The following is a 128,722-nucleotide window of genomic DNA, read 5'->3' as shown; positions in this document are numbered from 1 at the left end:
AAATAGAGATAGAAACAGTAATCGTGAAATCACAATTTTATTTGACACATTCACGAAAAACATGCATACAGGTTTTTGTTGACTGCAGATTTGCAGGTTCCACTAATATGGTATTCCTGACCGTTAATTGCATACCGTTCTCAGTTCTAGTCGTATTACTAGAGTGTTTCCGCCAGAACCTGAACTCAACAGATTGAACCAGAGGACTAAACAAACCCGGAGCAGCTGCTGAGTCCGGAGGGGTGTAACTACGAAGCAAGATTAATGGCTTAGCGCGTGTCGAGTTATCTGTGTCGCGAAGTTTTAACCGGCTAAATCACCATGGTAACTTACAGACTTAAGTAGAAATACAGATACTTCTGTTAAAAATTTCAGTAAAAACAGATCGGACAATTCATAAGATAAGGGATATAGAAACTAATCAAATAATTTATGACTCTAAAGAGATTGGAAATCAGTTTAGGAACTACTATAGAAAGTTATACAGTCAACCTCTCCGCTGACATTGATCAAATAAAAGCTTTTCTTGAGAAACTGGATTTACCCTCAATTGGGAACAATCAAAATGACCTTATGACCTCTCCTATTACAAAAACAGAGATAGATAAAGCAATAAATAAATTAAAATCAAATAAATCTCCCGGCAGTGACGGTTTACCCTCCGAGTGGTATAAAACTTTTAAAGAACAGCTTATACCACTACTCGAAAAATCATTCAATTATACACTCGAACATGGTGAAATGCCCCCTTCATGGAAAGAAGCGGTTATAACAGTGATCCCCCCAAAAAAAATCAAGTGAGATTTATTCAGATTATAGACCTATATCAGTACTCAATGTTGACTATAAAATATATACCTCAATTATTTCTAAAAGATATGAATATTTTATTAGAGATATTATCAATGAAGATCAGACAGGCTTTATAAAGGGACATCAAACCCAAGACAATATAAGGAGAACTTTATATATTATCAATCATATTCAACAAAAAGGAAAATGTGCAGTCTTTATAAGCCTCAATGCAGAAAAGGCTTTTGATAGCGTAAATTGGAATTTTCTATATCAGGTACTTGAGAAATTTGGATTTAATGATAAAGCTATCAGATGTATTAAAACGCTTTATCAAAACCCAACTGCAAGGATAAGAATAAACGGCAGTTTAACTGAGAGTATAAAATTAGAGCGGTCTACCAGACAGGGCTGCTGCCTCTCTCCTACTTTGTTTGCAATCTTTATAGAACCCCTTGCACAAGCAATTAGGCAAAATAGAAATCTTAAAGGAATAGTGGTGGGGGATGAGGAACATATTATAGGACTTTTTGCAGATGATGTGATCTGTTTTTTAGAGGATCCCGACATATGTATTCCCATATTAATTAAGCAACTCGACATATTTGGGTTTTATTCAGGATACAAGCATAACTTGAATAAAACTCAGATTTTAACATTCAACTATCTCCCATCCAAAACCATAAAACAAAAATATAATTTGAATTGGAGAGCAACAAAAATGAAATATTTTGAGGTAACCTTATCACAAAACGTTGAGGACTTATATAAACTTAACTACGTTAACTTAGATAAGGAAATTAAGAGAGATTTGGATAGGTGGGCTACTCTTCCATCAGATATTGGCGCTCGAATAGAGACGATAAAAGTATGTGTCTTACCCCGACTTCTCTACTTTTTTCAGTCACTACCCATTGATATACCTGAAAAACAATTTAGATTATGGGACAAAATTATATCCAAGTTTATATGGAATGGTCATAGACCAAGAATTAAATTTGAAACACTACAGATAAGAAAGGATAAGGGGGGTTTGGCACTCCCAAATCTTGAGGCATACTTTTATGCTGCACAAATCATTTGTTGGTGTGACAATGATTATGAAGACAAATGGAAGAATTTAGAAAAATCAGCACAAGGAAGAGAAATTCAAAGCCTTACAGGAGACAGAAAAGAAACAATGTAAACAGCTGAATTCAGTCACTCAGTTTACGCTTAAAATATGGTTTAACCTGATACGAAAATACAAACTAGAAAAAGAGCTTGGATTAGTTCGATGGATAGCCTATGATGAGGGTTTTACACCCGGTTATGTGGAACAAAGATTTAAACAGTGGATTCCTACTGGATTAACAGCGATGTGTACACTAATTAAAAATGGGAATTTTATGAGTTTCCAGGAGATTAAACAAAAATATGACCTAAGTAATCAAGATCACTACAGATATTTACAGATTCTGGACTTTTTTAATAAAGAAGTAAAACATAGTGTAGATCTGGATAAAAATTCGATAATTAAAACCATAACTGAAGTTTACAAAGCAAAAACAATTAGAACAATCTCTACAATTTACGAGCATATAATGGAGGCAAGAGGGTGTACAATAACATATGTAAAACTGAAGTGGCAGAGAGAGTTGGGAGTGAACATATCTGATGAGGAATGTTCACAAACCTGGAAAATACAGCAGTCAACAACATCATCACGTGCCTGGAGACTGCACTGCTGGGAAAATGTAATTAGATTTTTTATAACACCCAAAATTACGAACAAACATACCTCATTACCACAACCGTGTTGGAGGGGCTGTGGAGAGGTAAATGTGAATCATTCCCATGTGTTCTGGTTCTGTCCCAAGATTACAAAATTTTGGGAAGATATTCATTTAGTTATAGGTACAATTCTGGGTTATGCTGTATCTAAGACTTGTACATTAATATACTTTGGTGTCATTACGGGAAATGTGATGAAAGAAGGTAGATACATATTGAAAATTATGCTTGCTGCCTTTAAAAAGGCAATTACAAGAAAATGGAACAAGATAGACCCACCATCACAGGACGAATGGATCAAAATTATAGATGAAATACAAACCATGGAACAATTGACCTACAGAATAAGGACTCAGGAAGATCAATACCATAAAAAGTGGGAGAAATGGACCGAGCACATAAACCCAACAGGATAAAGACCAACACATTGATAATGAGAAATGATCAAACTGTAGAAACAAAGAGATCCAACATGTTTTTGTTTGTTTGTTTGTTTGTTTGTTTGTTATCCTACTTGTTGTATTTATCTTTTTGTTGTTGTTGTTGTTGTTGTTGTTGTTTTGTTGTATAGTGTTTAAAGAAAAACAATAAAAAGAAAGTTTAAAAAAAATTCAGTAAAACTTGAGGTACTGATTCAACTTCTTTACTTCAATAAAAGTGAAAAAGTAATGGCTATGAAATGCACTCAAAGTAAGAAAGCAAAACGTGGCTCCTTAAAATACATTTCTACCATATTTTTTATGGAAAGGTAACTGGACGTTCTGCTATATTCATTATATACTAATATAATCGTAGTACATGAGAATACTGATGTTATTTAAATCTCAGTTCTAATTCTAATGAATGTTCTTTGCTTGAATCTATTATACAGGACACAAGCAGTAAGAGAGAATTTTAAATTATCTCATTTTTCTGTTGCCTACATGGTTGAGGATGACTTTGCCTCCACACCTAAACAGAAAAATGAGAACAGTCAGGCGTTAAAGTAAGATTCAAAAGATGGGGGAAGCCTAAGATCTGTTGTTTTGTGCTGTTGCGTGGGGGAAATACTAAAAACTAGGATCATTTCTAATGTGAATTCCAGTAGATTTTCTTAATGGACGAGCTGCTCTTTATGGATTTACACAACTGAATTTGAAAACAACACGTAGGAAGATGTTTCAAAACTATCTCAGTCAACATGTAGTGAAATGCTTGTGTTCAAACTGCGGACATTCTGCAGACGTAGCCTGGACCCTTATTGGATACCGGGTTGGAATCAGCCTTGCGACTCCCACTTCGAAACTGTATAAATGGCCTGTATTTGTATAGCACTTTACTTTAGTGTACCACTACACATCCAGCTGCTGGATACTACACTATTCAGATAAATAAATTAATCTCGGCTACACTTGATATATCACTGACCATGAACACCAAAGCCTTTGAGCTCACCACATTACTGCAAGCGAACCTGTTTTTCCTGCACAAAGCTACCGAGCATTTTCATGCAACATCTGAATAACACAAACATAGTCTATTTAATTTGTTGTGCAGAAAGGTAGTGCCAGCCTACATTACATAATATTCTGCCTACAATAAAACCTAGTTCTCCTGTAGACAGTTTTTACACTTATAATGGCTACCCTATGCCTGTGTCAAATTATTCATCCTCTGACACTTAAGACCAACCGTACAAGGCTAAACTACACCCTGGTGCTATGCCCACCTACCAACACATACATGAAGAAACACACACAGTCTCTGCTTTGCCTTTTTTCATTTTTTGATTGGAATTAATAAAAAATAAATAAATTATTGGTTATTTTTTACTATAGTCAATGCAGCTAGGTTTATGTTTGAATAATTCCAGCAACAGTTCTGTTCATGTTAACAGGTTTATATTCAAAAGGCTTGTACAAAATTAAAACACAGTCAACACTCAAAGAAAACAAATTTTTGTGCACTGTTTGCCTCCTGCTTAACCAACTGTTGTCTAAACTAAACAATAAATATAAGTAAATACAGAGAAGGCACAATTTCTAAGAGTACACTTTAGACACTTTCAAGGTCTATATTTTAAAATACATCGGAAAAACTCAGAAAGCCAGGGTGAATCCAGGCGTATTGAGAACATGCAATCTTTAAAGTCACAGGTTTACAGTCAGCTGTTCAAAGCAGTGCACAATTACTTCACATGAAGTCACATGCCTTTCCAAAACTGAGGGATCCTTTTAATGCAGTGTAAATAAGTTCTTTAAATTGTTCTTCATTCTCGACACCTCTTGGCAGATAGAGGCATAAGCTGCATGTCGTAAGCGTACAATATGCAGCGCAATCCTGGTTCCTGGTCATAAAACTATTGCAGGACTTTGGGAACCCCAGTGGTGGCAGCTCCAGTTACAAAGACCAGCAAGTCTTCAAATGTATGGTCCACTTCTTGCTCTGGTAAAACTAACAAATAACTAAAAAATAATACTTGAAGTGGTTGACCTTGAAGTGACATTTATGATTACAAAGAATAACTTTTTATTTTTATTTCTTAAAACATGAAAATCACTGCACTCTGTTATTACATTTTACACAGTAGTCCAAGGCTTTCAGAACTGGGTCACATCATAGACTGCGATAGCATGAAAGATTTCCTGTATCTTTCTTTGGAGGAGCAGACCTGAATTAGAGGATTATGATTGTTCGCAGGGTGGTCAGGACTGTCCATGATGGAGTACGGCTCATGGAGCACACCATAGCAAAGTACACGGCACTCACCAGAAGTGACTGACAGAACATCTTCAACATTTTGGTGCACACACAAGCTTCATTAGCAAAAACAGTCTGCTCATCCTCTTTGTGTTCTGCTGTGATGTCACACCCTCTTGTCTTATTCTTATGGGACGTTTCAAGAGCACTCTGATGACTTTGAGAAGGACATCTCAAGTTTACATTAAAAGCAAGTATTTTGTGTTCTTAAGATTGCTCATTTTAATTTTGGTTCAAATCTTAAAGACATCTCTAAGGCAGTATGACATCTTTCTAAAATACGGGAACATGGGGGCAGACAGAAGTGCTGTACATGTAGAAAAACACAACACACAAGAGAGGAAAAGAGTGCAAACAAATACATGGCCACTTTTTAAATTCCCCTCTTGTTTAGTTGACATGTGGACGCCCTCCAGAGGATAAGAAATGTATGACTCATACAGGTCTGATTCCAAACTGCGCATGAGTTTTTTTTACACGTATGTGTGGAAAGATCAAAAATGATATTCTTGATACACTGTTGATAATGTTATTAAATTTCAAGGCAATTATAAAGTGGCATTAATTTAAATAGAGAAAAACTGTATTTTTCCTAAACATTGAGCTCTCCACTTGTTTAAGAAAAAGCGTTCTGTCTTTTGTTTACTTTATCATGTTTTAAATTCATTAAAATGCATGGTATATAAGTATATAAGTAAAGTATATAAGTAAAGATTATGCTAAAGATTGCTACAGAATAGATAAAGTAGTCAAGCTTAGGCAATTGCTTGCATTTGTGACATGAAATTATTTGCTTGAATTATGCTTTTTTTACTTGCACATACATTATGACATAAATATCATTCAATACAATAAGCTCTATAGAGCTAACATAAAATATGGATTACTGCAATTTTACATGAGAGGATTTAGTGAGTTAATGTGTTTAATATATCCAAAAAAATAGTAACAACTCATGTGTACAGAGCATTTCAGTCACAGGCTTCATGTTTATTAATGATACAGGATCAGCTTCCAAATAAAAACATAAATATCTATACAGTTACGATCGATATGAATAAAGCTTTACTGTGGACATGTCATTTGTCACTCAACTTAATTAAATTTTGAATTACTGATGCTGTCATAGGATAAAATTGGTGGATTTGAAAAAATTTGTCACAGTATATTTGTTTGACGTATAAATGTATTATTAAATATAACCCCCCCCCCCCCCCAAAACAAACAAACAAACAAACAAACAAGCAAACAAACAAACAAACTTTGTACTTTACATACATACATTCTTTGAAAAATCCAGCAACTGTCAAATATCATCTCGGCATGATGTGATTAAATTAGAACGGGCTAAAAGAACTGTTTGCACGATCAGCTCATTATGCTCATTGGTGCTCATTATGGGCTCCCGCCCCTGGCCCACGCACCTGCCATCTCCACACCTGCTGCCTATCTTCGTAATCCCGAGCCCTACTTAAGATGGCAGCACTGTGCTACTCGTCGCTGGATCGTTGAGCTGTCAGCGGCAGTCCCCCTGCAGTCAGAAAATTAGAATCTGTGAGTTGCTTTCTGTCAGTCTGTTTCTAACTGGAGTTTCTGTGTACAGATCTTTCCCGGACCCGCCTGCGAGCGAGTGTGTGGCGTGTACGACCTTGTGGTGGAGAGAGGAGAGAAATTTGGAAACGTTTGGAGTCTGTTCGATCCCTCACGGACCCTGGAGCCCTGGACCTCCCCGCTTCCCCCCTCTTGCACGTGTGCATATTATCACCTGGTGTCTTTTGTAAATAAATTCACTGTCTTCTTTGCAAGGATCCCTGGTCTGCGCGTGAGTCCGTTTACACCCCGTAATCACTGCAGAATTGTGTGTTTTTAACACTTCACTTTGTTGAACTGCATAACAAAATAAAAAGTCAGGAAACATGTGAACACAGCAGGAAGAAGTACAGGGCATCAGTGTTTCACATCTGAATCTGCAGACTGGTCAGACACACCTTGAATCCCTGCTGAGTGAAAGTGGTTCCAGAAAACCGGTGGCTAGAAATACATAAATGTGTGGTTATCTTCATACAGAAACGACAATGTTTGAGAAACATGATGTTTTAGAAAACATGACACCAGAAGAGGTAGGTAGTTTCCTTTTTTACCCATAGTATTGATTGCAATTGCAGCAGTTTACAAAACATAATCCCAAGTCACATGTGGCTTTAAACACAACTTTAAATATAACAGCAGTTCTGAAAACATTTGAGATGCTGTATTAAATGTAAATTTTAAATAAAATGCAACAATTTGAAAATGTTACAAACCCATCTTTTAATCGCAACAGAACATAGAAAATACATCAAATGTTGAAACGTAGAAAATGTACAATTTTTAAGAAGAAAAAAATAGCTAATTTTAAATTCGATAATAGTTGGGACTATGTTTAGTACGACTGGTCTTTGTGGAACGGAGGGTTCAGGGGCAGTACCAGAGGAGGCCATTTCTATTTTGCTATGTTCTTCTATTTATGTGCACACTTGGTAAGCTGGCACTGAGGTGTGGTTGGTGCTGACTTTGATTGGCAGTCACTGTAGCTCTGACAGTTAATAAAACTGAGCGAACTGGGTTTGGTCTAGTATCACCTTTGGACAAGCATAACCAGAGACTTGCGTCCAGTGGTGTGTGTTGGGGAACCCAAAGATCCTCAAGGTGCTTTGTACAACTTATCTCATTCACACCAGCACCTTTTTTCTACACCTAAGTGCTTTCTAACAGTCACACTCCAATAATTGCATCAGAAAGTAGTTTAGGGTTTCTGGCTCAATGATACTTTGCATGTCAACTGAGCAGCCAGGGACTGAACCACCATTAGCAGATGACCTGCACTACCTCCTGAGGTGCACTACGCTCGTGTTTTGGTAACAGTCTATAAACGTCTGGGAACTGAGGAGATCTTGCTCTTTTGGGAGAGAAATATTGTTGCCCCATTGTAGCCTGATAGATTATTCTAGCTGCTCAACAGTCCTGGGTCTTTTTTCTCATGTTTTTCATTTCAAGACACACCAAATGTTTTTCAGTTGGTGGCCAGATGCTTCTAGTACAAGGCCATGCTGCTGGAAGAGATGCAGTATGTGGTTTTACTGAAATATGCAAACCCTTCCCTGAAGCCATACTCTGGATGGTACATAAGTTGCTCCCCATACCATCAGAGATGGAGGCTTTAAACTGAGTCCTGATAGAAAGGCAGATGGTCCCTCTCCTGTTTAGTCCAGAGGAGCAAGTGCCCAATTCTGTTTTCCAAAAACAATTTCAAATTTTAGTTTGTCTTATTACAGAAGTGTTTTCCACTTTGTTTAAGTCAATTTTTCTTTGTATAACAGAGTTTTAATCTACAGCCATCAAACTGTCTTCACAGATGATTTCTGGAGGTGCTCCTGAGCCTATGCAGTTCACGATAGAATGATACCTGTTCTTAATTCAGTGTCATCTGAGGGTCTGAAGGTAATCGGCATCCAAAATTGATTTTTATCCTTTTATCTAAATTGTAGAACAATGTTTTTCAGAGGTGTCTTCTAAAAACTTCTGGTTTATGATGACCTTTTTGATGCCATGTTTTCTGAAACTTGTAAAGCCGAAGCTGGGCCCATTTAAACCTCTCCCATTCCATCACTTTTGGCTAGAATATACTAAATAATAGAAACATTACCGGTCTATATTGTTAGATGAATGAGTATCCATCACTGTGCTAATTGAACACACCTTCCTTTCAACAGTGATGATGACTGGCTAAGAATGGACACCACTTCATATGCCTCACAGTGATTAGGTTTACTACCTACTGGTCTGTTGACCTCACTGAAATGGTGAGTTTTAAGGAAAATGTGGAAAAAAAATTAACCAGAGCATATGTTATTAGCTCAGTTACCTTGTTGCTGAAACTTGAGCTTCAATTCAGCTAATGTACTCTTATGAGGCAGTCATGTCTTCTAAATAGTGCTGTCAGCGTTAATCTCGTTATTAACATTTATTAACACTGACAGCACTACTTCTAAACCTTACGTATGGAGGCAGGAGTTTGAACATTTAAAATCATTAGAACTAGCTGTATTTTCAACCACTTTGTATTTTTAACTTCCCACCACAGCCTGTGCACATGAAAAATTCTGGAACTTGCCTGTTTCCATCCAAATATTTTTTACATTTTAATTTTATTTAAAAGAGTGTAAAAAATTGTAAATAAGTCCTGCCAGACTGCGGCTTTCAGACTAAAGAAGTGTTAAAAATAGCAGCAGACCAAATCTTTGCTCTGAACCATGCAGACTAATAATTATTCACATTATTGAAACAAACCCATTGCTACGCATATCCACATATTTCTCTGTCTTTTGAGAATTGATTGTTTTTTTTATGTGATTGCGTTGATCAATCACCAGCAAGATGCTAACAGCTGAGTTACTGTTGAGTTAGCCATTATATGATCAGCCCAACTTCTAATACTGACTAACAGACCTTTGATCTTTGTCATGTGTTACTAGTACGTTGAATTTTAGTTCAAGTGTCCTAGGTAAGTGAAATATCTCTGCAGTTATGGTTACATTACAAGAAACTTTGGTATACATAGTATTGTTCTCCACGGCATGAATCCTGAGTTTCTTGATTTCTTTTACAGAGAAAACTTTATGATTATGTATTATTTTCCACTAATGTTACTATATTGACATTCATCAGCTTCACTTTGTATTTAATCAATTTCTTTCATATTTTTAGAAGCCATTCTTCACAAAAACATTTGAGCTGTTCCCATATTTGTTTCTAGAACTCTATACAGCATATAATGAAAATGCTGAAACTGACAGCAGCAAAATAGAAGCAGGTATCCATGTTAAAGCAAAAGCACTTATTCGCCTTTAAGATGATGCGCATACTAACAGAGTAACCTCGGAGAACTCTTAATGTGTGTTCCTCAATCTTAGGTCAGAATATCATTTTAGCTGAAATAACTGTCTTACAAATATGATCAGAGTTCATTATTTATCTATCATATATATATGAAAATAACTGAGTCATGATTAACAATGCGTTGTGACTTTCATTTTATGATTGTTAAAAATCAAAACAATAAATATAAATAAACAATCAATACCTCACGGCATAAATACAGACACTATACACTGTATCTTTATCTATACAATTAAAATACAAAATATACGGTTTCTTCATCATACCAGGAATAGCAGTAATTTGTACAAAGACCTTTTCAATAGCAGCTGACAACTGACAAAGCTAAAAGAGACGACAAGAATTAGCATCAGTGGTTTGGAACAGAATTTATATCTTTTGTTTTTTTTAACTGATTGACATCCCATAGTCACATTGGAAACATTTAAGACATGTTTTGCTCATGTCCTTCATTATAATGATTTAGCAGCACAACAGCACTCAGAATTAGTCCCTTGTCTCACTGATGTAGCATTCATACTATCTGTGTATGCTAATGTCCCCACTGGCCTCAGTCTTGACTGACAGTGTTGTTTAGCAGTATACTGACCAGTAGATAAGATTAAAGAAGATGTATGAACCAGGGAAAATCATTCGGGAGTATTTGTCAATGGCATGCGTGTTCTGGATGATGTTGAGGGCACGAAGGCTCTTCTTCTTCTTCGTTGTTGTGGACTCACTACTCACTGACAGGTGTACCACCATATGATCAGGTTTATCAGAAACCTCGTGCATGTCTGCCTGTACTTCCTCAGGTACTATGGGCTCTTCAGTGTAGCCAGCCAAACTATTGGTGTCAGCTTCACTGTAGGTGCCATCCAACATGGTCATGGTTCGTGTTTGGGAAATACCACAGGTACAGGGCAGTGACTGGCAGGGAAGAAATACAACTGAAGTCATTATTGCATGCAACATCACCACATATCAACAGTTCATCTTTGCTCCAGGACAGAGCAGCTGGAACACAGATTTTTTGAAGATCACTGCATGAATGATAGCTGTCTTGTAAATGTGCCAATCTTATTCATTTCAGCTACTGTTATCAGAAAGGATTGTGTTGTTCAAACTTCTGCTTTAAAAGCTCTCAGTACAGCACAGTGCCATTTGTTTAAATTCATCCATCCATCCATCCATCCATCCATCCATCCATCTTCTTCCACTTTATCTGGGGCTGGGTCGCGGGGGCAGCAGCCTAAGCAGATAAGCCCAGACCTCCCTCTCCCCAGCCACCTCCTCTAACTTATCCGGGAGAACACCAAGGCGTTCCCAGGCCAGCCGAGAGATATAATCTCTCCAGCGTGTCCTGGGTCTGCAGGAGGCATCCTTGTCAGATGCCCGAACCACCTCAGCTGGCTCCTTTCGATGTGGAGGAGCAGCAGCTGCTCTACTCTGAGCCCCTCCCGGTTGGCTGAACTTCTCACCCTATCTCTAAGGGAGAGGCCAGCCACCCTTCGGAGGAAACTCATTTCCGCCGCTTGTATCCACGATCTCGTTCTTTCGGTCATTACCCACAGCTCGTGGCCATAGGTGAGGGTACGGACATAGATCGACTGGTAAATTGAGACCTTCGCTTTTACACTCAGCTCTCTCTTCACTATGAAGGACCGGTGCAGCGTCCGCATCACTGCAGCCGCAGCATCAATCCATCTGTCGATCTTCGGCTCCCTTCTCCCATCACTTGCGAACAAGACCCCGAGATACTTGAACTCCTCCACTTGGGGCAGGAATTCATCCCCGACCCGGAGTGGGCACTCCACCCTTTTCCGTCTGAGAACCACGGCGCTGCTTCACACTCGACTGCAAACCGTTCCAGTGCAAGCTGGAGGCCATCACCCAATGAAGCCAACAGAACCACATCATCTGCAAAAAGCAGAGATGAGATTCTGAGGCCACCCAAGTGAAAGCCTTCCGCCACTTGGCTACGCCTAGAAATCCTGTCCATAAAAATTATGAACAGAATCGGTGACAAAGGGCAGCCCTGGCGGAACCCATCACCCACCGGGAATGAGTCTGACTTATTGCCGGCAATGCGAACCAAGCTCTTTCAAAGGTTGTATAGGGATCGAATGGCCCGTAGCAATGGGCCAGACACCCCGTACTCCCGTAGCATCCCGTAGACACGGTTGAATGCCTTCTTCAAGTCCACAAAACACATGTAGACTGGTTGGGCAAACTCCCATGCGCCCTCAAGTATCCTTGAGAGGATAAAGAGCTCGTCCAGTGTTCTGCAACCAGGGCGAAAACTGCATTGTTCCTTTTGTATCTGAGGTTTGACTAGTGGACGAATTCTCCTTTCCAGCACCCTGGCATAGACTTTCCCAGGGAGGCTGAGGAGTGTGATTCCCCTGTAGTTGGAACACACCCTCCGGTCTCCCTTCTTAAAGATGGGGACCACCACCCCCGTCTGCCAGTCCAGGGGTACTGCCCCTGATCTCCACGCAACATTGTAGAGGCGTGTCAATCAGGACAACCCTACAACGTCCAGAGCCTTCAGGAACTCGGGGTGGACCTTATCCACACCAGGGGCTCTGCCACCAAGGAGTTGTTTAACTGCCTCAGTGACCTCGCCCCCGGAAATTGGCGGGTCATTCCCCTCATCCCCAGACTCTGCTTCCTCCTCGGAAGACATGTCAGAGGGATTAAGGAGGTCCTCGAAGTATTCCTTCCACCGCGCGACAATTTTCTCAGTCGACGTCAGCAGCGCTTCGCCAGCACTATACACAGTGCAGGTAGAGCACCGCTTTCCCCTCCTGAGACGCCTGACGGTTTGCCAGAATCTCTTCGAGGCAGTCCCAAAGTCTTTTTCGATGGCCTCTCCGAACTCCTCCCACACCCGAGTTTTTGCTTCAGCCACTGCCCAAGCCGCATTCCACTTGGCCTGTCGGTACCTGTCAGCTGCCTCCGAAGTCACACTGGCTAACCAAGCCTGATAGGACTCCTTCTTCAGCCTGGTGGCTCCCTTCACCTCTGGTGTCCACCATTTGGTTTGGGGGTTACCACCACGACAGGCACCAACCACTTTGCGGCCGCAGCTAAATGCAGCAGCTTCAATGAAGATGCTGAACATGGTCCATTTGGACTCAATGTCCCCAGTCTCCCTCGGAATGCTGTTGCAGCTCTGCCGGTGGTGTGCGTTGAAGATCTCACAGACTGGGGCCTCTGCTACAGTGGGGCAAAAAAATATTTAGTCAGCCACCGATTGTGCAAGTTCCCCCACCTAAAATGATGACAGAGGTCAGTAATTTGCACCAGAGGTACACTTCAACTATGAGAGACAGAATGTGAAAAAAAAATCCATGAATTCACATGGTAGGATTTGTAAAGAATTTATTCGTAAATCAGGGTGGAAAATAAGTATTTGGTCAATAACAAAAATACAACTCAATACTTTGTAACATAACCTTTGTTGGCAATAACAGAGGTCAAACGTTTACTATAGGTCTTTACCAGGTTTGCACACACAGTAGCTGGTATTTTGGCCCATTCCTCCATGCAGATCTTCTCGAGAGCAGTGATGTTTTGGGGCTGTCGCCGAGCAACACGGACTTTCAACTCCCGCCACAGATTTTCTATGGGGTTGAGGTCTGGAGACTGGCTAGGCCACTCCAGGACTTTCAAATGCTTCTTACGGAGCCACTCCTTTGTTGCCCGGGCGGTGTGTTTTGGATCATTGTCATGTTGGAAGACCCAGCCTCGTTTCATCTTCAAAGTTCTCACTGATGGAAGGAGGTTTTGGCTCAAAATCTCACGATACATGGCCCCATTCATTCTGTCCTTAACACGGATCAGTCGTCCTGTCCCCTTGGCAGAAAAACAGCCCCATAGCATGATGTTTCCACCTTCACAGTAGGTATGGTGTTCTTGGGATGCAACTCAGTATTCTTCTTCCTCCAAACACGACGAGTTGAGTTTATACCAAAAAGTTCTACTTTGGTTTCATCTGACCACATGACATTCTCCCAATCCTCTGCTGTATCATCCATGTGCTCTCTGGCAAACTTCAGACGGGCCTGGACATGCACTGGCTTCAGCAGCGGAACACGTCTGGCACTGCGGGATTTGATTCCCTGCCGTTGTAGTGTGTTACTGATGGTGACCTTTGTTACTTTGGTCCCAGCTCTCTGCAGGTCATTCACCAGGTCCCCCCGTGTGGTTCTGGGATCTTTGCTCACCGTTCTCATGATCATTTTGACCCCACGGGATGAGATCTTGCGTGGAGCCCCAGATCGAGGGAGATTATCAGTGGTCTTGTATGTCTTCCATTTTCTGATGATTGCTCCCACAGTTGATTTTTTCACACCAAGCTGCTTGCCTATTGTAGATTCACTCTTCCCAGTCTGGTGCAGGTCTACAATACTTTTCCTGGTGTCCTTCGAAAGCTCTTTGGTCTTGGCCATGGCGGAGTTTGGAGTCTGACTGTTTGAGGCTGTGGACAGGTGTCTTTTATACAGATGATGAGTTCAAACAGGTGCCATTCATACAGGTAACGAGTGGGGGACAGAAAAGCTTCTTACAGAAGACGTTACAGGTCTGTGAGAGCCAGAGATTTTCCTTGTTTGAGGTGACCAAATACTTATTTTCCACCCTGATTTACCAATAAATTCTTTACAAATCCTACCATGTGGATTCATGGATTTTTTTTTTCACATTCTGTCTCTCACAGTTGAAGTGTACCTCTGGTGCAAATTACTGACCTCTGTCATCATTTTAAGTGGGGGAACTTGCACAATCGGTGGCTGACTAAATACTTTTTTGCCCCACTGTATTACGCTTCCGGGCACCCAACACGTCCCTATATTATGAGATTGGAAAAATGAGGAAACACGAGAATCGTTCAGAATGAATTTACACATGTATGTTTGTTTTACTTAAATCGCTTTGGAAAGACTATCTAACGTCATTAGGTGCACACTGTAGGTGTTCGCAGCACACCCTCACTACGCGTTTAGGTGCACTGGGTCTGTCCAGCGTCCTCCCCTGCCACCTGATCCAAGTCACCACCAGGTGGTGATCAGTTGACAGCTCAGCCCCTCTCTTTACCTGAGTGTCCAGAACATATGGTCGCAGGTCTGGTGGAAAGATTACAAAATCGATCATCGACCTGCGGCCTACAGCATCCTGGTGCCACGTGCATTTATGGACACTCTTATGTTCGAACAAGGTGTTCAATTCAGTTTTATTAATATAGCGCCAATTCATAACAACAGTTGCCTCAAGGCACTTTGGTCTAATCTTAAAAGTAGAGATGTGTCTGTCTCCTGAGTTAACAGAAGGAGATAGAAAGAAAAATAAAGGAGAAGAGTGATAGAGAGAGAAAAGACACTAAAAATCTGCTCCATCACCTGCTGAAGAAAAAAAAGCAAAAAGAAAATAACAGAGTAGGGGAATCACAGCAACAACCAACCAACAAACCAGTAACAGTAAATAATAAATATTGAATGTTACTGAGCAGTATACAGGAGCCTGCAGGCTCCAGCAGGCAGACGGCTACGCCAGAGCAGACCAAGCCCCGGGCCCAGAGACCTGAGATCCAAGGGCCCTCCACACCCCGGGAGGTGCCCAACTGAGCCAGGGGGACCAGGCCCCACCAAGCAGCTGCTGGGAGTGAGCCAGTACTCACCCGAGAACCCAGCGCCAGACACAGAGAACCACGAATGCAATGGCAGGGGGGAGAGATACTTTGGAAAAAGCTGCAATCACAGCACTGTAGGATGGTGACTCCTCCTCGGCTTAGTGATGCTCGTTCCCTTTCTAACATTAAAGACCTCCCTGACTCTGTTCCAACCAGCGTTTCTCCCTGTCCAAGATGTGTACATCCTCATCACTGGAAGACTGGCCTGTAGGTGTAAATAGACTGCGGAGTCCTGGCCTGACAAGATAGCTCTTCTGTGTTGTGCCATCCACCTAGCCAGGGTTCTTTGGTTTCCCTAAATGTATAATTCAACTGTTAAACATCATTCAGGGATGAGATCTCACAAATTTCACTAACTCTAACAAACTGCTGGCCACAAACACTCACTGTTTCTCTGTTCTTTATTTCTGTCTTTATTTCTTTGGCACTCTTGAGGTGTTGCTTGTAAAACAGAAACCCTGACAGATATTGTAGTAAGTGAAGTGACTCGGGAAGAGAGTCTGGAGGTTTTGCCATTTGATACAGCTGAAGGAGTTGAGGTGTGCCTTGTGAGTAGAATGAATTAACCTCTTTTTAGTTACATTACTTTCTCTTTTGATTTATCAGTGCAGTGAAACAAACCTGAGACCGCACTCTCTCTCTCATTTTGCGCTCTCGACGGTCCTGGACAGTGGACAGGTAGTTGACAGCAGCGTATTCCAACACAGACAAGAAGACAAAGACAAAGCTGACCCAGAGATAAATGTCCACAGCTTTGATGTAGGAGACCCTGGGCATGGAGGCATTCACTCCAGTAATGATGGTGGACATGGTCAACACTGTGGTGATGCCTGGACACAGGATACAAAGTTTTACTAAAGTAAACATGTTTGAATCTTAGCATGCATCTTTTTCATATTACATTGTAGACACTACAGCATAATTCTTTTTTATCTTCAGTCAGGGAGCTAATCTTATGTATAGCTAAAAGTGCAGGCGTAAAAGCATTACCCTGATTCAATACCATTGCCACGCAATGCATGTGACATGACAAGGCTGGATATTTGATTATATGCTGAAGATAATAAAATCATCATTTTAAATTAAATATAACTAGAAAATAATAAAAATACATCAGTGCGTTGTGGCCTTGTATAGTGTATTACCTACAATGATAGTAGGTGTTTTAACATCATCGTAAATTTACAAGTGTGAGTTTTAGAAATTTGTTGGATCTCTCACAACCACTTGTAATTGCAAAACTATTAACAACTGAATTCTGTCATGATCCTGGGTCTTTTGACCCAGCGTTTTAAGTTTGAGTTTATTTTGTTCATTAGGTTATCTAAGTTCATTTGGTTATTAGACTCCTTGTGTTTTCTTCCCCTGTATTTAAGTTTCCCCTCAACCTTCGTGTTTCATGCTGCGTGTCTTATGTTATCAAGTTTGTATTATCATGTCTGTCTCATGTTTCCTGCTTTATTTTGAAGGAGTCGTGTGTTCTTTGTTCATTGTATTTAGTTTCACTTCCCTTGTCCTGTCATTAGGCTCATGTCAGTCAGCTGTTCCTCCATGTGTTCCCACTTCCCCTAATCACCTGCTGTGTATTTAAGTCCTCTATTTTCAGTGTGTGATTGTCAGGTCGTCTGTTGTTCATGCCATGCTTCCAAGTTTCTTGTCTAGGTTTTTCTTATTGTTTGTTTAGATTCCCCAGTTTAGGTTTGTGTTAATTTTGCTTCAGTTTGCCTTGCCCTTTGTTTGTACCTTTTCTACCAGCCATATTAAACGGCTCGCCTTTTGTTAACATTTCAAGTTCTGTTCCCTGTTCCTTGGAGTCTGCGTTTTGGGTCCTTTTCTCAATTCATACAGTCTGCTCTCGCCAGACTGTGACAGAACGACCTGACCAGAATGGACCCAGCAGACATCTTTGAGGATTTTTGGGAGTTCAGCACTCGTGTGACCATTCTCCATGGACAGTGGAAAATCTATTCTGCGTGCAGACAGGAGAGTGAGAAGGAGTCAGTTAGAGTTCAGCTGCACCGGATTCTGTCTGCATACCCGGCTTACATGGAGGGATTGTCGGAGGATTTGCACGGCTTCATCCGCACCGTGTTGCCAAAGCAGCCCCCCAGCATGCAGACTGAATTACTCCAGCCCCTCTGTGACGCAGCCCTCCCTATGCCAGCTATAGGAGCTAAAGTTGGCGTGTTGAGTCTCCCGCCTGTCTCCATGTCCATGTCGCCACTGCAGCAGACAAGTGCTGCGTTTTCCTCACCTCAACCGGTGGCTGCTTCCAGCGCTACATTCATCTCAGCCGTAGCGGCGCCGGCCTCCACGACCACGGCTTCCAGGAGGAGGCGGCGTCCAGGTCGTCACCACGGCTCACAGCAACATGAGGTGGGTGATTGTATTCTGAATCCACGCGTTTTTTCTAAGGACAATATTGGAACAAACACTGCCTTAAAGGTTCATGGGCATGTTTATGAAATGACTAAGACTGAAAAATCACCAGCCAAGTCTTCCACGGAATATCTTATCCCTCTGCACAATTACCTAGCATCCCAGTGTATTGATCATGCTATGAACTTTGCTTCTAAGAAGCCAAATTATAAGACTGTTTGCACTGGAAGTGCTAGCCATGAGGCTCAGCTAAGCTACTGTGGGACCGAGATCCAGGCCAGGTTGGGGCCAGGGGCTGAGTTGGAGTTTGTGCAGCCTTTTCCTGTGTCTGCTGGGGGGCCCGAGGAGCCCGTCCAGCCACCACCTGCGGCTGCCTCACTGTCGCCTGGTCCAGCTTCTGCTTCTGCTTTGCCCGTCCAGCCTCATGCCACGTCAGCTGGAGGGCCCGAGGAGCCCGTCCAGTCTCATGCCACGTCAGCTGGGGGTTCAGGAGAACCGCACCAGCCTCATGCCACGTCAGCTGGAGGGCCCGAGGAGCCCGTCCAGTCTCATGCCACGTCAGCTGGGGGTTCAGGAGAACCGCACCAGCCTCATGCCACGTCAGCTGGGGGTTCAGGAGAACCGCACCAGCTTCACGCCACGTCAGCTGGAGGGTCCAAGGGGCCCGTTCAGTCACCAGCTGCTCCACCAGCAGCCTCATCCACGTTTGCAGCTGATGTGTCTTCATCCACACTAGCTGCGGCCTCCGTGTCTCCGTCCACGTCGTCGCCTGGTCCAGCTTCGTCAGAGTCTTCAGCCTCGTCTGGTCCAGCTTCGTCAGAGTCTTCAGCCTCGTCGGGTCCGGCCTCAGAGTCTTCAGCCTCGTCGGGTCCGGCCTCAGAGTCTTCAGCCTTGCCTGGTCCGGCCTCAGAGTCTTCAGCCTTGCCTGGTCCGGCCTCAGAGTCTTCAGCCTTGCCTGGTCCGGCCTCTGCCTCTGCTACGCCTGGTCCTGCCTCTGCTGCGTCTGGCCCTGCCTCGCCTCAGCCAGAGGTCTCCGCACCTGCTGGCCCTGCCTCGCCTGGTCCTGTTGTGCCAGCTGGAGGTTCAGCCAAGCGCGCCCAGCATCCTTCCACGCCATCGCCTGCAGCGCCGCCACCTGCGGCTTCCACGCCGTCACCTGCAGCGCCATTATCTGTGCCTGCCACGCCTCAGCCTTGTCTCCTTCCACCTGCCAAGCCACGTCCAGGTCCAGCACGGCTGTTTCCGGAGCCTGTCAGGACAGCCTGTCGACGGAAACCAACCAAACCATCCAAGGATTATCGTCCACGCCGTCGACCACCCGCCAAGCCGCCCGACAGGTCTCGTCCACGTCACCGCCGGCCACGAGCCAAGCCACCCGACAGGTCTCGTCCATGTTGCCGCCGGCCACGAGCCAAGCCACCCGAGTGTGGCCAGCCATGCTTGCTTCGCCACTGCCACCTTCCACATGGCCGGCCCCCTGAACCCTTGAACTATGGACTACTGTGCCATCGGCCTCCAGGTCGGCCACCTGAACTACTGTGCCATGAACTCCTTTTCTGCCAAGATCATGGTCGCCCTCCTGAAACAGGGTCTCGGACTCTTAAGCCCTTGTGTTTGGACTGAGTGCTTCGGTTTCTTTGTTTTGTTTCTGGCCCTCCATCCTGGACCCCCACCGCCCGCCCTGGGTGGGTTGTGTTGATTTTGTTTCATGTTTGTTTTCTTGCTGCTTCTTTTCTTTGTTCATGGTTTTGGGCGTCTGGAATCCGCCCTTGAAGGGGGGGCTCTGTCATGATCCTGGGTCTTTTGACCCAGCGTTTTAAGTTTGAGTTTATTTTGTTCATTAGGTTATCTAAGTTCATTTGGTTATTAGACTCCTTGTGTTTTCTTCCCCTGTATTTAAGTTTCCCCTCAACCTTCGTGTTTCATGCTGCGTGTCTTATGTTATCAAGTTTGTATTATCATGTCTGTCTCATGTTTCCTGTTTTATTTTGAAGGAGTCGTGTGTTCTTTGTTCATTGTATTTAGTTTCACTTCCCTTGTCCTGTCATTAGGCTCATGTCAGTCAGCTGTTCCTCCATGTGTTCCCACTTCCCCTAATCACCTGCTGTGTATTTAAGTCCTCTATTTTCAGTGTGTGATTGTCAGGTCGTCTGTTGTTCATGCCATGCTTCCAAGTTTCTTGTCTAGGTTTTTCTTATTGTTTGTTTAGATTCCCCAGTTTAGGTTTGTGTTAATTTTGCTTCAGTTTGCCTTGCCCTTTGTTTGTACCTTTTCTACCAGCCATATTAAACGGCTCGCCTTTTGTTAACATTTCAAGTTCTGTTCCCTGTTCCTTGGAGTCTGCGTTTTGGGTCCTTTTCTCAATTCATACAGTCTGCTCTCGCCAGACTGTGACAGAATTCAATTTAATTAAATTTATATAGTGCCAAATCACAATAACACTTCCCTCAAAACACTTTATATTGTAAGGTAAAGACCCTATAATAATAAAAAGAAAACAGAGAATCCCCAACAATTATATGACCCCATAAATCAGAGACAAAGTCTGAGAATTCGGACAGAACCTCAGCCTAGGTGGATGATGGGTAACAACAAATAAGACTGGTTGTTTGATTTTTCCAGCTGGGGTGGACAAGGCTAAGTGTCAGGCTTTTGAATGAATTAAAATTCTGTCTAGGTCTTTGGTTGATTAATCAACTGGTGTGGAATAATGTGCAAACACACATTATTACTCAAGGATGTCAAGGACTAACTAAACATCTGAAGCAGTGAGCAAGACAGTGCAGGAGAGACGAGTGAAGTGGCCATGCTGCTAGCGAGTTTTTAATTAAATTGGCTACGCAGATAAGCTACACAAAAACACCAGTGTGTGTTGTAACAGGAAGAGATACTCTACTGCAAGAGAGAGAGCCAACCTGAATGTCATTTCATTTTTCTAATACCTCCATTTTTTTTACAGCAGGATGAGTCCAGATGTCTTTAAAGGACCAATGTGTTACAGGTGATCACATGCAAAGTATGAGCAATTTTCTGTATAATCGCATTAAACTATGAATCATTGCTTTTCATTTGTTTAAAATGAACCAATGTTATCTACATTTGGTCTGCCAAGCATACTGTGAAGTCACAGTAGTTTCTCCTACATGCTTGGAATGTGAGGAATTGAGTTCGGCAACCTCAGATCCAACACAGTGCTCGCCTCATTTCACTTCAGTGATAGGCTTGCAATTGTTTCATGTTTTCCTGGTTTTAAAAAGACCAAAACTAGTAGTGTGTTAGTTCATCTCTCAAAAGGACCATCTGTGGCTTAAAGACCTTATCATGTTCATTCCGACTGATGGTATCAATCTTTAACAGCTCCATATTTATAGAATTGAAAAATGCTTCTTAAAACAGCTTGACCATGCACAGTTCTTGCTGGGTCGTGTCTGGATTTTTTCCATCTTGTTTTTCATTTGAAGTTATAATATCAGTACATTTGGTTCTGTTGGCCACAGAACCAAATGAAATGGTGCATACAGCAGTCGCTGACATTGTTTGTGTGGCATGGGGACATTTCTTAAAGATTAACAAGTAGTAAGAGGACATGACTGGGAATTTGGAAATTCTTTTTATAAATTAAGAGAATATTAGAAGATGAAGACGTCAATTATAGATAACTGATAAATGTACAGCCTATTCAAAATGAGTATATATTTTGTCTTTTTAAGTCCTTTGTTAAACAGGTCTTTAAAGATTAATTTAAGTGAAACATTATTAACATTTAATTTATTATAAGGGAATCAAATCCATAATAGGCTTAGTTTAAATGTCATGTAAAGTTAATAAAAAGGTTATTCTCTAGTCCATTTTATTAAAAATCATTTTGTTTGAGAAGCTCATTAATGTAGGGAGTCCAGTAGAATGACTCCATTAATGAAGTGAGGAGGTGGGGAGCATGTACACTAGAAAATTGGGTGGCTGCAGAATTTTGGCTAGAACCATATAATTTTAGACACTGGTACATTTTTGCACTTTTCCAGCTGTGTACCAAAACCTATTCAGTTTACAGTTATGGGATGAAAAATTGGTTACATTTAGCTTTTAACTGAGAGGTGAGACGCCCCCCCTCCCCCCCCCCCCCCAATTCTGGAGGCTTAAATGTTATCAAACAACTGACTGAGAAAGTCTTTAAGCAGGTAAAAGGTCTGGAATTGTTCAAAAGTTGTGTTAGCATTCCAAAGGTGTTTATTTGAACACACAGCATGTATTCAAAGCAGCCAATGCAGGTTAAACTGGTCATTGTTGGCAATATTAGCTGAAGAGCTAAAATAAAATTCTGTAGGTAAATCCATTGAATGACAGTAAGTGCGGGTTAAAACGTCTTGATGCATGCTCAATCATCCAGGTAAGTAAATCTCCAAAAGTTGATTCTGCTCATCTGGACGTAGCGTTTTCAGCGGGAGAAACATTTCCCCAATTAGATTTGGGGAAACCTGCAGTCAGCTGAGACTGAAGAAGTCACCTGGATGATGACGAAACGTTTCTCCCACTGAAAACGCTACGTCCAGATGAACAGAATCAACTTTTGGAGACAGTAAGTGAGCTGTTTTTCAATTTAATAGGAGGTAGAGAACCAACCTTTCTGCTTTATGTGTTACTTTTTTTTTTTTTAACATACTTGTCAGGTACTCTTAAAAGAATTCTCAAAGGAAAAAACACCAGAATTAGCTACCTGTTAATTTCATCTGCATAGACTGCCCAAGGACTGCCTGAGCAACTTTCAAATTTAAATTGCTGCTGTAAATTATTAAATGCACAAAGCAGAAAGAAGAAAAAAACAGACCTTCAAACAGTCACGTAAAAACATCTCCACCAACTGAATTTAATAAGAGCGATAAGCTGAGCCATAAGAGAAGTAAGGGGGAAAGCAGATGCCTGCGTGACAAGTACAGCAACAGCCCCAATACAGAAAATAATTCAAAAGAAAAGTAAGCGTGGTATAGCGTGGGAGGCTTGTGTGATGACACATGTATGTGTGTATTCCCAGTTGGTGGAGCTATGTCACAACGAGCTTTCATCATTCCACAGAGACAGATTTTCCTCAGGCATGCAGAGCCTCTTCAAAGAACATTTGATATGAGTTTCTTTTCTTTTTTCTCTCTTTTTCTTTTTACCCAAGGAGACTCTGGCTGGCACAGCCCGGCGGTCAATCCAGAATGACACCCATGAAAGCATCACCATGAGTGTGGCGGGAAAGTACGTCTGCAGCAGGAAGAAGAAGATGTGCCGTCTCAATGTGAAGTTGATGTAGAGACGATTGTACCAGCCTGAAAACACAACAAGAGACCTTCTCAGAGTGGTAAAACAGTCAGAGCTTTCCTTACCTGAAATGTCAAGATTTTGCATGAGGTGTCAAATGTGTAGGTGTAAGATGTAAGAAGTGAAGAATTCTGCTTCTTATTTCCTCTAAAGTACTGCAACAAAATGTATGACTTTTGCCCTCTAACCTAATAACATAAAAACTGCCTGGTGACAGATAGAAACAAAAAGCAGCCTAACCAAATATTTTTCTTCTTCGAGAAAACAGCTGGAAGATCCACAGGGCCTTCCTCGATTATAAACCACTGGTTATCCGCAAGAAACATCTGATAAAACCCACGCACTGGCTTAAAAACTCATGAAATGAAATCAGTGCTTAACTAAGTGCTTAACCAGTGTAAAGACTTTCAGACAGATGTAATATGTAACGTTTGAATGCTCGTTATTTGTGCAGCAAAATTTAGAATGTTCAGCAGCAAAAGACATTTATAAAGATGAGTCTCCTGGGTTTCTGAGAAAGGTATTTTTCAAATAATAAAGTGATGCTTTTAAAATCACACCCTCTGGGTGGCTCTTGCCAGCTATTTCAAATTCTTCAATCCGTATTTGGTGAGTTGAACTTTATTGTAGTTAAACAATTTCTATACCTTTTTTTTTTTAAATCCAGAAATACTATCACTAACATTTCTGCCTTGAAAAAGAATGCAGAACTTCAGAGTTTATGCTGGGGATAGGTTGTAGATAGGTTGTATCAAGAAAGGTGGGATAGAGACAGATTGAAGTCCCCCTGACTTACCTCTCATCACCTCAGAGACAGGACGAAAAGGCTTAACATCCAGTCAGAGTTTCTTTGTGTGGTTTAGTAAATCATCCTTATTCTTAAGTTTGAGCAGTGATCTTGTAATGGTAAATGGCCTGCATTTGTATAGCGCTTTTCTAGTCCATAGGACCCCAAAGCACTTTACACTACATTCAGTCATTCACACACACATTCACACACTGGCGATGGCAAGCTACATTGTAGCCACAGCTGCCCTGGGGCGCACTGACAGAGGCGAGGCTGCCGGACACAGGCGCCACCGGGCCCTCTGACCACCACCGGTAGGCAAACATGGGGTTAGTATCTTGCCCAAGGATATTTGGCATGCAGCCAGGATGCAGCCTGGGATCGAACCACCGACCTTCTGATTAGTGGCTGACCTGCTCTGCCACCTGAGCTACAGCCACGTGATCAAGCTTCGACCTTGGCAAATATTTTAAAGTTGAACAAATATAACAAATAAGCCAATACAACCTATGAAATGATTCCAAGACAGGTCTAACTGAGAGGCTGTGTAGAAACAGCCTTAGGAGGTGTGTGTGTGTGTGTGTGTGTGTGTGTGTGTGTGTGTGTGTGTGCGTGCGTGCGTGCGTGCGTGCGTGCGTGCGTGCGTGCGTGTGTGTGTGTGTGTGTGTGTGTGTGTTTTGCAGGATGGGGAGGAGCCACCAAAGAATGTCTGATTTTTATAATGTATAATTTAATAAAAATAAGTTCTATTAAGAAAAAGTGAGTATTCCTCTATATTTGAATTGTGTTAAAATGGATGTACATATGAGAATGTATTAATGACAAATCTACCTGAAGTAGAATTACCTGAAACAAATGAAACATTAAGATATTGTATCCATAGCTGACTGAAGGTTCAAATGCTGTGTAATTATTAAAAGTATATTAAGTATTACATGGAAAAGAAAAAAATGCAATGAAGTGATTTCAATGACTTGTGATTGCTATTATTATTTGATTCTGCTTTTGCTTTGCTCCTGCTAAATTGTTTCAATTTGATATCCTGTAATTAAAGTCATTTTTAATCGTTTGTGAAACAGTAAAGGTATATTTCTGAGTATTAATCCTTTTGGTATAAATAGGTCTTACAGGTTACTCTAGCCCTTTGAAAGTAACAGAACTTTGAGGTCTACTGTCCAGGCCCCAAAATTTAACCCAGTGCACCAATTTAGAGGGTATCTGCCATAACAGGTATCACTGGTAAGATACCGGGCCTGCAAGGCTATTCAGACACTCGTTTATGCTTTTCATCATCTCATTAATTTCCGAAGTATCAAGAAGAATTGCTATACTAAACAAAGCAAACGTCCACTCACTGGAAAATAAACGGAACCATCTCAGACAGGATGTAACATCAACATGAGAGGTGAAAGACAGTTGTTTACTCGTGCTTACTGAGACCTGGCTTAGCAGGGCTAACCATATGCTTATTTAGATAAGCATGAAATAAAGAAACATAAAAACATGAAGATATGATAATAATTTGTACTCCATGTAGTGGTCCAGACTTGGTATTGGTCCCACCAGATTGACAGTTGTATTTGACTTGTTATTACCGGCTAATTCCATGATGTCTTTCTACCTCTGTAAACTTAAAGTTGTTGTTTCTACTTTTCATTATTTACTGTTATAAATGATTTCATTTTCAATGAGTTTAACTTAGGCTCAGTTTGACTATTTGAGGATTTCAGATTCTTTAAAAACCTCCCCCTTAAAACCATGCTAGCATAGCAGCCAATATAAAAGGTCCGAATTTATCCTAAGGGTGGAATTAAAGGAAAGGTTATATGTTGACTGTACCCAGTAAGTAAGTGCAAGCCTGTATAGATACACAAAAACATAATTTAAAAAGCATCAAGAACTTATGATTTTTTGTTAAGTGTTTATACCTGTGCTGCTATAGAAGGCCAAGCGAGATGTGGTATGAAACTTCTGAATAAGAAACTGTGATAAGGAGATACGATCATCAATGCTGAGGGACTCATCTCCGCTCTTCCAGTACAGCATCAAGTCTTCATCTGTGTAAGCATCTGTAAAACACCATGCAGTAATAAGCTTAGACTTGGCCAGTAGAACTTTTAACCATTTCTTTACATTAAGAAAAAAAAAGAAAAACAAAACAAAACAGAGGAGCAACCTAAATCAAAAGTAAAGAAACTGCAACTTAAAACTGTCAGAAGAATATATATTAGTATGCACATAACATGAAAAAACTACTCATACCACATATGAGTAGTACCAACCATTTGATTAGTAGATGATCTGCTCTATAGCCTGAGCTATAGCAACCTTAGTAAGGGATTGTATTTATTGTATTATTAAGGCAGTGCTGGACAGGATTTATAAATATTATGCCAAGCACTGTCTCTTCAGCAAATGTAAAATGTACCACTGAAAAAAGAGCCAGTTTGAAGTGGTACTCAAGAAATTTACTACACAATGCAACTGTCTTCTGTTGCAATTCCTTAACTGTCTTTTGTTGAGATTTTGAAGCTTCGCATAGTTCACAGATAAATTTAAAACATGAGAGGATGTAATGTATAGAGACACTAGTGTGTGCTGGCTTTCCTGGCAGCCTTTTTGATGCCTTTAAAAATAAAGGAATGAACAGGCTGAAGGTGCAGTGTACCTGGGTACTAAGGTGCCCAGGTACACAGGTAGCTCTATCTCTGGATAGTAAGAAGAGTATTGCAGAAATAACAGGGAAAATTATGTTTTTTATGCACAGAGCCACAGTTACTTGAACCCTTGGATCCTACAATCAAGACATCCACTGGATGGCATTTACTTGGCCTAGTTTGATTGCACTTTCAGGGATTTCTGACAACATTTTTTTGTATTAAATATAATTAATTTGCTGTTGCTGAAGTTATATAATGAGAAATGGCAGTTTGTGGGATTTTTCCTGTTTTCATTGTCCTGTTTGTGGTAATGCAAATCTACTACTGGTCCTGGTCCTGTCCTGTCACCATCCTCAATCTGGGGCCTAGTAGACGGAGGAGACATCTGGAAAAAAAAGCAGGGTAAGAGGAGTGGCCTACGCTTCTTCATTAATGCCCATTCACTCGCCAACGAAACAGACTCAAACAGACTCAAACAGACTCAGCCAATAGCTTCGGTCGAGGATGCAGGATTGACAGCTGCGTGGTGATTGGCGGAAAACAACACCGACTGGCAGTGGAGCTAGAGGGGTGTTTATTGTTGGCCACAGAGGTCCCTAACCCTAACCAGCATCCAGACTGATGGTGAAACAACTAGTAACTTAGTGTTCCAACTTTCAGAAGAAGGAACTGGTTTCACAGATAGAGATCGACGAGGTGCAACACAAATGATATGGCAAGGGGGAGCCAGGTGGGAGATATCATCACCCCCACCCAAGATTGGGCACCAAGTATGAAGTAGTGACCTGAAAGATAGGATCATGGCAAAGCTGGAAAGCTGGACCGTACGAAGCCGGTTACCAAGATTGCATGAAGTACCCTCTGAAGATCTACTAGAAGATGTGAATGCAGCACTATGTACAATCCCTACTGCAACCATCATCGAGACTAATCAGCTGATCTACACAACAGCAGCATTAATCAGTGAGATGCTTGGCTATAAGATGAAAAGCCAGAAGGAACAGTACCCTACATTGAGAAGGAGATTAGAAGCCAAGATCAAGTTAGCACAGAGGGAAGTTGGCCAACTATCGGCGTTACAGAAAGGTGTGATGAAGAAGGTGCCGAAGAAGTACAGCAAGCAGTCCATACCTGAGGCCTTGGAAACTGCCAAGCAAAGACTCACAGCCTTGGCCAACTACTTGAAGAGGTATACCAGAGAAATAGAGGGCAGGAGAACAAACCAGCTGTACTCCACCAAACCATCCAAGGTGTACTCTCAATGGCAGGGGAAGAATATGAGAACAGCACCACCAAGGCTGGAGACAGAGTAATACTGGAACAGCATAAGTCAGAGGGATGCAACCTACAATGGCAATGCTCAGTGGCTAGTGGATCTAAGAGCAGACCACCGCAAACTCCCTGAACAGGGTCCAGTAAGCATTACAGTGGCAAACATCTAGCTGCTGGACAGCAACAGGCCATGACATGATTCATGCCTACTGGCTGAAGAAGCTGATTGCACTCCATGAGCATCTGGCAGCAAAAATGAACAGGCTCCTAAGGGATGAAACACAGAGAATGGCCCGACAGTCCTGATCCCCAATACCAGAGGCGTAAAACACCAGCTCCTGGTATATGGAGCAGTCACCTGAGACTGCAAGACTAGGCTGGCCAACCTGTGCACTGCCTGGATTGACTACAAGGCCTATGACTTGATGCCCCACACATGGATCCTGGAATGCCTAGAACTATACAAGATTAACAGGATCCTAAGAGTCTTCATCAGGAACTCAGTGGGGATGTGGTGAACAGCACTAGAAGCCAACTTCAAACCAATAGCCGAAGTCACCATCAAGTGCGGGATCTACCAAGGAGTTGCCCATTCCCCACTGCTGTTCTTCACAGGTCTGAACCCGACTACAAAATAGAGCAGTTGTCAGCCACCTCCTCTACATCGATGAAATCAAGCTGTATGCCAGGAGTGAACGAGACATCGATTCACTGATCCACACCACGAAGATATACAGCAACGATATCAGAATGTCAGTTGGACGGTAGTCAGAACTGAAGGATCGCACTACCGGGAGACAACATTGCAGACATTGAGGACAGCTACAAGTATTTGGAAATCCCACAAGCAAATGGAATCAGGAAGAGGCCACTTGGAAAGCTGCAACCACCAAGTACCTGCAGTACAAAAGGTCAGGCAAGTCCTGAAGAGTCAGCGGAATGGTAGGATCAAGATCCGGGGTGTCAACACCTTGTAGGTGTTGACAGGAGATAGAAATCAAGAACAAGGAAGACAAGGAAGCTCTTGACCATGTATGGAAGGTTTAACCTCAAATCCAGCACCCTGAGACTGTACGGTAAATGGAAGGAAGGAGGCTGGAGACTAATGAAACTTAGTCTCCAGTAAGTTCAATAAGGAAAATCTATGGTCTCACATCTGTCTGCTCCCAGGTGTTGCCGGCCAAATCCAAGCTTTATCACTCCCCCTTTTCCATACTTTTAAGCTGTTTGTGTGATCACTGGTCTAGTCAAATCATTTTCTCCAGGCCAATTAGCATTCATGTCACTTACTTTAAATTTCACTGCGCATCTATCATTCTATCAAGAATGACAAAGAAGTCGAATCAGTACTTCAACTTTTACTGGAGTATTTGTAAAAACTAGCATCTGTACTTCTACTTAAGTACACAATGTCTTTACTTTTGCCACCTCTGCTGATGGATCGTGAATGGATGGTCTGTCAGTTTTATACAATCTGTGGTTTACTTTTTGTCTTTACTTTTACCACCTCTTGGGGTGGGCCGTGATGCCTGGGTTGTGTTGTCCAGTGCCCCACTTGGGCTTCGGATTTGTTCGCAGTCCCCCGGCTTCTGTGGTGTTCTGGGACCTTCTCTCTGGGTGCCATTACTATGTCCAGGGACTGGGATATGCTGGATGACTTACACTAGATCTCCATGGTGGCTCTGGAAACTGGTGCAGACTTTCATGCATGTTTGTCACACAGCATGTTGTTGAGTTGTTTGTACAGCATAAGTTACCACACTACCTGGTGTTTATCTAAGCTAGCGTACACAATGTTTTTAGGGGTGTGCTTATCTTATGTAGATTACGGGTATAACCTCACAAACCTTACACACACACACACACACACACACACACACACACACACACACACACACACACACACACACACACACACACACAAAGAGGTTAGAGGAAAAAAATGATGCAGGAGTAATGGTGTTTCAAAATAATACAGACTGTCAGATGCCTCAACCTGTAGTTGATGGTAAATATGACATGTGTGCCTAGTAGCACAGCTCACCCTTAAATTCTCTTCTGAGAAAAATGTATGCTATGACTTTTAAGAATATTGCCTGAGGGAGGTGTGAATAATATAAATTGAAACAAATTAAATTACCAACACAATACCGTGTGGAACTCCAAAATGAACCTTACTGTATGAGGAAGATTTCTCCATTTAGCTGAACAAATTGGAGCATACTGGAATAATATCATTCAAACTACTGTAGCGCAATACCTTTAATACCTCCAGCATGTTCTAGTTGCATTTTTGTCCCACCGAGCACAGTATCTCAAAGCAACACAGGTCAGCTAATCACAGTCTGTTCATAAATCAAATTCTATTAGAACTCATAATACAAATTATTGACTTATTTTTAAGTGATTATTTTCCCCACACGGCACCACTGCAACTGATCTTACACCAAATCCTACTTTCCTTCCCTATGGCCTCAGTTCTGGTAACCTAGGAATGACTGTTCTCTGTAATTATCTGCCAAATGACAGTTCAGTGTACCAAGCCTTCTTGTAATTTCAGGGTGTGGTGCTCCATTGTTCTACTGGGAAATGTCAGTGCTCACGTCAGCAATGACAGTGCAACCTTGGGGGGTGTGATTGGCACTGTTCTGGTCCAATCTGAACCAGAGAGGTGTGTTGTTGTTGGAATTCTTTGACAGCCACAGTTTGTCCACATTCAAGCATAAGAGTGTCTGTAAGTGCACTCGGCACCATAATGGCATAGGCCAGTCTTTCTCAAATGGTGGTATGCGTACCACTAGTGGTACTTGGGCTCTCTCTGGTGGTACGCGGGAAATCTCCATTTTTTTTACGATTAAATAGTAAAAAGAAAAGGTCACAGCCAGACTACAGAGTGCTGGCAGGCTCGTTTCCCTGGGCCTTAAAACTGCAAAGGTGCCATGGTGCTGTCACGCTGACGGTAAAAACACTGCCCTTTTCCGCGGTGCCGCGATCCCAGCCACCATCAATGAGTCGGAGGCTCCCGGGAGAATCGGTAGGGGTGCGGGAGATACCGTCAGTGAGTCAGGATGCGATCCACTTCTTCTGCGAGAGGGCGTTAATCCTTCGCACCCAGCTGGCGAAGCCACCTCGCACCAGCAACTATCGGAGAAAGACGTGAGTGAACAGGAATCCGCCGTCATCTACTCCTAGCAAGGACAGCGTGCTCTCCATGAGCTCGAGAGTGGCACCATCACCCAGGCCCGAGAGAGAGAGGAGTTTCACGGCCTGCTCTATGTGAGAAAGGGAGTAGCACCGCAGTAGCGATGTACTGAGCGCGGTGTATTTTCCTTGGCTGGAGAGATCCCAGAGGAGGGTCATCACATGGCGGGTGGACAGCGGATCCAGCAAGGCCACCACATTTTGTGTCGTTGGCTGAAACACCACGACGAGCAAACTGAGCAAACTGAGTTTCGACGTACACAAACTATGAAGGAGGGTCGTGAAGCCAAAAATCCGGCAGCTTAACCGCCACAGCAAAAATTAAAATGTACAGCTCTGCTATCACTTCCAACATAAATGAAGACAGAAAACTAAACAGCAAAAGCGTTTGCAGGGTTACTGAAGTTGGGCTAGCCGGTATATAATGATGTGGCTAGCTACACAGCTATAGTTAGCATAACATAAACACAGTGAAGCTGGAGGATGAACGCTAACCTTTTTCCACTCGATAAAAGTTAACGTGAAGGTTCCCGATGGTTAGGGACAAATGCAATTGCATGTCGGGATGATTTAAATGGACCAAACTTCAGTCAGGAGAACAACTGAGATAATCCATCCACAATACAAGGTTAGTCATTAATATACTGCTGCATGGGCTGGGCTGTAGTTACATTGTAAGGTTTTACAATGAATAGAGCTTTAAAATGAATAGTGATGATTAAAACCAAGAGAGGATGACAGTGATCACCAACTTTTTTTAGGGGCTTGTTCTAAATAATTAGAACAAAATTCAAAACATTAAAACATGTTAAAAACACAACAGCCTTAATAAATGTAGAATAGTTTGGACATGGAAGCAGGGTTCATATGTCATCACTTAAAGATTGCATATCCCACCTGCTGTGAATGTTTTAATGCAGTACAGTTGTTATTATTATCACTTTTCACATCCTGTTTATGACAGTTAAAATGAATAACATTCATATAAGAAATAAAATTGCCTTGGGTAAACAGTATGTGGTGTTAAATAGGCCTATACTACTGTACTTTAATGTCGGTCATAAGGGTGGTACTTTAAGAGCCATATATTTTATGAGGTGGTACTCATTGTGAAAAGTTTGAGAACCACTGGCATAGGTCGTTATGGAGAATCTTTCCATTAGTCTAACTGTATATCCAGGAGAACCAATGTTCCACATCCTGGTTGTGGAGCACTGAATCAGCTGTTTATCCACTTGTGGTTGTGTGCAGGTGTATAGGATGTCTTGATGCATGCTCAATCATCCAAGTAAGTAAATCCCAAAAAGTTGATTCTGTTCATCTGGACGTAGCGTTTTCAGTGGGAGAAACGTTTCATCACTCCTCCAAGTGACTTCTTCAGTCTCAGCTGACTGCAGGTTTCCCCAATCTTATAAACAGTACATTTGCATAATGACTGAAACCAGCCCACTGAAGGAACAATGTGAATGGTACTCATGGCCAATGATCAATGGGCTTTGATCAGTGGTTTTTGATCAATGTTCATGACAATTTGCATGTTAATGATCAAGGACCTGACCTCACAGCTCAATTGTTAGCATAAAGTCAGTAACATTTTTTTAAACGGCAACTTCAAATGTAGCATTTCTATGAGGTCAACAAATATACATACATACAAACTGTTTGTGTGCAGTTTGTTGCACACTCAGTCTGCTAGCTTCTTAATGGTCCAAGGAGAGAAAAGAGTACGAGCGAGTACGAGCTAATCCATACATAGAAAAATGAGGCTGACAGGACAGGAGAGGAAGAAGAGAGGTGATATTTAAAGGTAAGGACTGCACAGTAGGAATTTGATAAGCTGAAAAAATAAAGGAAGCATATGATGTGAAGTTATGTCTTTTGATATTTTTGATATACTGAAAAGTCTTGCTAAACAAATTGAGGTGTTTAACGATTTTGTGTTATTTAAAAGGTTGCAAAAACACTCTGAAGTTTAATTTGCCATATTGGAATGGATTTAAAGTGAAGAAAATTGTGTTAGACTGGTGCACAGTGGCTATGGGTTGCATAATGGGGAGCAGACATTAATTTGAATTTAAGTATATGATGCTTAGATGAATTCAGTGAATGTGGTTCACCAACTTTATGTAGTTTTGCTACATAAAGTTGGTATTAGCATGGCAGCTGATCACAGCCTGTACACCAAGAAAAGTTTTGATTCTTTTCCTCAGACTGAGGTAACAGAAAATAGAGCTACTTTTAAAAATTCACCCTTTTTTTTACTCTGCTTGCTTGCTGAGTATATTACATTACATTAATATAGCACGAGGTTCAGTTGGCTTTACATAAAAAACAGCTGGGGCAAATGTTTTCAAAAAGATCTACTTTTACTTTCTTCTGAGCACATTTCAGAGTCTGTTTCTTTGCTTTTTACTTTTGACTTTTACTTGAGTAAAGAATTTGAATCAGTACTTCAACTTTTACTGGAGTACTTTGTAACCCTGTCTGCACTTTTGCCACCTCTGCTGATGCATCAAGATGATGGTCTGTCAGTTTTATACTGGTTTAACTGCAATTCTCCTAACATGTATGGAGAAAAGTTCAAATATAGAGGAACTGTTACAAAAAACAAAACAAAGAAATAGCAGAGTACATGGTAGACAATACAATTTAAAAAGAAGATAATATATTGATATTTACTAATAATAATGAAATACTTGATATGTGCACCATTTTATCATCAGATGAAATTTACTTACAACTCTCCAGCTCCAGTGAACAGGTTTGAGAATCCAGAGGAAAGCGACTGAAGTCCATGTTACAGGCTGCTGTTACTGTTACTCTGTGAGCAAACAATGCACCAATAGAGGGACACAGTGAGAGTAGTGCACACTGTAAATTCACATGTGACAAAATGAAGAATATCAATTTATCAGAAGACAAGTGGAAAAGACCCTCACAGTGACACGGTCAGAACCAGGATTAGAGTTTGGTTGTCATCACAGCATATTTCATATTTCTGTGGAATGAATTATAATACAGATATAATTTGTGCCCCTTCATGTACCACATCATTAGCTGGGTTGGACCTCTTCAGAAATATCTTAATTCTATGTTGCATAAATTCTACAAGGTGCTGGAAACATTGCAGACTTTTGGTCCACATATTGACATGATTACATTTGTCAGCTATATATCCATGATATCCATTCCATCACATGCTCTATTGAATTGAGATGAGGTGACTATGGAGGCCATTTTAGTACAGTGAACTCATCGTCATGTTCAAGAAACCAGTTTGAGATTATCTGGGCTTTGTGACATGATGTGTTACCTGCTGGAAGCAGCCATTAGAAGATGGGCATAGTATAATTGTAATGAGATGAATATGATCAGCAGCAATACTCAGGCAGGCTGTGAAATTTAAATGCTGCTCAATTGATACTAAGTGCCCCAGAGAGCATCATGAAAATATCCCCCACACATTACACCACTGCTGGCAGCTTCTATTGCTGATATAATGCTGGGTAGATTCATGTTGTTTATGCCAAATTCTACAGTGCAAATGTAACAAGAGAAATCAAGACTCATCAGACCGAGAAATGTTTTTGCAATCTTCTGTTTTTTTTTTATTGAATTGTAGCCTCTGTTTCCTGTTCTTAGTTTACAAGTCCGGCACTTGAAGACACCAGTGCGATATTCTGCCGATATAGCTAATCTGCTTTAAGGTACAATGTGGAGTGTTCAGAGATGCTCTGCTGCATACCTTGGTTTTAAAAAGTGGCAACAAGTGCCTTTCTATTAGTTTAAAACTGCCAAGGGGATCATTGGAACCAAACTCCTGAATTTTGACACTGTGTATGCTAGCCGTTTACAGAAGCGAGCTAGCTGCATCATCAAGGACCCAACCCATCCAGGTCACAGACTTTTTGTACCCCTCCCATCGGGGAAGATATATGGGGCAATCAGAACCCACACAAACAGACTAAAGAACAGCTTTTTCCCCAGAGCTGGAGCCTGTGTCACCCCTCCCCCAACACACAATAGCTAACTCTCTCTCTTTTACCCCATATCATGTCTGCTGCTAATGTAAAAAGTCATTTACTGGGCGTTAATGTTTAATGTTTGCACTAAATTACCACACTGTAAATACTGTTATACGTATTATTTTAGACACTTTATGGGACATTCATGTTTGCACTCAACTACCACATTGTAAATACTGTTATATTATCTTATACTGTTTGTTATATTGTAAATACTATTATATTTTCTTTGTTATTTACTGTGCTAAGTGCCTTCCTTTTACTTTATATCTTATACTTTTACTATGGTTATTTATTACTATGCTGCTTCTTGTTTTATTGCTGCTGGCCTCTGTGAGCTACCAAACAAATTTTGTTGTATAACTACAATGACAATAAAGTTCTTCTTATCTTCTTATTGTGTCTTATCTTATCTTATCTTATCTTATCTTATCTTATCTTATCTTCTTAAAGCAGTTTAGCCATTCTTTTCTGATCTCTGGCATCAATAAGCCAGCCATAAGTCACCAACTCCCACACCACGTGGGAAACCTCACTGTGTCATGAACATATATTAGAATATTAGTAAATGCATCATGTTGGACCATGTGACTGAATGATATTTGCATTAATGATTTGCCAAACGAATTGGCCAGTCAGTGTATGTGTATTATTCAGTTACAATTGATGTTACAGACCAGCAGGAAATTTAAAATTTAGGAATCACAAGTCACAGTGCTATGGTACATCTCAGTTAACACAGGGTGTATCTTTTAATGACAGAGTATAGAACACATAGAATATGATTTGTTACTATGATTATAACACAACTGCCAATTTTTTCTCATTTTCAGTCTTGTTTTTAATCTCTCTGAGTGTATATATTGTTTTATATTGTCTCCTTTGGGGAGGTTGTTTGCCAACCTCAGTTTGCTTTATTTGAAGTTTGCTTTTTCATGTTTCTCCACTAAGTTTTTTTGTTGTTGTTGTAGTGCATTCTGTTGAATTTTTCCTGCGATTACTAGATTTTTTTCTTTCTTTTGCACCCAAAAAGTCTACTGCATGTGGACCAATAATCATGTGATGCTGATGACAAACAACTCCAGAGGCTGAAGAAGTCACTTGGATGAGTGACGAAACGTTTCTCCCTCTGAAAACGCTACACCCAGTTGAACAGAATCAACTTTTGGGGATTCATTTACCTGGATGATTGAGCATGCATCAAGAGACTTTGTGATACAATTACAGCAGCCTTTATTAGTTGCACTGTGACTTGTTTTAGTATATAATATGAATCAGTAATATAAGGAAATATATTTACTTATAAAGCAAATATCCCTTTTGATTGTTGGAAGCAGGGTGGATTAACATGAGCCCCCCTCTGCTCACTACTTTTCAGGCCTGTTTCACCTTGAGGAAGATGGATCTGATTGGCCTTGTCAGCTAATCCAACTAATCCACTGCCACTCCCTTGTGCCCAGATACACTTTCCTCCAACCTATCCCAATGGCAATGTTCCCTCTAAGCCAGGGGTGTCAAACTCAAATACACAGTGGGCCAAAATTCAAAACTGGAACAAAGTCGCGGGCTAACATTAATATTTATTGAAAAAAAAATCTTCCTCTAGATATAAGAATGAATCTTTTCTTATGGACTCAAACAAGTTTTGCTGAAAAATTGAATATGGAACAAGCAAAGCTTAATACTAAATAATATATATATTAGCTGTATAATACCAGTAGGCCAGCTCTAATAGTAATTTGGTATGGCTTTGCGGGCCAAATGTAATTAGTCTGCGGGCCAAATTTGGCCCACGGGCCAGAGTTTGACTCCTATGCTTTAAGCTGTGCGCTTGCGCACATGTAAAACCAGAGTTATGATAAAAATATATGCAATGTTTGGTTTTCTTCCTGAATACTATCGTTGTTTATATTTACTGCGGGAAGAAACGGTAAAAACGGCGTTTTATAAGGAAAACGCTCGAAAGCACTCTCCGCCTGTGAGCAAAACCAAAACCAAAAAACCCCCACCCTTTCCTATTGGTCGAAAAATGTACCATGTCGACCAATCAAAAAATGATATGGCAACTAGGGCTGCCACGATTAGTCGACTAGTCACAATTACGTCGACTATCAAAATCGTCGACGACTGAGTTAATCGTTTGAAGCTTTGTAAGATCACAACAGACGCAGGAATAAGTAGCAGGATTTAAGAGTGTAATAACGGACTGAAACAGAAGATGGCAGCACTGCATGTACAAGGATACCAGCTTCCGTTAAACCCCAGAAGAAGAAGAAGTAGCTCTGTCCCAGAATTCATAGCGCGGCCCTGCTCAGTTTCCAACAATGGCGGCGGCTAGTTAGTTATAATATTACTCTTATTATTCTTTCTGGGTCACAAAATAAACGTTTAACATATTTTCAGGCGAGAATGTAGCTGTGTAAACCTCAAATATCTGCTCAGTTTATCAAGACACCGCATATTTTCAAAAGCGCTCCGACGTTTTCGGAGACGTCTGTTACCCACTAGCTCGATAGCTAGCCGGGGGCTAGGCTCACTAGAGCCGTGAGAACATCGGACTCCCGGCAAATCATTTTCAAACCCACCGCCGTCTTTCGCTACTCAGTTAAACATGATATATAAGTCACTTAGATAACTTAAAAATGTTATTTTTTTGGCTTTTTTTAGTATTTTATTTGTTCCTGAGTAAATCGGTTTGGCTGAGATTAAAGTTATAGTTTTTACACAGCTGAATAAACGTCAAGCAGACAGCTGATTATCAGAAGTGTGAGATGCTCAAGAATTTACTCCGGTGTCCCGTTATAGTTTAGATATCAAGGAGTTTATTAAACTTCACCGAAACAATCTGCAAATTTCATTAAAATTTAATAAAGTACCATCTTGTCTTTATTTTTAGTTAGCACATACCTTAAACACTTAAAGCTGTAAGCTAAGGATAGTTATATAAGACAGATGCATGCTGGTTCAATAAGTTGTAAATTTTACGTCCAATGGATGCATGACCTGATTAGTCGACTAATCGCAAAATTAATCGGTGACTAGTCGACTATCAAAATAATCGTTTGTGGCAGCCCTAATGGCAACATGGCATTTAGTTGTTTAGGAAGGGGGGAAGTTTTAGGAGTGACGGCGGTGTTTTGAGATGTGAGAGATTTGCAACGTTTAGCACAAATCTTGTGTAGTTAGTGTGTAGTGTAGTCAGTAGTTTTGTTGTGTGTGTCAGAACCATGAGGCGACACTGAGTGCTACAGGTGTTACAGCAGTGATACATCTCCTGTTGTCAGGCCTGCAGGTCTCAGGCTGTTGTTCTCCTTTATCTCATAGTGGACAGAAATTAGTTTTTAGAGTGGCACAAATAATTTGTGTGGCATCAAATTTGATGCAAAACACCTGATTGTTCTGTAAATAGTTTGAAATGTTTATTTAAAAAAACGCCTTGGCTGCATTTTTAGGTAAACAGCTGCAAAAAACTTTGTTGTTTGCAAAACTCAGTTACTTTTTTGAAGAAGTAACTATATAATTAAATTGCCCAACATTGGTCATTATATAGGCCCTGCGACAGACTGGCAACCTGTCCAGGGTGTACCCCGCCTCTCGCCCTATGACAGCTGGGATAGGCTCCAGCGCCCCCCGCGACCCTGTAAAGGATAAGCGGGAGTGAATGGATGGATGGATGGATGGTCATTATATACTGTATTTTGCAGACAGAGAGTTACAGGACTCTCTCCCAGACCACAGGCTCATACTCATAATACAAGTCAGAGCTTTAAAAAAATAAAATAAAAATGCATATATATATTTATATTTTCATTATAAGTGGGCTAAAGCAGTTAATTAAAAGTAGTCTAACATAAATGTAAATGCTGTAATTTGATTATTTTAATAAACCATGTAACTTGGATGGATTCGATGCTGGCGTGACCACAGTGGTCCAAGGGACCGCTCCGGGAATTTGTGTGTTCGCTCAGACACATGAAAAATTAGAGGGAACATTGCCCTATGGGCTCAGCTGCTGACTTTGAAATTCCTCCCGGCGGTGCCCCTGCCAGGCAAACAGTGAAACATGGTGGCATATGACACAGTGGCCCGGACCCCTTAGCCCTCTGTTGTAAAAACCCTTATCACATCACATGGCCCTTCCAGCCAAGCTGGTGCTAACCAGCCCAAGATCCATATCGAATAAAACTTTCATTCTAAATGACTTTATGTCCAGCTCCAATTTGGATTTCCTGTTTGTGGTAATGAAGTGCATGAAGTGTTTTACCATGCCATTATATGATGCAACTGGGACTATTTAAAAGCCACTTTGTGAATCGCTACCATATCATGGTCAACGGGTTTGTGTGTCCCAGGAGCCAAGCCCAGGGAGGGTGGCAAGGGCAAGTGGGCCTTAGTCCATGGGGCCTGGCTCGGCAGTCTGAAAAGGGGACATGGGACCACCCTCCTATAGGCCCACCACCCACAGGAGGAGCCATAGGATTTGGGTGCAATGTGTGCTGGGCACTGGCCAGGGGCAGATACCCTGGCTGACTGATCCCCCAGCTATTGAAATTAGCAACTGGGACATGGCATATCACCTCTCTGGAACCAAACTCCTGGAGAGGGGCTTGACTGTCTCAATCTGGAGTTACCCTTGGTGAGAGGCAGCGGGCTGGGGTGGGTATCCTACACCCAACATACAGGCTTGCTGCCTGTATGTTGGGGTTTTTTCCCAGTGGACGAGAGGGTTTGTTGTCGGGTTGGTTGAGGAATGGGTCCTGACTGTTGTCTGCATTTATGTGCTGAAAGATGGTTAAGAGTACCCGGCCTGTGCTTAAGGGTGCTCCACCTGGGGACTCTGTTGTCCTACTGGGAGACTTCAACACTCATGTGGGCAACGACAGTAAGACCTGGAGGGGCATGAACGGCCAACCAGATCTGAACCCAAGTCGTGTTCTGTTATTGGATTTCTGTGCTTCTGTGTTTGTCCATAATGAACACCATGTTAGAACATAAGGGTGTCCATAAGTGCACATGGCACCAGGACACTTTAGGCCGCAGGTCAATGATCAATTTTGTAATCGTATCATCAGATCTGCAGCCATATGTTCTGGACAGTCGGGTGAAGAGAGTTGCTGAGCTGTCAACTGATCACCATTTAAGTGGATAAGGTGGCGGTGGAAGATACTGGGTAGACCTGGTGCGCCTAAAAATATAGTGAGGGTGTGCTGGGAATGCCTCACATGTTTTTTGGGTGGCTGCAGCTCAGGAGGTAGAGCAGGTCACCTACTGATTGGAAGGTTGGTGGTTCAATTCCTGGCTCCTCCAGTCTGCATGTCAAGTATCCTTGGGCAACATACTAACCCCAAGTTGCTCTACGATGCATCCATCGGAGTGTGAATGTGGTTAGACAGCACTAAGTTTAGAGAAAGTGTGTGGGTGTGACTGTGGCATGTTGTATGTAAGAATCAGTCCATTTACCATTTACCATGTCCAGCCAATCTCAACTGCACTGAGTTGCGGTCGCAAGGTGATTGGGGCCTGTCATGGTGGTAACTCCCAACCAGATAGTGGGAACCACAGGTGAAGGGAACCGTAGAAGGAGTCCTATCAGGCTTGGTTAGCCTGTGGGACTTGGGAGGCAGCCGATACGTACCAACAGGCTAAGCGGGACGCGGCTCGGACAGTGGCTGAAGCAAAACTTGAGTGTGGGGGAAGTATGGAGAGACCATGGAAAAACACCTTTGCACTGCCTTGAAGTGATTCTGGCAAACCATCAGGCGACTCAGAAGAGGAAAGCGGTGATGTACCTGCACTGTATATATTGCGGGTGGAATGCTGCTGACTTTGACTGAGGACATTGTTAGGTGGTGGAAGGAATACTTCAAGGACCTCCTTAATCCCTCTGACATGTCTTCCCTAGAGGAAGCAGAATCTGGGGAAGAGGGGGGACGACTTGCCTATCTCTGGGGATGAGGTCAATGAGGCAGTTAAACAACTCCTTGGTGGCAGGGCCCCAAGAGTGGACGAGGTTTGTCCTGAGTTCCTGAAGGCTGTGGATGTTGTAGGGCTGTCTTGGTTGGCACGCCTCTACAATGTTGCGTGGAGATTAGGGTCGGTACCTCTGGATTGGCAGTCTGATGGTTCCCATCTTCAAGAAAGGGGACCGGATGGTGTGCTCCACTATAGGGGGATCACACTCCTCAACCTCCCCCGTAAAGTCTATGCCAGGGTGCTGGAAAGGAGAGTCCGTCCGTTAGTCGAAACTCGGATACAGGAGGAACAATCCAGGTTTTGCCACGGGCGTGGAACACTGGACGAGCTCTTTGCCCTCTCGAGGATAATCGAGGGGGCATGAGAGTTTGCCCAAACAGTCCATATGTGTTTTGTAAACTTGGAGAAGGCATTTGACCATGTTCCTCTGTGTGTCCTTTGGGGATGCTTCAGGAGTATGGGGTTTCTAGCCCAAGACCTTGATCCAGATAGCTGGCCCCGCACCCACTCATTTCCAGTGGGTGTTGGACAGAATTTTTATGGACAGAATTTCTAGGCATAGCCAAGTGACGGAAAGCTTCCACTTGGGTGGTCTCAGAATCTCATCTCTGCTTTTTGCAGATGATGTGGTTCTGTTGGCTTCATCAGGTGATGGCCTCCAACTGGCACTGGAGTGGTTTGTCATGGTGAAGTGTAAAAGTGAAGCTTTTAATTTAGTGGTTGGTCTACCTACCTACCCTCACAAGCTTTGGGTAGTGACTGAAAGAATGGAATTGTGAATACAAGCATTGCAGTTTCAGAGCAGTTTCTCTGAAGGGTGGCTCTCCCTTAGAGATAGGTTAAGAGGTTTGGCCATCTAGGAGGGGCTCAGAATAGAGCTGCTGCACCTCTACATTAAAAGGAGCCAGTTGAGGTGGTTCGGGCATCTGACCAGGATGCCTCCTGGGTGCCTCCTGGGTGAGGTGTTTCAGCATGTCCTACCTGGAGGAGGTCCCGGGGCAGATCCAGGACACACTGGAGAGATTATGTCTCTCAGCTGACATGGGAGCACCTTACTGTTTCCCCAGAAAAGCTAGAGGAGGTGGCAGGGGAGAAGGAGGTCTAGACTCCACTCCTTAGGCTGCTGCCTCTGCGACCCAAGCCCCAGATAAGCGGAAGAAGATGGATGGATGGATTTAAAGGAAATCCGCTGAATCCTCGAAACCTTAAAAGTGAGTAGTGTGGAATCAGATATGGTCTGAAAATCTCATGCTTAGAAATCCTGGTTTACTTTATAACTTCTGTCTGATGAAGTAGCTTTTGGAGGTACATTATGAGTTGAAAGCAAAGTGACCATGATTAAAAACTGACTAAAAAGCAAATTATATAATTTTTATGCAATTTTTGTGAAATTATGGTGAAACCTGGCCGGCCATCCAGGACATGTTCCCTGTTTAAATGCCCACCTAAGATTTTAATTAGGGCTGAACGATATATCGCATTTGCGATAATATCGCGACATGATCAAGTGCAATTTTCTAACCGCAAAGGCTGCGATTATACTCTGGACATGTCCAAATTCATGGGCTGCATCCTCCTGAGGCCGCATTTGTAGACCGATTACGTCACAGCGACGCGCCGAAGGCTGTCCAAATTACTACCATATCCCAGAATTCATAGCGCGGCCCAGCCAAACTCCAGTTTCCAGCAATGGCGGCCGCTACTAAGTTTTAAAATTACTCATACTAATCTTTCTGGGTCACAAAATAAACTTTTAACATATTTTCAGGCGAGAAAGTAGTTGTGTAAACATCAAATATCTGCTCGGTTTATCAAGATATCCCATATTTGCAAAAGTGCTTCGACGTTTTCAGAGGCGTCTGCTACCCACCAGCTCGACAGCTAGCCGGGAGCTCGAGGGTTACTGATGCGGCCGAGAACGGCACAACTCCCGGCACATCATTTTCAGATCACCGCGGAGTTTCGCTGCTCGGGTTAAACGTAGTCACTTAGACAACCTAAAAATGTTATTGTTGGGCTTTTTTCAGTGTTTTGTTTGTTCGTGAGTAAATCGGTTTGGCTGAGATTAAAGTTATTAGATTAGATAAAATAAAACTTTATTAATCCCCCGGGTGGGTTCCTCCTTGGTTTTCACACAGCTGACTAAACGTCAAACAGAAAACTTATTAAACAGAAGTATGAGACAGTCGAGAATTTACACCAGTGTCTGGTTATATTTTAGATAGCAAGAAGCAGACGGCCGAGTTTATTAAACTCCACCGAGACAGCGGTGACGCTAATCAGAACTAGACCGTCCAATTTCACGCCTTTAAACTTTAAAGGCGTGTTTGTGTGTGTGTTTATACAATTGCTATTATGTTTGCACTTTATGTGTAATGTTACTGACTGCAGAGATCAGTAAGATGTGTGTATTTTTTATTTATTAGTTTTATTTATTTAATATTATTTTTTAATTGAATGACTGTCTAGTAGTTCACAGATGTCGAAAAACTGAGTGTGGTAAAGCCACTGATTTTTTTTATGTATATTTCTGCAATCTGCACATTGTACTGACTTTCATTTTAATGTTTACACCAGGGTTCCTTGTCAGCACTTTATGCTCAGATGTTTGTAAGCTAAAAATAAACTATTGTGTATGTTCAAATATACTGTTGTGATTGAAGAAGTTAAATAAAAATGTCAGTCATCAATTCATGCATCACCTCATGTCATCATAACAGAGGTCTGTCTTCCAGGAAAGAACAGTTTAAAATTAATGTAATATAGTATTGGCCATACTATATGATGTATTGCTTGTCTTTGTTTAATAATACAGAAGACAAAGACCTTAAAAAATAATCGCATATCGCATCGCAATCGCAATATTGGGGCAAAAAATCGCAATTAGATTATTTTCCATAATCGTTCAGCCCTAATTTTAATTAACCTGAGGCATAATTACTCCACCAATGAGATCTATTGATGTTTGAAAGGAAAATTGCAAAAGCTTCCAGATCGCTTTTCAAGAAACTTGGAGAGGAATAATTTGAATAATTCAATTAAAAAATACAATTGGAGGCTGATTCAAATATTGATCTGTCAATAAATCAGATGCAGAGATTCTACAGACCTCAGGCTGTAAAGCACATGTCCATCAGGAAAGACCCGGAGCATGATATTGTCAGTAGTCGTATCGTGGATAAAGGATCTCTTAGAGTGGACAAAGAAGACATCAGGGACCCAAATCTTCTTCACCAAACGGCCATCAAACGTCATACTCTTGTTGGTGCTGCTGGTGAAGGACAGACGGTCATCCTTCCAGTAATGTCTCAGATACAAGGTCATGGTGAAGTCCTGGTGGAGTTAAAGAGTGTAATTAAAAGACTGTAAATGTGGAGATTATGTAGTGACTGAGTGAACGAAACACAAACATTTACCAAATTCTAATGTACCAATTGCACTCATCAAGCCATGCCAATTTTCTCATTAAATAATCAAATTGAGAAAGCTACAGGCATTCCAATCCCTCTGTTGCTTTTGTGTTAAAAATATCATTGGCACCAAAGGAAAAAAAGAAAAAATATATTTCCAAGTTTTATGGTAAGATGTATATCTCAGGCATACTAATAGAGAAACAACAACACTAACAAACAGTAACAAAGTGATTGACTCAATTTCTTTAATATCCTCTTATACATGAACCCACAAGGTATTTATCATACCAAAGCAAAAGTTTAAAGTGTAAGGGAGTAACCAACACTGGTTTTAAAGTAGATCTCGGAAAACTCTATATTCTAATGGTTGTTCAATGATACACCCCTCTGCAACCCATATCTATCTTGATTTTCTATTGTTTTTTATGTTGGCAGAAATCAATTTTACAGCAATTTTATTGTTTTAAAAGTATTAATTTCTGATCCTAACACAATACACCTACATTGTACTTGCTGACCTCATATTAAATTTGTATGTAGACTATGTTTCATTTCTGTTTTCATATTTAATGTTTTCTTTCAAACCATATATGTTATGTTTATGTTTGGTTTTAGCTTATGTTCAAGTTTTCTCCTTGGGATGAACCAGTTTTTGTCTGATGGTGTGGCTAGGTCTGAATTGTACTGGGATGTCGTGCTTGGAGAACATTCTCCTGATTTTCATGGATAGATCTTTTACATAAGGGATAACATGGTTGTTTCTCTCTTTTCATAAGTTGTTTCACATGTTTTCTTTCACCCAACCTCAGCTCACCACCTTGGTAACAGGGCTGCCTCTTTGCTCTTTGTGGTGTGTAGCCAGCTTACCATATCAACTTCAGAGATGCTGTCCAAGCTCTCCACCTGAACATCCACTCCAACAGGGATTGCAGGACCTGCCAAACAAAATTCCATCATGACCAAATACTGTAGTAGACTATATAGCCTAAAAACACACACATCAGTAGGGATGGACATTAATAATGATTGATAACAACTGATTGCATTGTCAATATCACTTATTGATTCATTTCCTTACGGATTCTCCATGGCTCAGCTTTGAGCATCACCACCATTGCTAAACAACATAGACCTTGCATCTGTTCAAATTAATTGCATGTTGTGTGGTCAAATGTTTGGGCATGTTGAAGGCATTTGCCTTTTTTGTTGTGATCAGTGTTGGGGTCATTATTCAAAAAAGTAATTATTACACATTTTAAACAAGAGGAGTCATTACATCTACGCCTGTCCTATTTGGCCAAAAGGTTACGCCCACCTGTAAAGGAACAAGTACTGGTGGGCAAAATCTCTGGCTCTCTCAGTCCTCTGCACCTCATGATTCATGGGAAGACCCACTCTGTCCAAGCGCTTATTGATTTGGGTGTAGAGCAGTGTTTCATTGATAACTCCCTGGCACAAAAATGAAATATTTCCAAACTCAGCCTCGTGCCATCCAGGTCACAGTTTGAAATGGTCAACACTTGCTCGATGTCACTCTTAGAACCAAACCCAAACCCTGTCCCTTTCTAGTAATCACACAGAGCGTTTGTATGGCATTATTTTTGTGCCTCTATTCTGAGCGCACGTAAATAATTTTTGCAAGAACAAATGTTGCATTTTGAGGAGAAAATTATTTTGAGTGAAAAAAAGCTTAATTTGAGCGAAATGTAGATAAATCCAGTGGAGTGGTTTGGTTTTAAATATATTAAAACCAACGATGGTCTTAAAAAAGTGATATATTTTACAATAAAATAAAATAACATGCTAACCGAAAATGGTTTTAGCTAAACTTTGGACAGTGTTTCCGGAATGCAGTCAATAGCGAGCCAATTGGAGACCACAACAACCAATCAGAATTTTTGCATCCAAGTCTGTGAGTGGTTGGTTTTGTGGCACATTTATAACGGAGTACAGAAAGAGTTGAGCGTGCAGGGAGCAGAGATGTTGAGAGCTGGAGCGACACTCTGAGAGCAGGTCCACAGATGTCTGTCAGCACACAGAGCAGAGATCTGAGCAAGAGCAAATGCCAACAACTGAGGGAGAGGGCTGTAATTGTGCATGTATATGGATAGTAGCAAACACTGAAACACATTTCTTGCACGCAGCAATGAATTTTCTTCACACAAAATATTCTCCTTAAAATGCAATATTTTTACTTGCAAAAATTATTTACGTGCGCTCAGAATAGAGGCACAAAAATAACGCCATAGTTTTGGGCCATCCTTAGCTACAACTACACATCCCCTGTATCGATTGGAGAAAGGATTGCATCTCCTGTTGAAGTAATGACTTCCACATGAACCATCTAAAATCTGTTACTCTGTCCATTCCATTAGCACTCTAACTCCATCACTGCCTCTCCTGATCTGGCAGAGGTGTCCAGGAATCATCTGGCTCTGTCTCTTCCCCCTCACGTATGATTGGAGGAGGATTCTCACTTTCCTGCAACCTCTCCTCCAATCTCTTTTGGTGACCCACACTAATTAGGGATGCTAGAGAGTATGTTTCAGTCTATTTAACCTGTGTGAAGAATAAGTCTGCTAGTTCCCCTCCTGTAGGCCTGCTCAAACCCCTTCCCACTCCAGGGTGTCCCTGGTCTCACACCTTTCCTTAACTTTGTGACTGGTCTGCCTCCCTCAGGTTGAAACACGGTAATCCTCACAATAGATGATGGAATATGCCCACAATTGCCCGACTACCTTGCCCCCCATCCTGTTCCCCTTCGAGGTCTCCCTGGGCTACTACCCACCACTCTTTCCAGTAATAGAAGGTCAGCACACAGTCCCGTCTGCACAGCTGCCACTAAATCAAGATACTAGCCCCCCTTCGAAATCGAGGCAATGATTAATCCTGTCTCTGCTCACCCGAAGTTACCCTGCAATATGCACGTACACAAGGTTTTCCATGTCTCCCAGCTCAAATCATACCTCTTTAGACATCTGTCCCCACCAGTGTTGGGGAGTAACGGAATACATGTACCACCGTTACGTATTTAAAATACAAAATATGAGTAACTGTATTCCGTTACAGTTACCGTTTAAAAAGGTGGTGTTTAGAATACAGTTACTTTGTTGAAATAAATGGATTACACTGCGGTACTTTCCTGTTTCATATTGTCACGGGTCAGGACTGTTTGGGTTTTGTTTGACAGCTACGTTCTGTAGTTCCAGGCGGCAGTGTTACGGTTGCCATGGTTACAGGGTGACGCTCTCGCTCTGCGTGTTTCCTGGGTGAGAGAGCGCCTTTTTGTTGTTGTTGTTGTGCTAAGCTAATAGGCAGAATGCTACAGCTCTAAAGAATGTAGCATCATGGGCAGTGTAGTCCGTGCTGCAGGGAGAATGGACTGCCATACCCGTTATGTGTCTGTGAGCGAGGAGGGAGAAAAAGGGGAGTGGAAAGGTACGAGTTGTCATCAAGCAAAAACGGGAGCTGGAAGCATGTAAATATAATAATAACCACTGCAGCCAAGAAGAGAGCCTGATGAGCCCAGTTGTAAGTAAGCTATTAAGACTCGACTGTACACCGTGTTCGTGTTTTCCTCCGAAAACAATAAGTTCTGTTGGAGCAGCCTTTCAACGCCTCTCTCTGTCTCTCGCAAGCAGAGTTGACCCAGACAACAAAGTAAAGCTATTTTTCAGCTACGAGCCCGACACGGAACCGTATTAGTCAGAGGTCCCTTTACTACGGGTTCGGAGCCGCAGACCTTCAGTAACAGTAATAAATCACACAGCAATAGTACATTCACGTAGTTGTAAAATGCATGATAATATGTTAAGTAATCCAAAGTATTCAGAATACGTTACTCTCATTGAGTAACGTAACGGAATACGTTACAGAATACATTTTAGGGCATGTATTCTGTAATGGAATACATTTTAAAAGTAACCTTCCCAACACTGGTCCCCACATATTACTTTTCTTAAAAAATAATGCATTATGTTACTCAAAGGAGAAAGTAGTTCATTATATTACTCATTACATTACTTTCATTTTCCTGTAAAACAGCTGAAAAGCATTGTCTCATAACTACCATTTAACAATAGATGGTAAATGGCCTGTATTTGTATAGCACTTTTCCTGCTATCTGCTGGTCCGGATGTCTGTACTATTGAGCCTCTGCACAAGCTCTGTCTGCAGCGCTTCACCACCAGCATAGACTCCAAAGACCCTCTGGTAATATCTGATAGTTAGGCTATATTCTGACCATGACCTCTCTTAGAAGATGGACATTCTAAAAGCCAGAGAGTGTCTGCAAGACCTCAGGTAGTATAGAGGTCTATATAAAAACAGCCCTCGGCGCCTTTGCTGTTAACCTTAGTAAACACTTTCCTGTTGACTTTGTGAGCTCAGTCACTAATTTCAAGTTTTACTGAATACACCGTGAAGTTAATTCGGGTCTGTTTCAGACTCGGAGAGTAGCATAAAGTAGGGTTTGCTTATTTACTAACAACTTGTGACAGAGAAATCATTATGAACTGAGCATGCAGCATTCTGCAGTTTCAGTCATTTCAACCTTGTGTTTTGACAATCAGTGCTTTTTGTTTGTTTTCTTTAAAAGGAACAATGTATACAGTGTGGCAATGACCATCTTTCATATACAGTTTGTGCCTCAAAGTGTTTTTCCGCCACATATTTCTGTTGCCATTAACTAGACCAGTGGTAAATGGTAAATGGCCTGTATTTATATAGCGCTTTACCAGTCCCTAAGGACCCCAAAGCGCTTTACACATCCAGTCATCCACCCATTCACACACACATTCACACACTGGTGATGGCAGCTACATTGTAGCCACAGCCACCCTGGGGCGCACTGACAGAGGCGAGATAGAAACCAAGGCTACAGTCCTACAAACTAACAAAAATCCTTATCCTAATGAGGAAACATACATGATCTTTCTCTTAGTGCTTCGGTATGAACACAAAACTGACAACAAAAAGCAAAGATGACAACCAGCACAAAGACACTTCAAAGTGATCGCCACAGTGATTCTACTGTAGAAACATGAGCAGGTAGAAACAGAAGCTGCATGGGGAGTAAGTGAACTAGGGCTGCAGCTATTAATTATTTAAGTAATCAAATAATTTATTGATTATCCCATATATTAATTGAGTAACTGGATAAGAAGCACTTTTGTCTTATATATATATATATATATATATATATAAAAAACACCCAGCACGCCCCTGCGGGCGGTTTTATCCTTCAAGCTCGGGTCCTCTACCAGAGGCCTGGGAGCTTGAGGGTCCTGCGCAGTATCTTAGCTGTTCCCAGGACTGCGCTCTTCTGGACAGAGATCTCCGATGTTATTCCCGGGATCTGCTGGAGCCACTCGCCTAGCTTGGGAGTCACCGCACCTAGTGCTCCGATTACCACGGGGACCACCGTTACCTTCACCCTCCACATCCTCTCGAGCTCTTCTCTGAGCCCTTGGTATTTCTCCAGCTTCTCGTGTTCCTTCTTCCTGATATTGCTGTCATTCGGAACCGCTACATCGATCACTACGGCCGTCTTCTTCTGTTTGTCTACCACCACTATGTCCGGTTGGTTAGCCACCACCATTTTGTCCGTCTGTATCTGGAAGTCCCACAGGATCTTAGCTCGGTCATTCTCCACCACCCTTGGGGGCATCTCCCATTTTGACCTCGGGACTTCTAGGTTATACTCGGCACAGATGTTCCTGTACACTATGCCGGCCACTTGGTTATGGCGTTCCATGTATGCCTTGCCTGCTAGCATCTTGCACCCTGCTGTTATGTGCTGGATTGTCTCTGGGGCATCTTTACACAGCCTGCACCTGGGGTCTTGCCTGGTGTGATAGACCCCAGCCTCTATGGATCTTGTGCTCAGAGCTTGTTCTTGTGCTGCCATGATTAGTGCCTCTGTGCTGTCTTTCAGTCCAGCTTTGTCCAGCCACTGGTAGGATTTCTGGATATCAGCCACCTCCTCTATCTGCCGGTGGTACATACCGTGCAGGGGCCTGTCCTTCCATGATGGTTCCTCGTCTCCCTCCTCTTTCTTGGGTTTCTGCTGCCTGAGGTATTCACTGAGCACTCGGTCAGTTGGGGCCATCTTCCCAATGTATTCTTGGATGTTCCTTGTCTCATCCCGGACTGTGGTGCTGACACTCACCAGTCCCCGGCCCCCTTCCTTCCGCTTAGCGTACAGCCTCAGGGTGCTGGACTTGGGGTGAAACCCTCCATGCATGGTCAGGAGCTTTCTTGTCTTTATGTCAGTGGCTTCTATCTCCTCCTTTGGCCAGCCTATTACCCCAGCAGGGTACCTGATCACGGGCAGGGCGTATGTGTTGATGGCCCGGATCTTGTTCTTACCATTCAGCTGACTCCTCAGGACTTGCCTGACCCTCTGCAGGTACTTGGTGGTTGCAGCTTTTCTAGCGGCCTCTTCATGGTTCCCATTTGCCTGCGGGATCCCCAGGTACTTGTAACTGTCCTCTATGTCTGCAATGTTGCCTTCTGGTAGTTCAATCCCCTCAGTTCTGACTACCTTCCCTCTCTTTGTTACCATCCGACTACACTTCTCCAGTCCGAACGACATTGCAATGTCATTGCTGTATAGCCTGGTAGTGTGGATCAGTAAATCGATGTCTCGTTCACTCTTGGCATACAGCTTGATGTCATCCATGTACAGGAGGTGGCTGACAACTGCTCCGTTCCATAGTTGGTATCCGTAGCCAGTCTTGTTAATGATCTCACTGAGGGGGTTCAGGCCTATGCAGAACAGCAGTGGGGACAGAGCATCTCCTTGGTAGATCCCGCACTTGATGGTAACTTGTGCTATGGGCTTGGAGTTGGCCTCTAGTGTTGTACGCCACATCCCCATTGAGTTCCTGATGAAGGCTCTTAGGGTCCCATTGATCTTGTACAATTCTAGGCATTCCAGTATCCAGCTGTGGGGCATTGAGTCATAGGCCTTCTTGTAATCAATCCAGGCAGTGCACAGGTTGGTCAGTCTGGTCTTGCAGTCTCGGCTGATTGTTCTGTCTGCCAGTAGCTGGTGTTTTGCACCTCTGGTATTCTTGCCAATTCCTTTCTGTGTCCCGCTCATGTATTGACCCATGTGCCTGTTCATCTTAGCCGATATGATGCCTGACAGGAGCTTCCATGTAGTACTGAGGCAGGTTATTGGTCGGTAGTTGGAGGGGACCGGTCCCTTCTTGGGGTCCTTGGGGATCAGGACCGTCCGGCCTTCAGTTAGCCATTCCGGGTGTCTCTCGTTAACTAGCAGCTGGTTCATTTGTGCTGCCAGACGCTCGTGGAGTGCAGTCAGCTTCTTCAGCCAGTAGGCGCGAACCATGTCGGGCCCTGGTGCTGTCCAACTCTTCATACTGGAGACCCTTTCTTGGATATCTGCCACTGTGATGGTTACTGGACCCTGTTCAGGGAGGTCGCTGTGGTCTGCCCTCAGATCCACTAGCCACTGAGCATTGCCGTTATGGGTTGCATCCTTCTCCCATATGCTCTTCCAGTATTGCTCCGTCTCCAGCCTTGGTGGTGCTGTTCTCTTATTGTTCCCTTGCCACTGAGAGTACACCTTTGCTGGTTCTGTGGAGAACAGCTGGTTTATTCTCCTGCCTTCTATCTCTCTGGTGTACCTCCTCAAGCGGCTGGCCAAGGCTGTGAGTCTTTGCTTGGCAGTTTCCAAGGCCTCAGGTATGGACAGCTTGCTGTATTTCTTAGGCACCTTATTTGTCGCACCTTTCTGCAACTCTGTTAGTTGGCTAACCTCCCTCCGTGCTACTTTGATCTTGCCCTCTAGCCTCCTTCTCCATGGAGGGTACTGCCCCTTGTGGCTGTTCAACTTGTAGCCAAGCATCTCACTGATCACTGCTGCCGTATTGTAGATGAGCTTGTTAGTGTCGGTAATCGTGGTTGTAGGTATTGCCCGTAGTGCTGCATTAACATCATCTAGCAGACCTTCTGAGGGTACTTCACGTAATCTTGGTAACCGGCTACGGGGGATCCAGGTTTCAAGCTTGGCCATGATCCTATTTTTCATTTATTAAAATTATAAATATATATTTTAACTCAAAAGTACAGTTTTTAAATTTAATGTTGCTGAAACAAAAGTAATTAAAAAAATAAATATATCTCAGGGCTCTCAAAATTTCAAAATCCCTGGTAGCCCTTCGGGCAGGGACTCTTCAGTTTTTGGTAGCCCAAAATAAATGTAAGTGGCCCGAATAAAAAAGAGAGCAATTTTTTGATTGATGTTTTGTTTCCTGTTTTGTTTCCTTTACAATATTATACATTAAAGTATAATATTGTAAAGGAAACAAAACATTAATCAAAAAATTGTTGAAAAACAAATTACAACATTGTATAAAAATTACAATCATCAACTCAAATACTTGGTTCTAATTGAACAGAAATTTCTATGAACTTGTAAGAACTGTGTAGGACATGAATCCGTCTGTGTCAGATCCTGAATTTGAAATTTCCACTGAAGTCACGGGTAAGAGACAAGTGGAACCAAGATCGAGGCCGTTTGCTTTTTGAAGTTTGCAAAGACTGCTACATTGTGCCAGTGGTAGTTCACTCTTTGCAACATAGTAGCTGTTCTAAACAGATTTTTCAGGTTTATTTTTAGTATGTTATTTGCAATTGGTGTTTGTTCTGGGAAAGATATTGCAGACTGAGCAATAATGCATTTCTTGCATTTCTCATGGGTTCTAATGGGGGCCTTTCTTAAAATGACTGGTCCCAGTAACAAAGGCGCTTGTCGACTCAGAAATTGAGAGAAAACCAACAACACACCCGGCAGAACATTATGTTATTTACACGGGTGCACATAAGTGGTCCGCATGTGCGCATTCGCTGTCAAAATAAAAGACGCGCACCAGTTAAGAAGTTGCAGCGCGCGTTTGCATCCATATAAAAAGCACTGTTTTTGTCCACTAGAGTGGGATTTTCACGGCACATTCCGCACCACATCTCTGTGCGTTCATCATTTGTTTGAAGCCAGCTCACCTCCTGCAACCACTTTTCCGAGAATACGCGCTTCTTTTGTGGTTGGGACTCCTTCTGACATTTCTTTGGAGGTGGAAGAAAACCAAAGTAATTGCTTAAAGGAGCTTCTTCGACATCTTTAAGAGTTTTAAACAAATGTCTGTCCTCCTCCAGAAAATCTTATGTATGCAAGCACGCGTTGCAACTTCATATCTTGTGCGTGGTTTTTTTTTGACAGCGAATGTGCACCTGCGGACCACTTATGTGCAGCCCCGGTTATATAGCTCGTCATATTGCAGCCACAGAAATTCTTTTGTCCAAGAAACCATAAAGCTGCACTTTCTTTTTGCCTTATAGTCTGATTTGTCATAACTTCTCCGTTTTGTGGTAAGCTTTTCTTTGGCTGTCACTTCTTCACCCTGACCTGTCTTATTTGGCTCAGCAGAACTAAAATATATATCCTGCTGCTTTTACACACATAACGGTCAGCGATTCTCTGCGTGATCAACCTCTCATATGTTTAAGCTTGCTGCGGGAGATTTCACTTGTCATGTTTGCATAGTAAGCTAACGATTGATAAAACGATGTCAGAGGAATTGGTGCGCAAATTATCATCACTCACCAATCAGTGCTGTCGCTCTCTATACACAGTTCGCGATTGCAAAGTGAAAGCAAAAAACAAGCGCAAATTCAAACGCGATTTCAATATGTCACATATTGACAGTGGCTCACCGATGCCAATGACATAATTACCCAGCTACATTTCCGAAAGAATGCAAAAGCATTGACATATATTTTTCCTTCCTACAATAGCCCGATGGGCAGGGCAGAGATAGATTTTGGTAGCCCGACTGGAAAAATCGCTAGCCCCGGGACCTCGGGCTAGCGATTTTGCAAGCCCTGTATCTGATTGAGGAATCACTCATCTTTGGAAAAGAGAGTTTATTACAGAGAAATGGCTCTTTCCAAAATAAAAGCTATACTATACGCTTCTTCTGGGCTATATTCTCAGCAGCATATTGTAGTGGGTCAGGGCTGTTCGGGGTTCTGTTTGTACAGTTATGTTTTGTTTATGTTGCCATAGTGACGGGTGACGCCCTCTCGCTGCGACGGTGTGTCCTTCCGGGGTCAGAGGGCGCCCTGTGTGTTGTTGTTGTTGTTGTTGCTGTGCGGTTCCCGCGCTGAGCAGTTAGCTAGCGGCAGTGTTCTTCTGCAGATGTCAATAAACGGCTGTGCTCCCTGGCTAGCTCACGGGAAGCAAGACCAAACGACACCTCCGTCTCCTCGTTGTCTGAGCTCGCCACATTGGTGTCAGAAGTGGGATGATGGTGGCACCCCATGTTCTGACCCGAGTGACTTTTCCCCCGCCGGTCGTGACCGGCCGGTGCGCCAAAAGAAGGCACCTGGACATTTGCAGGACTTTGTGTGGGGTAATGGGGTCGTCGGGGACGACTGACCCCTTAGGTGGGGGCTATGTAGTGGGTCAGCGCTGTTCGGGGTTCTGTTTGTACAGTTATGTTTTGTTTATGGTGCCATAGTGACGGGTGACGCCTTCTCGCTGCGACGGTGTGTCCTTCCGGGGTCAGAGGGCGCTCTGTGTGTTGTTGTTGCTGTGCAATTGCCGCGCTGAGCAGTTAGCTAGCGCAGTGTTCTTCTGCAAATGTCAATAAACGGCTGTGCTCCCTGGCTAGCTCACGGGAAGCAAGACCAAACAATACCTCCGTCTCCTCCTTGTCTGAGCTCGCCACAATATTAAACATATCAGGTCCCCATATGGAGAATCCTGTGCTAACGGCTGTCTAAATGACTCGGGTAAAGTTTGTAGCATGCATGCTTGTTGTTTTTGTCTGCTTCCACTTGTCTTTGCACTAGGATGATGTCGGCGTAAATGTGCAGTCATATTCGTTGTGTTCCCACTAGTGCTGTCAGCGTTAATCTCGTTGAAATGACCTTAACGCCACAACACGGCAAATCTCCGTTAACGAGCTACCCCTGCATGGGGCTAGACGGCCAACACGTTAACGAGCTAACTGAGCTAACACACTAGTTCCCACCCATGTAATTGAGCATTGCGTGGCACATCCAACATACTGTTTTACTTTAGTCCATGACGCGCTTACCTTCAGGGTCATACATCACATGAAAACCAAAATAATTCCAAACGCCAGATCTGAATGAGGGGTGGGGGAGGTTCAATTTGCCATGTTGCAAGGAGAGCTTAACTTCTGTCTCGCTAGCTTGCCCTGTGCTCTTCCTTCTGACAATGCTGTCTGTGTTGAACGCTCAGTGGATCTGCGCTCGACAGTGCAGCCTAGGCGGAGTAGTCGAACGCAGATTCACTGAGCGTTCAACACAGACAGCATCGTCAGAAGGAAAGTTGATAAAATAAATTGCAAATTTTGTATTGTTCGATACATATGCGTACCGAACCGAAAGCACTGTATCGAACGGTTCAATATCGATACGAGTATCGTTGCACCCCTAATATATATATATATACATATTCCAACAACGCCCTGTTTTCGTCTCTTGCCCACCGATGCCTTCTTGTTCCAGTAGCCCACTTTTCGTCAGGGTGCCCTGGTTCCTCAACACCTGACGCGGACCTTGTTGATCCGGGTGACGTCCGAGCCGGCATGCCTTCATATTTATCTGTCTCGCTCATGTCTGCGGTAGGCTTTCTTAGCATAGGGGGTCTAGCCTTAGGACCCTTACTGGATACAGACGCCCCAGGAATCGAACTTGCGATCCTCTGCAACCACCAAGTACCTCCAGAGGGTCAGGCAAGTGCTGAGGAGTCAGCTGAATGGTAAGAACAACATCCGGGCCATCAACACGTACGGTAGAGGACCCGAGCTTGAAGGATAAACCGCCCGCAGGGACGTGCTGGGTGTTTTTATATATATATATATATATATATATATATATATATATATATATATATATATATATATATATATATATATATATATATAAAAAATAAAAAAAACACCCAGCTTGCCCCTGCTGGCGGTTTATCCTCCAAGCTCGGGTCCTCTACCAGAGGCCTGGGAGCTTGAGGGTCCTGCGCAGTATCTTAACTGTTCCAAGGACTGCGCTCTTCTGGACAGAGATCTCCGATGTTATTGGATCGTTGAGTTGACTCGGTACAGCCCCAGCTCTATAGTAAAGTGTGTGTGTGTGTGTGTGTGTGTGTGTGTGTGTGTGTCTGTGTGTGTGTGTGTGTGTGTGTGCGTGTGTGTGTTGCTTGCCAGACTAATCACTGCATCTTTTTTTGTCAGTATCTGGGAACAGAGTTTGTCACGGGGGCGGAGCCACTGTATAGATGGGGTTTGGAGTTTTCCCGATTCACGCCACGGACACGAGCACTGTGTGGGATTTTGGTAGAATCACAGGGGAGCCACAGAGCGAGGACTGTCACTGTTGTCATTCACCTTTTGCACTGTAAATAAACTCATTGTCTCTTTTGGAAAAGTCCTGCATTTGGGTCCCGTACTTACTGTGAACCTGACATGCATACCATTTTATACATATGATGACTTTGATTATTGGGCTTTCTTTACCTTAAAATATGAAACACCTCGAGGAGACTGTTGTGATTTGGCGCTACATAAATAAATTTGAAATAAGGCAAGACAAGGCAAGTTCATTTATATAGCACAATTCAACAACAAGGTGATTCAAAGTGCTTTACAGAGACATTAAAAAACAAAAACAAATAAAAAGCATGATTTAAAATTGATTAAAAAAACAGTAGATAAAATCAGAATAGTAGATAAAATCAGTAGTTAAAATGTAAGTTTTGAAATTTAAGCTTAAATGTGTGGATTTGGTGTTTTATTCAAATGCAGCTGAGAATAGGTGAGTCTTCAACCTGGATTTAAATTTAAATAACTGAACTTCAAAAGTACTTCGGACTAATGCTTATTCCAATGACCTTGATAAAGTCTTACTTATACCTCACCTTTTTTTTCTTTATTGCCATAATAATGTTTACTATTTTAAGAGTTTGACAGACCTTGGAAGAAAATCAAATTAGATCAATTGATCCATCCATTTTCTTAAATACTTATTCATTTCAGTTCAGTTCCAGGTAGACAGTGCCAAATCAAACAACAATTGTCTTAACTGCCTTTATATTTGCAAAGTATTAGACGTAACAGTAAAAGGAAATTGAAAAAAGACAAGCATAGCGAGACCATGAACAACTAAGAACAAAAACAATAAACAGGAGAAAGTATAGACAAAAATAGTGAAATGCAATAGTTGAACATACAGTCAGGGAAAAGGAGGAAAATGTAGAAAAAAGGTCAGTGCAACATGGGAAGTCTCCCAGCAGCCTGAGCCCATAACCTGTCACCTGTCCAGCCCTAAATATAAGTTTTATCAAAAAGGAAAGTATAAATGATAATTTATCAAGGAATAGTGAAAACATATCCTTGTGTCACCATGACTTATTACTATGATGGAGAAAGTGTTCATAAACATTGGAATTTCTATCAAACACAGAATTTCAAAGTACCTTCAATAATACTGAATGTACTTTCACAGCCAGTTTTGGACCACTTCTCAGTTCCATGTCTGCTCTTAAATTGGGACAAAGTGTCACTGGTGAAGCAACAGCTGTCTGATGGCGTAACAGATTGGTGCCTGTGCTGATCTAAGCTGTAAACATGAGGAACTGCTGTCAGCTTAATCTGCTTGTCACTGCTGGAGTGGAGTCTGGCATGCTGCTAGACAACACTAGGCAGGGCTGCCCACACAGCCAAGGGGAGCTGCACTGAGTAAAGCTAGCAACTGAACTAACTCTAGTCACTCTAGTCATATTAAGCCAACATCTCCAGATGGTATATGGGTGCAACTGACCCATTCACCAATGAGTGCTTAAAGCTTTAGCAACAAAAAAGGAAACAAATACCATGCTGATTATTGTGTCATTTCCCTGAGCTCTTGTCCCCTCAGAGATGATGCACTGGGATAATGTGTACTTAAATAACAGAAATGACAAGCTTCTGCTGTCCATTACATTTCACAAGCTCAAAATATCTTAATGGGAATATACAGCCATGCACACCTTTAAAAATGACGTGATTTAGAGTGATTTTAATAATTAAAGCAAGAGGAAGCATAAACCAATGTTTCTGTTTTTCTGTTTGTTAATATATAGCTGCTCAGCACAATTTTCTCATCCGATCTCCAGAGTTCTGACATCAGATTCATCGTGCAGCAGGTGATATTTAGCTTGTTTTTCCATTAATGTGTTAAATTAGCATTATCAATATGATGAGACACATTTAATTTTTTATTTTTTGTTTTCAGGTGTGGAAAAGTGGAAAGCAGAAAAAGAAAACACAATGTCTGTGTTTAATTTTCACCAGCATCTGTAGAGCTCTTTACCAATTACTGATATGTGTTTTGCATCTGGGCACTTTGGGCACAACACGTTCTCACTCCCAAAGCGTAACATTTTACGCTAGGTGACGATATATTACGTTCCGGGCACCCAACACGTCCCTATATTATGAGATTGGAAAAATGAGGAAACACGAGAATCGTTCAGAATGAATTTACACATGTATGTTTGTTTTACTTAAATCGCTTTGGAAAGACTATCTAACGTCATTAAAGTGCTGGTTAGGGTTAGGGCTGGAATACATGGCTGGAATGTGTATTACAGCGGGAGCGTCATTCTACTGGATTTCATCCGTAACCCGGCGCGTAGCATAAGAACGCGAAAGGTGACCTTCCGCGTTCCTCAGGAATGCCTTGGGACTTGACAAATCGTCAGTATATTACGCTTCAGGAGCGAAAACGGACTGTTGGGCATTGAAGCTCTGCTTACAGGGGTTCTTTTCTGGTCATTTTAATTTCCTTCAATAATGAGCCAATATTGTTGTTCTTCTGGCAAGACCAGTCTCAAATGACATGAGGAAAAAACGCTTTGCATTTGTCATGTCACTTGTATGATAATGTCGTCATCTATAAGAGGATTGTCCCCTAATAGCAGGGTTGCACAGTTTGATCCTCAACTGTTTCTGTATGAAACCTAAGCCAGACCTACTCATTGAGTGTGTATGTTTTCATGTTCATGTAATAACTTTGAAACTGTATCCTCTGGTAAACTCTACATTTTCTGAAAAGAACACAATTCTTATGCTATTCTTAGTAGATCATACAACAAACCATTCCAAGCCCATATATCAAATGATCTCACTGATGGACTTTCAATCCTTCTCCCTTCTCGGTGGATTAAAAACAAGCTTAATGTGTTACTTTACCAAGGATTAAGAGAAATCATGCACCACACCCACAATCCCCACTCCCAACCCTCTCCTCAATCTTCTCCCCTGCCCATCCTCCCTATACTGCAGCAAGTGGCATTGGTACAGATCTGATGATATCTGAGTATTTGTATCTATAAAATGGTCTTGGAGTGCAGGGATTACTTTGCTTGAACTTAATGCAAATGGGGTTGTAAGATATGAAAGCTGTGGAAAGCAGTGTTAATCAAGAAAGCTTTTGGACATGAATTTGGTAAATGGTCAATGGTCAATGTCCGACTTTCTTTTGCTTTTTTGTGTGTTCACTGTTCTTTTTGCACTGGACAAGTGTTGTGCGCTGTTAACATACACGAGACAGGCACTACTAGACATTGGCAACTCACACAATTATCTGGACTCTACTCTTTTCTTACCCCTGGAGCTTTCCGCTCTACCACCGGAACTTACAGCCATTGTTTTCCCGCGGCAGCCACCGCCACCACTCCCAGGAAGGCCACGAAGCACCAAGCCCAAGTGAGCCAGCCGACCCCAGGAGAGCACTTTGGAGACAGTGACGCAAACAAGGCAATAGGGGTGGGCTCCATGCTAGGCTAAAAGCTCGGGCTAGCCAACCACCTCTTACTAGCCAATGTGCGGTCCCTGGAAAACAAACTCGACGAAATATGAGCCAGGATCACAACACAGCAGGAGATAAGAGAATGCTGTGCTCTTATTTTCACCGAGACCTGGCTTTCAGATAAAGTCCTGGAATGTGCCGTCCAGTTGCAGACTCACTCTGTACACTGGAGAATCCGGTAAGGCTTTTGGGGGAGGTCTATGTGCATTTATTAACAACTCGTGGTGTGGTGACGTGCAGACTGTCTACAAGTACTGTTCGCCAAACGTGGAGTTTCTAATGCTGAAATGCCGCTCTTACTATCTGCCGCGGGAGCTCTCAGCTGTGTTTTTGGCCATTGTTTACATCCCGCCGCGAGCTGACTTTGCAGCAGCGCTCGGCAGACTCCACGAAGTCATCAGCGCATTAGAGACAACTGCAGTATGCCTACTGGCCCAACAGGTCCACGTCAGACACCATCGCTGCTGCCACTACTCACTCTCCCGCCTGGAAAATAATGACTCCTACATCAGGGTACTCTTTGTTGATTATAGCTCCGCCTTCAACACAGTCATCCCTCAAAAACTCATCCACAAACTGTCTACACTCGGCCTGCACCCCACCCTCTGTGACTGGCTACAGAACTTTTTGACTGGCAGGCCTCAGTCTGTCTGGATCGGCAACAGGACTTCAGCCAGCATTACAACAAACACTGGAGTTCCACAGGGTCATACTGAAGTTCACGGATGACACTGCAGTGATCTGTTGCATCACTGGAAGGGACGAAGTGGCTTATAGGAGAGAGGTGGCCGGTCTGGTGTCATGATGTGAGGACAACAAACTCACCCTCAAAACTGATAAAACAAAGGAGATGATAGTGGACATGAGGAAGAAGACGAGGCCTCACCAGCCGCTGTTTATCCGGGAGAGTGAAGTGGAGAGGTTGAGCAGCTTTAGGTATCTGGGCGTTCATATCAGTGAGGACCTCACCTGGACACTGAACACCACACAGTGGTCAAGAAGGCTCACCAGCAGCTGTATTTCCCGAGGAGCCTGAGGAAAATTTGGTATGTCAGCCAAGATCCTCAGCAGCTTCTACAGCTGCATTGTGGAGAGCACATTGACCAGCTGCATCATGCATGGTACGGCAGCACTACTGCTATGGACCGCAAACGCCTGCAGAGAGTGATAACAACTGCGGAGAGGATCACCAGGACCTCACTTGTCTTCATTTACTTATTTTGTACTTATTTATCTTTCAGTATTTTTTATCCTTATTTTTACCTTATTTATCTTAATATCTTGTCTTATTTTTATCCTTATTTATCTTGTTCCTTCAACCCTACCTAACTTGGCATTAGAAGAAGAAGAATTTCATTGCACAGAGAAATGCTATTTCTTCTGTACACATGACAATAAACATTTTGAATCTTTGAATGGTAACTTTATTGCCCCCAATGGGACATTGATTTGTAGTATGTCAACACATCAATAACACACACACACACACACACACACACACACACACACACACACACACACACACACACACACACACACACACACACACACACACACACACACACACAAAGAAACATCCCAAATGTTATCAGTAGCATCAACAAAGTGCAATGTGCAGTAGTGATGGCAACAACACTTATGGCTTAGTGTTATTGAGCATAACAATAGCAGCAGGTATAAAAGACACTCTATGTCTCTCGGTCTTCCCTGCGGCACTTTATACCAGCGACCTGAGGGAAACAGGTGAAAGTCTCTAAAGAGAGGATGGTCTGAACATGACATGACAGAGGTTGCCTTCCTCAGCACTGGGCTGATTAAAACAGATTCAATAAAACTTTTATAAAAAAGGTAATCATCTGAGGTGAAACGTTAAAATCTCCTTAAAAAGTACAATCGTTGTTTTACCTTTTTTTCCCTGTAGAGTCAAAATGTGACTCAAAGGACAGAGCCTTATCAAGAGCAACCTCCAAATACTTATGACTATCCACCAGTTCAATGGCTGCACCATTTACTACTGTTGGAGGGGGGCTTCCTGAAGTAAATTACCATGTCCTTAGTTTGTAAGGTTTTGATCTTTAAGGACTGATCACACCAAGAAGCAAACTCATCCACAGCAGGTCCATGGGAATACTCTTCACCATGAAGGACGCGTACAATGACTGTGTCATCTGCATATTTAATGAAATGCCTTTCAGCCTGTGTACTATGACAGTCATTAGTGTACAAAATATATAGCAGGGGAGAGAGAAAACAAAGCTGTGGTGAACCAGTGGAAGAATTCAGCTGATTGGAAAAACAGCCGTTTACTCTCACACACACTGAGATCTGTCAGTTAAAAAGTCTAAAATCCAACCAACAAGATTAAAATCACGTTTAAACTGGTTAAGAAGCTTATCAGCTAGGAGATGTAGCTGGATATTATTAAATGCTGAAGAAAAGTCAATAAATAGGTGCCAGTCATGGGCTTTGGCCCCATCCAGATGGTGATATAGGAAAATCAGTGGGATTGTATCAAGAAGAAAAGTGTACTTTACTGGCAGTCAAGCCTTCATGAGTCAAAGCTTTGAGTTTCTAAGCAATAGTTTACTGATTGGTACTGTGAAATTAAATAAAATCCATAATGATGCATTTGGTTGGTTTGACTCTATTAAAGAAGAAGAATCAGCTTTAATTGCTTTCCACCTGTCTCCTGTACAGAGATGTGGGTGGATGTTAACGTACAAATAACTTAATAAAATCTCCACTGAGTTTTAAGGACACCACAAAAATTGGACTCTGGAAAAGAGACACAATTCCACCAAGACCTAAGCGTAAATTTCTGTATATACTCAAGTTTATCAATTAAATATTATTATGTTTATCTAACCTATTACAAGTAGATTAAAAAATATATTTTAACTAGTAACTCAAAAAGGTTTAAACATCAGAAGGAAAAAAATTGTGTGACAAGGTCTGACTCAGGTGTTGGGGAACCTGTAAACAATGATGAGTAGTGGGGTACTGGAATAAGAAGGGAGTTACATGAAGAGGATGTGAGACCTATGGAAGCGTTGATACCCAGCATCAGGACTGACAGTGAATTCAACAAGTAGCTTAGTGTTCCAAGATTTGGAAGAAGCAACTGCTGTTACAACTGCAGATCAATGAGGTACAACACAAATGCTACGACAAAGGGGAGCCAGGACGTCTGGTCAGTGGGGAGATTTCAACCCCAGCCAAGATTTGATACCATGGTTAACTACCGAAGGTGTGTTAAGTGTGAGAGCTGCTCACCTGAGAGATAGGAAAGTATAAGAAAGCTGGACCTGGACACTATGTGGCAGATTACCAAGACTCTATAACATATCCTCTGAAGGTCTACTACAGGACGTGAATGCAGCATTACAGACTACACCTACTGTGACCATCACCAAAACCAATCAGCTGATCTACACCAAAGCAGCAGTGATCACAGAGATGCTTGGCTATAAGACAAACTGCCACAAGTACCCTCTATGGAGAAAAGGACTAGAGGAGAGTGTGGAGGGAAGTAAGCCAACTATTGATACTGCAGAAAGGTGTGATGAAGAAAGGGTTGCTTAAGAAGTACAGCAAGCTGTCCATGCCTTAGGCGTTGAAAACTGCCAAGGAAAGACTCTCAGCCTTGGCCAGTCACTTATAGAGGTATACCAGAGAGAAAGGAGGCAGGAGAATAAACCAGCTGTACTCCATTGAACTATCTAAGGTGTATTCTCAGTGGCAGGGCAACAATATGCGAACAGCCCCACCAAGGCTGGAGACAGAGCAATACTGGAAAAGCGTGAGGGAGAAGGACGCAACCCATAACATCAATGCTCAGTGGCTAGTGGATCTAAGAGCAGACCACAGCAACCTCCCTGAACAGGATCCAGTAGCCTCTGGTAGAACAAATAAACCAGTAATGGCTAACTGAAGTTCTGATCCCAAAGGATCCCCAGAAGGTCCCATCAACTACTGGCCAATAACCTACCATGTGTTCCTGTGAGAATTACAAGATCTGGGCAATCAACACTTATGGCCTATCATGCACAAACCTGAAAAAGCTTATTACCATGCATGGAGGGTTTAGGGTTTGGTGAGACATGCCCAGAACACCTCCCAGGGACCAGATAGTCCACAACAACAGGAGAAATACCCCATACTCTTGACACTCTCTTTACCTGCTCCCTACTCTCACTACAGATCACAATTTTTCTGCAAACACCATAGACACTTGTCCATTACCATTGCAAGAAGCAGCTCAATGCTAATCCCTTATGTAATTCAACCCTGACTTTTAATCAACATCTAATGCTATGTGAAAGACAAACAAAAGCAGAAATTTCTACACCTACCTCCAAATGCTGGCCTCATGGTGAAGTCATGGTCATCTACTTTGAGCAGGTGTTCTGTCTTCATTTTGTGAGATTTCGTCACATCTGGAGGCTTCTTTGACAAGGAGCTACAGCAGGATGACAGTCACTGTCAGATAGCTGATTTAAACAGTTTTGATTATTAAGAATTAAAAAATAATGCACCAGGAAAGAATGGTACAAAATAATATGCACTGAATAAGAAATGTATGAACTGATTTATGCCGATATGATTGATGATTGAAAAGTTCAGTTCAACATAAGCAAATCAGTCACTCTGTTTGACGCCAGAGTGACTGAGTTTATTGTTTGTACTGTTTGTACAATTACAGTATTTGTGTTTTTGTTGAGTAGAGGCCATGCTGGGGTATTGTATTGCTTTACACATTGGTTAAATTCAATTCAATTCAGTCTTATTCAAATTGTGCCAAATCACAACAACAGTTGCCTCAAGCCATGTGTTGTAATGACTCCTCTGTTAGAGCATTCATTTGTGGCTTAACCTTCCTGCCTTCTTGGGACCTTTTTGTGCCACTGCTATGTGTTAAATGGCTGCCATTTCCACTGTGTTCAGTGGAATATAACCAAACTTGCCACAGGATAGTTTTTACCTGTCAATGTTAATATTCCAGTGTGAATTCCTTAAATCAGCCTAAAATGGCTGAGCAGCAGAAATCCCCACACCCATCACCCTGGGGACCATTTTCTGCCCATTGACTTCCATTACAAACGCTATTTTTCAACCCCAAATTATCATCATATGATTTTATTTTTTCTTCTTTTCTTGGATGTCAATGAAGACTCAGGGCCTTGAAGTTTTAATTTTTAAATTGCAAAAAAAATGCAAAAAAAATAATGGCAGGTCAAAATGTATGTTGGTGCCAATCTTTGGTCCATCTAAAGGCCTACTTATAATGACAATCACATATTACTTCAACTGGTTTTTTGTGGAAATATTTAGTTTCGTTTTTTGGTTTTTGGGGCTTATAACACAGGGCGCTCATGTAATAACACTGGGATTTGAAGGGTTAAAACAACGAAAATATAATTAAAACTTTACATGAATATTTCAGGGAGAAGTAGTTTTACAAAGTTGGCTAATTTAAAGTGGAATAAAATATGGATATATGGTCTTTTTATGGCGTGGCTGAGAATGGTCCCTAGGGTGATGGGTGTGAGTTTTTTAAAGGATGGCAGGAGGGTTAAAAAGGAGAAAACCTACCTGGCCCTGTGTGAAAAAGTAATTGCCCCTCTTGTTAAATCAGGATTGAACTGTAATTGTCCACATTTTTTGGAAAGCTAAGTCCTGATTACTTGCAGATCTGGCAGAAATCACTCAAATAGAACATGTCTGACAAAGTGAAGCAGGCTAAAAGATCTCAAAAAGTATCCTCGATCTAAAGAAACAGCTGAGTAATAAAGTTAGACTTCTATCAGTCTGGAAAGGGTCACAAAGCCATCTGTAAGGCTTTGAGAACTCCACAGTGAGAGCCATTATGCACAAATAAAGAAAACAAGGAATAGTGGTGAACCTTCCCAGTGCCATGATTCCACTGTGTGGCAGGCAGGATTAGGACCCAAATGCAGGACTTCGTACACATGAGGATGAACTAAAAAAAGGCAGCTTTATTTTGCTGAAAAACCATAGAATACTAAACTGGAAAACTTGAAACTAAGACTAGGGAATGGAAAACTAGGAGTTACAAAGGAACACGAAGCACAGGAAATCACACAGCTACGAGGGACGATGTGACAACAAGCTCATGCAGATGGTCATAGTCAGATGCGACCAAAATCAAGCTCTTTGGCATTCAATTCAATTTTTTCAATTTTATTTATACAGCGCCAAATCAACAGTTGCCTCAAGGTGTTTTATATTGTAAGGTAGACCCTGCAATAATACATAATATTAGACTGCATTTATATAGCGCTTTTCTAGGCACCCAAAGCACTTTACAAATCCACTATTCATTCACTCTCACATTCACACACTGGTGGAGGCAGCTACAGTTGTAGCCACAGCTGCCCTGGGGCAGACTGACAGAAGCGACGCTGCCATATCGTGCCATCAGCCCCTCTGGCCAACACCAGTAGGCGGTAGGGTAAAGTGTCTTGCCCAAGGACACAACGACCAGGACGGAGAGAGTAGGGGGATTGAACCGGCAACCTTCCAGTTACAGATGAGCTTCCCAATCCCCTGAGCCACGGTCGCCTCAGAGAAAAATACAGAGAAAAACCCAAATATCATGACCCCTTATGAGCAAGCACTTTGTTGACAGTGAGAAGGAAAATCTCCCTTTTAACAGGAAGTAACCTCCAGCAGAACCAGGCTCAGGGAGGGGCGGGCCATCTGCTTCGACCGGTTGGGGTGAGAGAAGGAAGAGGGATAAAAGACATGCTTTGGAAGAGAGCTAGAGATTAATAAGAAGTACATTTCAATGCAGAGGTCTATCTGGCAGGCAGGATGCAGGACTCAAACTCAAAAGGTGAACTTAAAGTGGCAACCTTATTTGCTAAAAAAACAAAACAAAAAAAACATCCTTCATAATATAACTTACAGAAAACAAACCAAAAACCTAGAGCATAAAACTAAGGATAAAACACTGAGAAATTAGAAGTGTAAAAAGACCAGAAACACGACAAAGGGCAAAGGAAAACTCAGGGCTTAAATACATAAGGGAGTAATGATGGAATGGGAAACAGGAGGGGAACACAGCTGGGACTAAAGGGGAAGCAAAACTAGATACAGTGACACGGGACAAGGGACCGTCAAAGTAAAACAGGAAACATGAGACAATCACAAAGACACAAACTAGACTCTGAGACACAGAAACACAACTGAAATGGGAAACAGGGAACGTGGAGACGAGTGACTAGAAATGGGACACAGGGAAGACAAAGTAACAGAAACCTAAATTCTAGGAACTAAAAATAAAACACAAGCAGAAGACGATAATGAGAAAATCAAAACCGTGAATAACAATAATCAAGGAATATAAATTAATCCACAACCACAAAACACTGGGTTGCAGACCCAATTAACACATAAGTGAGAAAGGTGATTGAAGAAGAAAGTGCATCATGGGAATCCTCCAGCAGCCTACACCTATTGCAGCATAACTAAGGGAGGATTCAGGATCACCTGGTCCAGCCCTAACTATATGCTTTAGCAAAAAGGAAAGTTTGAAGCCTAATCTTAAAAGTAGAGATAGTGTCTGTCTCCTGAATCCAAACTTTAAGCTGGTTCCACAGAAGAGGGGCCTGAAAACTGAAGGCTCTGCCTCCCATTCTACTTTTAAATACTCTAGGAACAACAAGTAGGCCTGCAGAGCGAGAGCGAAGTGCTCTAATGGGGTGATATGGTACTACAAGGTCATTAAGATAAGATGGGGCCTGATTATTTAAGAGCCTGTACGTGAGGAGCAGGATTTTGAATTCAATTCTGGATTTAACAGGAAGCCAATGAAGGGAAGCCAATATAGGAGAAATCTGCTCTCTCTTTCTAGTCCCTGTCAGGACTCTTTCTGCAGCATTTTGGATTAACTGAAGGCTTTTCAGGGAGTTTTTAGGACATCCTGATAATAATGAATTACAGTAGTCCAGCCTAGGGCTGCTCGATTATGGCAAAAATGATAATCACGATTATTTTTTACTGAAATTGAGATCTTGATTATTTGACGACATTTATTTAACCCTTACGACCTACTATAGAACCAAGTCCGCCAGAGCTTATATTATTTTTTTTACATGTTGTAGTGCCATTTGTGGGAGCATTTCAAGTTGCTATACAACTATTATAGCCCATATTTTAATAATATGTATGCGTTAAGTCCATAGTAACTACATTAATTGCAAAAAAGTGCAATAAACTACAAAAAAATTAAATCATTTTTGTTTTGTTTTTTACATATATTTCTACTTGGAGAAATTTAAGAGGTTTATCCCTCAAAACTTTAAATACAAAAAAGTTGCAAAAAATAGTTTACAACAACACGAAATTTATTTTGAGTGTCTTCATAGTTTTATTTTGGAGATACACCAATTTTTATATACTGCAGGAAAAACGAAAAAACAATCCTATGATGCAAATTTGCAAAGAAAACAGCATGTGCATCAAAATAAACTATTTCCAGCAGTGCAATTCGAGTTCTAAGCATCACAGAAACTATTCAGAAAGGTCAAACATGACCAGTATAGGCTTTTAAGGCCTACAAGTAAAAAACTACATTTTCCGCGAAAATGACGTCATTTCCGGTTTCGGGCAGGAAATGGCGGACATACGCGATAATTCACACTGACTTCTGTTTCACTGTTGGAAGTGTTACGAACAGCTGATCGGATCGGCAAAGCGTGTTTCTGGAATATTATGTTTTTGTTCCTGCAAGCGCTTTTTATGCAATTTTTGCAAAGCTTTATGTGGAAGGAAACCGTGACCGAGGACAAGCTGATGTCATAAGATGTAAGTACAACTCCTCTGGTTTCATATGCAAAAAAAAATTATTGCCCTAGCTTACAGGGCTCAGGGTTCTTCAGGGATTTAAAAATAGTTACACAAAACGGAGCGTGCAGCTCTGACCGGCTTTAAAGGGTTAACAATAACAATGTATTGAATAATGACTTTAAAAAATAATATAAAATAGTGTGCAACACCACTGAAGTTTTTTTTAACCTCTCTTTTCAACCAACGGCAGTCACTCTCCTCTCCAAATAACTTCTGCTTAGCTTTCCGAGCTTCCCTCGGGACCTCTTAATCAGCGGTCTCCACCCTTTTTTGCGCCACGGATCGGTTTATGCCCGACAATATTTTCACGGACCGGCCTTTAAGGTGTTGCGGATAAATGAGGGAGGGGCTAATAATTGGCTCAGTCATTTTTAATGATCGTTGAAAGCCCAGATCGTAATCGTGATTAAAATTCGATTAATTGAGCAGCCCTAGTCCAGCCTAGAAGTAATAAATGCATGAACTAGTTTTTCAGCGCCACTCTGAGACAGGATATTTCAAATTTTAGAGATACTGCCCAGATGGAAGAAAGCAGTCCTACATACTTGTTAAATATGTGCGTTGAAGAACATGTCCTGGTCAAAAATGACTCCAAGGTTCCTCACAGTGTTACTGGAGGCCAAGGTAATGCCATCCAGAGTAAGAATCTGGTTAGATACCATATTTCTATTTCAGGGTCGACTACAATAACCTCAGTTTGATCTGAATTTAGAAGCAAAAAATTACAGGTCATCCAGATCTTTATGTCTTTAAGACATTCCTGCAGTTTAACTAATTGGTGTGTTATTTGGTTTCAGAGATAGATAAAGTTGTGTGTCATCTGCATAGCAGTGAAACTCTATGCTATGCCTTCTGATGATAGGCATCAACTCAACTTGCCATGTTTGTAGGAGGAGGAATGCTGCCTATAATTTCAAGAACACCATCCCCAGCCTCAAACACGAAGGTGGAAAATTATACTTTGGGGGTGTTTTTCTGCCACGGGGACAGGAAAACTGCACCGCATAAAAGGGAGGATGGATGGGGCCATGTACCATTACATCTTGGGTGAGAACTTCCTTCTTCAGCCAGGGCATTGAAAATGGGTCGTGGGTGGTGTATTCCAGCATGACAATGATCCAAAACACATGGCGAAGGCAACAATGAATTGGCTCAAGAAGAAGCATATCAAGGTCTTGGAGTGGCCTAGTCAGTCTCCAGACCTTAATCCAATAGAAAATCTGTGGAGGGAGCTAAAGGTTCGAGTTGTATATTGGGTTACATCAAGGAAAAGTCAGCTCAGAATAACATCTCTGAGCGAAAGTTGGATTACATCGTGGAACAGCTCACTGCAGTCGTGAGTTCTCAGAATCGGCTCTCTGAGCACAAGAATGACAAGACCATGGACCGCAAGTTTGGTAGCTCGTGGTTCTCCAACGGGAGATTGAGAGACCAGTGTCGGAGTGTTAAAGAACAGCTTTGAAATTCTCATGAGCTGCTCGCATAAAAGAAAAATCAACAACATCAACATCAAATGCGGATACCCCCTCGGCGCCAGCTGTGGGCTCAAGGCTGGAGTCGAACAAAAACTCCCTGGTAACGACTGTGTTTAGACTGTTCTTCCCACTCTATGCAAGGCCACCTGGTTTGGCTGGAAGACTGTTTACTTAGCATGATAGGGCGGAGGACACTTTCTCAGCTGAACTATGGACACACACACACATACATTTACACTGATAAGCACTCACACATCCCCCCTTCCCTTCCAATGCCTTCGATGCTTGTTGCCTCCTGGGAACACGAGGCGGGTCTGGGCCTGCGCTGGAGAGTCGGCGCAGTGACAGGATGGCTGCTGTGTTGCCTGGGATTACTCCTTATCCCCTACCCAACCCTGTTGCTGGTCACGTGCTCTCTATAATGTTGTACTGTGGACATTTAAGTGCTTTCTGTGCAGAGGAGTTTTTTTGTTTCCTGTTCTCATGCTGTCCTCTATAGCCCAGCATGAGTAGAGGTCTCTTTTTTTCCTCTTGTACTTTCCCATTGTAGTGTATATTTCAGTGTTTTTTTTCTGTAATGCAACTGTTCTCTGACTTGTATTCCCATGTGATGTCTGTGTTGTGTGTGTATGGTCGGGGGGCGGGTTCATTCCACTGCAGGGCAACCTGCCACTGCATGTGGCGAATAAAATTTGAACTTGAACTTGCCAAACAACAGCCACGAAACATGGACTTGGAGAGGATGTGCAAAAAGGAATGGGGCAAAATTTCCCCTGAGATGTGTGAAAAACTTCTGGGCAAATACAAGACACATCTGACCTCTGTGACTGCCAACAAAAGTTTTGCCAACAAGTACTAAAGCACGTTTTGCAAAGGGAGCAAATACTTATTTCCATCATGAAAATGCAAATTAATTTATGACTTTTTTGAAATGCATTTTTCTGGATTTTTTTGTTATTGTTCTGTCTCTCACTGTTCAAATAAACTTACCAGCTGGGGTTCAAATAATTTTTTCCCTGACTGTACTTAGGAACAACATGCAAATAAAACTACATTAGGCCCAAACAACCGCCCAGTTTTAAACAAAACACTAATAACACAACAGTAGCAGAGAGGATGAGGCTGTCATGGTTTAAGATGGAGCCTGAGTCTGTCTACACACACACACACACACACACTGGAAAGAGGTGGAGCCATTATAAAAACAGTGAGCTCAGGTGGAGTGAAAGAACGGCTGACAGCAGCCATCCCACTTTCTACTGCAGTGAAACCTGCAGCAAGCAGAGGTGACTCTAAACGTGGGATGGGATACTAGAGCTTATTTATTTTAAGGCTTTTATAGGGTTAACTAAGGGTTGGTTTCGTGGGGGGCTTGACCGGGGACTTTGGTCATAACCTGGATCTGGGTCATAACCAAGGGCTCTGATGGCTCTTGGGTGCTGTTTTTCTTTCAGCTGCGTGCGGTAGGGCAAGTTTGATTCCTGTCTGGGGCGTCTGTATCCAGTAAGGATCCTAGGCTAGACCCCCATGCTAACCAAGCCTGTGGCAGCCATGAGCGAGAGAGATAAATATGAAGTCATACTGGCTCGGATGTCGACCAGATCAACAAGCTCAGGTGTTGAGGAACCAGGGCACCCTGATGAGAAGTGAGCTACTGGAATACGAAGGCATCGGTGGGCAAGACATGAAAATAGGGTGCTGTTGGAATACTACTACACAAGTAACCCCAGCAAAAGGGGTTACATGAATAGGATGAGGGGACTATAGAATCTTTGATGCCCAACATCCACATTGACGGCAAATCAACTAGAAGCTCAGTGTTCCAGCATTCAGAGGAAGGGACTGCTCTCACAGCTAGAGATTGATGAGGTACAATACACATGCAACGGCAAGTGGGAGCCAGGATGACAGGGGGGTGATATCATCATGGAGCAATACTGGAAGAGCATATAGGAAAAGAACACAACCCACAACAGCAATGCTCAGTGGGTAGTGGATCTAAGAGGACACCACAGCAACCTCCCTGAACAAGGTCCAGTAACCATCACAGAGGCAGATATCAAGAAAGGGTCTCCAGTATGAAGAGTTGGACAGCACCAGGCCCCGATATGGTTCACGCCTACTGACAGAAGAAGCAGACTGCCACGAGCATCTGGCAGCATAAATGAACCAGCTGCTAGTCAATGAGACACACTCGGAATAGCTAACCAAAGGCCAGACAGTGTTGATCCCTAAGGACCCCCATAAGGGACCAGTCCCATCCAACTACCATCCAATAACCTGCCTCAGCACCACATGGAAGCTCCTGTCAGGCATCATAGCAGCTAAGATGAATAGGCATATGGCTCAAAACATGAGTGGGGCACAGAAAGGAATTGGCATCGGAATGTCATTTGGACTGGAGAAGTGTTGTTGGATGATAACAAAGAGAGGGAACATAGTCAGATCTGAGGGGATTGAACCGCCAGATGGCAACATTGCAGACACAGAGGACAGCTACAAGTAGCTTCTGACCCAAGTCCAGCACCCCAAAGCTGTATGCTAAGCGAAAGAAAGGAGGCTAGGGACTGGTGAGTGTCAGTACCACAGTCCAGGATGAGACAAACATCCAAGAATATATCAGCAAGATGGCTCCAACTGACTGTGCGCTCAATGAATGCTTCAGGCAGCAGAAACCCAATAAAGAAGAGGAAGACAAGGGATCTGCATGAGGTGGCAACATATTACAGGATCAGTGTCTCCACTGGTCTACGCAAAGCGGAGCTGAAGGCCGCTCTGGTGTCTGGGTTGTTGGAGAAGAGGGTGGTTGTAATGCAAGAACCACCGAGCACACCCGGTCCGGATGGACCAAGTGCAGCGCCTCATGTTCCAAGCCAGGTCGTAGAAACGTCAGTGTGTACACCTGTGGGCCAGGGGCTGCCCGAGGGTGGGCCAATGACGCTGCCCCGTTTTGATCCGCTCTCCACCCAGTCATCAGAGGGTTTTAAGAAGGATGCTAGGCTCAAAGTCCGCCTGGCTCGTCTCCAGCTGGAAAAGGAGGAGCGTGAGAGAGAGTTCCAGCTGAGAAGGGAGTTAGAGCTTAGGCGTTTGGATGTGGAACTGGCTAGGGCTAGGGAGGTTGAGCTGAAGAAGGTGGAGGCGGAGACTAAGGTCAAGCTGCGACAGCTGAAACTCCAGCAGGCCTCCTCCCCTCCTGTGGCGGCTTCGCTGTCACAGACAGAGGTACAGTTTGATGTAGGAAGGAATAGTCGTCTGGTCCCTGTATTTCGTGACACTGAGGTGGAGATTTATTTTGAATCATTTGAGCGGATAGCAACAGCCTTGCGTTGGCCGCGGGATGCGTGGGCCATCCTGCTGTAGTGCAAGCTGGTGGGCAAGGCACAGGAAGTATGTTCCTCGTTGTCCGCTGAGTGCAGTTTGGATTACGACAAACTGAAAGGTGCTATCCTGCTAGCCTACGAACTAGTCCCCGAGGCTTATAGGCAGCGATTTCGGGGGTTGAAAAAGGTGCAGGGTCAATCCTTCCTGGATTTCGTGAGGGAAAAGAGTGTCCTCTTTGACCGATGGTGTATGGCCTGTAAAGCTGCAGACCTAGTTTCGGTACGGGAGCTAATTCTCATTGAGGAATTTAAAAATTGCATCTCCGAGCGGATGGCAGTATATCTGAATGAACAGAAAGTCTCCACTTTGCAGCAGGTCTCCACACTGGCTGACGAGTTCGCACTCGTCCATAAAGCCAGTATCATTAAGCAAGAGCGACACGACACACTAGCGAAGGCTAGCAGTGCTAGTGGTGAGCAAGGCACAAGGGGGGAGGTGCCTGTGCCTTGTCCCAGGTCAGACCGAAAATGTTTTTACTCTTTTAAATCTGGCCATTTAGTAGCAAATTGTAAGACCTACAAACAGAAACAGTCAGTCTCGAGGGCTAGGAGTGTGCCTGCTAACAAAGCTAATGCTGGCATGGTTTCAAGATCCAGAATAAAGCTCTGTTTCTTTTGCCACAAACCTGGCCACCTGATTGCTCACTGTTCAAAAGCCAACTCAAAGCAAAATCGATCTGCTTTCAAAAGAGTGAACTGTGGTTCACAAACAGACAAGGTTGCCAGTCATAGGCAACAATTGGGAGCATAATTGCTCAGTGGTGTCATTTGGTGAATGTCAGAGGTCGACTAATTCTGAGCTGCCACCTGTTGATCATCGTCCAGATGACCTACAGTGTGACAGATTGTGTGCGACACAACCATTCCAACCTGCACCTCTGGCTAACCAGCATGCCTTTCGCCATGACCCAGCGAAGAAGCGTCAGAGAAGTGTTGCTGTAAGGCCTTCTAGCTGCCTGACGGGTTCTCCATATGTGATGGCTCAAAAAACTTCTGGCTGTCACTTGGGACACTATGTTGAGGGACTTGAGCCAACCCCATTCAGTGTTTTCAACCCATCAAAAAGGTCTTGGCAGATTTGGCAGGGTATGCCTAACCATTATTATGGTGCATGGTAGGTGATAGATTTAAGATTTGTGTAGGACATTCTGTGACAAACCACTGGTTTGTATTTATGGGAGGGGGTCTTACAGCCCTAGCCAGGCCTCCTGAAACTGCCCTTGTGTGGGTATGGTGTTTTTTCTCCGCCTCCTCCTCTCTCTGCCCCTGCCTTCTCTTTTAGGACACACCTGCTGCTCATCTGCCCTCGTTTACCACCAATTACCCTCAGAGGTGATACAAGCTGGAGAAGAGCAGTGTGGATGTGGGAGAGGCTTCTGGTGGATTTCCTCTGTGCTGGTCAGTGTGTGAGTCTGGTCTAGGTGTGGAAAAGGCCTGCTGTGTGTGTGACCAGCCCCACCGTGCGTGGCTCTTTGTGAGTAGCTCTTAACTGAGCAGTGGTTTCACTTAGGTGACGGCGGCCTCCATTATTTTGTTTGGCCTGCCTGGTTATTGCCAAGAGCAGCGTTGCTGTCTTTTTCTGTTGAAGCCTTATAGTTGTTTTCTTTGTTGAAGTGGTCACCATCTCATTGGGTTGGCTTGTCTGATTTATCATTAAAGCAGCGTTGCTGTCTCTTTTTGTTGTTATTGTTTATATGAATATTGAGGTAATTGATTATAATGAAGATATTTTGTGTTAAATACCTCTGCCTGGCGTTCTTTTCATTTCAACCCAGATCCAACTGTTACTGTCCCCCACCCTCTTCGCCTAGCTTTCATGTGGGGACGTAACACATCATGAAAGGATAGACCCCTGCATGGTATGTACCACTGGCAGATAGAGGAAGTGGCTGATATCCAGAAGTCCTACCAGTGGCTGGACTGAAAGACAGCAAAGAGGCACTAATCATGGCCATTGATAGATCGGATGGCTGTGGCTCAGGAGCTAGAGCAGGTCATCTGCTAGTTGGAATATTGGTGGTTTGATTCCTGCTCCAGTCTACATGCCAACGTGTCTTCGGGCAAGCTACTGTAGAGAGTTGAAAATAGCTTTCTAGTAAAATCTAGTATCAGAATTAAACTGGGGAAAACAGCCCAGTTGTTGTTGTGTTTTGTTGTGATTGTATCTTTGTACCTGTCATTTAAGATGCTATCCTACATCCAGCCGCTAGAGGGCGCATTACGCGCAGTGGTATCGAGTAGCGTTTTGGGGCACAGAGGAAGAATAAACCTTCCTGTTGTGAAACTGGCATCAGCTCAACGTGTGTCCCTTTTTCTATTCTTTATCACAGGTTAGTAAATGCATTTAAATGAATGTATACTGCAGACCTTACAAACGGACGATGTTGTTTATGTGGGTAATGAGCGCAACTCGCTAAAGAAATGGATTCATTCTGAGTTGTGTCTGAATTGTGGGTTAAGGCTGCAGGCTAAATGATGCTAATGCTAGCGGACTTGGCTAATGTGGAATACGGAGTGTGTGTGGGGAAGCTAATCTGACCTGTGAGAGATTTCTGGACTGAACTCTTGATGTATTATGCACTCTGATAAATGGGCTTCATACTACGTTTTATTCTTCTGGTTGATCTTGTGGTTATAAGAACAAGTTTGTGGTTTAATACAAAGACATTTATAAAGTGTTATAAGGAAACTGTTTGATCAATGCTGACTGCACAGTAGTAGTGAACGCTGTTAAAGGAGCATTGCACTCTATATAGTTGTAGGTTGTATCAGAACAGTGAATATGTCTGTTTTATGTCAAAGACATTATTTCCTTGTAAAGAGTAAAATAGCTATATTTAAAAAAAACAGAAGTTACATTGTCAGTACAGTGGAAATACATTTCACATAAATAATTTAGTGCTGAACAAGAATTAAAATGAGTTAATTTTACGATGTTTGTAAATGTAGTTAAAAATGAAGTACAGAGTACACTATTGTGTTTTGTTTATCTTTGTAAAACAAATGTGTTTATTGTGATACATTGTGGATCTGATATTATCAATGGATTTAAGCAACATTTTGTTTATGTTTTGTCAAAGTTGTATTGAGGGATTTATACAGTCTCTAGCTCATGGAACTGTGGCCATGTATGGTAAACTGGACTGAAACATAAGGCCATTTCTTTGCAGTTAGTATGGTGATACCTGAAGCTGTTCTAAGCTGTTGTGAAGAATAAACCTTCCTGTTGTGAAACTGGCATCAGCTCAACGTGTGTCCCTTTTTCTATTCTTTATCACAGCGCCACACGTTGTTGAACAGGAAACCAGTTGCCCCTCTGGTCATCATCTTAGGGAGGCAACAATTCTGGGGGCTCGTCCGGGATTAGCGCCATGGTGGTCAGGTGCTAATCAGCCAAGAATTGCGGGATCCATATCCCTCTGATGCACAGCATTAGTAACGATTGACATCAGGTATCCAGACATGGCCACTCTGCACGACCTACAGTGGGAGATCCAGAACCAGCTCCATCAGCTGACCAGAGCCGCTAACAGGGACCTGCTACATAAACTTGCAGTATTGTGTCAAGAAGAAGAGGTGGAAGATGTTCCCGGTGAGGATGCAACTGAGGTGGAGCTCTTTGACTTTATTGTTGACTTTCTGATAAGTAAACGACTGAAGAGCCTCGAAGATCAGGGCATGTCTCGTCTGCTTGCATTTCGTGACCTCATTGATGACCTGCAAGCACCTCAGGTAACTGTTGAACTTGGTCAAGCATCTGATGAAGGGGATGCTGTTTCTGTATCAGAGACTGAACCAGCAGTAGTAGCATCAGTAATGAAAAAGAGTATCCCAACAGCAGTGATTGCTGATCCTGTAACTGGTTTAGTAAAACTGACAGATGTGGCTGCATTGTTACCACATAGAGAATTTAAGATACATGGTGGTCAAATCTCAGACTCAGCTTCTGATTTGAGTTTTAACTGTCTATGTAAACAAATTGATGAAGGTCTGGCTGAGGGGTTCTCAGAAGCTGAGGTCTTAAGAACGGTGCTCAAGATAATTAAGCCTGGTACCTTTAAAGACATGCTCATGACCAAAGACACCCTGACCCTTGCTGAGTTAAAAAGGTTCCTTAAAGCACACCTTAGGGATAAGAGCAGTACTGAATTGTTCCAGGAACTAAGTAACGCAAAGCAACATGACAAAGAAAGCCCACAACAGTTTATGTATAGACTAATGGGGGTCAAGCAGCGTATAATGTTTGCTTCTAAACAAGGTACAGACTTCCAATATGATAGCAAACTGGTGCAGGGAGTGTTTCTTCATTCGCTTTACCAGGGGATGAATGAAAAATGCTCATACATCAGACGAGATCTTCAACCACATATTTCAGACATGAATGTGACTGATGACTTTATACTCGACGTGATCACAAGATCACTGAGGGAGGACACTGAGAGGAAAACCAGGTTGGGACAGGTATGCAAACAAAAAGCAATCAGTATCAATACAGCCCAGCTGGACAGTGACAAACAGAATGCCATTCAAGTGCAGGCAGAGGTGCAGGCAAATCGCAGTGCTATACAGGAGTTAACAGCCCAAGTGTCATCTTTGGCCAAAAGTTTGGAGAAAGCCATCACACCGGTAGTGAATGTGGCAACAGAAAACACCTACAACCCTTTGCCACACATAAAACAGTCAACCAAGCCTGAAGTTAAAGGGAAATGTCACCAATGTGTATCCCAAGGAAATGACACCTGCTCACACTGCTTCCGATGTGGAAAAGAGGGACACAGAGCTATTGGCTGCTTACAAAAGGGAACTCTGTCGGGAAACCGGGTGAGGTCGCTGGGGAGGGACCACCAGTGACCTTGGAGAATGCAGAGTCCCCAGTCCCAGAGAAGCTGCACCCCAAAGATAAAATTCCATCTTCAACCAAGACCCCCAAATCATGTCAAGTGTCCAAAAGGGAGCGTGTTGCCCAGCTGATTGGGGGCAGGTGTATGGTAACTTGTTATCTAGATGGGGTCAAACTTCAAATGTTGTTGGATAGTGGGGCCCAAGTAAGCATTGTGGAGAAGTCTTGGGTGCAAAGGGCCTTGCCAAATGTGACAATTAGGCCACTGGAAAGCCTACTCTCAAATCACCCACTCAAAGTCACTGCAGCTAATGGGACAGATGTGCCGTTTGAAGGGTGGATAGAAGTTTTTCTTGAGATCACAAGTAGCAGACATGGCTCAGTTGCTATTCATGTTCCCATGCTAGTAAGTCGAGGAGGGTTGAGCAGCCCGCTACTAGGCTTTAATGTGATACAAGAGATGATTGCAGGGAATGGTGATCAAAGAGATGACGGCAACTTAGTGAGTCTCCTTTCAGAAGCGCTGAGAATTCAGAAGAGTAATGCTGAAAGTCTTGTTTCGGTGGTTCACACAAAGCAACCCCTGGAAGAGTCAGAATGTCCAGTATTAAGAGTTGGAAAGAAGGGACTCACGATCCCCCGCAGTCAGATCTGTCAGGTGAAATGCCGCATGAGAGCTTTTCCTGGAGGAGGAGTCATGTTGTTTGAGCCAAATGTAGACAGTCACTTGCCAGATGGGTTGGAGTTATTTCCTGCGCTCGTTGAAGTGCCGGCTGGCGCCTCAAAAATAGTGAGAATACCAATCCAGAATTCAACAAGGCATGATGTTTTTTTACCTCCAAAAGCAGTCTTAGGATTCATTGAAGAAATTATTGAAAGCACACCTGTAAACATCCATCCAACTATGCAGGGGCCTGGAGAACCACACAATGACACCCTTCTGTGCGCTACCCAAACAAGTCCGACCAGTGAAGAACAAAGTAATGGGAAGGAAAATCGCCAGGCTGGCAGTGTGGAGGAAAGATGGCATCCAAATGTGGATTTAGATCACCTGCCGGAGCCTGACCAGAGCAGGGTACGGCAAATGCTTTATGAGGAATCAGACGTGTTTGCTCATGACGAAGGAGACATTGGGTGTGTCCCTGGCTTACAGCTCAAAATCAATACGACTGATGACACTCCAGTTCAAAAAAGCTACAATTCCATTCCACGGCCACTGTTTAAGGAGGTGAAGGAGTATATCCAAAATCTCCTAAACAGGGGGTGGATTAGGAAGTCTGTTTCTGCCCATTCCTCACCTGTAGTGTGTGTGCGAAAAAAAGACAACAGTCTTCGCCTGTGTGTTGACTTCCGTGAGCTTAACCGCAAAACCGTCCCAGATCGCCATCCACTCCCACGGATCCAGGATTTGTTGGACAGCCTAGGAGGCAATTCATGGTTCTCCATCTTGGACCAAGGGAGTGCGTACCATCAAGGGTTTGTGAGTGAGGAGTCAAGACATCTAACTGCCTTTAGCACACCCTGGGGACTCTACGAATGGGTACGAATACCCTTTGGACTGACGAATGCACCAGCTGCCTTTCAGAGGTGCATGGAGGGAGTGTTAGAGGGCATCAGAGATGAGTGTTGCGTGCCGTATTTGGATGATGTCCTTTGCTATTCCAAAACGTTTGACGAACATGTAGACCATCTAAGACAAGTGTTTCACCGGATGCGACAACACGGCATTAAGCTTCGCCCAGCCAAATGTGAGCTCTTTAAGAGACAAATTCGGTACATCGGGCGAGTGGTGTCAGGAGAAGGGATTCAGATCGATCCAAAGGATTTGGAAGCAGTTCTAGCCCTGAAAGACAAGAAGCCTCGCACAGTTGGAGAGGTCCGGACGTTGCTTGGATTTCTCAGTTACTACCGGTCCTTTATCCAAGACTTTTCACGACTGGCGAGGCCCTTGTTTGAAATTCTCCAAAACCCAGCTGAGACAGGTCATGCCATCAAGCCTCAGACTGTTAAGGGAAAAAGTCCAGCGACCAAAGGGAACAAGGGGCAACTTCCCTCTCGCTCACCTGTCACTTGGACTACTGAACATCAGAACGTGGTGTCCAGGTTGGTGGACATGTTGACAAACCCCCCCATCCTGGCCTTCCCAGATTTTGATCTTCCATTTGTGTTACACACGGACGCTTCAAACGAAGGTTTGGGAGCTGTATTATACCAACGCCAACACAACAAACTGCGTGTCATTGGATACGGCTCCAGGACCTTAACACCTGCAGAGAGGAACTATCATCTGCACTCGGGCAAACTTGAGTTCCTGGCACTTAAATGGGCTATTTGCGACAAGTTCCGGGATTACCTGTATTATGCACCAACTTTCACGGTCTATACCGATAATAACCCCTTGACCTACATCCTGAGTTCAGCAAGACTAAATGCTGTGGGTCACAGATGGGTTGGGGAGTTGGCGGATTTCCATTTTGACATTAAGTATAGACCAGGAAAGAGGAACGCTGATGCCGATATGTTGTCCAGGTATCCCGTGAACCTGCAGCAGCAGATGAGTGACCATACAGAGACGGTGTCACCGGAGGTGGTCTCTGCGGTGTGGCAGGGGACAAAAATGGTACAAAACGATGATGTTCCCTGGGTGGCTGCATTGCAACTAAATGGTGATGATGGAAATGCTGTACCACACAATAGCGTTTCAGGCATCATTCCCAGAGATATTAGAGCTGCACAACAAGCAGATCCAGCTATTAAAGAAGTTATTTCTTTGAAACTGAGAGCTTGGACTCCAAATGAAAAAGATAAAAAAACAATGTCTAAACAGACAAGGAGACTGCTCTATGAGTGGAACAAGTTAGAAGTAGAAAATGGACTACTCTACCGAAAAACAAACCAAAACCGACAACTGGTCCTCCCTGAACAGCTCAAATCAGTGGTACTGAAAAGCTTACATGACGACATGGGGCATGTAGGTTCTGAAAAGGTGATCCATCTGGCCCGAGAACGGTTCTATTGGCCGTACATGCAGCAAGATGTGGAAGAATACGTGACAAAAAAATGCCCGTGTATTAAACAGAAGCACCCCAATATCCAACAGAGAGCTCCAATGGGATCCCTCACCACCAGTGCACCTTTTGAGTTGGTCTCTATTGACTATTTGCACTTGGAGCCAAGCAAAGGAGGATATGAGTATATCCTTGTCCTCGTTGATCACTTCACGCGCTTTGCGCAGGCATACCCAACGAGAAACAAATCAGGAAAGACAGCTGCTGAAAAGATATTTCAGGACTTTATTCCTCGCTTTGGGTATCCAGAGAAGTTGCATCACGACCAAGGACGTGAGTTTGAAAACAGCCTGTTCCAAAGACTGCAACAACTATCAGGAATTGCACACTCACGCACCACTCCTTATCATCCTCAGTGCAATCCAGTGGAGCGATTAAATCGCACACTTCTCCAAATGCTGCGCACCCTACAAGAAGAGAAAAAGAGTGAATGGAAAGATCATCTGCCTCAGATCGTGCATGCCTACAATTGCACAAGACATGACGCAACAGGGTACTCTCCATTTTTTCTCTTGTATGGCAGGGCTCCACGGCTACCAGTTGACCTACTTTTTCACCAAGGGAAAGACACTGAGGCACAAAACCACCAAACGTTTGTCCAAAAGTGGGCTGAGAGGATGCGAGTCGCTTACCAAATAGCTGCAAATAACAGCCGACAGTCCTCAGCCAAAAGCAAAAAGCAGTACGACAGACATGTAAGAGGTATTACTCTCCAGCCAGGTGACAGAGTACTGGTGAAAAATTTGTCAGAGAGAGGAGGGCCAGGAAAACTGCGCGCCTATTGGGAGAAGGTAGTACATCGCGTGGTGGAGAGATTGGGAGATGGACCCGTCTATAAGGTACAGCCAGAGAGAGGTAGTAAAGCCATGCGGGTTCTTCATAGAAACCTCCTACTACCAGTAAACGACTTACCTTTCGAGGAAGAACTTCCTGTGGAAGAAAAGACAAAAGCAAAAAGGCAAAGACAACCTGAAAGAGATGTCAACGAAACGGCGACCAGTAGCTCGGATGAGGAAGATAGTTATACCTACCACCATGACCTCCGGAGGAAGATTCCATGCTACAGACTCGTGAACCCTCAACAACAAGGACCTGCTATTCAACAGGAGCACCCTCAGCAACAGGAAACTGTCATTCCAAAGCAGGATTCTCAAAGTCAGCCCAAGCTACGGGCAGCAGCAAGAGAGTTCTGTCCTCTTGACAGGCCAGAATATGGGGGAGAACAAGATGTTGTGGAGGCCGAGGAGTTAGCAGAAAAAGACATGGAGGAAATGGATGGAGAAAATAGAGAAAATGACTTTGTAAGGAGATCACAGAGGAGGGGGAGACCAGCAGAAAGACTCACGTACAATGCACTGGGTCAGCCATCATACTGTCACTGGAGGGCAGATATGAACACCCTTTCAGCTAGCCAACCCTGGATGTGGACACACAGCGTCCCATCATTCTTTCACCCCATCTATTCTCAGCCGTACTACCACAATGACTGCACACTCATACACTAATGGGTCCACACATGAAGAAACAAATGTCAGGAGACATTCTTTTAAGTGGGGGAGAGTGTAGAGAGTTGAAAATAGCTTTCTAGTAAAATCTAGTATCAGAATTAAACTGGGGAAAACAGCCCAGTTGTTGTTGTGTTTTGTTGTGATTGTATCTTTGTACCTGTCATTTAAGATGCTATCCTACATCCAGCCGCTAGAGGGCGCATTACGCGCAGTGGTATCGAGTAGCGTTTTGGGGCACAGAGGAAGAATAAACCTTCCTGTTGTGAAACTGGCATCAGCTCAACGTGTGTCCCTTTTTCTATTCTTTATCACAGGTTAGTAAATGCATTTAAATGAATGTATACTGCAGACCTTACAAACGGACGATGTTGTTTATGTGGGTAATGAGCGCAACTCGCTAAAGAAATGGATTCATTCTGAGTTGTGTCTGAATTGTGGGTTAAGGCTGCAGGCTAAATGATGCTAATGCTAGCGGACTTGGCTAATGTGGAATACGGAGTGTGTGTGGGGAAGCTAATCTGACCTGTGAGAGATTTCTGGACTGAACTCTTGATGTATTATGCACTCTGATAAATGGGCTTCATACTACGTTTTATTCTTCTGGTTGATCTTGTGGTTATAAGAACAAGTTTGTGGTTTAATACAAAGACATTTATAAAGTGTTATAAGGAAACTGTTTGATCAATGCTGACTGCACAGTAGTAGTGAACGCTGTTAAAGGAGCATTGCACTCTATATAGTTGTAGGTTGTATCAGAACAGTGAATATGTCTGTTTTATGTCAAAGACATTATTTCCTTGTAAAGAGTAAAATAGCTATATTTAAAAAAAACAGAAGTTACATTGTCAGTACAGTGGAAATACATTTCACATAAATAATTTAGTGCTGAACAAGAATTAAAATGAGTTAATTTTACGATGTTTGTAAATGTAGTTAAAAATGAAGTACAGAGTACACTATTGTGTTTTGTTTATCTTTGTAAAACAAATGTGTTTATTGTGATACATTGTGGATCTGATATTATCAATGGATTTAAGCAACATTTTGTTTATGTTTTGTCAAAGTTGTATTGAGGGATTTATACAGTCTCTAGCTCATGGAACTGTGGCCATGTATGGTAAACTGGACTGAAACATAAGGCCATTTCTTTGCAGTTAGTATGGTGATACCTGAAGCTGTTCTAAGCTGTTGTGAAGAATAAACCTTCCTGTTGTGAAACTGGCATCAGCTCAACGTGTGTCCCTTTTTCTATTCTTTATCACAGCGCCACACGTTGTTGAACAGGAAACCAGTTGCCCCTCTGGTCATCATCTTAGGGAGGCAACACTACCAAAACCCCCAAGTTGCTCTCAGATAGAATATAAATGGTAAATGGACTGGTTCTTATATAGCGCTTTTCTACTCTCACTGAGCGCACTCAACTCGTGCATTCACCCAATCATACCCATTGCTCACACAAGCACTTTATCTAAGGTTTTTAGTGCTTCTATCCAACATTCACTTGCATTCACACTCCAATGGATGCATCGGAGAGCAACATGGGGTTACACGCCAAGGATATTTGGTATGTAGACTGGAGGAGCCTGGGATCGAACCACCAATCGTCCGGTGAGTAGGTGACCTGCTCTACCACCTGAGCTACAGCCACCCCACAATGTCTGTGAATGCTATACAGAAAGCACTCAGGCATAGAAAAAGATGCTTGTATTAATGGATGTAATATATATAAAGCACATATAATGGAATAACGAATGGTCAAGCAAGGCAAAAAGCAGGACATAAGAACCAGTCCAATTTCAATATTGTCATGTATTTTATTCAACTAGGATCTCTGCATTGGCTTTTAGCATCTGTATAAAATTCTGATGATGTTTTGGTTATATTTTTGCTGAAATATAGAAAATGTTAAAGTATTGTAAATTATTTCCTGCAACCATATATCAATATCACACCATGTGCACTATATTACTTCTGCTCTTACACCACTTCTCATTAACACAGAAGTCTGTTTGCTGTTTTATGCAATTCAACAAGTTACAGATGCCTTTCTTCTTTAGAGGTCTCTGACGACCTCTCAGTGCATCCTTGAACAAGTCTCTAATTCTGAAATTTCTATTAAGAGCATTATTCAGCGAACACACGTTTGGTAGCGCACTTTGACAGTCAGCGCAGTCCATAGATTGCTGTTAAGCCATATATAAGAATAAATAGTCATAAATAATCAAAATAACCAGTACAATGATTAATAATCATAAGCAGGAGATATAATCACACTGACATTCAGCTCTGACCACACCTTATTGATGCAGTGCACAAAGTTCAGGGATTTTAAAAAACACTATTTACATCTAAAATAAATCAACGCCAAAACCTTTAATTTCAACTCAAACGCCTCTACACCATTTTGATCAACACCATTCTTTGCTAAACAATTTCAACTGATTTTAGGTAGAGCAGCTGTGGTTAATGTCGCCTTAGATTAAATATTTCTAACATCACACGCCATCCATTAATCTTTAGCATCTACATTAACCATCATATCTAATGTAAGATAACTAACACATTTGTTTGTGACATAAACAGTTTTGTTAAACGTATAATTTACTAAGATGAGTCACCCACATTTCCACGTGTTAATCGTGCTTTGATTGTCTCTGTATTTTTCACTTACGTGCCATGCTTTGGGGTCTCCCCAGTACCGGCCCACCTTCGCACCCGGTGAACGTGCTTATAACATTCCCCGGTAATGGCAAAATATAGAAATAAAATCAGAGATTTGGTCAAATAACGCATCTTGACTGCGTGAATCTACCGGCGAGTCCCTTAAAAGTCCTTTTCAGACGGTTCATTACAGCAGGAATCAGTCGGTTGCTCATGGTTGTCAGCAGAGGATGGACGTTGTCTCGCTCATGGCATCACACTCTGCCTCACGAGGCAGCTGGAGAGGAACGTGTCTGTGTGTGATCCTGCACTCTGCCTGCACTTATTTCCCGCGAGCGAGAGAGCGCGAGAGGAACATCTGCAGCCTGCATGCACCGAGAGGAAACACACACATACAAGTAAGACTGCCACTGTGAGGACTGACAGATAATGAATTCCCTGTATCTATGCTAACTCCAACCTTAAACATTACTTTCTGCCGTTCTTAAAAGGTCCACCACAAACGTCAAGATGGTTCTCACAAAGACAGTTCGCGCGCGCGCGCGCGCGCGCGCGCGCGCGCGCACACACACACACACACACACACACACACAGACACACACACACACAGAGCGAGAGAGAGATTATGCTGCTTGGTATGACACAAGAGAGCCAGATTATAACCCCCTCTAAATAAAAAATAAATAAAAACCTCATCACAGGAATCACGTTTCACCCAGCTCAGAGGCATGTTGGAACATTTTAAATGCAACCATTCAATGCAGCGCTGGCTGAAGCATTTCTGGGGATCTGGGCAGAAATATCCACCAAGTCACATGATATCTTATGTTGGTGTGATTTGCAGCTGTACTTAGCAGGAGACCATTTATACCCATATGGAAAAGATATATATAAATCTTATAAAGTTTGTATCTGCCTTGTGTGAAACTTGTATGAAAAGCATATAAGAGTGAAAACAGATATAAGATCCCTTGAAAAATTATATGAAACTTGTATGTTTTGGATACTTCCTAAAACAATATATGAAAGTAATGAGAAAGTGGCCACTTTCATGAGTAAATCATGTAAGCTTTTACTATTTCTTTTCCATATGGGTATGCTGCACATGGAGCTCCATCAAAATTCTACTCCTATGACAAAGCCAACATATATTTGTATGAATAATAGTAAACAGTATGTCTTTAGGACCAATCATACATACAAAAAATAGACTAACAAATCAGTACTGATAAGTCCACTTATTTTAGGCTCTCACGTGGGATTGGCTCTCTCTGCCTTAGAGCATCACTTCCTGTTCCTGTTACAACACACAGTGGTGTTTTTTAAGGAAAAACTCACAGATAACATCTTATTTCATTGTGTGATCGTCACATGCTTTATCCAAAGTGCATTCTCTCCTGAATCACCCACTAGTTGTTTCACAGTATTTATCACTGTGTCTTTAGAGATTTGTCAGCTTAGTTTAGTTTGTAGCCGACTCGCTAGCAGCATGGCTTCTTCACCTGTCCCTCCTGCACTGTCCTGCTTCTTAGTGTGTCATATGTTTAGCTACTCATTGGCCTCCTTTAATAATAATGATATTTGTCATAAATGCAGCCTGTTTACAACTCTGTAGTCCAGGAATGCTGAACTGGAGACCTGGCTCCACGCCACTGTAGCTAACAAGGCCCCTATAGATGGTACGGCTGCATGTAGCATAGCCACCATTAGTTCTCACCCAGCAGGTTGTCCCAAGCGGCTGGTAAACAGGATTGTTGGGTGACAGTCAGGAGGAAGCATAGTCCTAAACAGAAGCCCCTGGTACGCCACCAACATGGCTTGAATCATTTTTACCCACTAAGCGGAACAAACTCTGGATTATTGGCGATTCTAATTTGAGACGTGATTCTACAGATACTAGCAACCACAGTCAATTGTCTTCCAGGGACCAGAGCAGGCGACACTGAGGGAACCCGGTAACTGCTTGTTAAAAATAAATGTAACTTCTGTAAAATTATAATCCGCCTCATCAGTAATGACACCTGGTTAAATCAATTATTAATTATTAAAATTATTAATTTTAGAGGTCACTAAAATTAATAATAAACCGGTGTGTAATTTATTATTATTATTGGGGTCCCCGCCCTTGGCCCACATACCTGCTCTGATTGCCACCACCTGCTGCTGATTAGTCCTGTCTCCTCACCCACTATTTGAGTCTGTGGCTCAGAGCGTCTCATTATTGGATCACTGAACACTGTGAGTTTGTGCAGCCCTGGCACGTTGTGTATTTCTGGCTCATATTAATACTTGTTTCTGTATATACATTCCCCGGACTTGTCTGTGAACCTTTCCGTGGATCCCTGAGTGCAGCAGTGTGAACTGGCTTGAGAGGAGCGAAAGTGTGAGTGGCAGAAGAGGAGCGTGTGTGAGCAGAGGAAGTGTGGAAATATGACTGCTGAAGGAGATGTATGTGGATTCATACAAGAAACACTGGTTCTCTCTCCCAGTTTAAATCCCAACTCAAAACCGATCTGTTCAAATCCGCATATTCATTGTGAACCTATTGTTTGTTTATTTCATCTTGTGCTTTTTTGTTTTTATTCTTTATTTTGTCATTCTATTATGGATTTTATTCTATTCTTAAGTGTTTTAATACAATGTGCGTGAGACAGTGGCTATACACAACACTGGGTGAAACAACTACACACTTGAACACTAAGGGGCAGGGCTATATACAGGGAAGCGACAATACAAAACCCGAAATACTACGACGTACCTGTCATGATCCAGAGTCTGTGACTCCGTGTTTATGTTTCAGTTTATTATTATTCTGTGGTTTTGGTTACCTTGGGTGTTTGTACTCTTCTGTTTCATGGTTCATGCTCTTATGTTCTGTGTCCCCCGGTCTGTGTTAAGGTTGTGTGTTATGTCATTACGTGTATGTGTTTCCTGTTTTACTTTGAAGATCCGTGTCTGATCTCAGTGTGTTCAGTTTACTTTCCCCTGTCTCGTCAGGTCGGATTACTCCCAGCTGTGCCCTCCTTTTGTGTCTCATTCCCTCATTATCCTTCTGTGTATTCAAACCTCGTGTCTGCCTCTGTTAGTTGCTGGTTCGTCTGTGTTGTTCCCCTCGGTCTCCCTGCGTCTCTTTCCTCCGTCCCTGCATCTTCGTTCTGGTTTGTTTTATTAGTTTTGCCCAGTTTAGGTTTTCCAGTTTCATGTTCACCCGCCACTTCTGTTTGTATCTACTCTGTTCAATAAATACTCACCTGCACCAGAGCTGCTGCATTTTGGGTCCTTTCTACAAACTTCACACGTCTGCCACACCGGATGTGACAGTACCCTCCAGTTGTAAGCAAGAATGTGTGAGCAGAACACAGACAGTATTAACACTAGGGCTAATAGCAAAAAATACATATTTTTGTATATATCACCTGAATCACCTGTTGAGAGGAAAAAAAGAGAGAAAACAAGCAAACAAAAACAGCAATATAATAAACAACACCATCACAATGTATAGCAATAAATATTAAACATTATTGTGCAGCACGTAATATTGCATGTGTGGGTGATTGTGGTGGAGCGGGAAGAGGGAGGCAGCTGGAGATGGGGAGGGAAGGAAGGAAGGGAGAGGCAAGTGGCCCCTCCCTGGGGCCAGCTCCCCCGCTGACTCCAGTAGGCACCCCCCATACTCTGCAACCCACCAGGGCAAGGGGGCCTAGGCCCATCCGGACCGGGGCCCAGTTCAGCAGCGCCGCCCGGCCCCACAGAGCCCGGGACAGCCCACGCGACCCCACCACAGAGAAAACTACACCCACCCCGTCATCCACTCATCTTCCAGACTACACAAGACAATAGAGACCCAGGCTGAGTTCTTTCTCCACTAGGAGGAGGTAAGTTCAGAGAAGGTCCGTGTGAGTAGTGGCAGTTTGGCCTGAGAGGCCTTACTTGGTGAGTAAGGAGGTAGGCAGGCGGAGTGACTGAGTGTATTCAAACCATAGCGAAGGTGGGGAAGGATGCAGTGAAGTCCAGCGACCGGGTGAAGAGTAACTGCAAACGATGAAATGAATATTCCGGAAGTGCAACTGGACACAGGAGAAAAACAAGTTCAGTAGCAACATGAGCATACAACTAGACAAGAAAATGGGCCGACACTAAAACTGGTTAGCAGACGTTCTGACGAAGAGTTGTTGTCACAGCTGGACTTAAATGCTGCAGCGCTAATTAGCTCCAGGTACGCTCCTAAAGAGATGATTCTGACTCCGGCCCGAGGACGAGGAGTAAGACTGGAAAAACACTGGCCATGACAGTTAAGTGTCCTTGTGTGTCTTGAAAGGTGCTTTTAAATAAAATGTACTATTATTATAAATTTTAAATAGAATGTATTATTCTGGGCAGCCCAATTTTCGTAGCTAGGTGCTATAGTTAAAGAGTTTCTTTTAAACTGGTCTTCCGCTGGGTGTGGAGGAGCGTTTACGCTCAGCCATTGTTTTGAGTGCACACGCCAAGGGGCTTCCACGCATTTATACAGCTGTATTTCGCATATGACTATGAAAGGCGGAAGAGGAAGTAGTTCCATCCAATTTAGACTGTCCGAATGATATACAGGGTGGGCCATTTATATGGATACACTGTAATAACATGGGAATGGTTGGTGATATTAAAGTCCTGTTTGTGGCACATTAGTATATGTGAGGGGGCAAACTCCTCAAGATGGGCGGTGACCATGGTGGCCATTTAGGAGTCGGCCATCTTGGATACAACTTTTGTTTTTTCAATAGGAAGAGGGTCATGTGACACATCAAACACATCAAAGAGCTCACAGCGTAGCACTCGCCGCATGTCCCTGGAGAGTGGCATTAGTCGAACATCCCTTCGGCAGATATTAGCTACTCACAAATGGCACCCTTACAAACTCCAGCTACTGCAGCATCTTATCGAGGATGACCCAGATCGGCGCACAGAATTTGCAGAATGGGCAAAACAAAACTTGGAACAGGACCCTCAGTTCATGCAGAAGATTTTGTTCAGTGATGAGGCAAACTTTTATGTGAACGGTGAAGTTAACAAACAAAACCACCACTATTGGTCTGACACTAACCCACATTGGATGGATCCCTCCAAGACTGTTGGAACAACAAAAGTGATGGTTTGGTGTGGTATATGGGGTACAACGATAGTGGGTCCATTCTTCATCAATGGAAACCTCAAGGCCACTGGATATTTGAAATTACTACATGATGTGTTTCCCTCTTTATGCACTGAAGCTGGCACGTTCCCTGAGTTTTTCCAGCAAGATGGTGCACCACCACATTATGGGTGCAGGTCCGAGCATTCCTAGATGAACAGTTTCCTGGAAAGTGGATTGGTCATCGTGGGCCAGTTGAATGGCCCCCAAGGTCTCCCGATCTGACCCCCTTAGACTTTTATCTTTGGGGTCATCTGAAGGCAATTGTCTATGGTGTGAAGATACGAGATGTGCAGCACCTGAAACTATGGATACTGGATGCCTGTGCTGGCATTTCTCCTGTGGTGTTGCTATCAGTGTGTGAAGAGTGGGAGAAAATTTAAACTTGTAAATAACTCATGAAAGAATAAAGTTACGTTGAAACCAAGCACACCATTGTTTTTCTTGTGAGATTACCAATAAGTTCGATGTGTCACATGGCCCTCTTCCTATTGAAAAAACAAAAGTTGTAAAAGTTGGTCACTATGGTCACCGCCCATCTTGAGGAGTTTGCCCCCTCACATATACTAATGTGCCACAAACAGGACTTTAATATCACCAACCATTCCCATTTTATTATGGTGTATCCATAGAAATGGCCCACCCTGTAGTTTCCTTCCCTGTGTTCCTGTTAATGATAAACTACAAATTTACCCCGATAAATGGTTTCAGTCATTATGCAAATGTACAGTTTCTAAGATTTGGGAAACCTGCAGTCAGCTGAGACTGAAGAAGTCACTTGGATGAGTGACGAAACATTTCTCCCACTGAAAATGCTACGTCCAGATGAACAGAGTCAATTTTTGGATATCCATTTCATCATTTGACGTGGGCTGCTGGACTAAAGGTTTGATACAGCCAAAGAAATCATTTGAATTCCAAATTTAAATGAAAGTGCCTTTTCACAGATTTTCTTTAAATAAAAGTAAGATTGGAGAGCTTTGATTATCAAGTGTCGGAATATTAAGTGGAAGTTTAATTACACTGCAGAGGTTCTTGTCCATGCATTTGTGTCTTCCTGCATTGATTATTGCGACGCTTTTCTTTCTGACCTACCAAAGAAAAGTTTTAGAGGTCTACAGATGGTGCAAAATGCAGCTGCTCGCATTTTAACAAGAACTGGGAAATTTGAGCACATTAGCCCTGTTCTGAGATCTCTGCATTGGCTACCTTGTCAGGTTCGAGCAGATTTTAAGGTCCTGCTGCTCACCTACAAGGCTTTAAATGTATGAATATATAGCAATGGTGAAATTTAACTTCATTGACAAAACAATTAGTTTACTCAATAAAAACTGAAGGTGCCATGGTCCTGTGACCCAGCATTTACGTTTTTGGACCTTTTTTGACCTTTATTACTTTATTGTAGTAATCTGTGTACCTTAGTCTTTATTCAGTATTATTTAGTTTGTTGGTGCTTCTCAGCTTAATCATTTGTACTTTTAGTTTCTTGTTAATTCAGTTTATTCCATTTTATGTCCCCTTTGTCTCGGTCTCATCTGTGTCTTCCACCCAGGCTGTCATGTCTCCCTCGCTCTCTCTCTTCGTGTTGTGTTTCCTGTTTTATTTTGGTAGTCCTTGGCTGTATCCCAATTCAGGGCCTGCAGCCTTAAAGTACGCATTTCAAGGCCGATTACGTCACAGCGGCGTGCCGAAGGCTGTCCCAATTCAAAGGCTGCTCGAAATGTGGCCCTCAAATGCGTCCTTCATATCCCTGAATTTTAAGGCTGTGGCAGTGTAGACTTCGTGGCCCAACATATCCCAGAATCCATAGCGCGGCGGTGGGTGTGGATAATTTTGCCGAAAAAAAACGGCGGATGAGGGGCGGCCGAAGAGTAAACTTTAAGTAAGTACTGAATATTATGTCACTTATTTATGTGCAAATGTTTAATAACGCAGAACATTAAAACATTACTGTTGGCAACATGTCGGCAAAGTTATGTGACGTTAATGACGTTTGTACTAACTTGGTTTTAAAGCCTTTACTTTAAAATATACGCCGTTCAATAGCTGAGCTTAATCTTACAGAGAATGATCAAAGCTCATGTAGAAAGAAAGAAACAAATGAACAAAATATGTTCTCCTTCATTTCTGTCAAACAAAGCTGTAAGACACGTTTCCAGCTGTTAGTATCATGGTTGCTAGGCAACCTGGGCAGCGCAACGGAGGCTAGACCGTCCCATTTCACAAGCCTCGCACTTCCGGCCTTAGCGGTCTTTAAGTACGTGGCCCTTGAGGATCGTTGAGGCTGCGTACTTTAAGGCTGCAGACCCTGAATTGGGATACAGCCTACGTCAGATTTGTTCCTCCCATGTTCCCCAGCTGCCTCCACTTACCTGATTATCCTGTTCTGCCATTTATTGTGGGAGTTTCCCATTGTCCCTTGTAGTGATGTGCGATTCCACTGATTTCCTTTCTGATCCGATACCAAGTAAAATTCAGGGTGTTATCGATGATACTGATCCAATACCGATACTTAGTACAAAAACTTAATGTTTATTGTATTTCAAATTATAGCTTCATAATGATTACAGGACATCAGACTACTTGTTCTTACTGCTAACTAATGCAGAATTATCATATAGAAATAAAAAACCTAAAGTTGTGCACTATTTGAACATGTTGCCTGCCTGCAGCATTAAAGGACTGCCCGAGAGACGTCTATCTCACCCTAGCAGCACCTGTCCCTCTCCTCTCCTCTGTCATATCACCTATTCATTGAAGACACCCCACAGATAATTTGCAGAAATGGATTTCCCAATCTGTCTTGACTGGGGCTATACTGATCTGTCTTGGTAAGACAGTTGAGCATAAGAGCAAAGCTATCGATCAATCTACATTTCTATTCTCACTTGTGCCCTGGAGTATTTACACTGAAGTGTCATTCATTCACTTTTGCAACATTTGGCGTAGCCACTGTTGTACAGCCATTTGTACTTTTTACTAAACACACCGTTTTCACTAAAAGTGATCCTGATCATAAACACAATAAACACTGGCCTATCATAAATCATGAGATGTTACTGTTACTGTCTCTATACGTTTTGCTATCCATCAATCTGGTAAAAATTCTTCTGTTTAATTTTCAAAAGAATGTTTTTCCCAGTCCTGAGCAGGCTCTTTTACTGGCAGCATCTGACCTTGCATTTTTGTTCCTGTAAGAACGAGTTTGCACATTTCCTTGTAAATCTTCCTTTAGAGTGTTCTTGACTTTAATTGAAAAGAAAAAACCCTTAAAAATATTTAACAAAGGAACAATTCTGTGATAATCCACTTAGTTGTATAGCCCAGCATTTCAGACCTTTTGGCGTTGCTTGTTCTTTCAGAATAATGATGGATGCCTACTTTAATTTTTAATTGGCTTAAAAATCTCTCTGTATATGTTTAATCCAATGTCTGTAATGAAAATGAAAGATTGGGATGCAGTCAGTAGGCACAGCCCAACAAGCTGGCCATTAGCCTCCATAATTTTGCCAAAGGGAAAAAAAAAGATTTATTGTCCGTCACATCTGTGTTACAAAGTGTTACAAAATACTTTTTAAAATAAATATGGATATGTAAATGGATTTAAAAAAATTAAAATATTGAAGTCTGACATTTAAAATGGCGGTGGAAGGAACGGCTACAAAGTTTGCTTTTCTTCATGTCTGAGTTTGTTGATCAGGTGCTTTTTTCCAGCAAAGGTTTTAATGGTGATCACAGGAACAGTGCTACAGTTTTAGACACTAGAAACACGTTTTCTTTCAGTCAACCTGAGCTCTCCGTCTCAGTAACACTTTCGCCTCTTTGCTCTTCGCGGTGTGTAAACAGACTCAAGCTCCATGTTAAACTATGCCAGTGCCATCATCACTGCTGCTGTTATCAGTGTTTCTGTTCAACCTTGGGCTTAAAGTTGTCAGAATTTTTATTCACATGCTGCTCCTAAAACCATTTCTATTGCAGGTCTGCTTTTAGTCGCAAATGTGGGTGAAATGCTTGTGTTTACTACAACGGCACGAACCAGAGCTGTGTATTAAATAAAGCATTAAACAAAGAATTTGTGTCGCGAATTCTTTTATAATCAAATCATTTGAATTACTCAATGAGTTGTTTCAGCCCCAAAACCTAAACACAAAGGTCTATTGGAAATATGAACATCAGCCAAAACAACAGCACCGATTTAAAAACGTAACTTTATGAAAATGATTTCCACATAATTTACTGTATACGTTCAGGGCCTGTATAGGCACAGACCCTACAGAATATACAGACAAAATTAATAAACTGAATCAATTTCAGCTTTGGTTTTCATTACATATATTTGATTAATAATTAAATTATACTGTCTTTATCTTTACGACATATTTGAATAGGTTTAGGCTTAGCTAATGTAGGTGCAGTAAATTGTTAAATGATACTCATTGGAATATACTGGACCTGGATTCAACATACTATGTTAGAGGCTGGTATTAGGTGAACATGGTCCTTGATGATCATCTATGTCCAGTTGAGAATGAATGTGCGTGTACTCGTGTAATTAAAACAACTGAACTTTAATCAATAGTGTCACCTCTACTCTTTGCCTTGGCAGAGGGCAGTGATATAGGCAATGACAGAAATGACAACTATCATTGTAATCACCCTCTTTAAGGTCTTTTAACTCAAGACATTAGAAAGTCATGTAGTAACATCTGGACTGATGTGTTTACAGGCAACATTTTAATCACAAGTTTAAGGCTGTTGGTTGCAGCCATTGCTCTGACACTGTGTATAAATGTAACAGGGCTCAGTGCTGGTTCTTACAGTTTGAGCTGAGCTTTACTTGTGAAGAGCACATTAGCTTACCAATTTCCTTTTTGTCTGTACAGGCTGACCTACCAGCATTGCTGCTGTAGTACCAGTCCAAAATCGCCCAGCTGCAGTTGGACAGATTATAACGTCACCCCTTTTGATTTTATAAATTACCTTATTAGGGTATTTAAGAAAACTTCTTAAACTTTTGCTTTCATCACAATGCATCCACATAAATCCCGCCCACCCTGGCACCATATGATGAAGTCCTCCACTAAAAACTGTGCCATCAAAAAACTTTTGTGTGCATGAAGCAACAGTAGGATTGTCTTTTTGGACAAGAACAGTAGCACAGCTTCTTTAATGCCCTCTACTTGCTGCAGGTTGAAGGATGTCATCAGTAGGAGCCTAGGAAACATGACTCTCACTACATCTGAACTCAAATGAGCAGCAAACAAACTTTAATGAATCTCCATTGAAAACATCAGTTTACAGTGTTATTGTCAGCAGCAGCCTCTAAGCATATTCAACACGTTCTCACTCCCAAAGCTAGGTGACAAATCGTCAACATATTACGTTTTTGGGCACCCAACACGTTCCTACATGATGACATTGGAAAACTGAGGACATATGAGAACCATCCATCCATCCATCTTCATCCGCTTTATCCGGGGCCGGGTTGCGGGGGCAGCAGCCTAAGCAAAGAGGCCCAGACCTCCCTCTCCCCAGCCACCTCCTCCAGCTTATCCGGGGGAATACCAAGGCGTTCCCAGGCCAGCCGAAAGATATAATCTCTTCAGCGTGTCCTGGGTCTGCCCCGGGGCCTCCTCCCGGTGGGACATGCCTGGAACACCTCACCCAGGAGGCGCCCAGGGGGCATCCTTGTCAGATGCCCGAACCACCTCAGCTGGCTCCTTTCGATGTGGAGGAGCAGCAGCTGCTCTACTCTGAGCCCCTCCCGGATGGCCGAACTTCTCACCCTATCTCTAAGGGAGAGGCCAGCCACCCTTCGGAGGAAGCTCGTTTCTGCCGCTTGTATCCGCGATCTCGTTCTTTCGGTCACTACCCACAGCTCGTGGCCATAGGCGAGGGTAGGGACGTAGATCGACCGGTAAATTGAGAGCTTCGCTTTTACACTCAGCTCCCTCTTCACCACGACGGACCGGTGCAGCGTCCGCATTACTGCAGCTGCGGCCCCAATCCGTCTGTCGATCTCCGGCTCCCTTCTCCCATCACTCGCGAACAAGACCCCGAGATACTTGAACTCCTCCACTTGGGGCAGGAACTCATCCCTGACCCGGAGTGGGCACTCCACCCTTTTCCGGCTGAGAACCATGGCCTCAGATTTGGAGGTGCTGATCCTCATTCCCGCTGCTTCACACTCGGCTGCGAACCGTTCCAGTGCGAGCTGGAGGCCCTCACCCGATGAAGCCAACAGAACCACATCATCTGCAAAAATCAGATATGAGGTTCTGAGGCCACCAAAGCGAAAGCCCTCCGCCACTTGGCTGCGCCTAGAAATCCTGTCCATAAAAATTATGAACAGAACCGGAGACAAAGGGCAGCCCTGGCGGAGCCCATCACCCACCAGGAACGAGTCCGACTTATTGCCGGCAATGCGAACCAAGCTCTTGCAACGGTTGTATAGGGATCGAATGGCCCGTAGCAATGGGCCAGACACCCCATATTCCCGCAACACCTCCCACAGGACACCCCGAGGGACACGGTCGAATGCCTTCTCCAAGTCCACAAAACACATGTAGACTGGTTGGGCAAACTCCCATGCACCCTCAAGTATCCTGGAGAGGATAAAGAGCTGGTCCAGTGTTCCGCGACCAGGACGAAAACCGCATTGTTCCTCCTGTATCCGAGGTTCGACTAACGGACGAACTCTCCTTTCCAGCACCCTGGCATAGACTTTCCCAGGGAGGCTGAGGAGTGTGATCCCCCTGTAGTTGGAACACACCCTCCGGTCCCCCTTTCTTAAAGATGGGGACCACCACCCCGGTCTGCCAGTCCACAGGTACTGCCCCTGATCTCCACGCAACATTGCAGAGGCGTGTCAACCAGGACAGCCCTACAACGTCCAGAGCCTTCAGGAACTCGGGGCGGACCTCATCAACACCAGGGGCTCTGCCACCAAGGAGTTGTTTAACTGCCTCAGTGACCTCGCCCCCGGAAATTGGCGGGTCATTCCCCTCATCCCCAGACTCTGCTTCCTCCTCGGAAGACGTGTCAGTGGGATTAAGGAGGTCCTCGAAGTATTCCTTCCACCGCCTGACAATTTTCTCAGTCGACGTCAGCAGCGCTCCGCCAGCACATATGAGAACCGTTTGGACTTAATCTACACATGTTTGCTCCTTTCCTTAAAATCGCTTAGGAAAACACTATTTAATCCATAACCGTACCATAAGAACGCGGAAGGTAACCTTTCGCGTTCCTCAGGAACGCCGCGGGACGTGACAAAACGTCGGGATGTTACACCTCGGGAGTGAGAATGGGCTCGCATGTTTGACCTAGGTAGCATGGTGGCACAGTGCTTAGCACTCTTGCTGCATAGTAAGAAGGTCCTGAGTTTAATTCCACCATCAGGTCAGGGTCTTTTTGTGTGGAGTTTGCATGTTCTGCCCAGGTACTCTGGCTTCCTCCCACAGTCCAAAGATAGTCAGTTAGTGGGGATAGGTTAATTGATCAATTTAAATTGCCCATAGGTGTGAATGTAAGTGCAAATGGTTGTCTGTCTCTGTGTGTTAGGCTATGTTCACACTGCAGGTGAAAGCGCATCAAATCCGATTTTTTTTACCCTATGCGACCCATCATGGTGTGACAGTGTGAACGGCACAAATCCGATATTTTCAAATCCGATCTGGGTCACTTTCGTATGTGGTACTGAATCCGATATATATCCGATGTTTCAGAAAGCGACTGCTGTGTGAATGATCAAGTCGCATTAAATCCGTCTTTTACGTCACTGACACAAAACAGACGCCAATTATCAGCGCCGGAGAAGACATCGCGAACGCTTCCTGGCCATCCGGTGAAACTGAAAATCCATTTCCCTTTCCTGTTTGCTCAGGGATTAATTTTTGGATTAGCTGCTGGATTAACAACTGCATTTTTTAAAAAAAACTGCGGCTATTCAAATTAGGCACACCGTGGGATGTAAGGAGCTCTCTGATTGGTGGACAGACACAGGTTTGCTTGGATTTTTTTAGCTCATAGCTTCGCCCTGCTAAGAAGCAGGTGTGCTTGTACAAAGGCCGTTCATCCTCAGGATTTACACTCAGCTCGACACGGATATGTGAAGAATGAAGGGACCCTGCAGCGAAACGGAGAGCGCAACCTCTGACTGAGTGCCCATTTACGCAGTCTGACCACCTGTTGAAGGTAACGTGCTTCAAAAATGAATTTACAAATGGAGAATTCATTCTACAATTTCTTGATGGATGCTCAATCATCCAGGTAAGTAAATCAGTCTCAGCCTGCAGTCAGCTGAGACTGAAGAAGTCACTTGGATGAGTGACGAAACATTTCTCCCACAAAAACGCTAAGTCCAGATGAACAGAATCAACTTTTGGAGTTATTCTACAATTCATTATTTAAGCACAGAATTCTTTATTTCGATGCACGTGGCTCTTGTGGTCCTCCATATACACACACATACACATTTTGTTTTCAAACTCCACTGCAATTTATTTCATACCTCAAACCTTTTGTAAACAATTAAACAAATAAATGCAAACTGCAATAAATGACAGATTGCAATAAAATAAACTACTCCCTTTTTTAAATAACAGAAAAACAAACCATCTTTATGGTAATTATTTTACTTGTAGTTGGTTTTTTTTTTACTGTGTAATAATATTCAACACTGCTATCAATACATTTTTCAAAAAATGCCTATGTGCAAAATGGGTTTAAAAATATAACCAGCTGTGGGATACTGTTTGTCCGTGATTTGGACCGGGGGATCAAATTGTGTCAGGATCAGCCTGATATTACTTGTATCCTCCTGTAACTTTACTGTATAAAGAGCTATCATCTCCAAAATCTCAAGAGTAGTTAGTCATTACAACAAGTGTTTGTAAACTAAAAATCAAAATTATGGGATACTGTTTGTCTGTGATTTGGACAGCCCAGCACCTCCCTATGCAGGGGAAACAAATTATATCAAGGATACTTACCTTGGTACCACCATTGTACAGGTCAACCAAAAGCAAGAAATGCTTCACCATATTTTCTAGTGTTTGGCTTGGAAGGAAGTTGGTTTGGAGGCATATTTGGCGATGCTTCATCTTCTGCTTTTCGTTTGTGTGGGAGGCCCATCAAAAACCTTTCCATTATGCTAGCAGTGTCCAAGCATTCTTTTTTTATTTATACTGTGCCCCCCCCTGCAATGGCTCTGCGCCCCCCACTTTCGGAACCAATGTGTTAGAACATGATGTTGGTTATAGGCAAACTGTGGTTTGCACAGAAGTCCAATGACAGAACACTGCTCGGGTTCAGATTAGGCAATCCGTTCCTCCCAGCTTCTCCAGGTCTCACTGCCGTTGCCCACATGACCATTAGGGCAACAGTGTGCAGGTGGAGCACCCTCAAGCACCCCACCCAAGCACTTCAAGAATTTTGTGTACTTGGAACTGTCGTTTGGCACATAAGCGCAGGGGCAACCTTCCGATTACAAGACGAACTGCCAACTCTTGAGCCACGATCACCCCAGCACAATTCAATTCAATTTTATTTATATAACACCAAATCACAACAACAGTCGCCTCAAGGTGCTTTATATTGTACAGTAGATCATACAATAATAGATACAGAGAAAAACCCAACAATCATATGACCCATATGACAATGTACAAGCAGCAAGCCAAGTGGACACCAAGATACCCACACCAGCCCTCCACGGAGGGCAACTCTAAACTGGGACAGACTCCAGCCACTCTCCTGAAGACTGGGACCAGATCCAAAGCCATGTGTTAAGATCAGCCCGAATATATCTAGCCAATACCTTTCAAACTCATGTACTAGCACAGGCTACTTTCCCACCAGAGAGGCCACATTCCATATCCAAATATCCAGCCTAGGTAGCTGAGGATCAGTCTACCAGAGTCTCCGTCTTTGGCCTTTGTCCAGCACACATGGCACCTTCTGTGGGTGGTGGGCCTAAGAGGGGTGGCCCATGTCCCTCCTTCTATCACTACTACCGTTTTCTTCTGCTTGTCTACCACTCCTGTGTCCGGTTTGTTAGCCACCACCATTTTGTCCGTCTGTATCTGGAAGTCACACAGGATCAAAAAGGGCATCTCCCATTTTGACCTCGGGACTTCCAGGCCATACTCGGCACAGATGTTCCTGATTACTATGCTGGCCACTTGGTTATGGCGTTCCATGTATGACCTGCCTGCTAGCATCTTGCAACCTGCTGTGATGTGCTGGATTGTCTCAGGGGCATCTTTACTTTCTCTAACAACATAAGCAGGCTGTTTTTACATTAAACAAACATATCTGTTTAATTACACCTTAAATAATAATAATAACAATAGTATTTGTTTTGTTAAAAATTGTATTTAGACATTTAGTTTTGTTGTGAAAGTCCAAAGCCATAACCCAAGTTAGTGGCCTGTTATATGGTTAAAGTCCAGGTTGCCTTTATAGTTGAAAATAAAGTAATTTATCTTGTCCTTCTAAACAAATAAGTTAAATTCCACAGTTCAATCATCAGAAACATTTTGGAGTTGCCTATGTTAAATATAAACACTGCCATATGTTTTATCTGGTCATTGTGCTTATTAGAAACCTTATATATTGGAAGTTAGCCTTTAACAAGCATGCAATGATTACATTTAAATTAGGTGCATTTAAACACATCTCTCTTTAGGCCTAAAATGACTTTAGCAATACCACACATTCAGACACAGTAGTAAATGGTGTTTTAATCTATATGCTATATGCTATGTGCTAGTCTAATTTGGTTGTATGAGGTCTACATTGACTTTCTGTGTTGGAAGTTATAATGGTTGCACAGCCATTAAGGATCAAATCAGCTTCTAAATAATTTTCTGTTTTTTCTCCCTCTGTTTGTGTTTTAAAGCATGACTCCAGAGGGTCATCAACACAGCACAGAAGGGTCATCAGCTGTGCTCTTCACTCCCCAGAGGGGCTGTACAGGTCCTGCTGCCACAGAAAAGCCTGCAGCATCCTGAAGGACACATTCCACCCAGCACATCACCTGTTTGAGCTGTTACCCTCAGGAAGGCGGTACAGGAGGACAAAACAAACAGACTGAGGAACAGCACATACGCCAGGACTGGTGCATTAATAAATATACTCGGGGGTTAAAACCACTGTGAAAATACAATTTAACTGTGCTGTATTTCTAAGGACTATATCACTGTGCAACAACCGTGTTCTTCACTCCTATAAACAGTCTTGTATATACTATATTTTATTTATTTTATTTTTTTATTTATTGTATATATATTCTTTTTTTTCTCTTAAAAGTGTGCTCTTTTCACTTGCACTGTACAGGTTTGCAGACAATTTTTCATCTTCTTAAAGCACAATGACAATATAGATTCTGATTCTGATTTCCTGTCTGTGAGGCTCAGAGCAGCACTCCACACATCACATCAAACTCTTACAAGTCTATAAAAGGAGCTGTTGGACAGAAAGACATCAACTGTTTGGTTTTCCAATATATTAGTAATTGTTTTTCTTATTGTGTCATTTGTTATTTGGCTTTCCTTACTGATCTTTTTCCTGTCTACTGTTATCAGACTTATCAGAGATATGAATGCTCTGTGCTGTTGCTGATGACTCCAGTTAATTCAACAAACAAACAACGACAGTTTGATCTGCATTTCTTGAAAGATCATATGCCACAAACTTAGTTTAGAGGGTCCACACTGTCTGCACAGTATACAGTGAAGTCTGCAAGTTCCGTTTGTGTTTGCAGAGCTCTTTAAAAAAAATATGCTTTCATGACACTATTGTGTGTCGGGTGGTGGTCAGGGCTGTCCAGACTGACATTGAATGTCACCTCTCCGGTGGGGAGGGAGCCTGAGATTGTCTAAATTGGGATCTGTTCACCAGCAAATGCAGATTTTTTTTTTAAGAAAGCAAATAAGTTGGTGTTCTAACAAGAGAGAGAGAGATTCCTAAGTCACAGATGGAGGTTCAAGGTCATTGCATCTCCAACCCACATCCACTGCCACTGTACTTAAGGGAAGTTAAAGACTTTCTTCTGCACTTACATTTGGATCACCTAAATCCATCTGGACAGGAAACAAGTCATCCTTAAAATATTACAACATACCAGCTTATGTGTTTGAATGCAAAACAAATGTGTTGTTTGAGCTAGAGACTGCACTTGTGACTGGACAATATCGATTATATAAGTAATGTAACTTGCAAAACAAAGTTGTAGAAAACCTAAACTTAGTTTCAGAATAGTTACATCAGAGACTTTGTTTCATTCTAAGATTATTAACAGTGTTGGCAATATAATTGTTCTGTGTTCAGCAGAACAACAGTGTCCAGCATGTTAGCTGATATACTTTTTTGCATTTGAAAACAAAGGTTGGGTTGATTTTAAACACCATTACAAGAAGTGTTGTTAATTATTCTTTTTGAATTATACTTGCATACAGTGTTATATCAATATATAAACAATTAGGGTAAATAATTAGTATTGCACAATCAGAAACATCAAGTTATTCTTAGTACTGTATATGTGCAATGAAAAAGTTGTCCTAACTTAGTCATCTGAAGTCAGCTTTACTCAATTTATTTGAGGCAATGAGTTTGCATAATCTTTTTAAGTTCTGGGAACTAATTTGATTCTACAGTGTGGGACTCACCCCTAAGATAATTTCAGGGAGAGTCAAAGTCAACGAGTACAATTGTAAATTACAATTTAAAACACATCATCAACTGATTAACTTGGTCAATAGAAAATTTATAAACCTACACCTCAATTCCATGTTAACCAAAGAATATGAAAAGAAAAGGTGAATATTAAAAGAAAAATGGCAGCTCATCCCTGCAAGCCTCCCTTGGGTCACATAAAGCAAAGACTCAAAAGATAAATTAATCAGGTTTAATAAGCAAAAACAAGCCAATGAGAAACATATAAACCCAATAAAACCAGGCAAACAAGGCTAAGGTTAACAGCATATTCAAAAACACAAGGTGCTCTGACAATCAAAAAAAAGTGTCCAAAGGCCCACCACACACACATACACACACACACTGCTACAGTTTGAGTGCTTGCCACCTCCTCTAAAAGAAAAGACTTCACAATGTGACCATGAAAACAACTGGTGCACAGCAGCAAGCTGAAGCAGAACAGATTTTCAGATGGTGTTACTGGATATTCACTTTGGCAGCCTCTTCATGTCTCATATCACAGACTTCTTCCCAGGAGAGCAGTATTTTTAGGTTTTATGTTTACTGGGTTCATTTTACCTGTCAGGAGTTTTCGGTTTTCCATTTCAACACTGAATCAAACAGGATGATGTCACAGTTGTCTGAATGAGTCACTTCTGACTGTGTTTTTCAACCTAAAATGGAAATAGCAGGTTGCAAACATTAAAATTAAAATAAACCCACAAACAAGAAGGAAAAGGGCATATTTGCGGTTGGATAGAGGTTGGAGATTAATGTAAAAGGACCCAAATACAAGACTCAGGACACAAAGTGCATAAACCAAGCTTTTATTACAGGCTGATCAAAAATTACAGAATGAACAATAATCCAATTTATGGGAAATGGCACATCAGGGAAATACAGCACTGAAGAATAAGGGACGAAGAGACAAAAGACAAAGAGACACTATGACAATATATGCACAAGCAGGTAAGGAGGGAGGGGGAAACTGAATTCAATTCAATTTAATTCAATTCAGTTTTATTTACATGTGCCAAATCACAACAACAGTTGATTCAAGGTGCTTTATATTGTAAAGTAAAGACAATAATACAGAGAAAACGCCAACAATCAAAAGACCCCCTATGAGCAAGTACTATGTTGATAATGGGAAGGAAAATCTCCCCTTTAACAGGAAGAAGCCTCTGGCAGAACCAGGGTCAAGGGGCTGGAGCCATCTGCTGATCCCGCCTAAACTTAAAAGTAGAGAGGGTGTCTTTCTCCCAAATCCAAACTGGGAGCTGGTTCTACAGAAGGGGGTTGAAGGCTCTGGCTCCCATTCTACTTAAATACCCTGAGAACTAGGGGTGCAACAATACTTGTATCGATATTGAACCATTCGATACAGCGCTTTCGGTTCGGTACGCATATGTATCGAACAATACAAAATTTATTTTATCAACTTTCCTTCTGACGATGCTGTCTGTGTTGAGAGCTCAGTGGATCTGCGTTCGACTACTCTGCCTAGGCTGCACTGTCGAGCGCAGATCCACTGAGCGCAGCGCAAGCTAGCGACACAGAAGTTAAGCTTGTTGCAACATGGCAAATTGAACCTCCCCCACCCTCATTCAGATCTGGCCTTTGGAACTATTTTGGTTTTCATGTGAAGTATGACCCTGAAGGTAAGCACGTCATGGACTAAAGTAAAACAACATGTCGGATGTGCCACACAATGCTCAATTACATTTGTGGGAACTAGTGTGTTAGCTCAGGTAGCTCGTTAACGTGTTGACGCCGTCCAGCCCCACACACGGGGCGATCCGTGGTAACTTTTGTGGCGTTATGGCTTTAATGTCATTTTAACGAGATTAACGTTGACAGCACTAGTGGGAACACAACGAATATGACTGCACATTTACTCCGACATCATCCTAGTGCAATGACAAGTGGAAGCAGACAAAAACAACAAGTACACATGCTACAAACTTTACCCGAGTCATTTAGACAGCCGTTAGCACATGATTCTCCTTATGGGGACCTGATATGTTTAATATGCTGCTGAGAATATAGCCCAGAAGAAGCGTATAGTATAGCTTTTATTTTGGAAAGAGACATTTCTCTGTAAGGTCTTTCCAAAGATGAGTGATTTCTCGATCAGATAGATTTATTTATTTTTTTATTATTTTGTTGTTTCAGCAACATTACATTTAAAAACTGTACTTTTGAGTTAAAATATATATTTATAATTTTAATTAATGACAAATTAAAAAGGCATGAACATTTTTTTGTATCGAAAAAATATCGAACCGTGACACCAAAGTATCGAACCGAACCGAACCGTGAATTTTGTGTATCGTTGCACCCCTACTAAGAACCACAAGTAAGCCTGCAATGTGAGAGCGAAATACTCTATTGGGGTGAAATGGTACTATCAGACCTTTAAGATAAGTTGGGCGATTAATCGAGACTCTGTAGTATTTTAGCCAGTACTCTCACTGGAGCATTTCTGATGAACTGAAGGCTTTTCAGAGTTTTTAGGAAAGCCTAATAATAACGAATTACAATAGTCCAACCTAGAAGTAATAAATTCATGAAAATGCAGGATGTAGAGACAGGATGTTTCTAATTTTGCAGATATGGCATAATGTATTTTCCGTACCATAAGGTGCACTTAAAATCCTTTAATTTTCTCAAAAATCGACAGTGCACCTTATAATCCGGTGAGCCTTATGTATGAATTCCAGTTGTGCTTACTGACCTCAAACCGATTTTATGTGGTACATGGCGCTCAAAAATCTGTCAAAAATGTTTTAGTACAACTTTGGTAAGCTACGAAGCCGCACGGCTTGATGGATTGTTGGAGCATTACGGCTACTGTATTCAGGAGCCTCGCGGACGCGGAGTAATCTGGGTCCAAAATTCCGTCTGCTTCAGGTTCAAAACACTGTAGCATCACTGAGAGTTAAAAACTGTCTAAATTCTTTCATCTTTAACAAAATTATCATCATTGCTGCTTTACTAGGTTATAACAATTAAGTTTAACATCCAGTCATGCATGAAAACAGAATTTATTGAATTTAACGGATTAATCTCCAAAAGTTGATTCTGTTCATCTGGACGTAGCGTTTTCAGAAACGCTTTGTCACTGATCCAAGTGACTTCTTCAGTCTCAGCTGACTGCAGGTTTCCCCAAATCTTATAAACAGTACATTTGCATAATGACTAAAACCAGGCCACTGAAGGAACAATGGGCTGGGAGGTCACCTTCATTCAATTATGCAAATTCTCATGACCATTGATCAACAACCACTGATCAAGGCCCACTGATCAAAGCCCACTGATCAATGGCCATGAGTCCCATTCACAGAGAGTTGGGGAATGGCTGCAGTCACAGCATTGTAAGATGGTGACAGATGTACCCTTAGGCCCCCTCCTCGATTCAGAGATGGTCTTTCCCTTTTCATGTAAATGGACTCCTTGACTCCGCCCTCAAACCAGCGTTCCTCCCTGTCCAGGATGTTACATCCTCATCATTGAAAGAGTGTCCACTGGCCTGTAGGTGTAAATAGACTGCAGAGTCCTGGCCTGACGAGGTGGCTCTTCTGTGTTGTGCCATCCTCTTAGCCAGAGGTTGTTTGGTTTCCCCGATGTATAAATCCTGGCAATCCTCCTGGCACTTAACAACTATGTTACTCTGCTTGTGTCGGGGGACCTGATCTTTGGGGTGGACCAGTTTTTGGCGCAGTGTGTTTTGGGGTTTAAAAGCCACAGAGACCCGGTGTTTAGAAAAAATGCGTCTCAACTGCTCCGATACTCCTGACACGTACGGGATCAATACAGGTTTTTGCTTAGTCGGAGGTTGTCCTTTTCTCCTGGATCGCCTGGAGCTTTCTTTAGGAGCCTTCCCAGCTTTGACAAAAGTCCAGCTGGGATAACCACATTTACTCAGGACCTTCTTGATGTGATGTTCTTCTGCCTCCCTGGCTGTTGTGTCAGTGGGGATGGTGTTCGCTCTGTGTTGTAGCATCCTGATGACTCCCAGTTTGTGCTCCAGTGGATGATGAGAGTCAAACCTTAAATACTGATCTGTATGTGTAGGTTTCCTGTACACATCAGTTTTAGATGTCCCCCATTACTGATGGAAATCTCACAGTCTAAGAAGGCTAACCTGCCACTTTTCATATCCTCCTTGGTGAATTTGATGTGTCGGTCCACCAAGTTAATGTGATCCGTGAATTGTGGTACGTCCTGAGATTTAATTTTCACCCAGGTGTCATCCACATGCCTTAACCAATGACTTGGTGGTGTTCCAGGGTAGGATAGCAAAGCCCTCTTTTCCACTTCTTCCATGTACAAATTGGCGTAAAATAACCTCAGTTTTATCTTAATCTAGAAGCAGAAATTTAGAAGTCACCCAAGTCTTTATGTCTTTAAGATATTCCTGCAGGCATTGTGTTATCTGGCTTCATGGATAAAGCTGGGTATCATCTGCATAGCTGTTAAAATCAGAATCAGAATCAGAATACTTTATTGATCCCTGGGGGAAATTATTTTTTGTTACAGTGCTCCATTTTAAACCAACATTAAGACAAGACAGACAATACGCTAACTAAGAATAGTACAATATATACATATATATACATACATACATACATAAGTCACTCATAGATAAATATTTGGAAAAGAAACATGTGTAGCTGTAGCAGCAAACAGTGTGTTAAGTGGATGCGTTGTACAGGGAGATGGCCACAGGCAGGAATGATTTCCTGTGTCGTTCAGTGGTGCTTTTCGGTAATCTCAGTCTCTCACTGAACGAGCTCCTGTGACTGACCAACATGTCATGGAGTGGGTGGGAGGTGTTATCCAACATTGTCTTTATCTTGGACAGCATCCGCCTCTCCGACACCACCTTGAGGGAGTCCAGCTCCATCCCCACAACATTGCTGGCCTTACGGATCAGTTTATTAAGTCTGTTGGCATCTGCGACCCTCAGCCTGCTCCCCCAGCATGCAACAGCATAGAGGATCGCACTGGCCACCACAGACTCATAGAAAATCCTCAGCATTTTCTGGCAGATGTTGAAGGACCTCAGTCGCCTCAAAAAATAGAGACGACTCTGGCCCTTCCTGTAAAGTGCTGTGGTGTTTTTAGCCCAGTCCAGTTTATTGTCAATGTGTACTCCAAGGTATTTATAGTCCTCCACAATGTCAACACTGACCCCCTGGATTGAAACAGGGGTCAAGTGTTTCCTGGTGTTCCTGAAGTCCACGATCAGTTCCTTGGTCTTTGCCACGTTGAGCTGCAGATGATTCTGCTCACACCACGTGACAAAGGAGTCGACCACAGCCCGGTACTCTGTCTCATCATCCCTGCTGATGCATCCAACCACCGCAGAGTCATCAGAAAACTTCTGAAGATGGCAGGTCTCTGTGCAGTGGCTGAAGTCTGTGGTGTAGAGGGTGAAGAGGAAGGGGGAGAGGACAGTCCCCTGTGGTGCCCCTGTGTTGCTGATCACCTTGTCAGACACACACTGTGGGAGACATACATATTGTGGTCTTCCTGTCAGGTAATCAACAATCCAGGACACCAGAGAAGCATCCACCTGCATCGCTGCTAACTTATCACCCAGGAGGGTCGGCCTGATGGTGTTGAAAGCACTGGAAAAGTCAAAAAACATGACCCTCACAGTGCTCGCCGGCTGGTCCAGATGGGTGTAGACACGATTGAGCAGGTAGATGATGGCGTCCTCAGTTCCGAGACGAGGCTGATAAGCGAACTGAAGGGGATCCAGCTGTGGTCTTACTATGGGTCGCAGCTGGTCCAGGATGAGCCTTTCCAGGGTCTTCATGATGTGGGAGGTCAGTGCCACGGGCCTGTAATCCTGGGGGCCACTGGGACGAGGCGTCTTTGGTACAGGGACGAGGCATGATGTCTTCCACATCACCGGGACCCTCTGCAGACTCAGACTCAGCATAAACAGTTTATGAAAGACTCCACACAGCTGGGGGGCACAGGTCTTGAGGACAAGGGGACTCACTCCGTCTGGTCCAGCAGACTTGCCTGAGTGAAGTCTCCTCATTTGCATCTCAACCTGGTATTGAGTGAAGGTGATGGGTGGGGGAGGGGTGTCAGGAATCTCACAGGAGGCAACAGCGCCATGTGAAGAGAGAGGCTGGCACAGTGGTGTGGCTCTGGATTCCAGGCTGACTACAGGTGAGGTTGTGGGGGTGGGAGCAGACACTGTGGTGTCTATGCTTTCTAATGATACTGCCTAGCGGAAGCATGTATAAATTAAACAGAAGTTGTCCTAGCACTGAACCCTGTAGAACTCCATAATTAAACTTAGTGTGTGAGGAGGACTCTCCATTTACATGAATAAATGGGAGTCTGTTAGATAGATATGATAGATATGTGCTTACAGATACATACTGTCTTGGTTGGCTGCTGCCTCTAAACATATCATGCATTATTAGTACTGTATGCCGCTCAGTAACATTCAGTACTTATTATTTACTGCTACTCATGCTTATGTTGGTTGTTCCTGTGATTTCCAAACTGTGTTGTTGTTGTTTTTTGCTAGTTTTTTCTCAGCGAGGGATCAAACAGATTTTCAGTGTCTTTTCTCTCTATCCCTCTTTTCTATTTTTCTGTGGGTCTCCTTTTTTTTAACTCTCTTCCCAGCTTCTCTTTCCTCCGTCTTTCTCTTTCCCGTGCCTAAACCTGTCTGCCATTTTTCTTTGCCTTTTGTCACGGTTCTGGGTCAGTTTCAAACCAGTATTTTGAGTTTTGATTGTTAGTTTCTTTTGAATGATTGTTGTGGTTTTGGGTGCGATGATGATGATGATTATTATTATTATTAGAGTTCCATGTTTCTGTTTATTTGAGTTTAAGATTTGTGTTCTCATGTTTTGTGTGGGTGTAGTTCCATGTGTCATTTTCTGTCTGTCTCTCAGTGTCGAGTCTGCGTCTTTGTGTAGTGTTCTTGTTTCCTGTTTTATTGTGAAGGTCTGCGTCTCATGTGAGTGTGTGTGTGTTCAGTTTTACCTCTGTCTCGTCTTGTTGATTATTCCCAGCTGTGTCCACCACCTGTGTATTCACCATGTTTCATCCGTGTGTGTTCCCTGCTGTCTACCATCGTCTGCCTCTGCTCGCCCTCCTTCAGTATTTTCAGTATTCAGTATTTATTTATTTATTGTCATTGTCAAGAACAATGAAATTGCGTTTGGGGCTTCCATACAACCCAAAAAAAAAGAAGAAAATAATAAATACCCCCTAAAACCCAAGTGTACATATTTAACCCAGTGTGACTCCAATGCAATAAGACAATCCTTAGCAATAATGTTCGTAGAAATTCAGACAAAGACCTGAGAAACATGACAAAATACAACAATGCAACCCATTCAATATTATTGTACTGTGAGATATGATATCAGATATGATAGTTATCTATTTAAGAAAGAGGGGGGGGGGCAGGAGGGGGAAGAGAATAAAGATATGATGCACCAATGCAGACCAGTTCATTGCTATTAAGAAGTTGGATATGGTTATTGTCCGTGAGAGGGGGGCAGAGAGTTCAGGAGCCTCACAGCCTGTGGATACAGGCTGTTGGCCAGTCTGGATGTTCTGGCCTGTATAGACCTGTACCTTCTCCCTGAGGGCAGCAGATGGAAAAGGTGGCGCGCAGGGTGATGTTGGTCCCGCAGGATACTGTGCACCCTCCTCAGACAGCGAGTGGGGAAGATATTACTGATCTCTGGCAGACTTGTTCCAATAATTCTGCCAGCTTCTTTCACCACCCGCTGGAGTGCTTGCTGATCGGCCTTGGTGCAGCTGGGGAACCACACTAGAAATCCATACGTCAGAACGCTGCTGATGGCACAGTTGTAGAAGTTCAACATCAGAGATCTGGGAATGTGTGCGCTCCGCAGTCTCCTCAGGTAGTAGAGGCGCTGTTGGGCCTTCCGTACAACTGAGGTGATATGGTTGCCCCAGGACAGGTCCTCGGTCACAGTTACCCCCAAGAATTTAAAACTGCTCACCCTCTCCACCGCCTCACTGCCAATGAAGAGAGGCAGATGGTTGTTATGACCCCTCTTCCGGAAATCTACAATGATCTCCTTGGTCTTTTTGGTGTTTAAGACCAAGTTATTGTCGTGGCACCATGACTCTAGTTGTTGCACCTCTGTCCTATAGTTTGTCTCATCATTGTTGGATATAAGTCCGAGCACTGTAGTGTCATCTGCAAACTTAACAATGAGATTGGACGCGCAGGAGGAAATACAGTCATGGGTGAAGAGAGTGTATAGCAGAGGGCTCAGAACACACCCCTGAGGGGCACCGGTGTTGACCACAAGGGTGGAAGAGGTGTTCTTACCCACTCTGACACTCTGTCTACGGTTAGTGAGGAAGTCCACAATCCAGTTGCACAGAGAGGAGTTAAGTCCCAGTTCGTGTTCTGGTTTCTGCGCTGTAGTTTAGTTGTTTTCCAGTATAGTTTAGTTTGTCTTCATTTGCCATTTTCCCTTTGCCGTTTATTCAATAAACCACCTTCACGACTACCTGCGCTTGGATCCTCCTTCATTTCTTCCACACGGCTCTTCTCACTCGCCGTGACACCTTTAGACAATAATTCTGATCAACCAACCTGGTGATGTAACGTTCCTTACTGACAGAAGATGGTGCCAACAACTTTTTAAGCACTTATTTCTTAAATCCAGCTTCACAGACAGGATTATAGCTATATCCATTTTTGAGAACAGGGTTCTGTGGTGTAAATTAGCATTTATACATATTTTTAAGTGTTTGTGTTTGTCTCATCTGTGTTTTGTCCTTTATGTAGTGTGCATATGAAACAACATAAGGAAGGCAAGACTACAAAGGCACTCAAGTAATATGCTGAACGGATAATTGGAGGTGAGCTTCCCTCCCTCCAAGACATCTACAGGAAGCGGTGCCTGAGGAAAGCGGGGAGGATCATCAAGGACTCCAGTCACCCCAGCCATAAACTGTTCAGACTGCTTCCATCAGGAAGGAGGTTCTGCAGCATCCGGTCCCGTACCAGCAGACTGAGAGACAGCTTCTTCCATCAGGCCATCAGACTGCTGAACACGTCATAGACACCTCAGCTTCACTACTGGAACTTCAACATTATGCACTCCACACTGTATATAAATGCCACTTGTTTTGCACATATTCAACTCTGTATATTTTATATATTTTATTATTATTATTATTATTATTATTTTATTTTATTTTTTTTTACTATTTAATTTGTAAAAATGTGTATACACACACACACACACACACACACACACACACACGTAGGAAAATATTTAGTATACACATCCAGAAATGCATACACTATTATATATTGTACATATATTTATTAGTTTCAGGTTGGCCATTCTTGTATTTTGCTCGTTTGTGTTGTTGTGTTTGCACAACTCTGTTGCTTGTGAAGCTCGCACACAAGAATTTCACTCGCATGTGCTGTGCCAGTGTGCCTGCACATGTGATGTGACAATAAAAGTGATTTGATTTGATTTTGATTTGATTTGAAACCAGGGATGGAGTAATTTAAAAACTAGACCTGGGAAATATGGAGAAAAAAACTAACACAAATACAGAAAATTACACAAAAATCAAAACATTGGGTCAAAGACCCAGGAACCATAGCACAAAAACTGCAGTAATGCATCTATAAACTGTGTTTATTAGGTACCCAGTAGTCTTAGTATAAAGGTAAAACCTCAGACATACCTTACAGTAGGCTTAATCTATGACGGCAGCACATTTCAAGTATTTTTGTAGATAGTCAAAATTCACAAAATTTAGCTTGCACAAGTGGAATATGAGCACATTCTTTTTCCATGATACATGACTGTATTATTTTCAGAACAGCTTGATCAGAAGGATCTAAACATTTTTTCTAAAAGTGCTACTAAAGTGATAAGATTGTGCACGTACATAAACATGGACTCATTTTAATGTCTGTGAATTCACTCGCTAATTTATAGTATTCACCAGGGCTGGACTGGGACAAAAAATCGGCCCGGGCATTTTGACTAGAGACCACCAGGTATTATAGGAAAACCCATAAAGCCTTTGACTGAAAACAAACGCTGTTGTCACAGTGATGTACACTGTCTTGTTGGTATATATGTATCAGTCTAATAAACTTAAATTAAGACAAAGACTAGAGGTGAGACATGATCATTACTGATTACTGATGACAGATTTAGATTTATTTTCATAAACCATTAATTTGCCACATCAATAAACCGCATGGCAAGGCAAAATATTTTTTCTAACATGGCAACCTTTAAAAAGTGAAAGGAGACAGAAAGACAGCTGAGAAAGAATAAAACTTAATTGACTTTTTGATGGCATTTTACACACAGTACTGGTACAGTTTCTAGAAAATGTGGGAAAATACTGGCATCATATACAGTACTTAGCTACTTCTGAAGAAATTAAAATGGGACCCTAAAAAATTGCTATGTACAATAATGGATTTCTATGCATTTTACATCAGATGAAAACGTTTGTTGTAAGATTCAGATAATTATTTGTTAAAAGCGAGACATTTTAAATGTACTGTAACAAAAAAATAATTTCCCCCAGGGATCAATAAAGTATTCTGATTCTGATTCTTACCTGAAGTTCAGTTCACCACCTCGGGTCTCTGCTCCTCCTGCCTTTCCGTCATCTACCTGCCAGTGTGTTGCATCTGCTAGCCTCCACCACTTGCTAATGTTATTGAATCTGTGGAAGCTCCGCCATAGCCACCACCAAACAACTGAGTTATTTTTACACATCTCCCAGCATCTGGCCAATCCACCACCTTTCAGTGTTTATACCGTTACGAAAACAAAACGAAAAAAAAACATCGGCCCATGAAAACGAAAAATCACCATTGGGCATACCGGGCAATGGCCAGTCCAGCTATGGTATTCACTCACTGTGTGTTTAGGGTTTCGCTAGCTTAGCGACTCGCTAGCATCTGTCCCTCCTGCGCTTCTCATTTTGTAAGATGTTTAGTAACTTCTTGGCCTCCTTTAGCAGTGATAAAGTTGTAATAAATGTAGCCTATTTGCAGCTCTGGAGGCCAGCGTCACTGAAATGGAGACTAGGTAGTGTAGGCCCTGCCAGCTGTCCCCCGGCAGACTGTCCCAAGCAGCCGGGGAAACAAGATGGCTGGGTGACGGTGAGGAGGAAGCATAGTCTTAAACAGAAGCCCCTGGGACACCATGAAGAAAATATAATCTGATCAAACATTATTCAGCTTTAAATATTGTTCAGCTTTAAAGTTACTGTGCAACTGTGTAATAAAAATGTGCTCACGACTTTGGCCTTGAGAGCGATAAGAAGCGATCGCCTCATCCTGCAGGTGCAAGATATCTGCAAGCGAAGAGACTAGAACACCCAAGGCCGATTTCCTTTTATGGAGTTGTTTTTCTGCTAATGCAGCACTTTCCTCACAACCCCCTCCTGTAAGTTTTAGAGAATATATACCCATCCTCACAGCAAATCTTAGGAATCTCCTGATGTGAGCTGTGTTGAGAGGTTGTCTCTGTCTCAATAAAAGTTCACTGATTCCCCATCTGCCGCAGGTGTCCGGTTGTCTTCATTCTCCGCCAGCCTGGTTAAGTCAATTCCTCCTTAACATCTAAAAGAACCTATTTAATGAAGGAAGACGGGTTCACTTTGTGTTTAATATTATTCTATTGCTGTTGTTGTTTTTTTTGTATCCTTCAATTGGCGTCACGAACAGGATCCGCTCCAGGTCAACTGGAACGGATGGGAGGACTTCGGCCGTGGTCTGAGTGAACGGAGTTTGGACAAAAGCTGTGTGCACACAAAAACAAGGTAAGCAGACCTTTTATTTCTGCTATATTGAACATTATAAAAATACTTAGTGTCCAAACTCCTAGTAATTCATAACCAAAATTGTCTGGCTTACTTAAGGCTTGTTGAGAATCAGACAAGTGAATAAGAAATAAGTGAATAAGAGATAAGTGAATAAGAAATAAGTGAATAAGTGAATAAAGATAAGAGTGAACTGAGGTCTGACCACGGTTGCAGCCGACGGGTTGCTCTCCGGTGTCGGATACATACCTCAGTGCAGGTCTGGGACCTTGAAAGGGTTTATTAGTAACGCCTTTCTAAACAAATTAAAAGGTTAAAGGCCTTGAGAATATTTTTTAGTAATATTCTCTAAACTACAGAAGGGTTAGGAAGGCCCAGAGGACTTTATTAGAAAAGATCCTCTAAAACTTAAAAAGGAGAAGTACTGGTTGGAGTCCAAAGGAGGGGTCCCTTTGATCAATAGGAGAAAACGGATCTCTTCTTAAAACCCCGATGATTTTAGTGTTTTAAATGTTTTGATGTTCTGTTTGATATTGGACACACATAAATACACGCTGAATGCTTGCTGTGGAACACTGGGCAGGACAGTTTGGTTCTCCGTTGTTCACAGATTACACAATTAAAGGAACTAGGTTCCTCTTTTGGTTAAAATAATACACCACACATAGAATTTTTTTTTTTTTTTTTACACATTTATTACATACATAAGGAGGGTAATGAGTGACTGCAGGTAATGTATGAAGTGTGAATGAGACGTGTGAACAAGGTGACAACCAACTAGCACCCCTATCAGGAAGCTCTAGGCAAGGTTACCCGCCAGACTCCGGTTTGGTAGAAGCTTGGTAACACCTGAAGGGATATTTCAGTGCTGACTCACCTTTAAAGCAGCGCCCCAGCTGTTAGTGCCTAACAGAGGCAGAAACCCAGCTGGCCCAAATTCTCCTTTAAAATCAATAAAAGAACACTCCTCCATTGACAGTAAAATGGATGGAGAATTAGATCGAGAAACTAATGATGATGGTTGGGGTCCCGGTGTTATTCTTAGCACATTGGGAGAACAATTAACATGTGTTGAGACAGTCATCAACTCCACACACCAGCCTAAAGAAGCAAAAAAGCAGAAAGAGTCATTGAGGAAAACAGCTGAAAGGTTAATGAAAGAAAAGGGAAAGGACGAGGGGAGTAGTGGTAACTGGGGAATAATTTGGCAGAATAAGGCTATGCAGGCAAAAGAGAAAGAGGAAGAAGCCAACTCAGCAGCAGCAGGTGCAGGTGTGATGAGCGGGGTGAGACACAGAAAGGAAGCAGATAAGCACGCAGGCCGCAAAGCTAAATTTAATCACTGGGTGTGTTTATGGGAAACTGCAAAACCACACATGAAGAAAAATAGGTCTCAGCCACCTCCCTATTCTGCCTCAACTCCTCCCTCAGCAGGCATATATCCGGTACTTAATATCTCTGGTGGAATAATGACTATTGGAGAAGAACCGCCCGTAGCTCCAACTCCCATAGATACCAAGCATTTTTGCCCAGGAAGCTCCTCTCTGTCGGCGACATCCTCAGCTAGTAGTAGAGCCCCCTCTTCTATGTCCCATTGTTTTGCAACCGGATCTGAGGGCCTAACTGACCCCCCTGCGAGCGCACCATTTGCGGTTCGAATGAACAGACAGGAACCCACTGAACAACAATTAACTGATCAAGAAGCAGCATTACGCAGCTGCTTAAATGAACATAGGTCAGTGGTCCAGGTGAATAATCGTGTTGCGTCAGCCCCTCTTTCCCGGTCCAACCCCTTTGCCGGCACTCCTGTCGCTGTTAAAGGAGATCTGACCGCTACTGCAAAAACTGAGCCTGGCACTTCACCAAATGTCACAGTTACCATGTCTTTGGTGGGCCGTCAGGATCCGGAAACACAGATGAGTTTAGCCCACGTTTTTGCTGACACTGCTACCCCACCAGGCGGGGAAGAAACTGAGGATACTGATGATGAACTCAGTGACCTTAACAATACACCCCCCTCTACCCCTCCCAGTTTAGGATATCAGACTAGATCTAAGGGCCCTGTGCCTCAGCCTCCAGGCATATTTCCCCTGGTCCAGACTAAAGCGCAACGTAGACCAGTGTATCAACCTTATTCATTCGGAGATGTCCAGGCCCTAGTGGACAAACTCCCTGACATAACGGAGGGAGGGAATGCCTGGTTGGCTGGTTTGGATAAATACACAGCTGGACAGGACCTCGCACTGGGAGATTTTAGAGCTATTATAACTAGGTGCACATCCCGATCTCAGGCAGCGGACCTGGAACAAAATGCGGGTACTACCATGCATGAGAACGAGGTGCCACTAATGCAGGCCTTGAGGTTTATTGGACCGGCCCTGCGCAAACAATTCCCACCCAAAAATCAAGGCACCTTACAGAAATTTAAATGGGAGGGAAAGCAAAATCCCACCCATTATCTAAATCAGGCTGTTGAAGACTGGGTGAACCATACAGGTCATCACCCCAGTAGGACTTGTTCACAGAGCATGTGGTTTAGAAGGGCGGTGCTGAGGGGCATTCCGGAGTCAGTAAGCCAGAAAATGGAGGATAATCCTGATTTGCAGGACTGTGACTTTGCAATCTGGAAGAAACATTTGATTTTTAATCTTAACAAAGTGCAGATTAAGTCTGATGATAAAGCGGAGAGCGTCGAAGATTTACAGTTGCAACTGTTGAAGGTTCAGCTGCAGAAAGCTAAAAACGACCTGGGTGGAAAAGGTGACAAGCCTAAAAAGCAGCTTGTGGCCGCTGCGGCTCCCCCTCCTGGTCCAGTTGCCCCTGATTTGTATCCGAACCCATGGCCAACTGATCCACAGCCCCCCCAGTATGGTGCTTATCACTCCCCGGCCCCTTATGGGCAGAGAGGTTCCCCATTTGGAGGAAACAGAGGTGGTTTCAGGGGAAGGGGTCAGATGGGAGGTGGTAGGGGAGGCCAGATGTATGTTTGTTTCCGGTGTGGACAACCTGGACACTGGGCTAAAGCGTGCCCTTTGAACCCGGCTGCTGGAAGAGGCAGGGGAGCCCGTGGTGGGCCCTATCAGCATCCTGGCCACAGAGGTGGACCTCGTGGTGCTGTAGTTGGAGTGCCCCCGGCCCCACAGATGCCTGTGATGGGGTGGGAGTACTACGAGGGTGGTCCCCAGCTATAGGACACCCCACAGACTGCCCAGGACGGTGAAGGGACAACGGCGGACCCTATGCTGTCCATAACTGTAGATAGAAGAAGAAGCAGCTTTTTAGTGGACACTGGAGCTACGTACTCCACCATTAAGGATGTTGCTCGTGAAAGACTTACTGACAGAGTGATTACAGTGGTGGGCATATCTGGGGAACCTAAAACTCTGCCTTACACCGTGCCCCTCCCCACAACGGTTGGAGATCAGACCTTGTTACACAGCTATGTTTGTTCAAAACAGGCGCCTGTGAATTTACTGGGAAGAGACTTGTTGATTAAATTAGGAGCCACAATACTCTGCTCTTCACAAGGCCTAACTGTGACTCTCCCTACTGGGGTTGTACTTCCCTGCTCTGATGGGCCAGAGGGAGGTGGTCAGTTTCTGCTGCAACCCTCCTCCTGTTTGGCGGACTCTGCTGACATCTACTGGGCATTATTGGAAGTTGAAACACCTGCTGAACCAGGAGTTTGGACTGCTTTTCAGCAATGGCGGCCGTGGCTCTCACTCCTACATCCTTATGTCCCTCCCCCTGACCCACCTCATGTTACACTGTTTTATGACAGGCATGACACCACCTGGTACCAGCACATGTTCCAAAAGCAGTGTGAGGGGCAGGCTTGGTCTCTGAACATGTCGTGCATTTTTGCGGCACCGGAGGGAGTGGCAGCAGCGGTTACTTTTACAACAGATCAATTACAGTGGTACATGATGTCTGATGAGGCAGCTCCCCATGTGTCACTGGCCTTACATCCTGGACACCAGGCTAAGGAGCTGGGTGGAATGGTTAAACGTTCCCTTGCGGCCACTGACTGGACACCTACAAAACTCCCACAGGTTTTGTTTTCTCCATCTACCAAGACATACCAAATTTTAAATGATTGCTTTAATTCCTCAACACTGCAACATGGAGTGGTCAGCGGGTCACATGGAAGAGAACACACAGACCACTGTGATGCTGCGCCTTTACTCGACTCTCTTCCAGATTGTTTGTGGTCCCTTGGACCCACAGATGTAGGTTTAGTTGATGTGGAGCCAGTCTCTTTTCAACTGTCATCTGCTACCCCTTTGTGGCAGCCTCAGTACCCACACAGACCGGAGGCTGAGGCTGGGATTGCAGAAACAATTTCTGGTTTGGTCACTGCCGGTGTCTTGGAGCCCTCCTGCTCTAAGTGGAACACGCCCATCCTACCCGTTGAGAAAAAAGGCACGGGGAAGTTCAGAATGGCACATGATTTGAGAAGGATTAATGCCTTACTTGGCACTCCTACTTTGCCTGTGCCTAATCCTTATGTTGCCTTGACCAACCTCCCACCATCTCATGCCTGGTTCACCTGCATTGACTTGGCTAATGCCTTTTTCTGCCTCCCACTTCGTGAGTCACTGCGTGACATTTTCTCATTTACATTTAGAGGCCGACAATGGCGTTACACTCGCTTACCACAGGGATTTGCCCTCTCCCCAGGACTGTTTAATCAGTGTTTGAAAGAACTTTTACAAACCAGCCCACTACCATCTGACTGTATGTTAATACAATATGTGGATGACCTTTTGCTGTCTGCCCCCACGGCTGACATCTGTTTGGAGGCCACCAGAGTGGTACTTCACCACCTGGCCAACACAGGTTTTAAAGTGAGCAAAAACAAACTACAGATTGCAAGAAAACAGGTTTCTTTTCTAGGCCGCATGGTCTCACAGTCCGGTATTTCCTTGTCCCCAGAACACAGGAACTCCATTTTGCACCATCCAAAACCTCTAACTGTAAAAGACATGTTGTCATTTTTGGGCCTGACTGGTTACAGCAGGACCTATGTCCCAGACTATGTTGGCCTTACTTCCCCTTTGCGCGTTTTGGTAAATGAACAAGGCATGAGAAACCTCTCTGCTCCCCTCTCATGGACTACAGAAACAGAACAGGCGTTTATAAAGTTAAAACAACAGCTTTCTGTCGCCTCTGACCTTGCTGTGCCAGATTATGCTTTGCCTTTTCATCTTGATGTTTCTGGAACTGGAACCCATATCAATGGTATCCTGTTCCAGAAAAAAGGGGGAGAGAGAAAAGTGTTGACATATGTAAGCGTAATGCTTGACAACACTGAAAAACGCCACCCACCGTGCACACAACACGTTTCTGGACTTGCAAAAATCATTCAGAAAACAGCACACATAGTGATGAACCACCCACTAAAAATTTTGACATCACACAGTGTGGTGGCCTACGTCTCCTCACAGGCCTTCACACTCACTTCACTCAGGCAGAGACGCCTCAGTACCATTTTGGAAGCACCACACATCACCTACTCACATGAAGGCATAAACATGGCTGATCACATGGGATCAGGGGAACCACATATGTGTGAAGAGGTTGTGCAGGTACAGGAGAAAATCAGGCCAGATTTGCAGGCAGAACCTCTAATGGATGCAGAAAAAGATTGGTTCACAGATGGATGTTGTTTCAGAACTGAAAGTGGAATGTTGAAGGCTGCATGGGCAATAGTGGAACAGACAGACATGAGATGGAAAACAGTGAAAGCAGAGCAGTTGACAGGACAACAGTCTGCACAGAGAGCTGAACTGAGAGCGGTGATTGAAGCCTTAAGGATGGGAAAGGGACAGAAAGTGAATATATACAGTGATTCAGCTTATGCTGTGGGAGCAGTGCATGTGGAGCTCAAGCAGTGGCTAAGAGCTGGTTTTTTGACAGCCAGCGGAAAGCCTATTAAACATGAGATAGAAATGAGGGAATTAGCGGAAGCACTGTTGTTACCTGTTAAGGTGGCAGTGGTAAAATGCAAAGGACACAGTGCCGGATTGGACTTAGTGGCATTAGGTAACAAACAGGCCGACTTAGTAGCTAAGCAGACAGCTGGTTACTTACCCTCCCTGATTATGGTAATGGACCCAGAAGCCACACCCCCTCCAGAAAGACCACCCATACAACTAGGCCTAGCCACAATCAGAGAGTTACAGGACAAAGCCAGCCCCCAGGAAAAATCATTATGGGTAACAAGAGGGGCCACAAACACAGATGTTTGGCGTGGCCCAGATGGAAGGCCCATTCTACCGCCAGGGGTCAGACAGACAGCAATGGAAGAGGCACATGGAGTGGGGCATGTGGGACCTGCACAAATGATGAGGAACTTAGCCACCTGGTGGCACCCTTATCTAAAAGACATGACAAAATACATGGTTAAAACCTGTAAGGAGTGCAACCAATTTGGAATCAAGCCCGCCTTCAAGCCAATAGCAGGGTACTTCCCCATCCCACTTTGCCCAGGGAAAGAAATAATCATTGATTACACAGACATGGTGGACAGAGTAGGTAGTTACAGGTACCTGCTGGTGGCTGTGGATGCATTTTCAGGTTGGCCAGAAGCCTGGCCGACAGCAAGTGAAAACAGTGGAACTGTGGTGAAGTGTCTGATTAATCATTATATACCACAGCATGGGTTTCCCGAGGTCATAAGGTCGGACAATGGTTCACATTTCAGGAACCACGATCTGCAGAGGGTTGAAGCCGCATTAGGTTTGAAACATAAGTTTGGCTCAGTTTACCACCCCCAATCCCAGGGGAAAGTGGAAAGGATGAATCAAACTCTAAAAACTAAATTGGCTAAAATCTGTGCACAGACCAAATTAGATTGGGTTAAGGCATTGCCTCTTGCATTAATGTCCATAAGATGCTCAGTAAATCAAACCTCTGGTTACACTCCATTTGAGTTGGAGCATGGCAGGCCTTTTCCTGGCCCCTCCTCTCGCCTGTTAATGTCGGATGAAGCTGATTCAGACCTCGATCCGAGGACATATTATAACATGCTCCGCAGTTTTGTTGCCCAGTATTCCTCACAGGTCGCTGAAAGAAACCAGCAAGAGCTGAAAGAGGCGGCTACACCTGGAATGGACTACGTCCTCCTGAAAGTCACAAAGAGAAAGTGGGCTGAGCCTCGCTGGACAGGCCCTTACCGCATAACAGAGCGGACCTCCCACGCTGTCAGGCTCGAAGGGAAAGGTGACACCTGGTTTCATTACACACAGTGCGCTGCTGCCACCGAACCAGGAAGAACCTTGAGAGAGGTGCAGAAGGACCTGTCAGAAGGAGCTGCAACAGCATCACCAACCACTTGAGGGAGCCAAAACTCAACCTACAAGCCGGCTGGTTACAAAAGGGGGTGTTCTTCATACTGAACTAAACATTTTTATTTTTCTATTTTTAACATCTTTTATGACTTTGCTTTTATATTGGCTTGAGTTTTTAAGATTTACATTTTACATTGCAATAGTTTTAACCGCTGAAAGCTCATTTAAAGTTGTGTCACTGATACTTTTTGTTGCTCTTTAACTCCTAGAACACGCCCTTGGCGAGGTGGGGGGAACTGGACCACCTTTCTGTGCCCCATCATCCTCTATTAGAAGACATCCAAGCTAAGTAAACATGTCTTGGCCCTTTCCCCCTGAAATGACAGGCAGGCAAAGATGTTGCGTCTTTGTTTGCTTCCTGGCCCTGGGTCTCATTCCCATTGGCATAATCCTGATCTGTGAAGGGCCCCCGAAACTTCTGACACCTTCAAGTTCAAAAGCTTCGCCCCCTTCTGACAGTCCCAATCTGACAAATGTAGCCCCTAGGGTCTTGCCCACCACTTCCTCTCCAGTTTTGCCCACGCCCGATCCATTTAGAAAGAAACGAGACACGGTTACCTCCTGTACCCCAAGTACGACTAGGATGATTACTCTCTGTGTCCCCAACAATAAAAGTTGGGTAGTCGAAATAGATTTCGCTAGCTTCCCAGTCACTCCCGTCACCAAAGACCAAGGGGGGGATCTTTTTAACCTTGCAGTACATCTCTCCTCCTCAGTGTGGTATATAACCCTGGGAGGTTGGCATCAGTGGAAGTGGTCCAGTTTAGTGTCAGAAACGGACCTCGATTGGTCCAAGCACTCTAGGGGTCAGGCTTTGCACTGGAGAAACCAAAATATGCTCAGAATAGCAAAAAAACCGGATCTTTCAGGCTTAATTTTTACCCTAAAGGATCTGGCCTTGACCTCCTGTCAACAATTTATACTTGCCCCTTGGACTGATCGCACCGCCCTGTATTGGCAAATGGAAATATGCCCTAGCGTTGGTGCAGCTCCAAGCTCTGTAGTTAAAGATGATAATCCCACCTTTAATGGCCCTCCGGTGACATATACAAACGGGGGGAGAAACGGCCGAATACGCATTGTAGACACAAATAAAATGTCTAAAGATGACCTCTTCCAAATTCTAACCGGTATTTCTGGAGCAACAAACAACTGGTTACTACTAGCTGAACAAGCTGCTGACAAGACGGCTTCCGACTGCATAGTGTGTATGGGAGCCCGCCCCACTTTAAGAGTGGTACCGGCGCCAGTCAATAGTGCATGCCTCCTGCATCTTATGAACAATACAAAACGAGGTCATTGCTCATATCTGGAAAACCACTTTCCTAAAACTCAACGCTCGGTCTCTAATAAACCACCTTTCTTTTCTTGAGATGTAGCTGTGAACAATTTCACTTGTATTAACCTGACTGGCAATGCAGTAAAACTAGGTAGCTTGAACTCTTCTTGGTGCACTGAGATGACGGTTATGAAACCAAACTTCCGACCTACGGCTAGGGCTGATTTGTGGTGGTGGTGTGGCAATAACAAGTTATATGATGGTTTCCCTCGGGATGCGTCAGGTCTTTGCGCTCTCATAACTCTTATTTTACCTGTTTTAGTCACTCCAGTAGATCTCTCTATAGAAGTACACGAAGTTGGCCTCCCATCCTCCTCTGAACGCCGCTCTAAACGTTCTCTAATCCCAGGTTCAGCTCATAATCCAACCTATATTGATGCTGTAGGTATACCCCGTGGGGTCCCCGATGAATATAAACTGCGAGACCAGGTTAAAGCAGGATGGGCCTCGATACTTTGGATGGTTGAAATAAATGCGAATGTAGACAGAATTAACTACATTCACTTTAATGTGCAACTGTTGGCTAATTACACTCGAGATGGTTTTGAAGCTGTGCATGCACAGTTATCTGCCACTTCCCTAATGGCTTTCCAAAACAGGGTCGCAACGGATTTTCTCCTCGCAGAAAGAGGCGGAGTCTGCAGCCTTTTTGGTCAGGAGTGTTGTACCTATATCCCCAATAACACAGCTCCTGATGGTTCCCTCACTAAAGCTATTACTGGTCTCACAGCTCTTACTGTTAAAATGAAGGAACACTCGGGCGTTCATACTGCCATGTGGGACTCTTGGCTTAACATGTTTGGCAAATATAAGGCCCTTGTAGCTTCCATCCTAGTTTCCATCTCAGTTTTTGTTGCTGTCCTAGTCACCTGCGGTTGCTGTTGTATTCCATGCATTCGATCCCTCTTCCAGAGACTGATTGTTACAGCTCTCACTCCTGAGGATAAGGATCTCGCCCGGCAGATGCCTTTATTGGCTAGTCAACTTCCCACCTCCTCGCCAACGGATGATGAAAACTCTGATCGTGAGGGTGACGAACATTATCGTCTTTCTCTTGTTTAAATGCTTCTAGAATGGTTGTTTCTCTGTGGTGTTTTGTATTAGGCTTGTTATTAATTGTTTCCCTCACCCACTTCCTCTTGAAGGATATATCTGGTTGAACTGTGTCTGGTCGGGTTGTGAGGGTTAAGCGATGTTCTCAGGGTCTCCGGACTTAAGCCTGAGCGAATGTGTACTCCCACCACTGGATATAAATTGTTTTTTCCACACCCCTTCCTCACGTTTTACCATATTCACTTTTGAATGTCCTTAGCAGTTACCGTTCTGGGTTTATTTTACTGTTGATTTATTCTTTCACATTTTCACGTTTATATCTCTCATTATTATAGTATACTCTGTACTCTCCACATTTTTATCATTACTTATGCTTTTTGGTTGCTGGGTTACAGGAACTGTTAATTTTGTGTCACTACCCTGGTTGCACTGACTCGTTGTATCCTTGTGTGCAGGACAGCTGTTACTGCTTTCGTCTGGAACCGAGACTGCTTGCAGCCGACCCCTGGGCAGGGTGGTGCCTGGACTCTTTTCTCCTCATCTGCAATGACAGATAAAGACAAATGATAAGACCCGAGGAGTTTTTCGAGCCAGGCTTCGACACGTCTCTGTGTTCCTTTGAATGTTACTTATTTTTGTGTGTTGACCCATTTAAGATGGGTCAAAAGGGGGATTTGAAGAAAATATAATCTGATCAAACATTATTCAGCTTTAAATATTGTTCAGCTTTAAAGTTACTGTGCAACTGTGTAATAAAAATGTGCTCACGACTTTGGCCTTGAGAGCGATAAGAAGCGATCGCCTCATCCTGCAGGTGCAAGATATCTGCAAGCGAAGAGACTAGAACACCCAAGGCCGATTTCCTTTTATGGAGTTGTTTTTCTGCTAATGCAGCACTTTCCTCACAACCCCCTCCTGTAAGTTTTAGAGAATATATACCCATCCTCACAGCAAATCTTAGGAATCTCCTGATGTGAGCTGTGTTGAGAGGTTGTCTCTGTCTCAATAAAAGTTCACTGATTCCCCATCTGCCGCAGGTGTCCGGTTGTCTTCATTCTCCGCCAGCCTGGTTAAGTCAATTCCTCCTTAACATCTAAAAGAACCTATTTAATGAAGGAAGACGGGTTCACTTTGTGTTTAATATTATTCTATTGCTGTTGTTGTTTTTTTTGTATCCTTCAACCACCAACCTGTTCATGTGTCTAACCACTTTTTCCCACTCTGCGACACACCTGCTGGGGATCAAACTCTGGTAATTGGTGATTCTGTTCTGAGACGTGACGCTACAGACATTAGCAACCATAGTCAATTGTCTTCCAGGGGCCAGAGCAGGCAACAGTCAGGGAAATTTAAAACTGCTGGCTAAGGTTAGAAGTAAATTCAGTAAAACTATAATTCACATCGGCAGTAATGACACCCGGTTATGTCTATTGGAGATCACTAAAATCAATTTTAAATCGGTTTGCCAAACTTTGCCAAAACAATGTCAGACTCTGTAGTTTTCTCTGGTCCCCTCCACAATCAGACCAGGACTGACATGTTTACCACCACAATATTTTAATGGTGTTATGATGTTCCTTTTCTGAAATGCTATGTTACTTTTATGCCAGATGTAGTGGGAGACACACTTTCCAAGAAGTTCCACTTTTGACTCATCAGTCCACAGAGTATTTTCCAGAAAATCTTGGGGATCATCAAGATGTTTTCTGGCTAAACTGAGACGAGCCTTTATATTTGTTTTGATCAGCTGTGGTCTTGTAACTCTGCCATGCAGGCCATTTTTTTCCCTGTCTGTTTTTTATGGTGGAATTATAAATATTGACCTTAACTAGTCAAGTAGGGTCTGCAGTTCTGTGGATGTTCTGGGGTCTTGGGGTCTTTTGTGACCTCTTGGATGAGTCATTGCTGAGGATAATTTTGGTTGGCTGGCCACTCCTAGGAAGGTTCACCATTTGTGGTGAATGGCTCTCACTATGCTCTCACTGATCTTTGGGTCTACTCCACTTTGTCGGGCAGGTCCTGGTTCCTAATTGAGAACAGCTTTGGATATTTTTCCTCATTTAGAAACTGTATTTTGTTTTTACTTGTGTTATCTTTGTCTAATGTTTAAATTTGTTGATGATCTGAAACATTTAAGTGTGACAAACATACACAAAAAATAGGAAATCAGGAAGGGGGCAAACCCTTTTTCACACCACTATAGCTCATTTTGACATTTTGATCTGCCTTTATGCAAAGTTATGTCAAACTGAAGCTGTGGGGCAAGGTGAGTGTTGAGCTCAGGACGAGGACACGCTGGAAATCCTAGGTGGGAAGTACTCAGGGAGCACAGGCCGGATTATATCTGTGAACATCAAATTTGCTTATGTAACACATTGTAGTTCAGACAAAGACACTAACAGCTGTTATGCAATCCACTGAATCCACTGGTGACCTGGCTAAGAGGCACACTACACTATACACACACATGTACACATGGATATCTAAGCTACACTTTGTGTGTGTGTATAGGAAAGGGAGAGGGAGGAAATGACAGAATGGCTGTAATTGCCATAAACAGTATCAGACCGTGGTTTAACATAAAATTAAATGCAGAATAGAACATAAGGCTTAAAGTTTTAGAACAGTTGGTATT

At 43.0% G+C, this 128,722-nt stretch overlaps 1 protein-coding gene across 1 annotated transcript; it reads right to left on the bottom strand.

Moving 5' to 3' along the window:
* Window positions 1-8,881: 8,881 nt before the first annotated feature.
* gabrr2a (gamma-aminobutyric acid type A receptor subunit rho2a) lies at window positions 8,882-87,154 on the bottom strand. Its single transcript, XM_004564181.4, has 9 exons — window positions 86,641-87,154; window positions 65,180-65,286; window positions 45,792-45,859; window positions 44,621-44,844; window positions 34,252-34,334; window positions 26,309-26,449; window positions 23,449-23,601; window positions 16,535-16,743; window positions 8,882-11,151 (listed from the first exon to the last, which is right to left on the bottom strand). The coding sequence occupies exons 1-9, from the start codon at window positions 86,760-86,762 to the stop codon at window positions 10,816-10,818; spliced, it is 1,443 nt and encodes a 480-aa protein (XP_004564238.3). The 5' UTR covers window positions 86,763-87,154; the 3' UTR covers window positions 8,882-10,815.
* Window positions 87,155-128,722: the final 41,568 nt, after the last annotated feature.

The sequence above is a fragment of the Maylandia zebra genome, linkage group LG19 (assembly GCF_041146795.1).
Source record: "Maylandia zebra isolate NMK-2024a linkage group LG19, Mzebra_GT3a, whole genome shotgun sequence".
Classification (NCBI taxonomy): domain Eukaryota; kingdom Metazoa; phylum Chordata; class Actinopteri; order Cichliformes; family Cichlidae; genus Maylandia; species Maylandia zebra.
The sequence above is the reverse complement of the archived record's forward strand: the minus strand, read 5'-3'. Positions and strand labels throughout refer to the sequence as shown.

Coding starts and splice junctions, on each gene's coding strand:
- gabrr2a (XM_004564181.4), bottom strand. CDS start 86,762: ATGCGTTATTTGACCAAATCTCTGATTTTATTTCTATATTTTGCCATT. Junction 26,450..34,251: donor TTCACTGGAGCTGGAGAGTT/GTAAGTAAATTT, acceptor GGTGTTTTACAG/ATGCTTACACAGATGAAGAC. Junction 23,602..26,308: donor GGCCTTCTATAGCAGCACAG/GTATAAACACTT, acceptor TTGTGTTTTCAG/GCTGGTACAATCGTCTCTAC.